Source organism: Macrotis lagotis, chromosome 7 (genome assembly GCF_037893015.1).
Source record: "Macrotis lagotis isolate mMagLag1 chromosome 7, bilby.v1.9.chrom.fasta, whole genome shotgun sequence".
Lineage (NCBI taxonomy): Eukaryota > Metazoa > Chordata > Mammalia > Peramelemorphia > Peramelidae > Macrotis > Macrotis lagotis.
In genome coordinates, this window is record NC_133664.1 from 183,639,097 (window position 1) to 183,783,275 (window position 144,179).

The 144,179-nt window shown below is 37.8% G+C and overlaps 1 protein-coding gene across 6 annotated transcripts; it reads right to left on the reverse strand.

Annotated features, from left to right (window-relative positions):
- Nucleotides 1-13,350: 13,350 nt before the first annotated feature.
- PFKFB3 (6-phosphofructo-2-kinase/fructose-2,6-biphosphatase 3) lies at nucleotides 13,351-115,582 on the reverse strand. 6 transcript variants are annotated; one of them, XR_012470145.1, is made up of 16 exons: nucleotides 35,476-36,038; nucleotides 27,176-27,301; nucleotides 26,048-26,144; nucleotides 24,930-24,996; nucleotides 24,241-24,315; nucleotides 23,775-23,831; nucleotides 22,890-23,014; nucleotides 22,396-22,603; nucleotides 21,939-22,085; nucleotides 21,622-21,726; nucleotides 20,258-20,387; nucleotides 19,963-20,025; nucleotides 19,785-19,849; nucleotides 17,987-18,210; nucleotides 16,516-16,538; nucleotides 13,351-13,649 (listed from the first exon to the last, which is right to left on the reverse strand). XR_012470145.1 is itself a non-coding variant. In XM_074194185.1 (16 exons), exons 1-16 carry the CDS (start codon nucleotides 115,565-115,567, stop codon nucleotides 13,643-13,645), a joined length of 1,479 nt encoding a protein of 492 aa, XP_074050286.1. In that variant the 5' UTR covers nucleotides 115,568-115,582; the 3' UTR covers nucleotides 13,351-13,642. The 6 variants fall into 6 exon arrangements, 5 of the variants coding, with proteins under 5 accessions (XP_074050286.1, XP_074050283.1, XP_074050284.1 ...); XM_074194185.1 differs by lacking the exon at nucleotides 35,476-36,038 and adding an exon at nucleotides 115,552-115,582 and having other exon boundaries at nucleotides 18,043-18,210; XM_074194182.1 differs by having other exon boundaries at nucleotides 18,043-18,210.
- Between the last annotated feature and the right edge of the window lie 28,597 nt (nucleotides 115,583-144,179).

Here is a 144,179-nt window from a genome sequence, read left to right on the forward strand (position 1 = left end):
ATATGCTCTTCCCTTTGTAGCAATCTATTTCTGCAGCATCTTTCTGCACCAAGGCCTTCAAAGAATATGGAGGAACCCAAGATAAATATCAAATTCATTTCTCTTATACTGCCAACCCCCTTTTTTTGAATTTCAGTTCATTGTTATCACAGTTTTTTCTCACATTTGCTGAGAAAAGGAGTGGGTTAAGGCTGTCTTCTCATTTGTCTCCTGCCATGCTTATTCATTATTATTTGATATTCCCTTTTTTTTTGCTCTATCCACTGTACCACCTAGCTGCCCCTATAGATTGTTTTCTTGACTTTACTTCTCCATATTCATCACATACATCATTTCTTACAGTTCTTTAAGATAGTCTTCCTGACTCCAGACCTGGTACTCTATCCACTGCTGCCCCATTTTTTTCAAACATTTGTCAAAAATTTGCAGTTCTTTATTTTGGTTATCCCCTTGACTGCTTATCTGTTACTTTTGTTTTTTTAATATGGAGTGTCCCCAAAGCCTTTTAGTACAGTCCTTTTAAGTCTTTTTAAACTTTAAAGGTGGAGCTGTACTAAGGCTTTTGATATCCTATATTCATATATAAACGGATACTCATGTGTATATATACATATATGTTTATGTATATATAGATACATATGTATGTGTGTCTTATCTGAGAAATTTTGTAGAAAGTCTTTTTTCCCCTTTCAACCACTCCCCTTCCTATCCTAGATGCATCGTATTTCAGCTTCATGTAATCAATTATCTATTGTGAAACAATGAAAACTAATCTGACTGGTATGATCTCAAGCACCCAGGATGCATTATGCCAAAGTTAATAACCTCAAAACCAGACATTAGTGCACCCCCCCCAGGATTCTTATTGCTGAAGTTAAATCACCCAAGTCTTTGTTCCTCTTTGCTCATTCCTTTTTAGACAATTTAGAAAATTTCATTTTACTTATACTACTAATATTCTACTAGTACTGACTACATTCTAATATTTGTATCAAGTGACTCTTTGCCTAAACCTATTATCAGTTTGGGCCTTGAGGAGTTCTGGGCCCCTGATTAAAGTGAGAAAGCCATTTCACATTTTCACATTCAGAAACCACACCACTGCTTTGCCACTCTTAGCCATGGGGCAATGAAAGCAGCACAAGATGATTATTTCCTGTTGGTATCTTCTCCTATTCACCTTAAGAATAGTGAAAGAGTTATTAACTATTATCCTTGAATGGCTCTAATGATCTTCATCCAAATTCTCCTACACTACATATATTTTATCTTTTGTTTTTTTCTTCTAATGTTGGTTAAGAATATATTATCATACTCAGAGAACACTGTATATAGTATCAGCAATACTGTGACCTTTGAGAGGGGCAGAGTGGAATCAGGAAATCCCAGCAATTCTCCCCCAGACCACTCCAAATTATGACTAACAAAATTTTAGAGTTGGCAGAATCCACAGAAAGACAGTTTTCTGGCCTAACTACTTGAAAGATCTGAGGGAAGGGTCTGTTCCACTGGGGTTGGAAAGGGCCACAGTGCAGTCCAGTTGCACTGTGCTGGGGTGAATCAGTTCCAGCCTTCCAGTAACAGCCTGTAGGGTGTCTGGGTCCCTGGAAGTACTTGGGTTCAGCAGTAGGGAAGTTTCAGGAAAATTCTGCCCTTCCAGAGTGAGGGCAGAGCCAAGGCAAGTACAGGCCTCAGTGCAGCCCCCTTCCCTCCCCACTCCCCAGGAATATGTGGAGCCACCAGCAGCTGCTTCCGGAGCACTCAGCTTACTGACAATTAGGGGGTCAGAAGAGACTGAAGGTCTCTCTGCTATCCCTGGGGTAGGATTCTGCTGCTTTGTCTATACTCAGATCCAAGGGCTCCAGCTCACAACTCCAGGGCAGACAGAGTGCTTGGGACCACAGACCAGAACAGAGATCAGAAGAGCAGTCAGAGCTTCTCATAAGACAATGAAGGAATTGAGGTCCCTGGGTGGGGTATCCCTCAAAGGCTTAGGAAAGTGTGCCCTCCACCCTGGAAGCAGAGCTTCACCTTAACAAAGAGTTAAAATCAGGTCATAGGCTAGAGAAATGAGCAAAGAATCTGACCATAAACAATTACTTTGGTCCCATAGAGGATCAAAATATACACTCAGAACATAACAAAGTCCAAGCTTCTGTATCCAAAAAGCTCCAAGAAAAATATGAATTGGTCTCAGGCTATGGAAGAGCTCAAAAAATTATTTTGAATTCAAATAAAGGAAATAGAGGGAAAATTGGGAAGAGAAATAAAAGTGATGCAGAAAAATCAAGAAAATTAAGTCAACAGCTTGATGAAGGAGATACCAAAAACTACTGAAGAAAATAACATTTTAGGACAAGTGGGAAAAAGCAGTCTAAAAGTCAATGAGGAGAAGAATACCTTAAAAGGCAGAATTGGTCAGATGGAAAAGGAGATTAAAAAAAAGCTCTCTAGGGACCAGCTAGGTGGTACAGTGGATAGAGTACCGACCCTGGAGTCACGAGTACTTGAGTTCAAATCTGGCCTCAGACACTTAATAATTACCTAGCTATGTGGCCTTGGGCAAGCCACTTAACCCCATTGCCTTGTAAAAACCTTAAAAAAAAGTTCTCTGAAGGAAAAACTCCTTCAAATGTATGGCATGGAGCTAAGGAAAGCTAATGACTTTGTGAGAAATCAAGATATAATAAAACAAAACCAAAAGAATGAAAAATTAGAGAAAATGTGAAATAACTCATTGAAAAAAAAAACTGACCTGGAAAACAGATCCAGAAGAGACAATTTTAAAAATATTGGACTACCTGAAAGTCATAACCAGGAAAAGAGCCTAGACTTCATTTTTCAAGAAATTCTCCAGGAAAATTGCCCTGATATTCTAGAAGCAGAAGGTAAAATAGAAATTTAGGGAAACCAACCACTCATCTCCTGAAAGATACCAAAATAAAAACTCCCAGGAATATTATAGACAAATTCCAGGACTCCCAAGTCAAAGAGAAAATATTTCAAGAAGCCAGAAAAAAACAATTTAAATACCATGGCACTACAGGTAGGATTACAAAGGATTTGGCAGAATCTACATTAAGAGTTTGTATGGCTTGGAATATGATATTCCAGAAGAAAAAAGAGCTTGGATTATAACTGACAATCAACAACCTAGCAAAACTGAACATACTCTTCAGGGGAAAAGATGGACTTTTAATGAAATGGGACTTTCAAACTTTCCTGTTGAAATGACCAGAGCTAAACAGAAAGTTTGATCTCTAAGTACAGAACAGAGGCAAGGGGCGGCTAGGTGGTGCAGTGGACAGAGCACCGGCCCTGGAGTCAGGAGTACCTGAGTTCAAATCCAACCTCAGACACTTAATATGTGTGTGGTCTTGGGTAAGCCACTTAACCCCATTGCCTTGTAAAAAAAAAACAAAAAAACAGAGGCAAAACATAAAGAGGGTGGATGGGAAGGGCAAATTATGAGGGATTTAATGATGTTGAACTGTTTGTATTCCTGCAAGGGAAGATGTTACTGATAACTCATATGAACCTCCTCATTCTTTAGAAAAGTTAGAAGAAGCACCAGAGGGAGTTAAATAGGAGGATCTATTATCTTATAAAGATGGAGTTAATGAGAGAGAAAGGTACTGGGAGAAAGGGCAAGGAGATGTAGAATAAGCTAAGATATTTCACATAAGAGACAAGAAAAAGCTTTTGCAATAGAGTGGAGGGGAGGGGAAGGTGAGGGGGAATCAGAGAGCCTTCATTCTCATTGGAAGTGACTCAGAGAGGAAATATCATACACATTCAATAGTATCTAGAAATATATCTTACCCTAGATAGGTAGTAGGTGGGTAGTAGGTGATAGAAGAGAGGGATGATCATGGGAGATGGTAATCAGATAAAACACACTTCTGAGCAGGGACAGGGTGTAAGGAGAGAGAGAATAGAATAAATGGAGTGAGGAGGAATAATGGGTTGGGGGGAATAGAGCTGATAATAACAACTGTGAGGAAAAAATATTGAAGCAATTTCTCTGATGGACTTATGATAAAGAATGCATTCCATCCCAAAGACAGAGCTGATGGTATCTGAACACAGATTGGAGTGATTCTGAGTAATTAAGTCATTTTGACTTTTATAGTTTTTATTTAAATTAAAAATAAAGAACATATATGAAGAAAGATGCTATCTGCATCCAGAGAAAGAACTGATAAATAGAAGTATAAAAGAACAATTTTTACATTACATGTGTATAGACAGATAAATAGATAGATAGAAAGATAAATATGTATTTGTGTCTAATGGCAGCCATCTCTAAGGTGGGGAGGAGGGAGAAAAAGGAAAAAAGTTTACATGATAAATTTATTATTTATTTAGAGGGAATAGCAAGTTGTACATGACAGATTCCCAGTTTCATGTGCAATAATCTCTTATTATATGTGTTATAGAAATGCTTGTTTCATTTTATGAATTGAAGATGAAATAAAATTTTGTAAAAAGGTGTTTATGATACACTTCTCTGCTAACTTTTAATTATATGATCTTTAATATTAAAATCACATATTCATTTTGAATCTACTGTGAACTATATGATAAGATGGTGGTTTAAACTTAGATTCTGTCAGAAATATTTTCTATTTTCCTGGTGATTTTTTAACAATAGGGAGTTCTTTCCTAAATAATTTACTTTTTCTAGCTTACCAAGTACTTAGTCATTGAGTTCTATTTCTGATTCTTCCTGCTCCACTGATTTCTTTCTCAATATTTTAACCAACACAAAATGGTTTTGATTAATATTACATTATAATATGGAATAAGATCCAGAAGCACTATTCTTCTGGGGCAATGCCCTTGAGATTAATATATGTTTTCTATAAGTTACCTTATCAGGTAGATGCACTGGGTACAGAGTAAGCCAGTTTGCCGAAAAGACCCAAATAGGTGCCTGCAATGAGCCAATAATGCTCACTCCTAGATACCTTTTATAGTGTTCGCTGGCTGACCTTGCCAAGCTGTAGCCCTGCAAACTGGCTCAAACTAGCCTTGCAGTCAACTCTTCTTGCACAATATCCTGCTTCTATGTCCACCTGTTCTTGGGAAAGTTTGTCCATTCTTTTTCCAACTCCTCCCCAAAATCTCCCCCTTTGTGGTTTTCAAGCATAAATCTCCTCTGCCTCTCCTGGGTTACAGGCTTTTTTTGTACCTTTTATATTGTAGGAGAGGAGACTCAGCACTGGTGTTTGAACTGCCTCCTAATGAAATGTTTCTGCTTTGGAATCCTCTGAAAGTGAGGGGTGGGTTTCACCCAGTTGATACCCCCTGCATTGCTACTTTTTTCCATTATTTCCCTTAATAGTCTAGAGTTTCTGTTTCTCCAAATGAATTTTGTTATTTTATAGGGTTCTGTAAATAACTCTTCAATAGTTTGATTGGTATAGCATTAGAACTGCAAGTTAACTTTGGTACTGTTGTTATGCTTATTCTATTGGCATGGTCCAACTATAAGTACTGAATATTCTTCCAGTTATTTAAATTGTTCTGTTTTTCTTTAAATATCTTTTACAATTATTGTCCAGTTGTTTTCAGTCATGTTCATTTTTTGTAACCCTATTTGGGCTTTTCTTGGCAAAAATACTAAGAGTGATTTGTCATTTCCTTCTCCAGATCATTTTACATTTGAGGAAACTCAAGAAAACACTTTAAGTGACTTGTTCAGGGTCACATAACTAGTAAGTGTCTGAGGATAGATATGAAATCAGGATGATGAATCTTCCTGACTCCAGGATGAGTGCTCTACCCACCTTGCCACCTACCTGCCCATATATTGACAGACTCTATAAAAACACTTTATCTGCTTTGGTAGATTGACCTGCTCCCCCCCAAATACTTTATGACTTTTTAACTATTTTTAAATCCCCCCCCAATTACTGCTTTTTGGATTTTCTTTTTTTTAATTATGTAGAAATGATGTTGATTGTGTAGCCTGAAACTTAGTTGAAGCTATTATCTCAATTAGCATCATTAGTTATTCTCTAGAATTTTCTAATGAAACATCATCTCATCAACAAATAAGGATGGTTTTATTCCTGCTGTGATAACTTTTTTCCTTTCCTTTTATTGCTATTGCTAATATTTTCAGAATTATATCTAATAATACAGGAGAGAGTAGGTATCTTTGCTTACTACTTATTGGGATAGTTCTAGTATATCCCCAGTGTTATTGATCTTTTGAGTTTTAGATAGATAATTTATTTTTTTAAAAGATTCCGTTGTGTCTATTATTTTGTAGAATTTTTAGCATAAGTGAATGTTGTACATACATATATATATATTGGTTTTTGCAAAGTGATGAGATTAAGTGATTTGTCCAAAATCACACAGCTAGATAATTGTCTGAGGCTAGATTTGAACTCAGGTCCTTCTGATTCCAGGGTTGGTGCTTTAGCTGCCCTAGTTGCCCCATGAATATTGTATTTTATCAGAGACTTTGTTTCTATTGATCTAGATAATCATGTGATTTGGGATGTTTTTCTTTTTAACATGATTATGAAACAAGTATCACAATGTTGAGCCATCCTTGAATTCCTAATATAAAATGAATTTGATCATAATGAATAAGTCCTTGAATTAATTGCTGAAGTCTATTTGACAGAATTTTATCTAAAATTTTAAAATGTTCATTAATGATGTGAATATAATTCTTCTGGTTTTATCCTTACTCAGTTTAGGTACTAGGACTATATTTGTTTCAAAATAAAAGTTTGGCAATTTTAAGATTAATTCGTATAATATTGACAATTATTCTTTAAAAATTGAATAGTATTCTCCTCTGAATTCATCTGGAATACTAAGTTCTTTTCTTTGGTAGCTCTCTTTCTTTATCTGGATTATTTAAGATCTTTCTTTGGTCTAAGGATTTGGACTTGTTTTATTTTTGAAGATATTCTTTAGTTCTTTTGTGTTCTCAGTTTTGTTAGCTATGGAATGTTTCAATCACTCTTTTTCATTTCTTCTGCTGATTTCACCACATTCATTAGCTATTTTGTTGACCAGATTTCTGCTGTCTTCTTTTTAATCATGTTGCCAAAAGGTTTAGCATTTTTGTTAATCTCTGTAAAGACCCAGGTTTTAGTTTTGTTTATCATTTCCACAATCTTTTTGGTTTCTTGCTTATCTATAATCTCCATTACCTTCACACTTAAAACATAACAAATATAAAACAAAACTTTTAAAAATGCTTGCTTTTTTCTTCCCAATTTTTCATCTTGTCACATATAGAATTACAAGGACACCACATATAGAAGCCATTCATAAATATCCTTTTCAGAATTACATCACATACATACCACATTATAAATTCTATGGAACAATGACACAAAATCTGGAAATAACCTACATCAAGCAAATGAAATATATACATTCTACAGGGCTCTGGGAAAGAGGGAGAAGAGTTAATGAGCAATGTTTTTCTTTGCCTGAGGTTCATGCCTCATTGATTCTTTTGTAGCACAGTTGTTTTCCCTGACCTATCTATGATTAAACCAGCTGCTATTCTTGGAGGTACATCCAGTGTGCTCATCTGTACAATGCCTGCCACAGTCCTATTCCATCTCCTGAGGACCAAATATATCTAACAAATTTTACTCTCCTTCAGAAATTACAAAATGCTTCAATAGTAATTTACTTTGTGTCTTCTCCCTCACTTTATTCATTTTATAGGTTTTTAATGTATAATTGATGCCTTTTGTCTTTACTCATAGTCATTTCTAGGGATAGTGGGAAAGTCTTCTGTCTCCCCTCTCAATTACTCTTAATTATGCAAAAACAATCAAAACAGTTACTATATGAGATACTTTGTAAAGCATTCTTCCCTAATAATTCAGTGTCTATTACCTTGTATTCACTTATTTGCATATACACATATTTATTTATACTTTGTATTTACAAAATACTTTGTATTTAATTCATTTCCTTTATGCTTTGTATTTAGTATATATCACTTATATATTATATCAATTACATAAAGCTTTAAGGTTTACAAAAGCACTTTACCTGTGATAGATATCATTAAAGCCTTAATAATCTCAATAACTTTGGAAAGAAGGTACTATTATCCCCATTTAACAGATGAGAAAATTGAGGCTCAGGTGTCAAATTACTTACAGAGTCAGAATTGAAGCAGAATATGAATTCATTTCCTGACTCTCAGGACAACACTCCATCATCCACTGTTTACCTAGCTCATATGTTAACATATCATTTCCCTTATTGAAAGTAAACTCCTTGAGGCAGGTACGGGTTTATTTTTTTCTTTCTAGCCTCAGCATTCGGCCTAGCACACAGGCTCATTATATACTTCTTCACTGATTTATTGATTGCTATTTATCTGTTTCCTAAGTTTCTTTGGAAGTTTTCTTTCCTCCCATCTTTGGGTTGTTTGTTTTTTTTTGGGGGGGTTATACTCAGTGTTTTCTTTGAATTGATATTTTATGACATTTTCTCCTATTGACAAGCAAGTTTCCGTTCGTTGCTACTATAAAGTACCCTGTTATGAATATTTCCCCCCACTTGGATCACTGCCTTATCATAGCTGAGGGGTTTGCAAAGTCAACATAACTACACAGTGCAGGTCATAGTTTAGAGCTCTGACAAAAGATGAGCCACTGGAGAAGATGGCAAACCACTCTGGTATCTTTGCCAAGAAAAGCCCATGTTTGGCATTAAAATGTTTAAAGAAGGGCCTGGAGTACTTTGGTCCATTAGAGCCACAAAGAGTGGGATACAACTGAACAACTAAACAAAGGTTAATGAATATTTCAGACTTTGTTTCGTGTTTGACTTTCTTGGGATATATATGCTCAGTAACAGTATCTCTGGCTAATAAGGCATGGACAATTTAGTCATTTTTCTGGCAAGATTTCACACTGGTATCAAGAAAAGTTGGATGAATTTATGAGTGTGATAACAAGGGCATTGGTGTACTTACCTTCATGGATTATTTCAATTTTTCCCCAACTTTACAAATTTGCAGAGTAGGAGTAAAAGGGAAAAGGAAATAAGGCACTGTACTAAACACTTTATAATTATCTTCATTTGATTCTCAAAATGACCCTGCAATATAGGTGCTATTATCTTTACAGTTGAGAAAACATGCAGAGATTAAGTGACTTGTCCAAGGTCACACAGCAAGTAAATATGTGAAGCTGAATTTGAACTCAAGATCTTTCTGATTCCAGGCCCAACAGGTCAACTACTCTACCACTTAGCTGTCTCAGAGTGATTTAGATTTGCATTTCTCTATTAGTGATTTAGAGAGCATGCTTTCAAATTGTTAAGAGTTTACAATTGTTCTTTAGAAAACTGTTCATATCCCTTGAACCTTACCTATCAAGGAATGTTATCTACATCAATTCATTGCCTATTTTACATAGTGAACTTCTATCAGGAATATCTGATGCAAACAGATTTCCCAATAGGTATATCTTCTTTCTTCACTGATTTCCTCACTGCAAAAAGGGTTTAATTTTATGCAATCCTAATTTTCTAGTTTGTCTTTTGTGATCTCTATCCCTTATTTACTTATTAACTCTCCCTTTCAACATTATTACAAAAGGGATATGACCTTTCACTTTCAAGTCTGGCACCTACGACTTTTTTTTGTAGATGATTTCTGCTAGTTTTGCAATTTTCTCAGAAATTCTTGTGAAAATGACCAACTCCCCACTAACTCCCAGTAATTTGTTGTTCCTATTCATGTATTCCCACATTCATCTGATAGAACTTGAAAAATGAAAAGATATGAATCTGAAGGAAAAAGGTGAAGGCATTTTAATATCAAGTTTTTAGTATTAAAAAGGTCTTTTTAGTATCAAACCTTTTCAGCACCTTGTCACCTTTGAATAAAAATTCAGACAACTCTCAAGTTTATAACTGCACTAAAATGACAAAATTATATAAATCAATTTATAAATGAAATACTATATAATAGGTCTATGGGTTGACAATTCATTTTCATGGAATGGAATAGAAACAACCATCTCAAAAGTAGGAATGGACTAAAATTTCTCTATTTTCTCTGTGGAAGAGGGGATGGTCTGAGACTTTCAAATGGGTTTATTTCACCTCTTAGCTATGGGACTTGAGACAAAATAAGTCATCATTCAGTTCTTCTGGAGGGTTAAAGGGATACCCCATGATGAAAGGCAATGTCATAGAGCAAATAAAGTTTTGGCCTCAGCAAAGATGATCTGGGTTCAAATTTTTCCTGAGACACTAGCTGTGTGACCATAAGGTAAGTCATTTAGTTTCTCAGCCTCAGTTTCTCCATTTGTGAAATGGGATATTTCAACCTCAGAGATGTGTTAAAAGTATTGGGGATACAAGGGAAGAAAGGTGAATAGTCCCTTATCCCAAAGAGCTCAATCTAATGAGGGAAAGAGGGAGACAACATGCAAACATCTATGCGCAAATAAGCCACATAAAGGTAAATTGTGAGTAATCTCAAAGGGATAGCATGAATATGAAGAGGAACCAGACTTTTTGCAGAAGGTAGAACTTTAGCTAAGACTAGAAGAAAGGAAGGAGATGTTGAATAGGGAAAAACTAGAAACCTTTCCAATAAGATCAAGGATGCCTGTTATTATCAATACTATACAATATTGTACCAAAAAATACTAGCTATAGCAAAAAGAAAGGAAAAAGTGAAATTGAAGGAATTAGACTAGGCAATGAGGAAACAAAATTTTGCAGATGGTATGCCTTGCCAAAAAACCAAGAAATTGGATCCTTATATTTAGGAATCAGAATGTATGAAATCGACCCTATTTAACAGTATAAATAAGAATATTTGAACTTAAGCGTGTAAGTCCTTAATACTGAATTCAATGTTATATTCAATGTTATATTTTTGTAACAATACTGCTCCAAGAGAAACATTATCAGGATCCTTATATTTAGGAATCAGAAAGTATGAAATCGACCCTATTTAACAGTATAAATAAGAATATTTGAACTTAAGCGTGTAAGTCCTTAATACTGAATTCAATGTTATATTTTTGTAACAATACTGCTCCAAGAGAAACATTATCAGGATCCTTATATTTAGGAATCAGAAAGTATGAAATCGACCCTATTTAACAGTATAAATAAGAATATTTGAACTTAAGTGTGTAAGTCCTTAATACTGAATTCAATGTTATATTTTTGTAACAATACTGCTCCAAGAGAAACCTTATCAGGTCTGGCATTTCAGTACAGCATGAGTGCTATTTAAAATAATGACAAAACAAGCTTTTTCAAATGAAAATCATATGTATTCCACAGTATACTTTAACAAGATTTTATTTGTCTAGCAGCTGCAAAATATACAAATTTCTGAAAGGCATACCCTGTTTACAAGCCAGCAGAGTTTTATCCCAGGTGATTAAGACAAACATAAAGCACACCTAATAAGTCACAAGTTCAGGAAAAAAAACCCTCCCCAACCCTAAACATCTCATTGTCTTTCTCTCTGAACATAACACACTTTAAGTCTCAAGTTCAGGGGGGAAAAAACCCTCCCAACCCCCAAACATCTCTCTGCACCATCATACACATTAAATAAATAAATAGCATTTTGCTATCAAAATAATATTAAAAAAATAAACTTCAAGTATTACAAATAAAAACAGTATCATGGATGTGGTTCAGCTTCTCCCCCTCCTAAATTCATATAAAGAATTGTCATTCTCAGGATAGAAAAGGGGAAAAAAAAAACAGCTGTCCCCCCCCCCCAACAAATATATAAAGTTCAGAAAAACTGGTTTCCAGTGCAACCAGTAAGGTAAAAATAAAAGTCAGTAGTCCCAGCAAGACCTCCCCCACTGTGCATCAAGCACATCCCTTAATGAAATGTTTCAGTGTAGTTTCTGCTACTACAATTACTACTACTTCTAGCTTCTAATATAAGTAGCTTCAGTCTGGTTATACTCATCCTCCTCACTCTTTCCATATTAAAATCCTCTAATTAGGTAAAGCTAGCTTGTTTTTAAATTAAAAAAAAATTCTATTCTTTGCTCCTTTCTGTCAATTAAAAACAGAACTGAGTTCAAGAAACAGATTACCAGCAAAGTGAGTCCAAAATTATGTTTCACACATAAACATGTATTGTTGCTTACACATCTACAAGAAAAGGAGAATGGTTGACACTCTCAAAAAAGGGGGGGAGGGGAGATGGCTTATGACAAATCTGTGTGCATGTCTACTTGTCAATGAACTGTCTTTGAAGAGCCCCCCACTGATGATTTGGGTTTGAGACAGAGGAACAATTCTGAGCACCTAAAAACTAACTTTCCTGAGGGCAGGATCTGTCTTTTTTGCCTCTTTTTATAATACCAGTCCTTTAGCACAATTGCATTAGGTGCTTAAAAAATGTTTTATTGATTAAAGTATGAGGCACTGTGGTCTCTCATTCCTCTGCCCACCTATTTTTGCTTCCTCCTTGAAGGAAATACACACAATTCTCCATATGGGCTCCTTTCTCTGTTCTTACTTGGAGTATGGGCAAAGAAGAAAAAACTGTCTTAGGGAAGTCTTCCTCATGTTCTGCACTCCAAACAGTAATGACGTCACATCCACATTTCCTCTTTCCTTAGCACCTGCTTAAATATTGAACCCATACCAGGCTCTCTTCTTCCTTATACTGTCTATTTTGGTCAGTTCAAAGAGGATAAGAGAATCCTGGAGAGGATCTCCTCTCTCAAATTTCCAGGGTCATCTACTAATGTCTCAATTCAATGTTCCACAACTCTTCAGGAAACAAGTCTTGCCGCCCTTTGGATGGTTCCTAACCCTTGCCCAGTCCATCATTCCCCAGTTCATCGTGCTTCTTTCATAATCCCCACAGCTCTAACGATATATAACCCAAGTTTCAGGGGGCAAAGGTACAGATTTCTCATCCTGCTTCCACTGCACAGTTCAAAAGAGAATGGTATCTTTCCAGTCAGAAAAACACCCCTCTGCAAGAGGTGATGTGTGCCCCTTCTCACATTATGCTTGGAGAAAGACCAGAGAGGCTGACTAAACATACGAAGGAGAATAATTTCTTTGCTTTAGTCAAAAAGGTAGATTTGACTCAAGAGTTCTCCAAGCCACTGATTCTACTCTTCAGAGGCCAAGACAAAAAGCAGATGGTTTCTGTAGGTCAATCATCTTGAATTTTCCTGTAACATTAAATTCTGACTTGCCATTGTGAAAAAGGTAAAAAGGGAGAAGAAGTAGAGACATTCCCTTCTTAGCTAATTTTCTCCTCCCCACACTTCCAAAGCTGTTCCAGATAGATTGCAACAGACATCTATTGAAAATGAAGAATGGGATGATGAGAAACATAAGTAAAAACAGGCAATGATGGATTCTTTACACTAGGAGGGCTATACATTGCCTTTAAGACCACAAGATAACTGGACCGATTGGAGTCAAGATTACAGAATCTTCATTTGATAAAGTCGACAGTCACTCCAACAGTTTGGTCAATTCATGGAAGAAGCAGCTGGGATTATCTGGGTCTCAGGTTAAATGGAAGAGCACAAGTCAAGCTTCAGAAATGGCAATGGAATGCAACTGGTTTTGTTTGTTTCAGAGTTCCAGGAAGAGTCAAAATGGTCCTAGGAGCTATTCAGGTTCTGTTTTGAAGGGGAAGAAAAAAGAAAGAATTAGTTCCATTTCTACTAAAGCTCCCCCCACCAAAACCCAAGATTCATCATGCAGGTAAGACCCACACACACATGCACACAGAAAACAGCCATGAAACATAACCCTGTGGAGCATCGGTTGGCAAAGTAGGCCCAAAGATGGGCATCCCAGGGAGCCAATGTAATTTTATTATCAACACTATAAAGTCAAAAACATGATGGGGGGGGCGAGAAAGAGTTAAAAATAACTAAAAGATTCTCTGGAGGGAGTGTGTTTGTTCAAAGACTGGTTGCTCTAAAGGAAAATTTCTCCCCTAATGTTACTTAGTGGTTCAGTGGGTATTTTGCACATGGTTAAGTTTTCCCTACCCAAAGCTATGCTTACAATTTGGCTGGGAGGAGCACTAGAATGTTAAAATAGCCAAAAGTATCTGAAACAAACTTAGACTATAGGGCAAAATTTTATGAATTTGGGAATGAATGCCTACAATGGAAGGTTATCTGTCCTGAAAGTCAGTGACAATGCCTGGGAGAAACAAGAAGAATAAAATGTACTTCAGAGGCACTTCAGCTAGGGACCTAAACTATTAAGATTTATGTATCAATTTTAATGAGAAACATCTTTGCCACACAAAACTCTGTTTTTACAAGAGTCCTTTTCACAGACTCTTTCTCAGAATATATGAAATAATATACAGAATAAAAGAATAACTACATTCAAATATGGGGTTTTTTTAGGTTTTTGCAAGGCAAATGGGGTTAAGTGGCTTGCCCAAGGCCACACAACTAGGTAATTATTAAGTGTCTGAGACAGGATTTGAACCCAGGTACTCCTGACTCCAAGGCTGGTGATTTATCCACTACACCCCTAACATTCAACATTAAACAAATAGATTGTCCTAAAGCTTAGCAAGAGTCACTTCCACCCAGTCAATCTCTTCTTTTCCTTATTGAAAGGGTATCAAAAACAAAGAAACCTAAGGCTACTCCCTAAGACACTCAGTCTCCTTTCATTAAGGTTGTTTTTTTTTAAAGGAGAAGGGGGCAGGTGATAAGGAAACTAGCTACTTCTGACAGTTCTAACTTTGAGCCTAGCTTAGTAGTCAAAAAAAACAAAAAACCCTGAGGTAAAGGCAATTTTCTTAGTTCAAAATATAGATCACCTTCCAATCCAGTAGAAGCCAAGTGACTTTGTATTCTATCCATTTAGGATTGAGAATAGAATCAGATAAATCTCAAGACCCAAAACTACATGACTAGGCTTGAGAGTTCATCTTAGATGACCTAAACATGGCAATTTCCCTTGAAGGTAAGGTCAATTCTGGGTCAATTCTCAAACTTCAAGACTATGCTAGGCTTAAAGATACAAGGGAAATGAAGAAATGAAAGTCCAGAAAGACAAAAGTAATTTTTACAATTTGGTTACTACCAAAGCATCTCTGGGGAAAGAGAGAGACAAGGGGAATGATTCAGATGCCTATTGTATGAACCTAGAATCCTATCTTAAGATACAAAGATGTAGTCCTCAAATCAAAATGCTGCCACTCAAGATGCAGGGGATGCCCTAAGCATTTTCCCTATTCAAAAGTTAGTAAGGAGAAAACTGAGAACATCTAACAGTTTGAAGGAAAAAAAAACATAAGAAAATCTTTTAGTCTACTTCCTTTTACAATTATTTGAAATGATTTACAATATTTGAAAAATACCAGAGATACCCTACTTTGCTTCATTAAGCAAATGATTGGAAAAAAGAATGATGCAGAAGTCCTGGTTGTAACTGGGTCCAAACACAAAGCTTAGCTAAAAATAGTCCCTACTGTTATCAAGGTCATTGTTAAAAGAGATGTAAAACAAGATTCATAGCAGCTCTTTTTGTAGGGACAAAGAATTGGAAAATGAGGGGATGCCCATCAATTGGGGAATGGTATAATGTATTGTTCTATAATAAAACAGGGTTTGGCAGAAATCAAGAACTGATGCTGAGGGAAGTGAGCAGAGCCAGGACTATAGATTTAATAGCAATATTATATGAGCAACTATTCTTCTTTTATAACATGACTAATAAAGGATTTTCATGCACAACCTATATCTGTTTCCTGGTAGTCATGGAGAAGAGGGAAAGGTAGAAAAATGTGAAACAAACAAATAAACAAACAAATAAACAAAAAAGATGAAGATTGCATGTATTTTAATAAAATAACATTCAAAAAAATAAATTTTTCAAAGGGCTGAACATTCTGTGTTCTATATTTATCAGACAAAAAAAGCTCAGTTTTGCATTTGAAAACAAAACAAACTGACTCATTAAATAAGAAAACAGGGAAGGAGAAATGAATAGGGTGCTATAGAAATATTGAACTTCCCAGGGCAGGCTACCAGAATCTCCCTGCTGGCCCAAGAAAAAGGAGATTAAAGGTTAAACTTGGAAATGCTGTTTTCACATACTCCATGCCAACAGGACCAATGGGATGACACCTTGACTATTAAGGCTTAACAGGTTAACAGATAGGAAGCAATATGGTCTAATGCTCTGCTGGGAACCATCCAGACCTAGGCAGTGAATGTTAGCACCAATTGCAAAATAGAAATCAAGAGTCCACATGGGAAAGGGAAGATTAGCAGCAAAAACAAAGCTTTTTGATAAAGCTTTAGGATAAAGCCAATCATAAGTTGATACAGATGCCCCAACCTTTTCAAAAATCTTTCTTCCCTTCAAAATTCCCCCCACCCAGAGGCCTATAGGCCTCACAATTCACATCCCAAACTGTAGTAAAAAAAAAAAAAAGAAAAGAAAATAAAGGGTATTTTGGGGGGAGGGAGGGTTAGGGTTATAAATAGCTCAGAGAAAAATACTTACAAACAGGCTTTCCCTAGTAAAGGCTGCAGAGAGAAGAAAAGTGGAGAGAGAGGTCAGTAGAAAATGAAGGGAAAGATACCAAAACCCGATTTGAAATGGTCCCAATTATGGCAGACTCTATTGCTGCCCAGATAAGCCTATAACTTCAAGTTCACCCTACTGATTGCTAGTAATTCCAAATGTCTAGACAACTATGCAATGTCCTTTAAAAAAAAAAAAGTAGTGAAGGGGAGCTGTTGTTAAGACTTTGGGGGGATTACATTGGGATTTTTGAGCTGCAATAGTGAGAAAGGAGTGTCTGTGAGGCACTGTGAGCAGAGGGGCGACAAGCTGCCTAAGATGACAAGCTGCCTAAGATGAACTACCCCCACATTAACCTGAGCTGCTATGAGTGGTTAAAGTTTCTCATGTTGATGGTACTAGAATGGGACAAGATGGGGAGATAGCCTCCCTACGCCTCTCCATAAAAAACAAACAGTACCAAATTTAGAGAGAAAATATTTCATCTTCTGTACTTTTTATATATATATATACCTATATCATACCCCTGATAGGTCCTCTTAAGTCAGGGATCAAAGGTCAAGCATGGCACCATGGGAGTAATAATTCAATATACCATTCCTGTTCCCTCTCCAAGTCCCTCTACCATTTTCACAGGATGCAAAAAGTTTGTAAAAAAAATACACATTGTAATGGGGTGGAATCAGGGAGCTTGGTGAGGATTAATGCTGAAAGTGATAATCTAGAGCTAACAAAGCAGAAAATTCAATTTAAAACATGAAACATATCAAATATAGACCTTGTTCTCAATCACAGACTTAAGAAAAATCTTAGCATGAAATCTTTTGAAGATTTGACTGGGGTCAAGGAAAGGATAGGGAAAAAAAGGACTGAGCTCAAAGAGGTCTACTTGGTCTATTTGCCAAGACTTGTTACCTACTGAAGAGATTTACATAGGATTTTTAAATGGCTTTAAGAAGCTGTCTTATAGGGAAGAAAAACAACATAGGACCCTGCATTAAAAATACAGCTCTTAACCCCATCATCCCACAAAGGCCAACCATCAGAGGCCAGGGATGATTAGTTTGCTAAGCCATAGTCAAGACTGATTCATTGGCAATAGTATGTCACTCACTACTGGCCTGAAAAGATGGTCTTGATCAGTGATGCTCCAACAGGTAGACACAACCAGGACACCACTAAATCAGACCAGTACAGAACTGGTCACCATGAGAGCCTAATCTCTCCATGAGTGAAGAGTACAGATGCACTAATTCCTTCTTTGTTTCCTGCCCTGCTTGATTCTGCCAGGTTAGATACCTGGCAGGTATCTAAACAGTTCTTGGGCATCAAGTGAGAAGATACCAAATGCTATTTACCTATTCCAGAGGATTGCACACAAAAGACTTGTGTGTTCTCCCCTTAAAAAGGGATTACAGAAAGGCAATTAGAAAGAAGGTAACAACTGAACCTTAAGAGGATTATTCTCTTCTCTAGGCAAGTGACAGGAGAAAGGAGTCAACTAACTTGCGTGGACACCTCCCGGGACAGGCAGCTGGGCAGGGAAGTAGAAGTAGAAGTAGAAGCCACATGCTCCTCAAAGCTGTTGATGCGAGGCTTTTTGGTGGGTTCAGGGCTGGCTAGTGGGGTAACGCTATTGCGTCTCATGAGCGGGCTAGGTCCCTTCTTTGCTTCCTAATCAAGACAAAGACAAAAGAGAAGGCGACAGTTATGGAGGAAAATTGAAGGAGAAAAAAGGGCAGGGGTGAGGAAGGAAACAATAGCCCCACCCCCCCAAAAAAAGATTCAGTTCTTCCAGGAAAAAGTCAGAAATACATTAGCAAGGGGAAAAATCTGTCTCCTTTTAGGCTCATAGCACCCAACAAAGATCCTGGGTAATCTAGCATTAAGGGACACTTTTCTCACCAGAAAAGTTATCTTTCCTTAAACCTTTGCAGGCTTAGGATAGGAAGTAAACAGAGCCAATAAAGGGTTGACTATGATACTGATAAGAGGCAGAACTCAGCAAGCCATGAACTGGCTGAATAAGTGCCTAAGAAAGGATGGAATTTTCATCCATAAGGTCTTTAAAAAAAAGAGACCTTACTCTATTTGGGATGGTACAGATTCTGACTGTGGGACAGGAACTGGTTTCAGGTCATTAGCCCAAAATCAGGAACTTAGCCTTCAACCTAACTGTGCCTAGGAAAAAAAAAACCCACAATAGGGTAAAATGTGGCCATACAACTGCAGATGCTCACTTGGTCCAAGCCAAGATCTTCATTTAAGAATTTTAGTAGGATGGCTTTTCCAACTTCAAAGCATGTATTTTAATTTTATTCAGAGTTGGCAGTATTTTGAGTAAATAGAACAGACTTTTTTTTAGGGAAAAGTCTGCTATGAGAAATATACCAACAGATATCCTGCTAGGAAATGGGAATCTGAATCATATCCCTGGCAAAAGGATTATATATTGATAGAAGGACTGGACCTGTAATTTCACATATTAGGAAAACTCCCAGGGAAGAAGAGGACAACATCTATCAATGTTAGAAATAGCCTTCTTTGCAACTTAAGAAAGTTGCTTTAGAGTCTAAGAGATTAAGTGATTTGCCCCAAGATGCTACAGTATTGGCAAGAGATGTTATTTAAACCAAAGCACTTCTTGGTTCAGGGGGCAGTTCTCTTTTCTCCATAGACTTACATAATAACTTATATAGACTTACATACAAACTTATGTAAAAAGTGGTTCAAACTCATTCAGGTCTGGATCCAATCTAACTTTCAAATGTCAATGAAGGAAAATTCAGCCAAGTCCAGAGTACTAATGATGGGGACTAATGATTTTGGAAAAGCTTTCTTCAATTCTTTCCATTTCTCTCTAGTGCCCTCTTTTTGCTATTGCTACTGATTCTAGATATATCTGAAGAAAGAGACTAGGAAGCTATTAAAAAAAACCATGTAACCTTATCTTCATTGAATTCAAGTCAAAAATGGGTGAAAATAAAATGTGAAAAGATTGTGCTATCATTAACACAGATGGGGTGGGGGTGGGGGGGGAAGATGAGAGGTCTAATATACAAAAAAGAAAAAAGTCACCCAAGTCTATTTCAAACAAAGTTATCCCAAGGACCAACTCAAGTACACATTAGCACCAAATACACAAAACAATGATGACTTTTTTTGGAGATAAATTTAATATTGACCAATTCCTTCCCACTCCTTTCTAAACACTCTTGGGTAGACCCAAAAGCAGAGCTGATACTCACCTCTGATCTTTCCCGGTGTGTGTTTACTGCTTCTACATTCAAATAAATAGATTCCACCCGGCAACCTAAGAGACAGAAATAAAATGTTTTTATTATATAGGTCTAGCTTAGGGAAATCCCACCAAGAAGTCTTAAGGTATGGGGGAAAAGGTCTTTTGGCCACTAAAAAGCCACTTACCATAGGCCACAGGTGTCAGTTTCAATACTGTGTGAAGGGGACACTTCAAATACGGCATTTCATCTAAGGAAAGAAGAACAGACATGATCTCCATCATGGTACCATACATAGTTGGTCTCAGAACAAGTCATCTCAAAATGACTTAAGTTCCAGATGGCTTAATTAGCTTATGGCCAAGGAATTTCACAGAAAGCCAAATTGCTAAACTGAAAATTGCTAAACTAAAGTATGAAATATATATGTACTACATAAAATATTTTTAAGTATAACCCCCCCCCATACACATAGGACATACCTGCACTCTTATCTAGAAAATAGGCCAAAAGGCAACGCATGACAGCTTGGTGGCAAATCACCAATACATTCTCCTGTCTCTCCAACTCCATGATCACTGGTTCTAAGCGCTGAACTAGATCTTGATAAGACTGCAAGACAAGAGGGATATTTTCAGAAGCTTCATCCAAGGCAAGAACAAAGAGCTATAAACACGGGGAGACTACATCTTAAACGAACAAACACTTGCCAGGATGATGTACAAGAGATTCCTATTCAGGTAGGATCTCTTGAGGGCTCAATTTTCATACTGTCTAGATTTAAGTTTCTGTGCTTCCCACAAAGAGGGAGGGAGGGGAGAACCTGCTTGGCTCTATTGCTGAGGGGAAAATGTCCACAGACTTTCCCATGTTGACTGATCCTGTGAGATAACTTGCCCAAGGAACCTAGACCAACTCCTTCCCAACCTTTGAAAGGGAAGAGAATGTAATTTATTAGTGAAGGGACAACCTATCTAGAACCTTCCTTCTCAGATGCAGATCTGTACTGCAGTGTTTTAGAGTGATGCCCAGAAAACTGACAGATTTGGAAATAAAGATAACATAAAACCTAAGTGGGGATGATTTTTTTAAATATCATAATCTAGGGAGGCTAGGTGGCTCAGTGGATAAAGTACCGGCCCTGGAGTTAGGTGGACCTGAGTTCAAATCCAGCCTCAGGCACTTAATAGCTTGTGATCTTGGGCAAGTCACATCCCATTGCCTTGCAAGAAAACCAGAATCTAGAGGCAAATTGTTAAAGTTGGATTTTTTTCAAATCTGCCAGATTTTTGTATTATCAATTTTGCTTAAAATGGAATCACCATCCACTAAAACTTTCCTTCTGCCCATTTAGAGAACATGAAGTTAAGAATAAACATCTTTCCCTTTTAAGCTCATACAAGCCTATAAATCTTATATACAAAGCACAGACTAAAAGCTTTTAGTCTGATTCAAAGGAGCACCTTCAGATCTGCAGTGTCATTGCAGATCATAGCACTCAAATATTTGTTAATGAGGGAATTAATACAGAAAGGTAACCCTGTTGTTCTTTTTTGTAATTTTAAACTTGAGAAAATTTAAGAAAAAAAATTTCCATTTTGCACAACAGACCATGAGAGGATTCAATATAAAACAATTTCCATTTCAAGAAATCCTATAATACTATACATTTTTCAAAGGTGTTAAACTTTTCTTTGATTCATTAGATTTTTTTCTCTGCTTTGCACTTTCCCCTCCCCCTCCTCCAACAATCCTAAAAGTTATGTTATATATCCATGTATGTGTATATATAGCATAATCAAGAAGACCTAGATATTTAAGGAGAAAGTCATCACAGCATATATACCTCTCCAGAAGGGTAGCGGTAATAATATTTATCCTGATCACGAAGAGCAAATTCTTCAGGATAAGTATCCTTGATTTCATCATAGGTCATTTCTTCACAGACTCCCTAGAGAAAACCAGATAGATGTCACACACAAATACAAAAAGTACTGTTTAATTATCAGGATGGAAGTCCTGACCAAGTCAAAGCTGAGTCAGAACGCCCATCTCAAATGTACATGCACTCTTCCTGTGGTTGTTTCCTTACCTAGCTCAATTAAGAAAACCACCTTTAACCCCAAGTCTTCTAGCTCCCAATGGTCAAATAGATAGACTTACAGCATCAATTTCATTGAGGGCCTTCCACTGCTCATATGGTAGCTTGAGGGCTTCTGCTGTCTGGATGGTCCTTTTAAGCTGACTGGTCCATATCTTAAGGTTCTTCAAATTCTGCTCCTCCAGGAACTTGCCCAAGGCAATGGAGAACTGAAATCAGATAGGAAGCAACATTGGGAGAGTTTGGATAATGGAGTGTGGCACAACTTTCTCTACTTGTTGAGAAGTAGAGAATTCACCTTTCATAGTCTGCCACCCAAGGCTTCTTATTATGGTTAACCCAAGACCAGAGCCTCAGAGTTAAGGCACATTGCCAGTATACTTACCCCCCTTAGCCTTCTTACCCATGTCTGATACATACACAGTAAAAAGATTCAGTAATCCACCTATTCCTAGCAGACTATATGATTAGCTCCCTTAAAGAGGAGGAAGCATACCCACTTCTGCTCTTTGCTCCTACCTTCTTTCCCCTATTGGACAAGCCAGTGTCTCCACCAATCCTCCCTGAGAGATTATATTCGCTCTCTCCATGGCGACATAAATAGATGGTCCGGGGCTGGACATGGATGTTCATCAGGTAATAGACTATCCTGCTCTGGATGTGATCTTGGACTCTATTTACCAGGAATCTTCGGCCAACATCAAGCACCTTGATCAGTGATAGCTCCCTGTATAGAAACCCCAGTAAGAATCCAAAGTAAGATTTTTGGGAAAATAAAGAAGGTGGGGCTGTTGATCCTAATATTGAGAAGCTCATTTACCTATATCTGCCTTGTAGATAACAAACTTTCAAGGGAATAATTATAGGATATATTCTTAAGATTTTAGAATTAACAATAATTATGCTAGCAATAACAGGTCTTAAGATAGATCTTAAGAATGTCTTTCTTTTTTAGCACAAAGTAGTAAATATCAAATTGGGAGTCAGGGAGAATGACAATTTCCTTGGATTACCTATCATAGTTATCTGGGTCAAGAGGTTGGTAGTTGACTTGATAGCAATCAATTCTTTTCATGAAGTCCTCCATGGCTTCTGCTGAGCTGCAATCTCTATAATCGGGGCTAGAGAGTTTAACTTCCTGCAACAACACAAAAAGGAAATTGATGAGTCATACAGAAAGGCTTTCGGTTCAGATTAATCAGGATTTGGGGGCTCTCAAATCAGGGAAAGAGCAGAAGGCCTAAGAGATTATCCTAATACCCACGGGTGAAAAAAATTTTGGATAGAGTCAGAAACTGAATATAAAAAGGGTGAAGACACCAGGGGTAGGGCAAGGGCAGATCTTATTGAAGATAATCTCCAGAGAGATATGGTAATGACCATGTACAGATGTCTCTCATGATTTAATGCTTCATTACCAACTCAATGACTAAAGTTAATAAATGTGTACTGAGTACCTACTAAGTGTCTGGTGGCCTGCCTAGTGTTTACTCTCAGTTTTTCTGACAATGAATACCTAATTTGTGGGTCATTGAGACCCACATTGAGTCTACTTCCTTCTGTTTATTTTTCAGGGGTAAGATAAAGGAGAAATTCAAGTTTCTTTACTCTACTACTGATAAAAATCTGCTAAGTGAAAACATTTAAGCCATAAACTGCTTTAAAAAAAGTCTTGGATGAGTTTATTTAAAGCCTTCCTTCTTAACTTCATAGAATGAAAAGGAAGGTAAAGATGTTTCTCAAAATTTAATTCCCTAGGACTCAAATCCAACTCCTTTAAGACACTCCAAAACTACTCATGGATAAAATCTGTCTGGAACAAGGCTACCCACCCCCTACCCCCGCCCTGCCCTGAAAGTCAAAGAATCCTGCCTCTCAGGTCTGGGACAGGCTCTTACCATAATGTTGGAGGCCACTACAGAAGGGTCATCACATACAGACTCGATGAAAAACACCTGGGGAAAGGTGAAAAAACCACCTGAATATAATTTATCAGGGATGCTATCAAGCAACAGAACATTAACTTAAGCACAAACTGTTCACCAGGAACTATGTGTTAAATAGTAGGGATACAAAAACAAAATTATCCCTGCCTTCATGGAATATTGTAAGGAAACATGTACAAAGTTCATTAATATAACAGATCAAGGTAGGGGCTAGCTGGGCTGGTGGGGGAGCAATCAGGAAAGGTCTCAAGTAGAAGGTGGTGCTTCAGTTGATCTTCTAAGCCAGTCATCCTCACCATCCCCCCACTCACTCACACCATGAACATTTCCATAGAGGGTCATTCCCATGGGGAAACTGAGGTATTAAATTACCACCATGCTCTGGATCAAGTTATATAGTGAAGAGATTTGGGCTTACCTTAAAGTCATTTTCTTTTGCAAAATCAAGGATCATATCTCTTCTCTCTTTTGTGGTATTGGTAGCATCAAAAACCTGTAAGTATATTTGAAGGAGAGAAAATAATACATTTTTTCATCTTTTCGAATTTTTCATTATTTCACTAGACAAAATCATAAGCAAATAAATGAAGAAGGAAACTTCCATGTCCCAAGAAAACCTGAATCTGATTTGAAGAATCTAAGTTGGTTCTCTATGCTCAATCTTTGAAATGAAGTTTTTATTTCTTCTGCAGTCTGAAAACAAATATGCTTGGGGAACAAAAGGCTAAACAGAAGAGTTGAGTCCACCTATAGTAGCAGGTGAAGCAATTAGCTTCACTTGGAGCTTCTTTCAAGCTTTTATCAGCTTTTTGAGTAAATTGAGGCAAATAGAAAGGTCACACATGTGATTTTCCTGACTCCAAGTCCAACATGAGGCTTTCATTCTCTATATATGAACATCGAAGGTCTTGATGATCATTAACAAGCAGGATACTACCATTTCCTTTTGACTTCATCCCTAACTGCAATCTTTCCTAGTTCCCCAAAGGGTAAAGTTGAGGTAAACTACTTTAGCCTTAGGAAAATCTCTGAGAAAGCTTTGATAGAATACCATCCAAACATGCTATCAGATCAGAGATGGAAGGACAACTGCTATTCTTAACTTACTGCAATCTGGCCACCTTCTTCTTTCAGATACAACTGGACATCTCTCAAGGCAGCTAATGCACATTGTCTGCAAGACAGAAGAACACAGAAGGCAAACATCAGAAGGTCTCTCACTGCTAGTATAGATAAAGGAAGTCAAAGGCAGAAAGGACTCATATACAACATATCTGTATTTACAAAGCACTCTACAAAGCTCATTTGATCCTCATAGAATTCATGAGGCAAGTGCTATTATTCCATTTCACAAATGAGGAAACTGAAGCAGAGGTTAAGTGACTTCCCAAGATCCACACAGCTAATAAATGCCTGAGGCTAAGCTGAATTTGGATCTAGTTCCAGTCCAAGTCTAAGTCCAATGCTCTACCTACTGTACCAACTAGCAGTCTAATCAGCCATTATCAGGTAGAATTTATATCAGGAATGCAGGAATGTTTCAATATTAGGAAACAATTAGTATAACTAATATTATCAATAAAATCATTTATCTTAATAGATGCTGAAAAAAGCACTCATTCCTTATTAAAACTATGGTATAGCAGAGGACTAAATTTTAAGTTTTCCTTAAAATAGGCATTATCTAAAACCATCACCATACTTATATGTAATGAGGATAAACTAACAGCACTCCCAGCAAGCTCAGGGGTGAAACAAGAGAGTAGATTTTTCAAATCTTTCAAAAAGTTGAAGGAATCTCCATGATCACTATGTTAAGGATTCCTGACCTGTTTTTGAGAACTCATTTTTTAAATCCCTGGCAAATGAAAAAAATACTAGCATTTCCCCCCAAAAAATATAAAATATGAATGGATATGTTATGAATTTCTACCCAGTCATTTAAGGTGTATTATCATCATAAGGCATATCTGAGTGACAAGTACTAGAAGTTGTAACCCAGAGATGCTGTTGAGTAAAATCACTACCATGAGTCATATGTAAAGACAAATTACATGAATTTTGTGTCCCTGCTTCTCCCTTCCCAGTCAAGAGTCAGCATATTCCTCCAACAACAACAGGATGATAAAAGTAAGACTTTGGAGGAATTGCCCTAAGGGAGAAGAAACCAGATAAGGAAAAAAAATAGTTCAAGTAGGGGAGCCAAAATATATTTCTCAACTTACTTCCGAACTTTCATGGCCTCTTCATTGTCTGGATGAAAGAAACTATAGGAACTAAATTCTTTCACAGCCTCCCGGCGGTACTCCCCGACATTGAAAACTACAAAAGGAAAATTGAGCCCATCAGAGAACCACCAAAGACTAAAACACAGAGGAGCTAAGGGTACTACTTCTATTAAGAGCTCTCATTTATAATGTGAAGACACTGAATTAAAACTTACAGGTCCCATCCCCAAATTACTTTTAATATTTTTTTTTATCCAGTGAGTGCTTAGTAGATAAGCCTTTACTGGCTGCTTCAAACCTGTAAAGTAGAATTATCTTTTACAGTCTCCATTGTGTTGTCTTTCATGAACAGATTATAAGCATCTTGAGGGCAAGGACTTCTATCTTCTATCTAAATCCTCTAGCCCTTATCACAAAGCTTAAAAGATAATATTTGTTGATTGATTACCCAGCAAAATCGTATGTGAAACTGATGTAGCCAAGTCAGGATTCCAGAGGTAGAACCCCAGAAAAGTACAAAACATACCCAGAGAAAAACCTGAAAATAATGAATATGGAACAAACAGGAAATTCAGGTTCAAGTCCTGTCTCTGACATAGAACTGCCTGTGTAGATCCCGGAAGATTCAGATACTTAACATTTCTGGGACCTCTAAGACTTAGTTGCAGAATAGAACACCCCAGGCCCTTCCTTCCTACTACATAAATTTTAAACTTCCCCTTCCTCACCCCTAGCTAAGAGCAACTCTCCTACTTTGGATCCCCCAAGAAGAATAAGCTCTTTGAGGGCAGGATCTCCCCAGCACCTTGCACAAATTAGTAATAAATGTTTGCTGAAATTTCCATATAGCTTTATTTTCAAAGCATTTTCTAGACAGGCTTTGCTTGAGAGATAGGTAATACAGGTATGATGATGCCCATTTGTTAATTCTGATGGTAAGTATCAGAGGTGGGATAAAGATTTTTCTGGGTATTTTCTGGTATTTGTAAATGCCTAGATAATGCATAATGCATAATTGCCTCTCCAGATATCATAAGCACCTTGAACGGAAGGGACTGTTTTATTCTTCTCAGCAATAGCTAGACACCCAAGTTAAACCATAACAGTGTAAGAATCCACTCTTACCTTTCGTGGGGACACCCATCCAATTGAGGTAGCGTGTCAACTTCTTAGACATGTAAGTCTTTCCCCTAGCTGGGAGTCCAACCATAACAATCACTGTAGGGGAATTGGTTAGCTGAGGTCCACAGGCTGGAATAAGGAAAGAAGATCATAATCAGTCATAATTTATATTTACCCTGTCACACTATGACTCCAGTTATTTAAGAGAAAAGAACATGTGGTGGGAGAGATTTATAAATCCTGGTTGATTTTCTAAATTTTAACATAGTTCATTTGTACATAGTTGTTCTTATAATCACACATAACTATCAGCCCAAGGACCCAGATGCCTTCCTAAACTAATCACAACTTCAGAAGATAAAACGTTCAATTTGAGGTATTGTACTAAAACTAAGGATACAAAAGAGATAAAAGGTATTCCCAGACCTCAAGGAATTTATACCCCTCTTTCCCTTCCCCCAGGATCAAATTTGAACTCAGGTCCTCCTGGATTTCACTTTGACACTTTTTTAGAAGCTAATCGGGATTTGATGAAGGGTAGAGTATATCCTGTATGATTTCTTTCTCACATTCAATTTGGATCAATGTATACCATGGAAACAATATAAAGACTGGCAAATTGCCTTCTGTGGGAGGGTGGGGGGAGGGAAGTAAGATAAGGGGAAAAATTTTAAAACTCATTGAAGGATAGGGTCTAAACCAGATATAGGAAGAAGTAAGCCCTGACACTTTAAGTAAGGATGGTTAAGTAAAAGTCAACAAATCAGAAAGTACTTAGAAGCTAGATGCTGAGCTAAGCAACAGAGATACAAAAGAGACAGACCCTGCTTATGTAGAAACTGAGGCAGAGTATATGACAAGGAGTGAAAGGCAGGGTCCCAATCATCCAATCCATTTATATAACTTATATTACCCTTTTACAACCTTCTTTCCCACCACATAGGAAAGTTAATAAAATTTTAAGAAAGACTGGATAGTCACTTAACCCCACAGCATTGCAAAAGCAAACAAAAAGAACTAAACCACAGATAATGTTAATCCTTTTTGGTCAAGATACAGACACCTAATTTTTCTATCTCTACTACTTAAAGTCTCTCTCCTACTCATCCACTGGATCCTAGTGATGGTTCAAGCTGAATGACTAACAAGTCAGGGGAATAGCAGAACTTGGCAAAGTTCTAGCCAGAGCCACTGATTCTAGGGGAAGCTACCAAGATGCAGAGGTTGCTATAAAGGCTACTTAACTTTCCCCTTCACCAAGATCTTCACATTTTACTAATCTAGATGGACACATTTAGTTAAGGGGGGGCTGGGAGGGGAGGGAGGATTAGCCTTAACAGTACATTGTTATTGGACTAAGGAAAAGAGCAACCTTTCGTTTAATCTGGGCACCAACTCCAACCAAATATGGCAGTGCTTGTCCTCTGTTTTAATAGGCTGAGATCAAGGGTTTCAAACACACACTTGAAGTAGCTATTCTCACATTTGCTTCCTAGATGTCAGAAGGCAGCACAGGAGCCCATTTAGCAAGCATCTGCATCTCTGTTGGAATTACAGCAGCAGAGACCACCAATCTCAGGATCATAAAATCATTTCAAGGTAAAAAAGTTATGTACAAGACATTGGCACTGGATTGAGTCCCATTTACTAGTTGTTATGACTATGATCAAGTCACTCCAACCTTTCTGAGTCTCAACTTCTTCACCTGAAAAACAAGCAAAGAATAAATAGTACCTATCCCTAGCATAGGTTAACCTGGGGATGGTGAACAAAATGAATTTCAATTTCAAAAATAAGTCTTATTTTTATTTATAGTTTAGAGTCATTACTCTTAGAAGGGGGCCACAGATTTAATAGACTGTTAAAGAGATTCAAAATGCAAAAATGATTAAAAGGACCTTGGCTAAGGGTTGTCTCAAAGTTCAGGGGTAGAAGGATCAAATCGTCTACTACTGTTCTCAAATAATAATCTCTGGAATAAGATATTGTGGAATCAGATAAAGGAGAAGGAAAGAATACTGAATTTCAAACCCAGGTGAATCCCTACCCTCTTATCAGAGCCAATACTAAAGGCAATATTTCCATGACCAAATATATTTTCCACTTGAGGAGTTGGGTTTGTTGTTACTTTGGAGGAAGGTTGTAATCAATGTAAGATTGTTATTTAATAACTAATGTTTCTATAGCATTTATGTGTTGTGCTTTACAATTCTCATATAATCCTCAAGGGTGCTAATATGAGACAATGTTGTTTGGTGGCAAGATCAGAACATCCTCCTTGTATGACTGTAAAATCAGAGTTCCAATTTCTTGTAAAACTGGGGGAAGAGACTGAAATCTCTAAGGCCTTTCTATCTCTAAAAAAATCTGACCCTATGTATGATCTTATCAATTTGGTTTCTGCATATCAAAACAATTGAGAGGGCAGAATCTATCACTATCTTCCCCTTCTATCTGTTTTGATAAACACAAAATTGATTTCTTTTGTAATCCTCTATATCTTACTTTATATATTTAGACATGTTTTTTATGCCTTTACTATTTGGACAGTAGGCTTTATCTACTACCAAAGGCATTTATGGGGAAATTTTTTAAAAAAGGTGGGAAACCCCCCTTGCCTTATTCTGACAGGGGGTTATCTTGTTCTTTTCCGGATTTTCCAGTGATAAATTATCACTAAAAACACTCTTACTGGGTTTTTGGATCTCTCCCTTTCCTCAACAACTGGCCCTACCTGAGGCATCCTTTTTGATAATTCCTCCCTTAAGGAGCCCCTCAATTTCCTGTGACCTCAGAACTGATGATAGGTTGTGATAATCATCCCATCTCTCTTCCTCTGTTATTATCTTTCCCTCCCTCACTACCACCCAATTCCTCTTCCTTCTACCACAGAGAATTTAGGTCTGGTGACCATTGGCCTAATATATTAAATACCTTTCCTTCCAGGGAAATGGCTTTATGAGATACAGGAGAGGATCACTCAGTGATTTTTTTAATGGAATTTTAAGATCACCATTTCTATTGATTAATGCTACAATGATCACAAGTAAACAAGAGAAACACTTCAAAGCTAGGGAGTAGCAAAAATGGAAAGCTAAAGTGAAAGGCCTACCTGCCTTAACCTTGTCTCTGGCCTAGGCCCTCAGAATGGAATGTAGGAAACACCAGGCAAGAACAGTCAAGTAGAAATCAATAAGTGATGGAAAGTTATTGTTGGGCACCCAGATTTCATACTTCAAATCTATAAGCATAAAGATACCCATAAAAATCAGCCAGATGAATGGTCATGCAACTCCAGATCAGTCTCCGCCAGTGGCAGTAAGGGATGTTTTGTAAGGAAACAAATTATGGAGTAGTAAAGAGAAGGCGTGGGTTTCCATTTTAGCCCCCACTTTATTCTTTATAAGCTATTCATAGGATTATAAGTCTAGCCTTGGAGGGAGCCTTCCAGGTTCATGAGTCTAACCTGCTGATTTCCAAGTCAAGGAAACTAAAACCTGTTGGGACAACCTTGAACCAAGAGTCACTTTTCCTCTTTCCACAATTTTCTCTCTGTAAAAAGAAGAAATATCACTTATCTCAGATAAGCAAAGCAGATAATCAAAACACCACACTACCCTCAAAGTCTTTTTCCTACAATATTTTTTGCTGTTTCAGACATGTTCAACTCTTTGTGATCCCATTTGAGGTTCTTGGAGTAGTTTGCCATTTTCTTCTCCAGCATCTTACAGATGAGGCATACAGGGTTAAATGACTTATTGGAATTCAGGAAGATGAAATTTTATAATAAGATCTCTGGTTATTAAGATCTCAGTATTAGTAAGCCCACTGTACAAATGAGGATATTGAGCTTCAGAAGTTACCTAACTTAGGTCATATTAACCATGGAGGCAGCATCTGAATCCAGGTCAACACCAAATCATTATGTACTGTGATCCTATGAATAGCTTTATAAAGAATAGAACTGGGGTTAGAATGGGTCTTTATAAAAGATAGAAGTAAGCAAAAGGTAAGATTCATTAGGATTAGCTATCATATCACCTCTACCCCCTTGTGCCTAGGCATGTTTTTCTGGGGAAAAAAAAAATTAAAGGCTAAAATTAAACACTACCCACTCTACTGCATTCCACTGTAAATTACAGGGACCACTGAGACTGAAGGAGAAGACACATGACTAGACCATATCATCTTATTGAAAATAAGCAAAAATAAAGCAAAGAGGAAATGAGAATACATTAATATTGTATAATTATATAAAGCTACATGTAAGCAAAGAAGTCTACAAATCCAGAAGGGATCTAAGTATACATTTAGGTGAAAAAGAAAGGTGGGGTGGAGGGCAAAACAACAAAAATGTATACTTAGATCCCTTCCTAAAAAAGGGAAAACAAATGTGTTCAGGAAACAGACCAAAGCCTGGCACAGTAAGAGCATATATTGGTAACAAGGAATTTCAATTAGTAGCAAGGGATGGTTGAACCCACTTTCCCCCAAAGCAGAAAAGCAATCTCTTAAACTTTCTTGATAATTTCATCCTTAAAAAAAAAAGGGGGAAAAAAAAGGTAAACCAAGCAATAAGGGGAACTTTTATTCTGAATCTATCTAGGAGAGACTGTTCAAATTTGACTGGAAGCCAGGGATCACTCCCCATCATGGAATTTGTAATAGAGAGAAAAACTGGAGAACAAATCTAACACATACTCTTGATCTGGGAAGAGACTAAAAAGGGTTCAGAGGAAGGTTAAGTGAGATCACATTCCAAAGATGTTATCCTTAGAGGGATAAAGAATCTCTCAAAAAAGAAATTCTGAAGATAATTCCCTTTTCTAAGAGAGTGATACATATCACTAACTAAAGTGGAAATCACTGACCAACTATGGCTGTAGGGTCAAGCTATTCATAGGGAAGTTATTTAATTAAGGTCCCAAACAATTCTAAGTCCCTAAACTAGGCAAAGAAGTGGACTTGTCAAAAAACAATGAACTTAAGGGTCCAATCCCTAGCTTGGGGGGGGGGGGGGGGGGAATCAGATGCTTAGAATAAATGAGATGATCACTGATATGGCAGAATCATGGTATGATCACTGAATCAGAAAACCTTTCAACCTTTTTTTTTCTACCTAGGAAATTGTAAAGGGTATAAAATATCTAAAGAGTTGATATGGGGGGGGGGGGCAGCTAGGTGGCCAAGTGGATAGAGCAAAAAGGAGTCAGGAGTACCTGAGTTCAAATCAGGTCTCAGACAATAATTACCTGGCTGTGTGGCCTTGGGCAAGCCACTTAACCCCATTTGCCTTGCAAAAAAGACTCAACAGAAGAGGTACAACAACTAGGGAGATGTCCAAATCATAGGCCAAACATCAAATCTGAGAACTAGGGAGATGGTTAAGTCTAGCAGAAATGGGATCCTTTAATGATAGGCTTAGGCTTACCCCAAAAGCAGTCAGGCCAGATGTCAAACAGTTCAAACATTAACATTTATTAAGCACCTGCTAAATTCAGCACTATAATCTGATATCAACATGGTGAGCAAGACAAGCTCACCCAGTAGACAGAGCAGAACGGGATCAGTCTGTGAGTAGCCACTACTGGTCAGAAAGAGAATAAATCAGTGGATGCACCTTCACTTAAGGATGGATTGACAATTGTAGCCAGAGTTCCTATTCGGATTACTGGCTGGGGTATAGATGCTAGCTTCTAAAAATCCATTCAACTCTGGTTTGGTAGGTAACAAGTGTTGTAAAAGGAATTTGTGCTCAGATAAGACTGGTGTCAACTCAATTTGGGGAACATAAGGATTTAGAAAATCAAAAATCAAAATAGAAATTTGCTAAGCATTTTCCCTCTTGTTTAGTGATATCCTACTCTTATGAGACCCCATTTGGGGTTTTCTTCCTTCTCCAGCTCCAGGGTCACCCCAGTTTCAAAGTATCTGGAAGCAGATTTGAAGACAAATCTTACTGACTCCGGGCCTGGTACTCATCTACTGAGGCACCTAGCTGCCCCAATTATACTTTAATCTTTTTCTGCCAACTGAGAATTTATGTTCTTTGTCACTGTGAACTGTTTAAAATTTTCCCAATCATGCATATCCCCTAATATTCCCAACCCTTTCACTGTCCAATTCTGATCAACTCGGGATGTCAGTCTTTTATTAAGCCAATCTAGCTTGGTCCTTCAGACATTTCAAAATACTATGTGCTAAGAAGCTGTGTTATATATAAAAGAGGCAAGAAGAGTCCCTGCCCTCCAGGAGCTTACACTCTAAGCACACTCATCCATATCAATCAAGCCATTAAAGGGAAGAAATAGGAGATAATTAACTGAAGGAAAGCACAGGAAATTAAGAGGGACTGGGGAATGAGTCCTTTAGTATCTGAACCTTATATTTCTACTTAAAGTTGAGATTTTAGTTGGGGGCAGTCTACAGGAGTTCCAGACAAGACAGGAATGAGAAAAAGACAATCTAACAGAACAATACGGTGGAAAAATGGATGGGAAGCAGGCTGTCAAAGCATCTTATGAGACAACGGGGAATAAGGATGTCTAGCAACAGTGGTTTCTCCTTTTCTGTTTCAAAAAAAAAATAAGCAACTTTGATATTCCTGACTGCTAACAGAAATTAAGCCAGATAATTAAACTGAGATAACTGGAGCCCCAAATTTAGGAACCGGTAAAACTCTCGGAGATTTAAGAGAAAGGCGATCTCTACTCAAGAATGCAGCTCGTTGATGCCTTGAATGCCCAAGAATGCAATTGAGCTTTAAGAGATATTTTCACTTCGTGTGAGACGTGCAGGACCATGGAAGTCTAATGGTGACCCAAATTAAAAAAAAAAACGATCGATGGCATTCTCCAAGTCAAACAGGTTGTTATTAATACTGAAGGACCCCTAGAATCCTGCCGTGTACCCCAACTCTAAGAGATCCGCCTCTCTCAGACTAAGCCTTTCTCAAATGCCCAGAGTCAATAAAAAGGAATTAACAGTTTATTCCTGAAGTTGACCCTTCGCAATAAGAGCTTTGGCTTTATTCAGTATTGAGAAAATGCCTCCCCCAGACCTCAGCTACACCTCGCACCCAAAGGTCTAAAACCAAGCTTCCCTCAGCCTCAGCAAAAAGGAGCATCATCTACAGAGACTGGGAGTATAAACAGACTCCCAGGAAGCTGGTGCTCTAGAGACTGGCAGGTCACAGGACTCGTCACCTGCGGCCAGCAAAGCGAGGTAAGCAAGCTGTCCATCTCTGCGCTCTCCGGGAGGCGCCTCCCTCGCGCTACAAGGGCTGAAGCCCGGGGATCAAGTCCCTTACGGGCACCGTACAAGCTGGGCCAAGTTCCCATCTCCAAGTCGGTCACTGAGTGACCCCTCAAAACCAACCCTTCAACATAACACCTGGATTACGGGGAGGCGGGAGGCAAGAAACAACCGCCCGGGTCCCGGGAGGACGCAGCAGAGGGGATGCCCGAGCGCCCGGGTGCCAGCCTCCTCAGCCAAGAGACGCCTCGGCCTCCACGGCAGTGCGGTACGCCAGGCGTCCGACGGGGCTGACAGGTCGGCGGCGGGCCCTGCCAGAGCCGTACGTGAGGAACGGGGGGCGATGCCCGGGATGGGGGCAGTCCCGCCGCGTTTGCCCCAAGGGGCGCATCTCCCCACCGCCTCCGGGAACGGGCAGAAGGCAGGGCTGCTGGGCTCGCTTAGCGCTGCCCCACTCGGGTTTGGGTTCCTCCTCCCGGGCGAGCCTTGCATCCGCTGCAGCGGAGCCGGGGAGGAGGAGGAGGAGGAGGAAGGGCGGGAGCGGGAGCCCGGAGAGTCACGAGACGTTCCCCGGCCGCAGCTGGAGGAGCAGCTCCCCCGGGCCGGGGAGGGGGCCCGCGCTCCAGGCTCCCCCGGGCTGCGCCCGCCCCGGGCCGCCCCCTTTCCCGCCCGGGAGGCGCACGTGGAGGGGACAGACTTCTCCTCCCCGCCCCTAGCCCCCTCCTCCCCCCGGAATTTCCTCCTGCGCACCCCCCTCCCCGCGGCGGCGGCGGCGGCGGCGGCGCACACCCGGGCCCCGGAGTCCGGCCCGGGAGCCCGGCCCCGGAGTCCGGCCCCGGCGGTGTCAGGTTGCGCGCAGCCCCCCGCGGAGAGGGGAGGAGCAGCCCCTGCAGACCGCCCGGGGCCCGGGGCTAGGGGCGCGACCACCTGCCGCCGCGGGCGCCCCGCACGCAGCACAAAAGCGCGCCGCGGCCGCCACACAATGGCCCCGGGCCGGCCGGGACACAATGGGGCCGGCGGAGCGGCGGCCGCGCCGCCTCGGCACCTACGTCTGGGCAGCGAAGGCCGGTGGTCCGCGGGGATCCAGATCTTCTGCACCCGGCTCTGAGTCAGCTCCAGGGGCATCCTCGCTGCCAGGCCGGGCCGCGGCGCCGCCCCGCCCCCGCCCGAAGCGGCTCAAGTCAGCGCCGGAGTGTGGGAGCGCGGCCCGGGCAGACAAAGCGGGGCGCGGGGGGCCGCGAGCCCCAGCCGGAGCTCCGCGCCGCCTTCGGGGGCCCTCGCAGGCCTCGTAGCCCGGGGCCGCGCGCTCGCGGAGGCTCGGCGCCAGAGGGGAGCGGCGTGGCGGAGCCTCCCGGCCTTCCTCTCCGGCTCTGCTCCGATGCCCGGCAGACCCGGCTATTTCTAAGACTTGACGCCGGCCGGCATCCACGCCCACCGGCCGCCCCTGGGCGGGGAAAACATTCTTTCAGTTCGGGCTCGGGAGGAGGGAGGAGAGGGCCCGGCTGCTGCCCCCTCCCGGCTGCCGGGGCCCTCTCCTGGCCTCACCCTGGCTTCCCAAACCGAGCATAGACCCAGTGCCCCGAGAGCCCCCGCCTCCGCTGAATGCAGCCCACCCTTGCTCAGGTGACTGCTGACATCTAGCCCTCGTAATAATGCCTGCGGCTTTCTAGTAACCAGTTAGTTACCCACAGGTAGGGCAGAGGCCTTAGCAGACAGGCTGGGATAATGAGACCCATCACGTTCTGCCTGAGAGCTGGAGGTTTCTACATTACGCTAAAATGGGCTGATTTGGGGGGACACGGAAAAGGATCACTCCTCTCCCCAAGAAACCATTTAGCCACTTGCCTGCCCCTCTGGGTTATCATCCTAGATTTTTACCTACGACGTCTGGTTGGGTGAGGGTACCCGACTCATCACCTTGCTCCCCAATCCCATCCCCACCCCCCATCTTCCTATTCCTAACCCCATTCGCCTCCTGGACTCGAAACCACCCTTCCCAGTCCTTCAGGTCACGCTGACACTGGAAGCCAGGCAAAGAAATCACAAAGTGGGCGGTGGGGGGAATGCTGAGAAGAAAGGAGTGAGGAGGCCACGAGAAGGAATTTATTAAAGAAACGAGAATTAGGGACACCACCAGGGCACGTCTTTCCAAGTGGAATTAAGTCTCCCTCCCTAATGCAGGTTTACAGTTACGTTTTCAGGAGGATGCAAATACCTTGAGGGCAGGGCCTTATAACTGATTAAGAACTAGTATATTGTCTTGCAAAGTGAGCCCTTAGTTCATCTTCAAATTCCTGGCTTTATTAAAAATATATGCATTGCATGCGTCTGTTTACCTTTGCTACAGCAATGCAAAGTGGTATGGCCAATAGGCTATCGATAAGGATCATATCCATTCTTATCAAGAATTTTCATGGTTTTATTAATTTTCATAAAATTAAGATACCTCAAAATGCATCGACCTCAATAGGGAGTGAAACAACCTGCTATAAACCAAACTGTTTAAGTCAATCAAACAGGGAGGGGGAAGGATTTCAGAAACTGCTTTACGAAACTGAAATTTCAGATAGAAAAGGATCTTCTGCTGCTTCCACACGTCTGACACGTCCCGCATGACTCCACTGGGAAGTCACTCTCCCTCCCCTGACTTGCCAGCTTCTCTCGAGCGCCCCATCCGCCGCTGGAGGCATCAGCTGGTCCACACGTCTCCCTAGCTCGGCTCCGCTCTACTGTATTTCCTTAAATCCCTACTCGCCCCGGGCTCCCACTCTCATTTCAGAGAGCCAGAACCACCTGGTTGGCTCCCCCCGAGCCTCTTCTCCATTTCGCCGAACCCTTGTGTCTAATACATGCATATCTAACATTGCTTTCTCCTTCTCTATAAACTTGGCCCACCGCCCATCTCGGTAGGATGAGTCCAGGATGGGATAATGAGACCCATCACGTTCTGCCTGAGAGCCTGGGATGAGTTTAGGGGAACACGGAAAAACACAGGTTAATTTCTTGCTTAGCTGCAAGCCGTTCAGAAACCTGAATCCAACCTTGAACTTGGTTTTTTGTTTGCTATGCTTCAATATATGTATTCTAAAAACTATCAGCTCTTTTTCTGGGGATGGAAAGCATTCTTCATCATAGGGACTTATTTTTAATGTATTTCAAAGAAATACTGCTGAACTAAATAGCCCCAGAAACTGGTAGCAAAGTCCCATTCCTTCTGAAACTGACAGTGAAAGGCCAGAGAGTCAAACACTAGGGAAACTCTTATATTTATTCGATTAGATAATTCCCTGACATTCTGAGGATTGTTGATTTGGGAGGGAAAAGAATTGTCAGACCAACTACATATTGTTCTAAAACTATCACATTTACAGCTATGTAGGTCCCTGGGTAAGTTAACTTTTTTTAAGTTTCATCTGTAAAATGACTATTTAATCGGCTTTGAGTCCCTCATTTTATAGAAAAGGAAACAGACCAACAGAATAAAGTGACTTTCTCAACATCACCTCATCATGGCAGAGCCAAGGAACCCCAAAGCTCATCTAAATCTCCTCATTTTTATAAGAAACCAGAGGGTGGTTAGGTGATTTGCCCCAAGAGTTCGCTAGGTGGAGCAGTGGTTAGAGGGCCTGATGTCAAGAAAATGTAGATCCAAACCAACTTAGCTGTGTGACCCTAAGCAACTTTCTTAACCTGTCTACCTCAATTTCCCCAACTATAAAATGAGAAAAATAATAGAACCTACCTCACAGGGTTACTGTAAAGATCAAGTAAGATAATTTTTATAAATCTCCTGGCACATAGTAGATACTTAATAGATTCATATTTCCTCCCTTCCTAGATCATGCAGGAAACAATTACCAAAGGTAGCATCTGAACTCAAGGCTTCTGATTCAGAAAATAGTGTTCTTTCCACTATGTGGTCTGGCTCCTCCTCCTACTACTACAACTGCTATAAGTTAAAATTTTATTCTTATGAAATCTAGCCATATTGAAATTATTTTGACTTTGGGAAACTTACAAGTGATATTCCTCTTCCATATGAATTTCTTAAACATAAAGTTGAATGGCAAAATAATACTGTATTTGTGCCTTTCTTTTCTACAAACTTCTTTTAATGTTTAAAAATTATTTAGTAACTCTTCTACAAAATATGAACACACTGCTTGTTCCTGTTCAAGGAGACTGGCTAGTTTTCTTGCAGAGATACACTAACACAACTTTTTGACATAAGGATGTTTCCCTTACATATACCCCACACACATATATACACATGCACATACATTTTATTTTGCCAGTTCTGAGGTACTGATGCATTATGTCAGAAAGGAGGTTAGGTAAGGTTTACCTATGAGTCAAAGGAAAGTGAACTTTACTAGGAGATTTCAGAAGACGAGTGGGGGTGGAAGGGACAGCTGCTGAGAATTATCAGATGATATGACCAGATCTATGCATTAGAAATATTTTTATCATACACCTGAATTATGAAAATAGAGAAGGGTGAAAACCCTATAAGAAGATTTTTTCTAACACTCTGGGAAAACAGTAATGAATAAAATAAAAAATGGGTAAAGAATATGGTAAGGAACCATCCTGGGCTGAGAGACAATTCATATAGATTCTCTAGTCTGCTCCCTATCTGTAAAACAATTGTCTTGGATTTCTTCAATAAAAATAAAATGTCAGTGCCTTTCTACTTCCCATCTCCATCAGCACAGATGACATTCTGATCATATACTTTTTAGATTTTAAAGAATCTCTGAAATCATTTAGTTCCATTTCTCATTTTATGATGAGGAAACTAAAGTTCACAAAGGAAATGAGAGTCAAATTTGTAGAACTGGAAGCAACCTTAGAGGGACCTCCTTATTTTGTAGATGAGGAAACTGAGGCCCAGATTGACTAAAGGCTTACAAATTAAGGTCACATAAACGGGAAAGATAAAAGGAAGAATTTGAATCCAGGTCCCGATTCCAGGAGTAGGATTCTTTCCACCAAGCCACACTATGTCCTTTTGATTTGTCCAAGACCATACAATAAATTAGTAAAAGTTCAGGCCTCCTAACTCCCAGTCTTGTTTTTTTCTACAATATTCTCCCTGGGCAAATCTAGGAACTTGAGAGTAAATTCAATTTCTACCCTATCCCCTTCCCATTTTTAATATCTAAGTGATTTTTCTCCCATATCACCAATAAAAAAGAAGTGGTAGAACTTAAAACTATGACCTACAAGTACAGTTAAGGAAAAAAAAACTAAGGAGTTATATCCTAAATATGAGGAGTTTGGGTGGAAGTTAGGGAAGAAAAACACATAATCCCTATCTTCAAATATATCTTAGAATTTTAGATATAGAAGCTAAATATCCAAGATCACATAGATGGGAAGTAACAAATTAAAAGGTCCCTACATTGAATCAACTACTTTGCAAAATTCAGCATATTTTTTCAGGGGAAAAGATAGCCTTCCAACAAAATAGAGGACTTTCAAATTTACCTGATAAAAGGACCCTAATAGAAAATTTGATCTTCAAATACAAGACTCAAAAGCTGCATCAAAAGGTAAATGGAGGAGGGAGAGGGGAATGTTAATTAACTCTTGGGTACTATATTTCTCTTAGGACAATTGAAAGGAACATATTTAGAAAAAAGGATGTGGGTATAAATGTACGTGATCAAACTTTTAGCTCTTGAGTGATTTTTTAGGCTCATGAGGATTGTAGAGAGTACTTGGAAAGAGGATGTGTTATAAATTGATTACAATTTGATTATGTTTGTGACTTTAGAATTGTATTTCTAATGAGACAATTGAGGGGGAGTCTGTAATCAGACAGAATCTGTGGGTAAGAAGTGACTAGGGGATAATGCTGCTTATAAATCTATTTGTAAAACAATGCCTTGCCAACTAATTTTGCTTTATTTTGGAGTTATTTTTTCATAAATTGTTATTTATAATATTAACATGTGATGGCTTTACTTTTGTTATTTTATGTTTAATGTTTAACATTTTATCAGCTTTGATTTCTAATACTATTACCTATGTTAATAGATGTAACTCTCATAAATAAAAACTCTTTGGGCCCTCTATAATTTTTTAAAGTATAAAGGGGTCTTAGTTCTAACTCTTCTTTCACAAATGGCAAATATGGAAATATACTGAACACAAGTATACAAGTACAACCATATTAGATTGGGAAGGAAGGGTGGTAGAAAAATGTGGAACTCAAAAACTTGCAAAAGGATGAATGTTGAAAACTCTTTGCATGTAAGTAGGAAAAAATAAAAATTTTTAAGCAAAGAATATAAAGGGGTTCCAAGACCTAAAAATGGAGAGCCACTAACCTAGACAATCTCTAGGGTCCCTTCCAGCTCTAATTACTATAAAGTCCATATTCACTTGGGCATACATTGCCCAATATGGTTACAACTTCCTTTTCTAGTCAGCCTTATTTCACACCATTCACTTTCATAGTTTTAGCTGAATGGATTTTCTAAATGCCTCTACGAATTTGCCTACAATCTCTGTAATCCAGATTCTTGGAATGTTCTTCCCCCTCTATCTCACCCAGTTGAATCCTGTCCATTATTCAAAGTTCAGCTCAATTTCCAATTCCTCTGGGAAGACTTCTTCAGCTAACTAACAACAATCTTTAGCTTTGTACCTGTCTTAGGGTTTTTTATCTTGTTCTAAATCAGATGACAGTTTTTGATGGGTCTTATCTACCTTATGAGGTTGTTGGCTTTTGGATGGCAATCAGTAGGTGGCACAATAGCTAAAAAGTTCTATACTAGGAGTCAGACAGATAAGTTCAAATCTGACCTTAGATACAGTTCTGTGAGGCTGGACAAATCAACCTTCCTGTATCTCCATTTCCTCTGTAAAATGGAATTAAATATTGACCTCACAGAGTGGCTATGAGGAGCAAAGAAAATAGCTTGTACATAACACTCTACCAACCTTAAAATGCTATTTAAAAACTAAATACTATTATTATTATTATTATTATTCATATCTGTATTCCTCTCAGTATCCTACATAGTCCCTTACATGAATAAGGAACTTGACAAAAGATTGCTGAATGTTAGTTTTTTTAAAGTCTTAATACTCAGATGACTTTATACTATCATTAGCTAATAGCCTGACATATTTAGATATAGATATAAATATAGATATGCACATAGGTTGAATCTTCTTGATTATATACATATATAAATGTATATATATATACAAATGTATATACAGACACACACACACACACAACACACACACACACACACCCCACACACACACACACACACACACACAAACACACACACTTCTTCTTGTTAATGATGGCAGCCAGGTGATGAAATGAATAGATCGCTGGTCTTGAAATCTGAAACACTCATCTCCTTGAGTTTGAATCTGACCTAAGACATCACCTATGTGACCTTGGGCAAGTCATTTAACCCTGTTTGCCTCAGTTTCCTCATCTATCAAATGATCTGGAGAAGGAAATGGTGAACCACTCTGGAATATTCACCAATAAAATCTCAATTGAGGTTATTAAGAGTTAGACATGACTGAAAAAAGATGACCACCCCCACACACACACATTTAAAATAATTTTTAACAGTTTCACAGTTCCAATCAGATCATCATGGCTTTTTACTTCCTAAAAGAAATGACAAAGAATTCATGCCAGAAGTGCTAATTATGCCATTTTCTTCTTGGTATAGTCATGTTATAATCCTTCAGTGTTTGATTAATTTGAAGGGCACGTTTAAGACATTAGTCCATTTTATGAGGGTTACTTTAGTTAAAACTAGGTTAATCAGACACATGGTACATAAATAATGAACGGAGGGGATATTATCTACCCTTCTGGATCTTTTCTGTCTCAGGATTCTTTGTGTGCTATATGTGAAATATGACCAACCATCTGACACACAGACCACAGGAGGTACCAGGGTTGATCTATATATTAAAGATTAGTAAAATTTAATTACTTATGTTTTAGATAAAGAATAGATACATGTAAAAATTCTATTTTCTTCCTTCCACCCAATGGATTATCTTGCTGTACTCTCTCATCTCATTCCCCTCCCCAAACATACACTTTGGAGACCATTCTTCTAGAAGAACAAAATGATAGGTTAGGATATGACCATTCCTTGTTAGGTAGACTTGGTGGGTCAGTTTTCCAATTGGGATGGAAACTTTAATTTTATGTAAAAAACAGAATAAAACAGTAGAAGGAATATTTGATTTGGAGTACAATCAACGGAATTTGAAATTCTAGTTCTATTTACTATGTGACTTTAAGCAGTTAACTTAATTTCTCAGTAGTCCAACTGCAAAATAAATGATTGCATTAGATAGCTGTAATATTTTGCTTAGGCAGCACGGCATAGGGAATGTAGTCCTGAACTTGGAATCAAAAAGCTCTGGGAACAAAGTCCACCTCTGATGCTTACTATCTGTATGGATTATCTGGACAAATATCTTCCCTTCTCTTCCCCTTAGGGGACTACACCAGATAGCCTCTTAGGTCTCTTACAACTCTTAAATCTCTGACCCTATCGTCATAATAGCAGTTGGTATGTGATTTCAAAGTATGCTTGGGAAGTAAATATGAAAGACAGATCAGGTCAGATGTCTTGTGCTTTTAAATCAACATTTAACCCATACAGGATATATCAGAAGCTCCAGATAGAACAGAGGAAAGAATTTCTTTACAGTACTATTGAGAAACTTTTAAACATATATACCACATTTTCCACAAATTTTAAGGAAAAGGTGCTAGCAGCTGTGCAACTAATCCCTAACTTAAAAACAAAGATATAGCATTATTTATAGCTCACAACATATATTCTTTATATGTCTTTAAAGACCATTTTGGTCACAAACATAACATTAGCAACCTATAAATATCATTCCTGCACATTCTTTAGAGGTTTGGAAAACTGTCAACAGTAAGCCCCAAAAGAAAAATAACAGCTCTCACAGAGTATGCATAAAGGGACCACAGGAAGGTATCTGAGATAAAAGGGAAGTTTGGAAAGGGGTGTGAGCAGACTTTTATGGGTGAGGTATTTATGGAGACAGAAATGATGATGTGGGAACAAAAAACAATCTGTTGATAAGTTAAAAAACTATATTGAGAAAGAAAGTATAGGCACTTTTTACATAGAAGAAATAAAAATCCTATTAACACAATAGGCATCCAGACCAGCAGCTGTGCACAGAACAAGAGTATTCTTTCTAGCCAGAAGGTGGGGAAGCCTGAAAATATTAACAGTTAAATTGAGTATAGTAGCACTAGGTTTGAAAGATGGATGAAAATGTCTATACAAAAACGCCCCAGCAATTTCTTCCTTCATAAAACCATATCCAGTTTCATTGAATCCTTATAGGAGGTGAGACTTACAGAGACACATTATCCCAAATAAATGATATCCCAACTGAAGGTGCCATTTGTAACAGACAATAATAGATCTATATAATATAACCTTGAGAAGAGTAAATACCAAAATTTATCTGGTTAAACATCTATATTAGTTGGGCAAAAATTCACATTAGTTTGGACAAAAAATATTGAGGTAAAGCTTGGATATCCATTTGTGTTTTAATAGGTTACAGCAAACCTGTTGGTGGGGAGGAGCCCTTCTGCTTCATTACAAGGGACATTAGAGAACAAAGATTGGATACTTGGAGTGTCCATAGATATGCAAATCAACAGGGCTCCACACTGCCTACCTCATAACTGCTTTTAATTCCCTGTACATGAATACAGGTATATGATGTGATATCAACTATCTGAGGATTTCTGTCTTCTTTTATGGAGTGTCTCTATCCTGGAAGCAGTCACTGGCTGGTGAGTCTCATTTAAGATAAACCCTCAGCATATGTCCCTGGGTAAGCCTCCCCTCAGCATCAGTACCAGTAAAAAAAGACAGATCAAAACATACTTGTTCCATTTCTCTAGTGAGGGAGTGAGGAGATCAGTCTAGCTAGGTCCACTAATTCCTGGCTGGAAAAAACAGTACATTTTTAGAGGGGAAAATGGTATTTCTGAAAGATGATGGAAACTTACATAGACTGTTACTTCTACAAGATTCAAAGAGGGAATAGATACAAAGATTTTCATGGTACTTTGGCAAGGAATGTAGCAGGTATAGGTGGGATATTTTGCAATCTCTTTTGAAAGTCAAGAGACTAAAAAAAATTCCAGGTCTGAGTTGGATATATTTCAGCTACCACCTACATGAACTTTCATCAATAAAAGTATTTAAGTGTTGACTACAAAAATAAAATTATTTCTGTGATATATTCAAATCTTCCCCCCTACAATTTTATAAAACTGGGAATACTGAGAATTATAGTATTTAAATTTGAAGAACACCTTGCTTTCATCAGTTCTAAAAGCATGAAGGAAGATGGCATGAACTTGAACACGGGACAGATATACAATTGCTCAGCCACCTCTATTTTCACATAATTGGATGTGATCTGGGCTTTCATTGAATCGGTTTGCAACTACAGCAAAGGTACCTGGGCAACCTAGTTTCTGGAAGAAGGATCTTATCCCTCAAGAAATGGACTCAGAGCAGTATTCTGAAACCCTTTTCTGTCATGGATTCCCTTGGACAATCTGGATACCTACTCAGAATAGTGCTTTAAAATAACTGAAGGAAATGCTAAAATTTTAGTTAGAGGTTAATGAAAATAAAAGCATAATTAATTTCCCATCCATTGTTCACAGACCATACGGAGAAGTAATGAGGGTTTTGTGAACTGGGAACTGCTGACAGCAGGTGACAGAAAATTAGAGCTTCTGGGCAAATTTGCACAATGACCTGGATTTTTTGTTGTTGTGGCGGTTATTGTTTTAAAGTCACTGGTATATGTGACTATAAATACCAAGCTGATGAGGATCCAGATATTCCTTCTGTTCCATAGCTACTTGGTGAACTGACAATCTTAAGTTTTCATCATTCTGTTAGCTCTCATTTTCAAGAAGGTTTGGTAGCACCAAGTGTGTGTGTGTTTGTGTGTGTGTGTGTGTGTGTGTGTGTGTGTGTGTGTGTGTGATGCTAGTAGAGATAAACAGGGTCTGCATGAAGATCCCATGTTCAAGAGAAAGCTGTACCTATGACCAGAAGAACCTTTTCTGAAGTAGCTGCCTTTGGTGGAATCATGCTTCAGCTTCAAACATGATAGCCAATTTGATGGCTCTGGAGGTGTCTGGTGAATACATTCTCTCCCACTAAGACCCTTCAAACCTATACAAAGCCAGAAACTATAATATAGAAGAGGTGAATCTGGCACAGTCCCCAAAGGAGCAAATAAAGATTGATCCTGTGTTCCTGATAGATAAGCAAGAGTGCCAAGGACACATTATTTGATTTGTTAGACCATCATGTACTTATTAAAGACATCATCCATACTTTTAAGATGACTGTATTTAGAGTGTTTGGCAGTATCATGGAAATTAACTGGAAAGTTGGTATGTTCTTGACTATGTGAGATTGTGGACACATTACAGCTTTCAAACACTGTATCAAACCATCCTCATGCACAAAGCACCTTCTGGAATGTTTCTCTCCATGACTTCCTGTCAGTAAAGCAGTTACTCTGAAAAAACTTGGGGTTGATGGTTAACAACTATTTTTGCACCAAATTTGAGAAGTCTCACTAAAAATGTAAAGTCGGCTCCCACCAGAATCCCACCTTCCTGTTCCTAAATTTCATCACTTTCTTCCTTGAGAAAAGGGCTGAAAAATATGCATTTTAGCAGGAGAAACATCTCCTGCTAAGAAGGGCTTAGTAGCCTGTTGTTTACAATGTATGTTTTAATTCAAACCCCTGGGGTAATCTTTCAACCAAGTTGTAAACATATAACCTGAAGATGTTAGTCAACATCATAGGATGATTGTGAGATTTGTAAAGAAAGAACTATATCCTAAAGTTCTATGGTCCTCAGATCAGCTACCATAAACTCTTCTTACACTTGAATCTTTTGTTAGGATTTTCATTAGTATCAACTATCAAGTGAAAATGAATTTGTATACATAAATAATTTTTTACCCAAAATACAATTTCTTATATTCTTCTTTGCTGAATATTGACATCAACAAACACACAAAAAATTTAAATAATCATTATTGTTTATTGATGCTTAACTTCACAATAGATCAAGGACAACAATAGAAACTTTGATTTCATTTGTGTAGGACAGTTGGCCCACAATACTTCCAAGTAAGGTCAGAACCAGATTAAAATACAAATGTTAAATATTTAACAAAATAAATAAAACCACAGTAGAACATAAATAACATTAGTATGTCATTTTAAAAGTCAAAATGCAGGTTGGAGAGATTTTTTTATTCATGGTTTACTGCTCCCCCCCCCGCCCCCCCCCCCCTTCTGTTTGGGTTTGATGCTACTGCCATATGGAATCACACCATGAGGAATTCTCACTTACTCGTATCCTCTGGGTTCCTAAAGCAATGGTGTCAAACTCAAATAAAAATGGATCCCTATAGGACTCAGAATAGACTTAGAAAACCACAAATTAACATCAATTTATTATCTTGTAATACATTTTAATTTGGTTCTGTGCACTCAGGAGTTTTGTGGAACCCCTTGTGATTCAGCCCCTGGATTGTAAACTTGACCTTAAAGCACTGGTTTAAATATGAGAGATCACACAGCTGGTATGTGTCCAAGAGAAGACCTGAACTCCCAAGTTTTCCTGGCCTCTTGACTAACTTCGTAAGCATCTTTCAAGTTCACAACCCAAAACAGGAGAATTTCAAGTTTTAATTATATAATGTCTCAGCAATTTTTTCCCTCATTCTGAATTGAATCCCAAACCACACCCTTACTTCCATCTCATCCCCCCTGAGCCCATCATATCCTCAAACTCCAAATCAAATAAGCAGAGCATGATTCTTGAATGAAGATAAATAAAATCTTTACAATTTGGGTCAATTGACTTTTTTCAGAGGTTAGACACATCCTCAGGTATGGCAGCACCTTCCTTTTCAGGGATGGTAAAAAAGTCACTTGGTAGTAGAGATTTTCCTTTCTAGTCACTCTGAGGAGTTTATGACATGGGAGAGGGAGGTATTTCTAAAATCTGCTAGATCCCACAAGGAAAGGGGGAAAGGGAGATGGAAAAGAATTAGGTGAGAGCAAGGGGAAAAGGGAGATTCAGAAAGAGAGAGATGGGGGGGGAGAAGGAAGGAAAAGGGGAAAAGTAGATAGAATTTATTAAGAGTTTTATATTAAATGGTGTTAAAGATGCAAATACAAGAACAATACAAATACACAAACACAAGACAGTACCTGCCCTCAAGTAGTTTATATTCTAATTTTTTAAAAAAAGGCAATTTATACATAAAAGGGGAAAATATACATAAAAAGAAAAAGTGAGGGGGAAACAATTAGCAAGGTGTGAAAATGGCTAGAAAGTGCCTAGGAGGATTGATTCTGAGCTAGGTAAAGTGAAAGCTATCCAATTAGAGCTAGGGGACCCAAGAGTGGAGACCAAGGCTGTAACAAGGACAAACAGGTACTTACAATGTGTTGGTAGGTCCAACTTCAGGGAAAATAAAGAGACCTACCTCCAGCTAATTCAAAAGTCAATCATTCTCACTCCTACATGCTATCACAACAAACCGATCCCAGGTTACCCCTCTGATGGCTCATCTGATATATACACTCTGCTAATATCTCGTCTGCTCCCAGCTCACCAGGATGTAAACATAACCTTCTATCAATGTATTAGGAGACATTTGCTTATTAGTCCCAGCTATCATTATTTGATCTACCAAAGTTTCAGGTAAAGTGATTTAGCCCCTCCTCCATACCGAAACTAGCCCCTCTATTGCTCTAATAACCTTCCAAATAAAATGATATTGCTTTTTAAAAATTATTTAAAGAAATAATGGCCTCAGCAGAGACTGAGTATTGTTTCTATTCAACCCATATATTTGAATGAACCCAATTACATTGAAATAGCCAATAAAATATGTTAAATCTTTTAAAATTAATTTTAAATAATTTTAAAAAGTAATTCAGAGATGCCAGGTGTTTTGTTTTTTTTTTTAGGTTTTTGCAAGGCAATGGGGTTAAGTGGCTTGCCCAAAGCCACACAGCTAGGTAATTATTATTAAGTGTCTGAGGCTGGATTTGAGCTTCCATCCTCCTGATTCCAAGATCAGTGCACTATCCACTACATCACCAGCTGCCCTTATTGCTGAGCATGTAGGAAGAATGGAACATTGTTAGAATTTTATTGTATTTTCCTCTGGAGCATATGGACATGCCTGGATGAGAAGACTAGGTATTTTCTTCAGTATCACAGAATGGAGAAGATTCATTGGTTGGTCCCCAAGTAGATGAGATTTAAGGTGATACAATCAGTCTTTTGAAGTGCCAAAGCACATGTCCACACCCTCCAACAGGAAATATAACAAAGGTTGACTCATCAAGGTTCCTCTGATCAACATGTACAAAAATATTCATAGCTGCTTTATTTGTAATAGCAAAAGATCAGGGAATGGCTGCATACATGATGGTGTGTCAATATAATTGAATAGTATTGTGTAAGAAAATAAGGCAATTGTGGAAAATGTAATGAGGTATACTAAGTGATACAAAGGGTAGATAACAGGATTAGAATGGCATCTAGCTTGACAATTCCTACATAAAAGTAATATCAAAAACAGATCAAGTCAGACCACTTCATTTCCCTTTTGATATGATTATCTAACTAGTAAATCAGGATAATGTAACTGATGTAATGTTCCTAAATTTTAGTCACGTTTTTTTTTAGTGTCTCATAGCATTCTTATGGAGGAATATGTAGAGATATGAATGAAAGGATAATAGATTTAGATGGATTCAGAAATGGCTAGACAGTCAGATTTAGAAAAGTAGTCATTAATATTGCAATGTCAATGTGGCAAAAGCTCTCCAGTGGAGTCCTCCAAAGATCTGATACACCATGCTCAACAACTTTTCAGATACAAAACTCAGATGAATGACTAACACACTAACTAGATCAGAGAGCCAAGATCAAAAAGATCCTGAAGGATGAGAACACTGAGCTAAATCTAATATGACAAAATTCAGAAAAGAGAAATATAAAGTACTTGGCTACAAAAAAAAATCAACTCAGCAGTACAAGATCTAGAAGGTATAAGTAGATAATAGTTGTTCTGAAAAAGAGTTGGAAGTTTCAGTGGACTGCAAGCTTATTGCAAGTCAATAGTATTATACAGCAACTAAAAAAAAGATATCTGTTTCCACTATTAGTCAATTTAATGAAGCCTTCCCTCAAACAAGGTTTTAAAAGAACACATGTTAAGATAGACAAGATGAAATAATATTGACTGTTCAACAATAAGCTAAGAATCAGAATTAATAAGCTAAGAATCAGAATCAAGGATGGCTTTAGAGATATGCTCATTTAATGTTTTCATCTGTCATGGAGAATGTCTTATGCAAGTCCAAAAGATGTGAATGAAAGGATAATAGATTTAGGATGCCTCCCTTTCTTTGGTAAGATTTTCTTGATACTCTCATTTACAGATGACATTCTGATGCTTGAACTAAACTAAGGAAACATAAAGGACCTTTTAATTTTTTTCCCCAGAGTGATTAAAGATATCTTAACAAAATGACACACTTCTCTCATGGTGGGAGAGAGGGGTGGGGAAATCCCAAAATACAAACTATGCACTTTGAAAGGCTTTGTTCCTGCCCCCTCATGCCAATCATAGGTTGGGGTCATAAATCTAATTGATACATTTCCCTAGCCCTGCTCATTATACTAATGAGCAAGAATAGCTAGATCTCCTTGAGCATGCACAGAGGAGAAGGTCAAGACTTCAAGTAAAAAAGAGGTGGGGCTATCTCATCAGTTTTTATTTTTTGATAGAATAAATATATTATATTTCCCAAAATATATCCTAAAAAACTCACAATTTAAATGAAATATTTCTCAGAAATCAAAGAAAAAGAAATTGAATAAGCCATAAATGAAAGGACAGGGCAGGAAACAGGACTAGATGGATTTACAATTGATATCTATCAAACATTCAAAGAACCATTAATTATACTATTACAAAATGTTTACAAAAATATCAAAAGAAGTCTTCCTGCCAACTTCCTTCTGTGACATAAATGTTTTGACTCTCCTGAGGTTAGATATCAAGATCATATTTATGTCAATCTCAACAGTTTTTGATCAAATTAAGGCTAAATCTTTTATCTTAACTCAATACCTGCCCATAGGTAATAATATAGACAGACCCTAGTCTTTGTAATGTAAACTAACAATCCTCTCTTCACATTCTTGTGGAATCCAAACACTTACATTTTCCTCATAATTTCCCTCTTTTCTTTTATAATAAGAAATTGGGGTTCCACCCCTTATTAGTGATTTCTTTCTTAAATTACAACCCTTGTTACTGACATAACTACTGACTTTTTCTTCTATCAAAATTTTTTACTTTCTCATGGACCTGTCCTATTTTCCAGGTTTGTGCGGGAGCACATGTTAACTTTCTGATTTTACTGCTTGCCTACTGTCATCTGTCTTGATAGATGCAATTTACCACAAACTCCTCCTTCTCCAGTCAACAGATTTGTTTGCATGGTTTAGCCAGCAAGTCCAGGCCCTAGCTGTCTAATTGGTAATTTTTCCACTACAGTTTACAATCTAATCAGGATATAAATTAGGGTTGCCTAGCCCCAACTACCATCCTGTGCCCAGGTTACTAGGCCCTTGAGTCTAGATAACAACTCCTTGACCAACCCTTTGGACAAATGGGTGTAGGCAGTAGTCCCACAAATCCAATAATGTCCCTTTAGTGCTGGTTGGTCTTCCAGGGTCCCAGTTTCCAACAAATGGATAATACTGTTCATCCTTACTTCCAAGGGGCCCTCCTAAATAAAGCATATAATCATTATAATAGGTACATTTCCAAAGTTGCTGTACCTTACAGGACCTTTTTAATGAAAGCCATGAATATTCCAAAGAGATTGGCCTAATCATTCACATAGAAAAGCAATATAGACAAGTAATGCATATTGCTTACATTAAGAAATAAACTTGGATAGGCAAATCATTACTTTAAGCCATCATTTACATATATCTTGACTTGTTCAAATCTGATTTCAGACATTTACTTACTGTGTAAGCCTGGGCAAGTCACTTAAGCCTATTTGCCTCATTTTTGTCATCTCTAAAATAAGCTAGAGAAGGAAATGGTGAACTCCCTGGCTATCTAAGTCAAGAAAACCCCCAAATGGGACAACAACAAATATATATGAAATAAAATCTCTATATAACAAGTATATAACATTTATCTTTAACATATTTATACATATGCTATATTCATAATATAAATGTATGTATTAAGATAATAAATATATACATATATATGTCTGTATATATTATATATAACTAGAAGATGATTTCCTGTGTGTTAGATGGATCCTAATTATCCTATTTAAAAAAGAATTTAAGGAAGGGAAAGAGTAAGAAGACATATATGGGTAGCAGGGGGCAGCTAGGTGGTACAGCAGATAGAGCACCGGCCCTGGAGTCAGGAGGACCTGAGTTCAAATCCAACCTCAGATACTTCATAATTACCTAGCTGTGTGGCCTTGGGCAAGTCACTTAACCCCATTGCCTTGCAAAAATCTAAAATAAAAGTGAACCATATATGGGTAGCAATCTGAAGCAGTGAAATAAGTACTTATACTGAAGGGGTTAGAGATCCTTTGGTATATTATTTGCCCATACAAAACTAAAGACAGTAAATTAAAACAGGAAAGGTGGAAGCTTGATTCCTTGATAGATGATTATAAGTTTCAGTCTCAAAAATTCTCCTCTAATGTTTTAAAAAATTAGTAAAAACAAAACAAGATGGAGAGTCAGGTTAAAGATGCTCTCCCTATCCCCTGACCAAAAATATGTAACTACTGTAATTTTTCATACACAAAATAGAGTGAACTAGCAAAGGTAGATAAACCTGGCAATCAATTGTCAACCAGTAAAAACTAAAAAGAGAGGGGCAGCTAGGTGGCACAGTGGATGGAGCACTGGCCCTGGAAGTCAGGAATACCTGAGTTCAAATCCGGCCTCATACACTTAATAATTACCTAGTTGTGTGGCCTTGGGCAAGCCACTTTAACCCCATTTGCCTTGCAAAAAAACCAAAAACTAAAAAGAGACTCTTTTAGACTTGGGAATTTTCCATCTTCCCTCAGTATGAAGTACGAAGGTCTCCACACTCACTGGTAGAGGGGATCAGATGCAGAAATTAGACATTTTAAACCCAAAACTGTGCTATCCTTACCAAAGCATCTGTTCTAGAGACGTGAGCAGTCAGCATTGTGCCAAAGACAGTCCACGCAATACTGAAAAGATAGGCATTTGCTGGCTAGAATCCTTTGGACAACTCAGGCTGTTTTTTTCACTTGTAAAATAGAGAGAACACTATTACTCAGCCAATAGTCACTGTGAGCGAAGGGCTGGAGGTGCAGAAGATGACCAGTAGTCCAGTTGGACCTGTGTCATCTCTCCAAAGGAATGAGTAACTAAGTCTATTTAAGGGAAAATCACTTTCAAGAAGAATATGGATGGGGTGGCTAGGTGGCCTAGTGGATAAAGCACTGGCCCTGGAGTCAGAAGTACCTGGGTTCAAATCTGGTCTCAGACACTTAATGATTATCTAGCTGTGTGGCCTTGGGCAAGCCACTTAACCCCATTTGCCTTACCAAAAAAAAACCTAAAAAAAAAAGAATATGGATAACCTAAGCTTAAATTCCAATTTATAATCTAAGTTATAGACTATACCCTAATCTGCCTGATTTTATGCAATTCGGGGGGTGGGGGAAGAGTGGAATTAAAAAGGGAAGGGAGAGAGCAGTGGTATAGGAGAGAACCTATGTTGTAGTCCCAGCTCCGGCTCTTAACTGTGACCCTAGATGAATCTCATCTATAAAATGAGGGGAGAGATGACCTATGAAGCAATAGGGTCTAATGGGCAGCCTGCTGGACTTAATCAGGTTCAAATCCTGCCTGACATTAGATGAGTGACAAAGAACAAGTTACTTAAATTCCCTTTCCTCATCAGTAAAATGATGCTAATCCTCTACCACATACCTCCCAGGGTTGTAATGAGGTATCCATTTCATAGTACATAGACTCAAATGGGTGTGTGCAGTCTCCCTCATTAAGCTGTAAATTCCTTGAAGGCAGAGACAGTTTCACTTTCCTCATTGTATCTTTGAGGATTATTAACAAAAGGCCTTTCACTTAGATAGGGAATAATATATATCTGCTGATTGATTGATTGATTGATTGATTGATTGATTGTCATTTAGTAGCACTGGTAGTAGTTGTGGTCATATTGATATTATTTCAGTTCCGAAAATTCTTTGCTTTTGAATCCTCTCACATGAATATGAAAAGAGACCTAGATCAATTGCCATCCCACTTATGCAGCCACTCAAAGGGCATTCCACATCAGTGACAAGAACCTGTGTCTGTCAGGAACAACTTTTAAAAAAAAGTTTTATTGATAAATTTTGCTTTTATATTACCTACTTTTCTTCTTTAGATCTGATATTAATACCAAGTACATCTTTTTTTTTTTTTAGATTTTTCAAGACAGTGGGGTTAAGTGGCTTGCCCAAGTCACACAGCTAGGTAATTATTAAGTGTCTGAGGTAGAATTTGAACCCAGGTACTCCTGACTCCAAGGCCGGTGCTCTATTCACTGTGCCACCTAGCCGCCCCCATTACCTACTTTTCACAAATAATCTTTTACCCTTTTCAGTCAGTCAGTACATATAACCAAAAAACCCCTTAAAAGTGGGGGGAGGGAGGTAGTGAGAATGGGATGAACTAGCCAGTTTAACAAAACTAGCCAAATTTTGAAAAAAATCTGACATTTTATGTAGTGATCCAAATTCATAGCCCTTTACTGTTACAAAGAGAAAGAAGGAGGCACCTTCTCATATCTGGTCTTTGGATTCAAACTTGGTCATTATAATTTCTTCACATTCAATTTCAATAATGTTGTTCTTTTTATTTCTATTTCCATTACTATAATCATTTTAGGTATTCTTTTTCTAGTTCTATATGTTTCACTTTACAATATTTCATATAAATCTTCCCTATGCTTCTCTATCTTCATTATATTATTTACTACAAAACAGTAACATTTCATAACACTCGTATCATGGTTTGTTTAGTCATTATCCAATCAATGGACAACTACATTGTTTCCAGGTTTTTTAGTTTGTTTTGTTTGGCTATTTAAAAAAGTATTACTAAAGACATATTTTATACATATATATATATATATATGTGTGTGTGTGTGTGTGTGTGTGTGTCTCAGTTATTTATCTTATCAGATATACCTTATAGTGGAATCTGAGTCAAAGGAAATAGATGTTAGTTTTTTTGTTGTGTCGTTTTTCAATCATGTAAAACTCTTTGTAACTCCATTTAGGATTTTCTTCGCAAAGATACCAGAATGGTTTTCCATTCTTCTCTAGTTCATTTTATCAATGAGGAAACTGAGGCAAACAAGGCTAAGTGACTTGCCCAGGATAACACAATTAGTAAGTATCTGATGTCATATTTGATCCCAGGAAGAGAGTCTTCCTGATCCTAAATCTGATACTCTATCTATTGTTTTTTTCTCCTTTGACCTCTAAACTATTGAGGAGTGGTTTTTGCTCTAATATATTTCTGTTAGTTGCCTATGTATCTTGTATATCAAACTATTATCAGAGATAGTTGATATAATGATTGTTTCCCAGGTCACTGCTTCTTTTCTTTTCATATTCTATTTGTTCTTATATAAGTTTTTAAAATCCATATCATTAAAATTATCTATTTTTTGTAATTTCCTCTGTCCCACAGCTAGATGGTTCAGCATAGTTTTAATCTAGAGTCAAGAAGACCTGAGTTCAAATCTTGTATCAGATCCTTACTAAATTTCTTAGAAATTATTTAATCTCTTTCAGTCTCAGTTTTTTTCATTTGTAAAAGAGGGGATTTTGACTCATTAGTCTTTAAGGTCTCTTCCATCTCTAATTATCCAATTACATCAATAACATAATTGTCCACCTCTAAATCTATGATTATATAAACCTTGTATGATTAAGAATTCATTTCCTAGCCATAGTTGTCAAAGGGACTAAAACAGCTTCTTTATTTTTAAACACATTTTTATTTCATTAAATTTTCCCAATTACATGTATATTTTAATATTTATTTTTTAAAAGTTTAAATATCAAATTCTCTCCCTTCCTCCTGCCCCTCCTCTACCCCTTGAGCAGCTAAAGCAACATGAAATTGATATTCATGTGAAGTCATGCAAAACATGTTTTCATATTAACCATAATGCAAAAAAGAAAATACAAACACAAAAAACATGAAAAATAAAGATAGCAAAAAAGTATGCTTCAATCTGTACTAAGAGTTTATCAGTATTGGATACTTTCTTAGATGTTCTAAATGAACTAGTGACAGAAAGGTCTGGGATTGAAAAGTCTGGAACAAAATGTTCCAGTTGAGAAACACTTTGTTAATTTCCCTACAACCCAAGACATTTTGCTTCTTAGTTTCCATACCCCCAAAAGACCACAACTTGTCATTTCCAGGACTCAGGAACAAAGAATTCCCAGGAGGTATTGGGAAATGTTTGAATCAAGATTATGGTGACAACAAGGAAGTACTAACTAGGTCTGGTGTTTTTGAGTTCAAAATGCTACCTCCTGCTACATATTGGAAAAGACCTATATATTGAGAAAGTGGGAAACAGGCCCTATGTTGCAAGGTTTGATTATGAGATAGAATGTGACTGACATTCAATGGTGTAACTCTCTGTTAAACACATATCCTTCTTTTACTCCTTTCCTACAACCACTGTGTGTGTGTGTGTGTGTGTGTGTGTGTGTGTGTGTGTGTGTGTGTACAAAGTAATGGAACCAAAGAGAGTAGAAATTTTTTGTTTCCTAAAAATGTATATTCACTTTGTGACTTTCCTCATGGTATTTCCTCTATCTAAGCTGGCTTTCTACCCAATAGCACCCCTGGGTACTACCTGTCCTACTTTCAAAACTCACCTCAACTACCACATCCTCTATGAAGCCTTTGATGATCCCTTCAAAAATGTTAGGATCCATTATTCCTCTGAACTCCTACTGCATTAATCTGTTATGAAATTAATATACTATAAAACAAACATTATAATAATACATATGATATATAATAATTATAACAAATATATTATAGTTATTTGTGCACATCTCTTATTCTGTCTATTCATAGAACGCCATCATCCTGAAGATAGAGGCCATGTCTACTCACTTTGTCCCTTGAAGTGAATTGAATTACTCCAGAGGACAGAGCAGCAAACAGAAGCTGTGATCACTGGTGTAGTCTGACAATAGACAGGAAGTCATAGAAACTAGCACTGGAAGGGACCTTAAAGATCAGGTCAACTCCTTCATTTTATATGTGAGGACACTGAAGACCAGAAAGGCAAAATGAAGAAGGAAAAAAGTATTAAAATAGGAATCAAGGGACGGCTAGGTGGCACAGTGGATAAAGCACCGGCCCTGGAGTCAGGAGTACCTGGGTTCAAATTTGGTCTCAGACACTTAATGATTATCTAGCTGTGTGGTCTTGGGCAAGCCACTTAACCCCATTTGCCTTGCAAAAACCTAAAAACAAAATGGGAATCAAAATGTCTAGATTTAAATCTTAGCTTTAAGAGAAGTCATTTTACGTCTTAAGACCTAGCATTATAAGATAATTTTTCTGGTTTGGCTATATTGCCACCATTTGTTTGAGACAGCAACATATCACTAGCTAGAACGTGCAGGATTTAGCTGAGACATAAAAGTTTAGCACAGCTGATTAACTGGTTAGTGATATAAGAATTTCTGGACTCATCTTTATTATCCCTACTTACTTAAAATTAGCATGTCAAGAAGTTAGGCATAGCTCTAGTATTAATGGTTAGTCTGCAAATTCCAACTATATCCCTAGTGTTTACTGGCCAATTTATTATTGTATCTGAGGGAGATCTTCCCTTTCTATCTATTCTCTGATGTGTAAATATTTACCTTTACCTTCCACACTGTTAAAAGTCATATGCTCTTCCTGCCTATATAATTAAACTTCTATACAGTTTCTTAAACTGTTGCTCTGAGCCCACTGATATTTTTATTATCATGGGGCTATATTTTATAAACAATAAACTATTGTATAGTATTGGCATTCTATATGCTAATAAATATGATTGGTAGCAGTACCTATCAACAAACCCTTGTACAATTTTTTTGTCCTGTTTCCTCATCTATAGAATAAGGAGATTGGATTAAATGGTTTTTTTACTGTAATAGGGAAATTTTTTTGATATTTTATTTTTATTTTTCTAATTACACTTCATGAAAGCCTTTTAACATCTATCCACCTGCATATTCATAAGGAACACATTTTTCTACCACCACCCCCATCCCAGTGGTAAATAGTCCAGTAAAAGTTGGACATGTACCCATGTTCAACATACCCATATCGTAAGCATTTTGTATATGAGGAATTAGGATCAATGGAAAAGAAAGAAAATAATAGGATAGGAAGGAAAATCATTAGAGAAGTTTTTAAAGAAGTGAAGATAATATCCATTCAGATTCTGAGGTTTTTGCTATTGCTGTTGTTTTACCTCTGGATGTGGAGGGTGTTGTCCATAAAAGGTCTCCTGAGGTTGTTCTTGATCTCTGAACTGCTGAGAGAAACTGCATCCATCATAGTTGATCAATTCACAATGTTATTGTTGATATGTACAATATTATCTTGATTCTATTCCCTTCACTCAGCATCAGTTCATATAACTCTTTCCATTCTCCTCTAAAGTCAGACCATTTGTTATTTCTTATAGAATAATAGTATGCCATAATGATTTTTTTTTTAGGTTTTTGCAAGACAAATGGGGTTAAGTGGCTTGCCCAAGGCCACACAGCTAGGTAATCATTAAGTGTCTGAGACCAGATTTGAACCCAGGTACTCCTGACTCCAGGACTGGTGCTTTATCCACTGTGCCACCTAACCGCCCAACCATAATGATTTTAATGGAATAGGTGATTTACCTTTCAACCCTAAAATCCTATGTTGCCACTTACTGTGTGATTTTGTACAAGACTCCATGAGCTTTCATTTTCCTCATTTGTATACGAAAAAGAATTGGATTATGTGATTGTCAAGCCCCTTTGAGTTTGAAATCCTATAAATTCTTCTTCATGGAGGATTTATTTACTTTCAATATTGCTGTATAATAGTTCCCAAGACACGAAAGGATTTCAGCCAAGTAGGTATGGAGTAGTATGGCAGCTAGATAAAGAGCTGGCCTCAAAATAAGAGCAGGGCTCAGCTTCTTCCTCAGACACACAGGGGCTGTGGGATATGAGGCGATTCATTTAACTTCTCAGTATCCTAGGCAAAAGTGACAAATGAATTGGTAAGCTGCATTGGAGAAAGTGGTTTCCATGGCAAGGGCTTCCTATATATGGATGAAATCACAAGTCATGACTACATTTCCCCGCCCTCAATTGATGAGCTACTCCTATCCCAAATCAGAAATCTTGATTTGTAACAAAAGGGACTCAGCAGTACAAGACTTCAAATTATACTTCAAGGCAGTGATCATCAAAATTATTTGGCACTAGTTCAAAAGTAGAAAAGGTGATAAATGATACAAAGTAAGTAAACAAGACTCAAAATCATTTAAACACAGTAGCCTAGTTAGATAAGCCCAAGGATAACAAATACTGGGGTAAAGGATTCTCTTTTCGTGAAAAATGTTAGAAAAAATGGAAACAGTGTAGCAAAAATTAGATCATCACACTATAATATATACAACAATAATCTGCAAAATGCATACGTAAACTAAATCTAAAAGGTCACACTCTTTAAAAATTAGAGAATGGAAAGGCAAGATACTGAGGTAATCATAGAAGATAAATTATACAAAACTGAAAGGTTTATGCACAAATAAATCAAAGCAGCTTGACTGAAAAGAAATAATTAATTGGGAAAAATCTCTGCAGCAAATAACTCTGACAAATGTTCACTAGGCAAGATATATAGTGAATTGATACAAATATATCAAAACAAGAGCCACTAAAGACACTGCCTAGTAGACAAGTGGTCAAAAGATATGAACAGTTTCCAAAAGAAGAAATGAAAGTAAGTATTTAGCAAGTAAAGGAAAGAACACTCCACATCACAAATAAAAAAAAAATTAAAATTTAAACAATTTTACCTCACACTCACTATACTCATAAAGATGTTAAATGTGGAGAGACTATAAGAAGGAAGGCATACTAAGGCACTGTTGATGGAGCTATAAATTAGTCCAACCACTCAAGAAAATGATCTGTAATTTTCCTTTAAAAGTACTTAAAATGGCCTGCTTCCAGACATCTACCCCCAAAGGAGATCAAAGGCATAAAGGTCCTACTATGACTCTCCAAATATTTCTGGCAACATTTTTTGTGGTAGCAAAAAACTAGAAATGAAATAGATGACTACTAATTGGAAAATAGTTAAACAAATTGTAGGACATAAATCTCCTGAGCCATTATTGCAGTGTAAGAAATTACAAAGAATTTAGAGAAGTATGGGAAGACTGGAAGAACCCTATAGAATGTCCACAATATTATAAAGGAAAAAAAATAACTGAAAGATTTCAGAACTTTGATCAATGCAGAGACCAATTATGAATTCAGTCAATGAACATCTACTATATAAATGCTAGTAATAATTTTAATATTATATGTGATACTAATTATATAACTATGTTATGATAATCATAATGATTATTAAATTAATCATAATAACATTCATAATAGTAGATGCTATTGGCTAAATTCATAATTGGTCATTGCATTGATCAAAGTTTTGAAGTATCCTTAATATTATTATTATTATTAGTTTACTATGTACTCTGGGGACACAAAGAAAGGCAATCCTTGTAGGGCAGATAAGATATGAAGGAAAGGGAGGGTATTTGAAGATAGTTTCAGTACTATATACTGTATATAGAGATATATGGTCTTTTCCTTGATCAGATGACATATGAAGTATTATCTTCAATTGTGGTTACCATATTTTAGGAAGAACAGTGATAAACTGGAGGGTGGCCAGAGGAAAGCAACCAAGGGTATGGCCCATGAGATCATGGTAGGCAAAGATATCTTGAAGGAACTGTGGACTGGTATCATGGAAGAAGCTTTGGAGTCAAAAGATGGGTTCATATTCTACCTTTGATGCTAACTACCTATTTGACCTTGAGCAGGTAATGATTTTACTGACTCTTCATGTCAGAAGATAGAACATAAGGCAGGGATAAATTGTAACATCAATTATCATCAAATGATGAAGTCCTATCCCCTTCTGGAAATCAAACCATGTAATGTCTGTCAGATGGGTGTAGTTAAGGCAGCTAGATGGCACCGTGAATATAGATCTAGTTCTGGAGTCAATACCTAAGTTCAAATCTGTCCCTCACACACTTACTGTGTGATCCTGGGTAAGTCACTTAACCTCTCTTTGTTGAAGTTTCTTTGTAAAGCAGGGTGGTTGTGAAGATCAAATGAGAATAATTATAGACATATAATAGGAGCTTTGTAATTATTTGCTATTATTGCTGCTGCTGCTGCTGCTGTAGGTTTTATTTGATTATAGCACTCCTCCTTTCTGTTCATAGTAGGTATTTTGTGATCAGGTATAACCATAATTGACCCACCGGTTTGAAAAATAAAATATAATAGAGTATATTTAATTATTTTATTGCTTCAAGTAGACTCTGTCTCTTATTTGCTTTTTCTAGTATACATAGATTTCTAAACAAGCCACTGCTATGTTGTTCATGAGATCAGAAAGGGGTTGGTAGACCCTACTTTCTTGTTGGCAATTTCTCTACCTTTATCTTTCGGTTCTATCACTTTAGATAGGTAATTCTAATCCCTTATGGATACAAGTAAGAATAGTTCTTCTCCTTCTTTATCTGTTGCTTCATTACTTACTTACCCTATTGTTGGAAACTTTCTGATTTTTTACTCCATAAATCCCCTCAAAATCCCCCATAGAGATATTGCATCTGGGGGCAGAGCCAAGATAGTGACAAGAGAGGATCCTCTCTTAGGTGCTCTCTCATAAAACTTCTAAACTAAGGAGTCTAACTAAATTTTCAAGAGACAGAACCCACAGAGGGACCCAGTGAGGCAGTTCTCTTACTCAAGGTAACCTGGAAAAGAGCAGAAAGGCTCTGATCCCTGGGGTTGGAGAGGCGGGTGGCCCGCCAGAGCAAAAGAACTTCAGCCTTCTGGAGGCAGTCCCAGGGCACTGGGAGCCATGGCTCACAGGAACGGAGGAGTTTCCTGACCTATGCCCCGGGGAGTACCGGGCGCAAATTGGGGGAACAGTGGGGGGACCTCTGCCAGAGCGAGCACATGAAGCCCAGTCCTCAGGGCACACAACAAGCAGCATAGCTGAAGCAGCCCAGATCCAAGAACTAGAAGCAGGCAGAGCTGGTAAGCAGGAGCCCCCAGGGCATGAGCACGGAACCTAGGGAGGGGAGTGAAGAGAGAGAATCCTGAGCTCTGCCCCCAGAACAGGACTCTGGGGTTCTGACCACATTCAGATCCTGATTGCAATTTAGGCCCCACATAGAACAGCAGCCCCCCCCCACCTCAGCCCCATGGCAGGGGGGGTGCACTTATGGTCATTCACAGACCAGGAGGGAGGACAGAGCCTTGCACACTGAGACCCTTGTGAGAGTGTCCCAAAAGCTCAGGAAGCACCCCCCCCAAAACAGGCTTAGGCTGGGAAAATGAGCAAGCAGAGAAACAAGAGGAACACCATTGAGAAATATTTTGCCTGTGAGCCCAAGAAGGATCAAAATACGCAGTCTGAAGATGAGGAAGCACAAGCTCCTGCATCTAAAGACTCCAAGAAAAACAGAAATTGGGCTCAGGCTATGACAGAGCTCAAAAAAGACTTTGAAAATCAAATGAGGGAGTTAGAAGAAAAACTGGGAAAAGAAATGAGAGATGCAGGAAAAACATAAAAATGAAGTCAGCAGCCTAGTCAAGGAAATCCAAAAAAATGCTGAAGAAAATAGCATGCTAAAAACCAGCTTATGTCAAATGGATAAAACAGTTCAAAAAGTTATTGAGGAGAAGAATGCTTTAAAAAGCAGAACTGGCCAGGTGGAAAAAGAGATAAAGTTCTCTGAGGAAAACAAATCCTTCAGACAAAGAATAGAACTCAGGGAGATTGATGAATTTACGAAGAAATCAGGACTTAATACTTCCAAACCAAAAGAATGAAAAATTAGAAGAAAATGTGAAATATCTCATTGAAAAAGCAATTGATATGGAAAACGGATTTAGGAAAGATAATTTAAAAAATTATTGGATACCTGAAAGTCATGATCAGGAAAAGAGCCTTGACATCATTTTCAAAGAATTACTACAGGAAAATTGCCCTGATATCCTAGAAGCAGAGGGCAAAATAGAAATGGAGAGAATCCACCGATTCCCCCGAGAAAGAGATCCCAAAAAGCCAACCCCTAGGAATATTATAGCCAAGTTCCAGAACTCCCAAGTCAAAGAGAAAATATTACAAGCAGCCAGAAGGACACAATTCAAATACCATGTTGCTGCAATCAGTATCTCACAGAACTTAGCAGCAAGTACATTAAAAGCTCATAGGGCTTGGAATATAATATACCGGAAGGCAAAAGAGCTTAGAATGCAACTGAGAATCAACTACCCAGCAAAACTGAATGTCCTCTTCCAGGGAAAAAGATGGACTTTCAATGAACCAGGGGAATTTCAAATGTTTCTGTTGGAATGGCCAGAGCTGAACAGAAGGTTTGATCTTCAAATACAGGACTCAGGTGAAGCACAGAGATTGATGGAGAAGGGGAAAATATGAGGGACTTAATGATGATGAACTGCATGTATTCCTATATAGAAAAATAACACTGATAATACTCATATGAACTTTCTCAATTAAAAGAGAAGGTAGAAGGAGCTTTTATAGATGAAGCACAGGAGAAAGCTGAATTTGAAGATAAAATATGGTATAAAAAATGGAGTCAATAGAAAAAGGGAAATGTAATGGGAGAAAGAAAAAGGAGAGGGGGAATAGGCCAAGATATTTCATATAATAAGATTTTTCTTTATTCCAATGAGCTATTGCAATGATATGGAAGAGGGGAAGGCAAGGGGGAATGAGGGAATCTTTGCTCTCATCAGAGGTGGCTAGGAGAGGAAACAGCATATCTACTCAATAGGGTATAGACATCTAGAGTAAGAAGGAAGGTGGGGACAGGGGGAAGGGGTGGGGATGTGAATGAAGGAGGAGAGGATGGACTATGGGGGTAGAGTGGTCAGATATAACACATTTTTCTTTTTACTTCTTGCAAGGGGTTGGGATTTGATGGCCTGTCCAGGACCATAGGGCCAGGTGGATGCTGGGCCCAAGGGGTGGTATGGGGGCTCAGGGTCTCTTGGCCCCCAGGGCCAGGGATCTGTCTGCTGCCCCACTCAGCTACCCTACAGCAGAGTCAGTGAAAGGAGGGAATTGAGATCAGCAATGGCAATGGTGGAAAAGTATGGAAGTAACTTTTGTGATGGACTTATCATAATGATTTCTCTCTCATCACACTCAGTTTGGATCAATGTATACCATGAAAAAAATGTAAAGACTGACAAATTGCCTCTGTGGGGGGTAGGGGGAGGGAAGTAAGATTAGGGGAAAAATTGTAAAACTCAAAATAAAATCTTAAAAAAAAAGAATGTGATCCACCCGTGACAGAGTTGGTGGCATTGGAACATAGACTGAAGCACATTTATTATTATTATTATTATTATTATTATTATTATTATTATTATTATTATTATTTTGGGGGGGGTACAGGGAAAATGGGGCAGGGTGGCCTACCTGGGGCCGCATAGCAGGGTGATCGTTGGATGTCTGAGGCCGGATTTGGAGCTGGGTGCTCCTGGCTCAAGGGCCAGTGCTCTGTCCACCACCCAGCCGCCCCTACTATTATTACTATTTTATTTTATTTTAGGCCTTTTTTTTCTTTTTTTGCAGGGCAGTGGGGTTGGGGTGGCTTGCATGTCACACAGCTGCGCGATTGTTGGGTGTATGGGGCCGGATATAGGCTCCGGTGCTCCTGGCTCCAGGGCTGGTGCTACATCCACTGCACCACCTGGCCATACCTATAATTATTACTATTATTTTTTTAATTTTAATTTTAATTTTTTTCTCACCTTTACTTTAGCGCTCAAGTGAGTCTATATTTTTTGGGGGAGGAGTATTTTGTTTACTCTTAAACAAGGTTATTTTATTAATTATAAAAAAACATTATTTGTACAAAATGAGAATAAATAAATATTAGATTAAAAAATGTTTTAAAATCCCCCATAGAAACTGAATCGATGTTAGCATCATAGCATGAAAAAAAGAGGAGGAAAATATATCTGCTGGTTCTCCGAAGGTTTGCTGATGATGCTAGAGATCTAGTCTGAGTGATAAGTATTTTTTTTTAAATCCTTTAATTAGATGTGAGTCTTTTGGTACAAAGTAGAAGGAATTGATAAATAAACATAATCTAGGAAATACTGAGCAAAGACCAAGTTTGGTCTTTTGTAAACAGCCCAAGAAATTCAGCACATTGTTTCTTAACAGCCAAATTCCCTAATCTTGCTTAGATTTTTTTGCCAAATCTTCCATTTACTTTAGATTCATCAGCTATTCCTCCCCACAACCTCTTGAGTTAAAAGTGATGTTATTATCCAGTGTGGAGTAGGAAGAAACTGGAGCTACATAAATCACTTCCCAAGACAGTTTCAAACTGGAACAGAGGTCAGGAATAATAACTAACTTTTATTAAGCATTTTGAGATGAGCAAAATGCTTTATATACATTATCTTACTAAACCTTACAGCAATGTTGACATAGGTGCATAGTAGCATCCACATTTCATAATTGAGAAAACTGAGAATTTAAATTTTAGCAGGTATCTGGCATCATATCTGAACTCAGGTCTTCCTAATTCCGACCTATCCATTGCAACACCTAGCTGTACTCTTTATCACCTGGGTGACCCAGCCTTCTAAGACAGAAAGGAAAGCCAGCTATACATGCAGAGGGAGGCAGCACACTCTAGAACTCTACATCCACCACCTCCTAATTAATCTACCTCATACCTCAGGGACAGAAAGCATCCCTTATACAGCCCTTGAAATCTTTTGGTCTGGCACTTCCATGGCAACCACAGGTGGGACTCAAAATTCAATAAATCTAGGAGTTTTTTAGGGTGAATTAATTAAATGTTTGAACAAATATAGCAGGCCAGTTTTTAAGTAGTTTTGTATGACCTGTGAATGACATTATAAGTATCCAAACAAACCTTGGCAAAAAAAAAAGTGACCCCCCCCCACTCCCCAGTTATACTTCTTGCTTTTGCCTGAAATTTAACATGAAATCTTACTAGTTCTGGACCAATATTTTAATATTGCTCTCTTCACTGCTCACAATCAATCAGTTACCAAACCTGAATCTGTTCCTTTTTCATTATTCACCCTAGTTCAGGCCCCTTATCTCTAGAACTAGGGCAACTGCCTTCAAAAATCATTCTCCCTGCCTCCAGAACCCATCCTCCTCACAGTTATCAAAGGGAAATTTCTAAAGCATTAGTTGGCCCACATCCCTACTGCCTCAAGGATCAAATATAGCTTCTCAGTATTCTAAGTTCTTCACAGACTTCAAACTACCTTCCTAGGTCTGCTGCCTAGAATTCTCCTTCATGCATTTGACACTCCAATCAGACTATTCTGTTTGCTATTCCCTGTATGTGACATTCTGTCTCCTTTGTCCATGGCTTTACATAGCATGTCTCTGTACCCCACTTCCCCCCAACCCTGGAATGAATTCCTTCCTCACCTTGGCCTTATAATCATCCTTCTAGGTTCAAAATTCAGGTCAAGTAATATCTTCCACAGAGAGTTCTCAAGTTACTTGTGCCGCCCCTCTAAAATCCTTTATTCAAATCTTCTACAATTTACAATCTTTCCCAATCCCTCTTGATTCTAGTGCCTTCCCTCTTTTAATTATTTCCTAATTATGCTGTATAATTTTTCCTGTATTATCGTTACTTGTGTATATATATATATATATATATATATATATATATATATATATATATGTAGTTGTCACCAATAGATTGTAAACTCCTTGAGGGCCAGGACTGTCTTATGCCTCTTTTTGTATCCTCAGAAGTATTTGGCACATAGTAGGTTCTTTTTTTTTTTTCCATTTAAGACAATGGGGTTAAGTGGCTTGCCCAAGACCACACAGCTAGGTAATTATTGTCTGAGGCCGGATTTTAACCCAGGTACTCCTGACTCCAGGGCCGGTGCTCTATCCACTGCACCACCTAGCCGCCCCACATAGTAGGTTCTTAATAAATATTTAGAGTAATTTTCTATGTACATGTTCCCTTCCCTTACCCCAATAGAATGTAAACTTCTAGAGAGTAAATAATATTCTATACTTTTCTTTGCATTCCCATTGCCTATCACAGAAGCAAATACATAGGACTTAAATTCTCATTGTATTGAATTGAACCATCACCTCCCAAAGCTACCAAGTTTTCTTTCTTTCTAGCCAAATATTTCCAGTTCCTTCAGTTGATCTTAACAAAGCATGGTTTTGTCCTTTTATCATACTGGTTTTCCATACAGAGATGTTTGTCAAGGCCCCTTTGAAGTGTTATATTGATCAAATTTGAACTCAGACACTTAATAATTACCTAACTGTGTGGCCTTGGGCAAGCCACTTAACCCCATTTGCCTTGCAAAAGCCAAAAAAAAAAAAAACCAACCCAGTATTCTACTGAGAACCAATTACAATAAACTAGGTGGGTGTTGTTAACCAAGTTCAATTCAATAAGCAGTTTATTAAGGGCCTGCCAAGTGCAAAGTACTGAGTTAGGTACTGGAGATAAAGACAAAATGGAAAATGTTCCTACCCTCCTGAGCTTACATTCTACTGAAATAAATAGTATTAATAAAGGATACTTACAAAGAACTTCAAGTTTTTTTGTTTTGTTTTGTTTATACATAAATGGTATAATTTGAATTGTGAAATAACCCTGGAAGGTTAAGTTATTTAATAGATGAAGAAACTTAAGGTTCAGAGAGGATAGTGACTTGCCCACAGAAAAACAGGTACCATTAAGTATATAATGTCACAGAATATTTTACTTGGGAGAGATTTGGGGATAGAGAAGGTACTAGGTACCATTTTACTGCCTGAAAGTTAGTCCACGCAGATGGTAAAGATATGATACTGGTACTTTAGTGAGAACAGGTAAAAATCTTTCTATCTCTTCAGCCTAACCCAATTGAAAACAACACTACAAAATACCTACTGATGGTACCCCAAGCCTTTTGCAATAATAAATAGATATAGGGGGCAGCTAGGTGGCGCAGTGGATAGAGCACTGGCCCTGGATTCAGGAGTACCTGAGTTCAAATCCGGCCTCAGACACTTAATAACTACCTAGTTGTGTGGCCTTGGGCAAGCCACTTAACCCCATTGCCTTGTAAAAAAAAAACCTTAATAAAATAATAAATATCATCAAAGAAGTATCTCCTTTGCAATGAAAATAAGAGATTCTTTCCATCAGTTTTACAAATAATTCTATAAATCACATCATGTCATACATTTTATATATATTACAAATTGTTTTATAGATATCAAAAAAATAAGGCCTCTTTCTAAAATTTTATTCAAAGGATTCCAGAATATAAATAAAGTCCATTATCCAGACCTACTTTTCTTCCCACCAAATTAATGCTCAGATTTCTGAGAAAGTAATAACATGAGTTTAAAAAAAAAATCCCTTTAATTTGAGGTTCTTTCCTGACCCCAAGTTACCTTTACTCAATGACCAGTTTCTTGCAATAAGATCATGTACACAGTCCCACATCACTAAGCTGAGTCCAACAGAAAGCAAACTAAGAGGGACATCCAGGACCCAATTTCCTATTTCCAAACACTCATGTTTTCTTGGCTAAGTGACTTCAGGTGGCCCTAGGCCAGTAACTCCCAATAAATCACTCAGGAGTGGTAATCCTCATCTAGAGCTGAATATTCTCTGCTTTTATGATCTGTTGTTGGAAGTTTCATGAACTACAGAGTCTAGAATTGGGTTTGTTTATGATTAATAACTTTTTCTAAGAACAAATGAACATGAGAAAGTTGGCTGGCTTGTTTGGCTTTTTGAGATAGGGCAGTGTTCAAGTTTTGCTAGCAAACATGTCTGGATCATCAGGAGGAAAGGAATAAGTATTCATACAGTACCTATCATATATCAAGCACTGTGCTAAATGCTTTACAAAGGACTCATTTGATCCTCACAACAACTCTGCATGGTAGACTAACAATTCAGCCCCATTTTAGAGCTGAGAGACAAACAGGTTTATTTTATTTTAATTTTATTTTTTAATAAATAAATAAATGAAAGTTGAATTTAGAGGCAAATAGAGGTTAAATGACCTGGCCAGAGTCACACAGCTAGCAAGCTTCTGAGGCCAAAATTTCAAACCTGCCCTCTATCCACAGACCCATCTAGCTTTTCAAAAAGTTTTTGCTGTTAAAGAGCTTTGCTGTTATCTACATTCTTTGTTGTCCATAACTACAAAAGGATATTATGATGACACAAACTCCAGGAAATCTTGGGGACACAACCCAGCAACCCCTCATTCAAATCCAATTCAAGTGCATGCCATAGCATCACCTTCCTGTTGTAATGATCATTTTCATAAACTAAGGGCAAATGGGTTACAAATGACACCTTTTTTACTACCAATTCCATAAGGGCAAAGATTCCTCCTGGGTGAATCACTTGGATTCCATTAAAGTTCCAGTAGTCTAGTTGATGAAAGTAAAGATCTGCCATATGATCCACCAACAAAACTAGACTCCACCAGAGGGTATTCAAAACATATAACCCAGCAATCTATGGAGAAGTCTTCTTTTTCTGAAGATTGGAGCAGGAACCAGGAGCATGGCTCTAACCTTTCCTCACACTTAATCTCTCCTCTCTTTCCTATAGCATGGCACATCACAAATATATTAGACAGAACAACTGGCTATTATGCCATTCCAGAGAGTACCTTGATGCTTGGTAAGGTTTCTTTGGGAGGCTGGTGCCCACATATGTTCTACGCCCAACAGATGGACACAATCCCCTCCCCTCTCACAATCCATAGAAACATAAATGTCACCAAGTTCTGTCTGTCCTAGCAGTTTCCATGGTCTGTTGGATAAAGTTCAACCTGGTATGGTCACTCAGCACTATCCTATCTATAAGAACATTTTTTTTTTAGTGGAGAAGAAAGTGGTGAACCTGAGATCAGAAAAAGGACTCTCAGGTCCTAAATCTGAGAATTATTTACAATCAAGGAATCCAAAACAAACTGTCATTTAAAGTAATTTTTTTAAAGACTATATTTTTATAGTGCATTACAAAACATTTTCTTCAAAATGAAGTGATAACAATATTTTTTGCTATTCTTAGTCTTTTGTCATTGGCACTTCAGCAGTCTCATGAAATCAATGAAGTCCTTCTTAGAATAATGTTTTTAAATGTATAAAATAAAATATATAGCGCTACAAAAGAAAACAATTATATTAATTTTTTTTAAATTAATGGATTCCCAGGTTAAGAATTCTATAAGGACTTAATGCAACATGTATATATGAAAAGAAACTATGATTTCAACATTATGGGAATTCCCAGTTCCCACACTACAGAATACAGATCACAGTTTACACTTTGTCTTTAATGTAGAGACCTCAGAACAGTCATGATTTATTTGTCACAAGGTCACTAATATGAAATGCGAGAGGTGGGATTTGAGCCCAGATTCCAAGTCCAAAACATTAACCCCCAGACCACTAATTTCAAGAAAAAGTTATTAGGCATTGGGGGAATTAGAAAAGGTCTCATGTAGCAACAGGTGACACTTCAGCTGAGCTTGAAGAAAGCTAAGGATTCTTAGATGATCTATTTTAAACATGAAAGTTTGAAGTGTTTTGCCCAAGATCACAATAACAGGTCTGTGGCAATACTAGGGACTGGTCACAGGTCTTGTCTCCCACCAGACTACTTCCCTTTGGCACTAAGACTCTTCTTAGTCTAAATGCCAATAAACAATAACAAGGAAATTGTTTTTTCTATAAGTTCCTCTGATGACATCCAAGAATTTTGCTCCCCTTTGATGGCTCAATCAAGTTCCATCAACCTCTCTGAAGAAAACTTTGGAAGACATTTGGACCAAGAATTATGTGTGAGATGAACATAATATTTTCGCGTAGGAAGAAACCCTAGCATCATTCTCTGATGACTACATACTGAGAACTTCCCTGCTATCTCCAAAGTAATGCTGGGGTATTCCCAGGGAGAATCCCACATCTTTTCTTATCATCCTGTTAGCATTCTATTTTTATAGGTTATGATTCAGCCTCTGAATAGAATACGGAGACAAAAAAAGAAGGAAAATCATAATCACTTGCCTTATCTTTGCACAATCATGGTGTAGAAGGAAGGAATGATTGATCTGGAGGAGTCAGAGAATTCCTAACTATATCTGTCCATTATCCTTCCTATTTTACTGATGTTTCTGGCTATAATTTCCTTACTCACTCAGTGATGATATACCAAAAGCCCCAATAGGGAAAAGGCATTGCACCTAGGGGATCATAGAATTTTATTTTAAAATACATTTTATTCTGTTTTATTTTTATATCATCTACATTTCCCAATATATCTCTCACTTCTTCCACTCCTAGAGACTGGCCTTATAACAAAAAAAAAAATTAAAAAGAGAAGGGGAAAAAGTTTAGCAAAAATTTTTAAATATCAAAAAAAAAATCTAACATTATATATATAGGACTTCTCACCCATGGTCTCCACCCCTACAAAAAGTAAAGGAGATGTCTTCTCATATCTCTTAGATCAAACATGTCATTATAATTTTAAAGAATTAAATTTTCATTGCTTTTTTGCTCTATCAATTTAAGTTTCTGAAGTCATTGTGTGTATTGCTTAAATGGTTCCATTTACTGTTCTTTGTACAGTACAATAATATTTCATAATATTCATGACCACAAGATGTTTTTCAGTTGTGTCCAACTCCTCATCATCCCATTTGGAGTTTTCTTGGCAAAGATACTACTGATCATTTCCTTCTTTAGCTCATTTTATAGATGAGGAAATTGAGGTAAGCAGGGTTAAGTGACTTGTTCAGAGTCACAAAGCTATTAAGTGTCTGTAATTTAAACTTAGGGAGATGAAACTTCCAGATTCTAAGTCCAACACTTTATACACTATGTCACCTAGCTGCCATTACTTAATTCATGGGCACCCATTTCTAGTGACTGAATCTTAAGTATTCTAGATTTGCTATTTACCATATGTGACCTCATCTGTGAAATCTATACATCAGATAACCTTTAAAATAATTTTTAATAAAAGGTACCAATTTTAATAAACGGTACCTTCTCCCTGAGCCTAGGGCCTTAACTTTTCTGAAAACTTAGAATGGGCCAGAGCCTATTATTGTAACTTCCCAAGCAGATAGGAAAATTAAGAGAAGAAAACCAAAGAATTAAGAATTGAAAGGTAGCTTAGAAATCACTAAGCCAATAGTAACAGAATCGTGTATATATTCTTGGGTTTAATTTATGTTTTGGTTGATTTGGCTGAAATTTTTTTTTCTCCTTTTAAAAATTTTTTGTTATAAGGGAGAGTTCACCAGGATCATATGGGGAATATATTTGTAAATAAAAGTGATATAAAAGCAAAAACTTTTAATAAAAAAATTAATTTAAAAAGTCATTAAATTCATCCACCACCTAGAGCCTGAATCTCATCTTGGACAACAGTGAAAAGAGAGTTGAACCTGGAGTAAGTGCTGTTTGCCCCAGTTTCTTCAACAGAAAAAAGGAAAAATTGTAGCACCTATCTCTCAGAATTGTTGCTAGGATCAAAATGAGATAATATTTGTAAACTACAGTACCTGTAACAGGCAAATCCTATGTAATGTATTGTTATTATTATTAGGTTAACTAACAGAATCAGAATTCAAAACCCAAGTACTAGGATTTTTGAATCTTGTGCTCTTTTTGCAAATAGTTACTGACCCAAGAGCTTTTGTAGAAATCAACATATTTGCAACATTAATTGCATAATTTGCAATGAAAATTGCATGACTTTTTTTGTATTTAAACCTTTTAGATTATTAAACAGTTTTGTTAAAAAAAATGAAAAGAAATGGATAAAACCTCTCATGGGTATCTATCTATTAGGTACTTTTGTTAGTACTTATAATTGTATACACTTACTATCCTAGAGATGAATGGAAGGGGCAGGAAACATTCAACTTCACTCTCAATTGTACTGCTTCAAAGAAGGAAGAATTCATATACACACACATATGGGTACCAAAATTCATCTTACTCATCGTGGAAGTAGGAGGAAAGGTTGAGAGAAAGGGGGAAGGGATAAGGAAAAAAGGAAGATTAAGAGAGGCAGTGGCTGACTCCTGAGGAAGGGACAGTTTTAAAAAGAGAAAGCTTAGTGTAAGAGACTGGGATAGAGAGAAATAGTTAGTAATTATAACTATGAATGTAGATGAAATGAACTCATCCATAAAAGAAAGAAAAATGAATTAGAAACCAAACTCTAGGGGGAGGCTAGGCGGTGCAGTGGATAGAGCACCGGCCCTGGAGTCAGGAGCACCTAGGTTCAAATCCGGCCTCAGACACTTAATAATGACCTGGCTGTGTGGCCTTGGGCAAGCCACTTAACCCCATTGCCTTGCAAAAACCAAAACAAACAAACAAACAAACAAATAAATAAAAAATAAACCAAAGTCTAATACTATATTGCTTATAAGAAATATTATTGAAACTTTTATGCTTCAACTAAAGTTACCAAAAAAAAGGCATAGACAAAGTAAAAAGCAAAAATCAACCTTAAAAGAGAAACAGGGAAATTACATTGTGCTAAAATAGATGATAAATTAAAATCAATAGTAAATAGTATATCAATTACATAAATACAATTACCAACTGAATTTGGAATAGAATTATATATGGTCAATAGAAGTATGAAATACTCTTATCTATCTTTAATCAATTGACTTTTCATCTCTCCCTCTATCTTCCCTTACAGAATTATTAATGTTCTTAGTTGCCAAATTCAATAGCCTTTCTCATCCTCCTTGACCTGTGCCCCTCTCTACCGACTATGACACTATTGAGCTCTCTTCTTGATACTCTCTTCTCTCTAGGTTTCTTTTTTTTTTCTTTCAGTTTTTGCAAGGCAATGGGGTTAAGTGGCTTGCCCAAGGCCACACAGCTAGGTCATTATTAAGTGTCTGAGGCCGGATTTGAACCTAGGTGCTCCTGACGCCAGGGTGGGTGCTCTATCCACTGTATCACCTAGCTTCTCCCTCCTCTCTAGGTTTCCAAGACATCACCTACTGGTCCTGGTATTACTTAGCTGACTATTCATCTCCTCTGCTGAATCTTCTTCCAAATCACATTCCTAACCATAGCTATCAGTCAAGGTTTAGTCCTGGTTCAGTCTGGGTTCGGTCCTCTGATCTCATCAGCTCCCACAGATTCAACTACCATTTCTATGAGGATTATTGTCAAAAACCCTTCACTGTTTCAAATGGAGCTATTTGACTAAGCCTTTTAATCCAAATCACTTTGGCTCTCATTGAATGGAAAATAATAGCCTCTAATGCAAAGCCTCTCTGGCTCATTGTTAAACTCCTCTCCAAAACAGAATTTATTATCTAGAATTGATTATTTAGAAATAATCTAACCCTTCCCCTACCTCCCCTTCCCTATTTAGGTAGAGGCCAGTCCCTCAGGTTTACAACCTCAGTAATCCTCAACTCCTCACTATTTCTCATTCCACATATCCAAGCTATTGCTAAAGTCTGTTTTCACTTATGCAACACCTCTCCCACATGCTTCCTTATCACCTATGACACTCTGGTACAAGCTTCATCACCTCACACCTGAATTATTTTAACTGATGTTGGGTGTACCTGCCTGAAGTCTCTCCCCATTTCAATTCACCTTCCATTTTCATCTTAATTTTCCTAAAGTGCAGGTCTGATCATGATACTCCCCAACTCAATATATTAATTCTAGTGACTCCCTCTTGCCTCCAGAATCAAATAGAAAGTGCTCTGTATGGCATTCAAAGCCTTTCAAAACCTAATCTCCTATCTTTTCAGTCTTTTTATAATTTATTCCCTGAAATAAACTCTTTCATCCAACAACACTGAACCCCTGATTGTACCACAAATAAAATACTCCAGATGTATTTCCCCCATGCCTAGAATATTTTCCCTCCTCTACTATAACTACTGACCTTCCTGGAGTCCTTTAAGTCTCAAATAAAATTCTATCTTGTGCTGGAAGCCTTCCACATTCCCTCTTACTTCTAGTGTCTTCCACCAGTTTATTATTTCTTCTTGATCCTGCATATAGATTCCTTGTATGTGTGTGTATGTGTCTGTGTGTATATACATACACAAATATATATATACATATATATTTGTTTATATGCTGTCTCCCCCATTAGATTGAGGGCTGGAACTGTCTTTTGCCTCTTTTATTAAAATTTCCACAAATGGAAAATTAATTATTTATTAATTCATTACCGCTTGAAAAGGAATATATTCCTTGATTTTGACAATAAAATACTATTTGATATTTCTTTTAATATTATCTGTAAAAATTCTGAGACCAGAAAAAATACATATAAACATGCTGTAAATTATATGCATATATATATACACAAAATATATATGCTATATACCTATAATATAAATTTTTACTCACACAATAAGGAGAGAGAGAGAGAGAGAGAATGTGTAATTGGATCCAAGCCTATAATAATCCTGAGTAGGTGAGAAGTGGGAAGAGAGATTCGTTTAATGATAAATTCTAACAACAAAATTTCATCCCTTTTAATATAAGGTTTTAGTTCTAGACAAATGTAAGTGCCCCTGGGCATGTTATGTTATCTGTCATTTATTCCCCACTGTGAATGAAATTATTTGTAGGCAGGTATAGGGAGTCTAGAGTGCTTGGCATTATTTGATCAAAGAAACTTATCACAGGTAAATCCACTGAGAGGTTAGGTTAAGTAACATCATTTGGGTGAGGATCCAGGCCTGTCAACCTTCATTTCCCTCCCTGTTTTGCTTCTCACTATGAGAACTTCAATACTATGACATACCTGGAATTTCCTTTAGTGCCTTAGTCCTCCTCGCCTTGGAACATCCCTTTTAAAGCAGGGGAAATATTGGACAAAGAAATTTGTTTTATAATTATTAATCTGTACCTCTCTACTGACCATACAATTTGGAAAAACTGCATTAATTAGGCAGTCAAGCATTTTGTAATCTTGCTATGGTCTCTCAGAGTGGCCATTTATGTGTTTCTATGATGGTATAGGCCTCTGTGTCTCCTTGAAGTTTTTTTAAATTACTAGAAATGGAAGAATGAGAGATCTGGAGCTCCCTGAGAGGAAAATTCTTTTGGATTGGGAAAAAAAGGAATTTTTATTAAAAGCCTTTAAAAGTAAGAGTAGGGAGTACTTCCATTATTTCAAATTTTTGAATTTTAAGACAGTAAAACTTTATGCATTTCTGAGTATTTTGTAGTTTAAAACCAGGAGAGTTAGAGTAATGGAGTCGATTTGTTATCTGATAAGTCCCCATGTAGAAACAGGGGAACTTAGCATTTTAAGGAAACAAAATGGCAGTCATGTGTTCAAATTTCCTTTTACTATGAAAGTGTAAGTTATTTAAAGTTATTTTCATAATGTTAAAACCTAAAATTGGTAATTGGTTAATGATTTAGTCTCCTTCAGGACAAACTTAAACCTGAAAAGAATGAAAAATTTAGGGAAATTTCTTAGATATGTTTGAACAGGAAACATGCTTATTGCAATTCTAGAAGAAAAAAATAACTATCTAGTTCTACACTGTTCTTGGTGAAATTTACTATTTTGGGTAAAAGCCTTTGTGACTATAATTGGACTTTATTATGAGGTTTGAAGTGTTAGGTACAGTGATTCAATTACCAAATGGCTCAGTATTTATTGGGATTTTTATTCTGTTTCTCTGCATTGCTATTTTTCCCCAGGTTCTTCTGGGGCTCCTGGTTTTTCTCCTTACTGGTCCCATCTGAACCTGGGAGTCATAGTTTAATCTTTCTTGTAAGATTTATTTCATCTGGAGTACAAGTGATACTTCTCAGTCTAGTGACCCAAGCAGAATATTATCCTGTACTGGAATCTAGGAGTCAGTGCCCCTTGGATCCTGACTCAGCCAATTCTTAAGATTCAACCCAACTCCCTGGTAATGGGATTCAAATAAATTAACAACCAGTTCTCTGCCCTAATGACTATTTTAAGTATAAAAAGATATACCAAAAGGTAGTTTAATATCTCTGCATTTTTTTATTTTTAAAGATTTTATTTGAATTTTGAGTTTTACAATTTCTCTCCCAATCTTACTTCTCGCCCCCCCCCAAAGCAATCTGTCAGTCTTTATTTTGTTCCCATGTTGTACATTGATCGGAATTGAGTGTGATGAGAGAGAAATCACATCCTTAAGGAAGAAACAAAAAATATAATCAATAACAAGATCAGACAGTAAGATATGCTTTTTTCCCCCTAAATTAAAGGAAATAGTCTGTAGAAACAAATGATAGCTTGTTTGGCACTTTTTCTCTTTATTTACTGAAGTAACAAAAATGAGGCAATTAAAATGTAGTATTTCATCAAAGGTATAATGAGTTTTGAGAAATGAATGAATGGAATGAACATTACTATGAGCGATTAGAAAATGCTGCTGCTTGTTAAAAAAGAGTAAGGAATGTAAATTTCTGATTTCCACATGGGGCAACTGCCCAGGTGCCCACCTTAGAGAGAACCCTGATTACAAGTGCCATTTTAACAACCAGTTCGGAGAGTTCAATGTAAAATTAGGTATTGGTGTGGCTGAATTCCACTACTGCAGGACCCCCCCCCCCAATGAACCTGCTAGCCAGGGATAGCTCTATGTCCCCTGAAAAGGGGACATAGCTGAAAAGCTTGGAAGTACTGCAGAAGAAAGGAGACCTTCACCCCAACTCCCAATTGAATTTGTTCCTAAATTGTTTGAGTGGAAAATAAAGTAGGGGAAATATTAGAGAGAGAAATATGTTTTAAAGTTATTAATAGGTACCCTCTGTACTGACCATGTATCTCTCCCATTCCCACCCTCACCCCATCCCATTGCCCAAGAGAAGTCAATGAACTTTTAGTAAAGTAGTAAATCCCTGCCCCCAGGTTATAAGACAAGTCTCAAAACAATGGATCCCTGCCTTACCCTGAAAGGATTAAGGCTTTGACCTACCACCCCTCTTCTACATTCCTCTCTTTATCTCATCTCTACTCTCTGAGATTACCTTATTACCTCTCACATTGCCCCTCTCATCATCTCATTTCTGTTCTTAGAGCTACCATTTCTCCTCTACACAACTCTCTTTACCTCATCTCTGCTACTTCATCTGCTACATGGCAGTTGGATGGTATAGTGGATTAGAGCACTGGCTTTAGAGTCAGGAGGATGGGAGTTCAAATCCAGTCTCAGACACTTACTAGCTGTGTGAGCTTGGGCAAGTTACTTAACCCTGACTGTCTCACAACCAGGCCCATCTCCAATCATCCTAGTTCGTATCTGGCCACTGAACCCAGAGGACTCTGGAGGAGAAAGTGAGACTTGATGACTTATCTTACTCAAAATCCAATTCATGTGCTTAAAACTTAAGCATTTCTTAATGTCCCTGAATCAGATATTACTCATTTCAAAGTCCCCTCCAATTCAGGAAAGAATTGTCTCTATTACATGTGAAGGCAAGAATGGACTAGATAATCCAGATTGTTCTTTCGAGCTCTTAAGATCTTGTGCTAAATTTTTATAGGGAGAAAGGGGAGGAAAAAAGTGCCTATCACTATTAAGTACTTTGCAATTATTGCCTCAGTAGATCACAACCACCTTTGGAAGTAGATTCTATTATTATCCTCATTTACTGAAGCTGATATAGGGTAAGTGACTTGCTTATGGTCACACAATTAGTAAGTATCTGAGGTCTTCCTGACTCTTTCCATCATCTATCCACTCTACTACCCAGCTGCCTAAGCAAGAGAGTATAAGTATATGTATTTAAGTGTATTTAAACCTTTAGATATTAAAATCTCCTAGATTAAGATCTTCTAGATTTTCCAGGAACCTCCCCCTCCCCAATTCCTCAAATGATATCATTTATAAAGTCATTGTCCTTGTCACCATCTTCTGAACTCTGGTTTGTCTGTGTGCCTCCTATCATGGGCTCCAAGAAACACAATCCAGGCCAGGACAGAACTATGGTTCCTATTCAAGTGATAAATAAGACCTTACCAATTCATTTATATTTGAGTTTGAAGTAGGGGTAATATTGGACCGAAAAATAGATTTTATTATTTATCTATTCCCTTTTATATTAACATTGATTTCCACTCCATCCTCACCCCACCCAACTCTCACCCACTCCCAACCCCATCCCATTGTCCAAGCTATGACAAGGTCAGAGAACTTTTAGTAAAGTACCTTGCTCCTTCCAGCAAGGATTCTTTAAATCCCTTCCCCAGTCACAAAACAAGCCTTTATCAACAAAACAATGGATCTCTACCTAGGTCTGATAGGACTGACTATTTGACCTCATCAATAGCTCCCTAATTACCTCATCTTCCTGCCCTTTTAAAAGATCATTCACTCAGCTGCATTGCTCCTCTTCCTGTGGGAGGGCATGAGTGATCCTCCAAACAACCTCTCATGCTCTTGCACTTTTCCTTACAGTTCATGCTCTCATGTTGACTTAGGTTGCTTAAGGATAAGTGACTTTCTGGCTTTAGTCTTTACCTTTATCCCTAATATTTCTTCTAGATCAGAGTTAAGTGAATTCTTTCCTGAAACCTTTGGCTAGACACTTTCTGGACATAGACTGAAGTATGGGGGGGGGGGGGAGATCACAAAATCACAGGACCATAGATTTAGTGATTTTTAGAGAGCTTCTAGTCCATCTAGGTTCCCCAGAGGAAACTCAAGCCCAGAGAAGTTATTTGTCACATAACTAATAAAAAAAAAAAAAAGCTGATAATTCAAACTCAAGTCCTTGGATTTCAAATTCAGCATTCTTTCCATTGTCCTACAATATCCTCAAGTGCTGTCCTCAGTGGTAAAAACTTTAAGGGCTCTTCTTTATGGTGATTTTCAAAAGTATTTACACATTCAGATTATCATGATGTCTGTATCAAACACATCTTTCTTTTAAGGTCAAGTTCCTTGAATGTAAAGGGTAAAGAGTAGTAGGGTAGAATCAGAAGGAAAATAAATGAGTTATGCCATTTTCTTCTTAATAGATATGGTATTAGAGCACTGGAGATCAAATCTAGTCTTAGATATGTAACTATCTGGGTTACCCTAAGTAAGTCACTTAACCCTCACCTGCCTCAGTTTTCTCATCTATAGAAGGGTGGTAATAATAGCACTTACCATCCAGGGTTGTTATGAAGATAAAATGAGATTTTTGGGGGGGAGGGATTGTTTTTTGCAAGGCAGTGGGGTTAAGTGACTTGCCCAAGGTCACATAGCCAGGTAATTATTAAGTGTCTGAGACTGGATTTGAACCGAGGTACTCCTGACTCCAGAGGGCTCTAGCCATTGCACCACCTAGCTACCCCTAAAATGAGATATTTTTAAAGTGTTTTGTGAATTAAAGCGCTATATTAATTCTACTTATTATATTATTACTACATTTTTGTTTTTAAAAGTTTTATTGATGACAAATTATCACTATCATTTCCTTTAATATCTCTCCCATTAAAAAAAATCCTTATGGGGGCGGCTAGATGGCGCAGTGGATAGAGCACTGGCTGTGGAGTCAGGAGTACCTGGGTTCAAATCTGACCTTAGACATTTAATAATTACCTAGCTGTGTGACCTTGGGCAAGCCACTTAACCCCACTGCCTTGAAAAATCTAAAAAAAAAAATCCTTATAAAAATAAGTACCGGCCATATTTCAAAAAGTCTGCCTCAATTTAAATCTACCTCCTCTCTTCCAGGGTAAGGAGATATGCTTCAGTATCAGGCATGAGAAGCCATAGACAGCCACTTTCAACCAGGTTTCTGAAATCTTTCAAAGTTGTTTTCTTGTAAGTTATTGCGGTCAAGTAAATTGCTTTCCCGGTTCTATTTATTTCAGACTGCATCAGTTCAAACAATCTCTTCTCAAGTTTCTCTGAAAAATTAAGTTATTTCTTTCTTATATGACAAAAATATTCCATTCCATTCATTTGTCACTAGCAGGCCATCCATTCTTCTTACAGTTCTTGCAGTTATATAGGGCTTTCCCTTTTGTCTTTGATCTCCTTAGGGGAAAAAGGCACGTTTAGTTTAATGACTCAGTATAACTGCATTCAGCTAGATGGCCTGTATGGAGGATTTAGAGTCAGAAGCATCTGAAATCAAATTTTGCCTCAGACTTGGACTCTGGGCAAGTTACTTAAAGTTTGCTTCTGTTTCCTCATTTATGAAACCAGGGTAATAATAATAGTAGTACCTACCTCACAGGAAGTTGTGAGAATCAAGTGTTTCAGAAGCACCATATAAATGTCAGATAATTTCAAATGGCTTCTTATATAATGTGAACAATTCAACAGGACATTAGTGAGCATACCTCTTGGGAAAGTTTCTGTTTCCAGCTTTTCATCACGCCTATCCCACAAACCTAAACATATTTATTCAGTCCTTTATGATTTTCATCCTTTCTTATCTTTTCCGATCTGGGTGTGAGGTTTTAATTTGCATTTCCTCTTTATTGGTAATTTTATATATTCTTTCATATGGGGGCTAAGATTAGTTTTCATTTATTCTTTTTGAAACACTGACAGTTCCTTTGCTCACTTAAGGATTGGGGAATATCTTTTTCTTGTACTGTATATCTCTATCATTTATCTGCCCATTTTAGATATCACACCTCCCTTGAGATAAAGCAGCAATTTTTTTCCCTCTTATGAAATCTTCAGAACCCCAAACTTAAAAACACAAGGTGATGACTCTCCCTCCCTCCCTCTCGTTTCTGCCTTTCTCCCCTCCCCCCCCCACCTAAACATCTCCACCCAGTCTTCAGTTAAACCACCTGTCAGAACTATTTCCCCAACTTTGTTTACAAACTCTGCCACTCCTAGGATTTCTCGGAAAGGTTTTGGCGATAGGAACAAACAGCGCCCCCCCCCCTTCCTCCAGCCCCCCCACGTCTGCAATTCAGCCAAACCACGTCCCTTCCACGTGCATTACAAAGCAGACCCCAGTCTCTACCAAAAAAGGAAGGCTGGGGAGAGGGCGGGGGAGCCTAAGCCCCGGGGAGCGGCGGGCTCCGCCCGGCTCCGCGTGAACAGAGCGTGGCCTGCGCAGCCCGGCCCGGCCCCCCGGCCCGTGCAGCGCGCCCAGGCCCGGCCCCGCCGGCCCGTGCAGCGCGCCCAGGCCCGGCCCCGCCGGCTCGTGCAGCGCGCCCAGGGACCAATCCCCAGGCGGCGAGGCCGGCTTCCCGGCCCCGGGACCGGCCGCCGGCTTTCTCCCTTTCCCCTCCGTGACCCGCTGCGGGAAAACAGCCCTCCGGCCTTCCTCTAGGATAAACAGGGTCACGGGACAGGCCAGGGAGAGCTCCGGGCGGGACAGAAGCCGCAGGACCTGGCCCTTCTTCCCCCAGCCCGGGCCGGGCCGGGCGGGCCGGGCCAGATGGAAGCCTCCAGGCGCCGCGCATTCCCAGGATGCTAAACCGGACTTCAGAATGCCAGCTCCCCGGGGGCAAGGCTGCCTTAAATTCGACACAAGCGGAATGGGCATAGACTGGCTTTGGGGCAGGGAGTGAGCTCTCACTAGGAGGGGGCATTCTTTGTTCCCCACCACAGCCCCGTGGCATCGATGTTGTTCTTAACATTTCATAAATAAGGACCTTTTAAAAGTTAAGCGGGGGCAGCTAGGTGGTGCAGTGGGTAGAGCACCGGCCCTGAGGTCAGGAGTACCTGGGTTCAAATCCCGTCCCAAGCCACTTAACCCATCTGCCTTCAAAAACCTAAAAGTTAAGTCAAAGGACCAGGATCACACAGCTGGTGCCAGGAGAGGAACAATTTGATTCCAACAGTGCCAATTTCTTTACATCAAGGCCTGTGAATGAGGGTAGGAAACATTTATAGTGTCTTTTGCTCCCCCCATACAGGATTTTTTATTTATGCTCGTTTCTGTAGTGGAAACACCAATGAGCCTATTGCACAGTGAATGTCTTTGAGGGACAATACCCTGTGTGGGATAAAAATCCACTTAAAAAAATATAGACGCCTCTGAGCAAAAAAGAAAGTTTATTTTGGCTTTTCTCAAGAAAAGGGCACCCTAGGGTCAGCTAGGTAGGGCAGTAGAAAGAGCACTGGTCCTGGAGTCTGGAAGACCTGAGTTAAAATGTGGTCTCAGACACTTAATAATTAGCTGTGTGGCCTTAGGTAAGCCACTTAACCCCATTAGTCTTGCAAAAACCTAAAAAAAAAACAATTAAAGGGCACTCCCAAGTCTCACAAAGGTAGTGAAACTCAAATTGACAGTCAAGCAAGATTATATGACCTAGGGAGATTCCCCCTTCCCTAGCCCCCTCTCTTCCAACCTGATTGGTTAAGGTTTTCAAAGTTACAATCTTTAAGTGAAAAATCTATCCAGGAACAAAGAGAAGAATAAAAGGTTTTCCAAAAATATTACCTCACCATCCAGATGGAGATGCTATTAAAAGAAGTTTTCTAATGACCTTGTGTTGTCTATCTAAATGAGTTAATGTCTGAGCACGCAAGGTCTTCTAAGGAACTCTACCATCTTCTTAGTTTAGTACTTATCAAACAAGAGAAGGCAGGTTACTGTTCCCAGTCTGTTATCAAATAGGTGACAAAGAGGGCAAGGTCTCTTCTCTGGAAGTATTCCACTATTTCCCTCCCTAACAGAATCAGTGCAAGGTCTTTCTGGAAATAGTCCACTGTTTCACTTCCTAGTAGAATCAGAAGGGTGTCTGACTGAGAATACAAGACCTCTCTCCCTCTTTTAAGAATACTCTAAGAGGGGCGGCTAGGTGGCGTAGTGAATAAAGCACCAGCCTTGGAGTCAGGAGTACCTGAGCTCTCAAATCCGGTCTCAGACACTCAATAATTACCTAGCTGTGTGACCTTGGGCAAGCTACTTAACCCAGTTTACCTTGCAAAAAAACCCAAAAACTAAAAAAAAAAATTGTCTAAGAGTAATAGTCTGCCTTTGTTTTAATGATTTTTAACCCCAAGAGGACTTCACTTAGGAATGTTAACTCTTTTTTTAAAAAATTTTTTGCATTATTTGTTTTAATATTTAAGGGTTTTTTTTGGGGGGGGGGGTTAGATTTTTCAAGGCAATGGGGTTAAGTGGCTTGCCCAAAGCCACACAGCTAGGTAATTATTAAGTGTGTGAGGTTGGATTTGAATTTAGGTACTCCTGACTCCAGGGCTGGTGCTCTATCCACTGCACCACCTAGCTGTCCCCTGTTTTAATATTAACAAAAACAAAACCTAAAAAACAAAATAGATGTCATAGGTTGTACATAGCTAAGGAACTCCCAATATCATGTGATCATATATGCTAAATATTTTAGATTTATCATTATCATAAGGATGGAATATTAACTCTTTGTTTTTTTGCATTGGAAGAGAAAGTTTCCTTTCTAGGATCTTCCCTTTATTTATTTTTTTATTAAACATATTATTTGAGTTTTACAATCTTCCCCCCATCTTACTTCCCTCCCCTACCCCTAAAGCAATCTGTCAGTCTTTACTTTGTTTCCATGTTGTACACTGATCCAAATTGAGTGTGATGAGAGAGAAATCATATCCTTAAGGAAGAGATAACAAGATCAGACAATAAGATCCCTGTTTCTGTTTTTCTAAATTAAAGGGAATAGTCCTTGAACTTTGTTCAAACTCCACGATTTTTTCTCTGGATAGAGATGGTATTCTCTATTGCAGACAGCCCCAAATTGTTCCTGATTGTTGCACTGATGGAATGAGCGCATCCATCAAGGTTGATCATCGCCCCCATGTTGCTGTTAGGGTGTACAGTGTTTTTCTGGTTCTGCTCATCTCACTCAGCATCAGTTCATGCAAATCCCTCCAGGTTGCCCTGAAATCCTGCTCCTCCTGGTTTCTAATAGAATAATAGTGTTCCATGACATACATATACCACAGTTTAATAAGCCATTCCCCAATTGAAGGACATTTACTTGATTTCCAATTCTTTGCCACCACAAACAGGGCTGTTATGAATATTTTTGTACAAGTGATGTTTTTACCCTTTTTCATCATCTCTTCAGGGTTTAGACCCAGTAGTGGTATTGCTGCTTCAAAGGGTATGCACATTTTTGTTGCCCTTTGGGCATAGTTCCAAATTTCTCTCCAGAAAGGTTGGATGAGTTCACAGCTCCACCAACAGTGTAATAGTGTCCTAGATTTCCCACAACCCTTCCAACAATGATTATCCTTTCTGGTCATATTGGCCAACCTGAGAGGTGTGAGGTGGTATCTCAGAGAAGCTTTAATTTGCATTTCTCTAATAAGTAATGATTTAGAGCAATTTTTCATATGGCTATGGATTGCTTTGATCTCTTCATCTGTAAATTGCCTTTGCATATCCTTTGACCATTTGTCAACTGGGGAATGGCTTTTTGTTGTAAAAATATGACTCAGTTCTATGTATATTTTAGAAATGAGTCCTTTGTCAGAATCATTAGTTGTAAAGATTGTTTCCCAATTTACTACATTTCTTTTGATCTTGGTTACATTGGTTTTATCTGTGCAAAAGCTTTTTAATTTAATGTAATCGAAATCATCTAATTGGTTTTTGGTGATGTTCTCCAACTCTTCCATAGTCATAAACTGCTCCCCTTTCCATAGATTTGACAGATAAACTAGTCCTTGATCTTCTAATTTGCTTTTATGTCTGAATCCTGTAACCATTTGGATCTTATCTTGGTAAAGGGTGTGAGGTGTTGGTCTAATCTAAATTTCTTCCATACTAACTTCCATTTTTCCCAGCAGTTTTTATCAGAGGGAGTTTTTATCCCAATAGCTGGACTCTTTGGGTTCATCAAACAGCAGATTACTATAATCTTCTCCTGCTTTTACACCTAGTCTATTCCACTGGTACACCACTCTATTTCTTAGCCAATACCAAACAGTTTTGATGACTGATGCTTTATAATATAATTTTAGATCAGGTAGGGCTAAGCCCCCTTCTTTTTCACTTTTTCTCATTAAGCTCCTGGCAATTCTTGACTTTTTATTTCTCCATATGAATTTACTTACAATTTTTTCTAACTCATTAAAGTAATTTTGTGGAATTTTGATTGGTAGGGCACTAAACAGGTAGTTTAGTTTTGGTAAAATTGTCATTTTTATTATATTAGCTCTACCTATCCCTGAGCAGTTGATATTTGCCCAGTTATTTAAATCTGGTTTAATTTGTGTGAGAAGTATTTTATAATTGTTTTCAAAAAGTTTCTGAATCTGTCTTGGCAAATAGACTCCCAGGTATTTTATGTTGTTTTAGGTTACTTTGAATGGGATTTCTCTTTCTAGCTCTTCCTGCTGTATCTTGCTAGACATATATAGAAAAGTTGAGGACTTATGAGGGTTTATTTTATAACCTGCAACTTTGCTAAAATTGCTAATTGTTTCCAGTAGTTTTTTTGGATGATTTTTTTGGGATTCTCTAGGTAAACCATCATGTCATCTGCAAAGAGTGAGAGTTTTGTCTCTTCCTTCCCAATTCTAATTCCTTCAGTTTCTTTTTCTTCTTTAATTGCTGAAGCTAACATTTCTAATATGATATTGAATAGTAGTGGTGATAATGGGCACCTTTGTTTTACCCCTGATCTTATTGGGAATGCCTCTGGCCTCTCCCCATTGAATATAATGCTTGTTGATAGTTTCAGATAGATACTGCTAATTATTCTAAGGAACAGTCCATTTATGGAATGTTAACTCTTAAGAGGGAATATTCCACTCAACCCTGTTGCCTATATTTAGGGAGAGCTATCTGAAGTCGGGGAGACTCATTTTCAGGAGTGCAAATCTGGCCTCAGACACTTACTACTAGTGTGGTCCTGAGCAAGTGACTTAACCCTATTTGCCTCAGTTTCTTCATCTGTCAAGTGAGTTGGAGAAGGAAATAGCCAATGGCTCTAGTATATTTGCCAAGAAAACTCTAAATGACGTCACAGAGGTCAGACACAACTGAAAATGACTGAACAGCCACATACCATAGAGAAAGCCAGCCTTCCCTTCCTCTAGCAGCCTTCCTTGAGGGGAGGGCTGTGACTCCAACTGCCAGGGGCCAGTTGATAATTCAGTAATCTCAAACAGTTAATCTCCTTTACAGGACACTGCTTTTTGTCAGTATTTGAGTTATCCCAAGGGTAAGGAGGCTATTACTTGAATTATTCCTAGTTTCTCAGATTGACTACCCATCTTCTTTACACCTTAGAGCTTCTTTATATTTAAGCTCTGTCACTTTACCCCACCCAACTTCACAATTTGATTAAATGTGGGGGGATGAGGGTGGAGGGACGATTAAGTGCTAATTACTTTATAATTACTTTCTCCTTTGATCCTCACAACAATCCAATAAAGTAGATTCTATTATTATCATGTCCATTTTACTTTTGAGGAAATTAAGGTAGACAGAGAGGTCCAATTCCTTATCCAGAGCCACACAGCTAGGAAGTATCTAAGGCCCTATGTGAATTCAGGTCTTCCTGACTCTTGACAAAGGTTCTATCCATGGTATCAGCTAGCTGTCTCCAGTCCCTCTAGAACTTTTATTTACCTCTCCCTGTTTGTATATTTTCTGACCAGAGCTAAATAGTTTTTTTATTTTTCTGTGACCTTTGTGCAATTTCTGAGGTCAAGCTAGGTGGCACAATGGATAGAGAACCAGGAGATCAGAAAAACAGAGTACAAATTTGGACTAAAATACTTTAGTATGGTCCCTGAGCAAGTCCCTCAGCCCTGTTTGCCTCAGTTTCCTTATCTGTCAAATGAACTGGAGAAGGAAATAAATAAAGGAAACACCCAAGGTGGGTCACAAAGAGTCTGTTAAGACTAAAACAAATAGTTCATCCAATTCCATATATATATAATTTGTATATGTAAATAAACTTTTGCTGATCAAAGCTTTTGAATTCTCCATGAGGTACATGTAATTCAAGATATGGTAGATATCAGTGACATCAGGGAAATAACCCTTGTGGGGTAATCCTCGGGTTAAATGCCTGAGGATATTAGAATACCAAAAATGAGAATATTTCTCATTTTGCCTAAGCAGATTTTCACCTTCTTTATCCAGTGTTTATGTCCCTTTCTGAGTCATTTGTGTTCTGTGTGTTTTCTGTAATGGGTAAAATAAAACCAATAATCCCCACTGTATACTGAATGTCTTTTGAGGGAGACATCCTATTATCCATATTTAGGGAGACCTATCTGAACCTAGGGAGATTCATCTTCAGGAGTGCAAATCTTACTTCCAACTCTGATATTGTATGGTCCTCAGCAAGTTACTTAATCTTTAATAGCATTTACAAAAATCTGCTTGGTTTCTCCTAGTGTGAGGTTAACATTTTCAAACTTTTCTTTTCCCAAAGGGCAGCCAATTTCCTAGTTACTAATTGCCTTCTTCTTTTTTTTATTAATTTCCCAACTGAGAGGTCTGGTCATTTCTTCCTTTTCAGTAGCCTTGCGGATACAGATGTCTGAGATTACTCACAGTTTTAAGGGCTAATCAGTGGCCTGGATGATAGTTTGAACTACAGGTGTTGTCTTTATGAATTACAGCTATCCAGTAATTTTCTTGGCTGCTGATTCTGAACTGGTAATGTGCTTTCATGAATGGGAAGGAATTTGCAGAGGATCTGAAGAACAGAAGACTCATTAAGTTTCCTTAAGATCTGTTCTAGCTTTTAATATGCTGTCATCTACATCTAAGCTGAATGAATAATGCATAATCTCTAGAACACAATCACTACTGTTACTAGAATTCATAACAGTCAAAGTGCTGACTGAAATTCTTAGATTATAAAGTCTACCATCTACAGAGGCACAGTATAACAATAAATGACATGTTACATAGGACTTTTAAAGTGTGCAAATAGCTTTACACATATCTATCTTCAACCTCACAAAACCAGATTGTAGCTGTTATTATTATGATTCTCATAGTATAAATGAGGAAACTGAGGCTTTTAGAACTGAAGAGCTAAGCCTAACTTGTTCAAAGTGATATGAGTTAATGAGTGCCTGAGATGGGATTTGAACTCAGGTCTTTTGGATTCCAAGTTCTATACTCTAAGCACTATACCATGCTGTTCTTTTGTTATGCAACTTCTTCATTGCCAGCCTATAATGCTATAAAACATTGCATTGCAGGAAGGCAAGAGTTCAACAGACTTAGGTCAGTGCCAGAACAAGACTCTGCTAATCTCCAGACATATTATGGACACTTCTATTCCTCTTCACCCCAAATACTCTTTTTTTATTTTTTGTTTTGTTTTTGCAAGGCAGTGGTGTTAAGTGACTTGCCCAAGATCACACTGCTAGGTAATTATTAAGCGTGTGAGGTCGGATTTGAACTCAGGTAGTCCTGACTCCAGGGCTGGTGTTCTATCCACTTTGCCACCTAGTCGCCCCACCAAATACTCTTAAAGAGCCAAAGGTTGATGTAAGAGATAGGAGTCTTCCTAGAACTAAAAAGCAACTGGATGTGATTCTACCCAGAAAATTTGGTTCCTGAATCTAGGTCTTCCTAAGGTTTTTAAATGAATTCATGTTTTAAAATAGGCAGACAGCTGCAACTGCATTCAAAGCTTGAATGGGATTTAAATCAAAATTTTTATTCTTTCTGCCATAGATATGAGAACAGAACAGCCCTTCACATTTCTTTCCAGGGTTCAAGCACCCTACCCAAGGCAAAAATAGAAGATGAGAGGAAGTTAAATGTTATACTTTGAATGGTTACTGCTGCCACATACATAGAGATGGAGAGAGCCATCAGGGGACCACCAGGGACAGCCAGATCTACTGGCACACTATGAAAGGAGAAAAGGAATCACCTTGAATAGGAGCCATGCCCCACTTTTGACCCACTCAAAGGAACGGGTCCTAGAATTCAGAATTCATTAACTTCTAAGTCCTTTCTAGTTCCACAGCTATAATATTATGATCTTCATAATTAAATTGAGACCCAGAAGGTTTATAAATAACTTGTCTAAAGTTTCACAAGAAAGCAAAAGGAGCAGTAGAAGTCCTAACTTGAATACTGGTCCTGGATTCCCAGTTAAGCACTCTTTCCATTATATACAGAATTATGCACTAGCTCCTTAAATGTGCACTCATCAGAAATGGTTATCTGTGTCCTCTAGGCTACCTTTGTATAGATATTCAGGCAGGGTGGCTACTGGATGGAGTGGTATCATTCTGCTTTTGCCAAAAAACAAATTGACCCCAAAAAGGAGACCAAAGGTTCTTGGCTTTTTGAGTTCTGTGGGGAGATCACATCAATTATTAGCTGCAATCCAAACAGAATTTTGATTAAAAAAAGTTTATTAACCAACCAATATTTATTAAGCACCATAAGAGCTAGCAAGAGTATCAGACTAAGAAATTGAGTCAATATAAACTACTAATACTTGGATTCAAAACTTCAACTTCACAAGTACAAGATGCAAGAAGGAACAACAATACTTTTTTTTGGTGAGGTCTACAACTTCAGTATGCATCAAATGATCAATAACCACCCTAAAATATTTTTCTAACAATTAGAGTGCTCCCAAAGAGGAATCAAATGGGTTCTCATTTTCTGGAGGGCAAAGGTTGGACCAGATGACCTTTGAGATTCCTTCTAGGTCTTGTGTTTTGTGATTCTTCCTGATTGGGGTCAAGGTTTTATATCTACCACCCAAGTCTCTCTCTCTCCCCCTCTCCCCCACCCCACAGAGTAACTTCTTAACAATCAGGCTAAAGAGCATAAGAAACAGTCCCTTTTCTATATTTAGAGAGGGCTTTGAGGATCCATGACAGAGAATGACCCTTAATCGGACAGAGTAAAAGCTAGATTTAACCTAAAGATCAAAGACAAAAAAGAGATAATTAGCCTTGAGCAATCTTAATAAAAGTCATTTTTAGGGGGTCCTCAACACTATCCTTAAGGTTAAAACAAAAACAAACAAAAAAGGAATAATTTCCCTTGCCCAGGAGAGGAAATAAGTATAAACAAAGCAACTTTTCCCAGTTATGATAAATTCAACATATACTTTTAAAAATATATTGAAGTAGGGGAAATATTGGATGAGAAATATGTCTTATACTTATTAATCTATTCCCTCTGTACTGACCATGTATCATTACCCTCCCTCCCCCCATCCCACTGTCCAACCTATGAGATAGGTCAGTGAAGTTTTAGTAAATTACCTTTTCCCTCCCTGGCTAGGACTCAGTAAACCCCACCTCCAGGCAAAAGACAAGTCCCTATCAATGCTTGTCTTCCTGTGAAACTAGCCCCTGGGAGTATCATCCCCCAAATAACCTCATTCTCCCTTGTTCTTCTCTACTTCTCCCCTCCTTGCTTCCTTACTGCTCAACTTTTCATGGTGGCTTTGGTTGTTTAGGAATCAGTGGTCTTTCTTTCCCTTTTGCTCAATCATATTTAAATAAACCTTTTTGATTCTAATATTAAAAAGAAATGACTTGTGAACTTTTTGTAGTAATGTGAACTTTTGTACAACCTATGAATTAAAATCTATGCCTTTTCTTACCCTCCTGAGTCAGAGTCTGGTGATTTCTTCACCCAAAATAAACCCACATAGATCCTTAAGCCTCCTCCCCTGAAGCCCATTCTCCCTGCTTCAGTATGAAATAGAAATTCATATTTTCATACATGGCTCTCTTTTGTTCTTCCATGATGAGTGAAATGTTCAAGTTTGTAAATGATTATGCTCACATTCAAAATTTTTTGGGATGGAGTTTTTATTTTAAAATAGCATTTTTTCCTAATTATATGTAAAAACTAAAATATTTTTTAAAATAAGCATATACTCAGCTGTACTGTAGAGCCTGACAATACTTACTGACATAACCACAGGAAGATATGCGTTTTGAAGTGGTTTTTATAGTTTAGGACAGCAGCTTTGTTCAGAGCCTCTCACTTAATCCCCCAGGTGACCAACGGCAGGCCATTGTTTCCTTCTGTTCTGTGGTTGAGAAATAGTTGGGTTTTTTTTCCTTGATCCAAGCCCAACTTTCTCTTAAAAAAAAAGAAAGAAGTCCGACTGTGCCCTGATCAACTCAAAAGAGGATGACAGGGAGGTCTAGGTTACCCTTTAGGCCATTCCCACTGTGTCTATGCCTTTTATCATCCCTTCAGGAGCCATAGCAACCCCATAGGAGCTGTCAAAAAGAGTTACAGCAATTAATCCCTTAAAGAACTTCACCAGTCCTTGAAAGCAAAAGAAACCTCAGGAGTTTTCAGTAATAATAGGGGGAATCAAGAAATGCTAGATCTGGTCACATTTGTAACTGGAAATAAAAAAGAAAACTTTTTGTTTGTCTTAACTTAGATCAGCCACAAAGGTGGGTGAGAAGGAGGAAAGAGGAGTTTAAAGTCTGTTGTGAAGAATTAACACAAGAACTCTTTTTCAAAAAGCCCATCCAGGTTGTCCCAAAAATCTTCGTGCAGTTTTAAGACTTAATAGCTTAACTTTTAGTAACTTAAAACCACAAGAAGACTTTGGAATGCCCTGTATAAAAGTCAAAGGATAATAGAGAATCAAATATCTTCAAGTTACTATAATGTATACTATAATGTATCTATATTCTTGTAGATGTGAGAGTTCCCTCCAATGATGCAAATTGCAATTCATCCATGCTTAATTATCATCTGAAACTCCTATTTGCATTTTGTTGGAAATCTAGCAACTACACCCCAACTACTGGAGAGGTACTGTGAAGGTTCTTGGCACAGACCAGGGGTCCCCAATTCCTTAGCACCTATTTTGCAGAGGACACAGGGACACACTCAGCCTGTTTTTTTGTGTGTGTCCCAAATCACCACTTGAAACTACTTTATGCTGGGACAAAAATAACAAGAAAGGAAAGAAGAAAAAAGGTTGGGGTAGGTTAGGCACTAAGACTTAATTTCCTGAGTTCAAATTTGACCTCAGAAATGAATTAGCTGTGTGACCCTGGGCAAGTCACTTAACACTCTTTGCTTCTGGTTCCTCATTTGTAAAATGACCTGGAGAAGAAAATGGTAAACACTCCAGTATCTTTGTCAAAAAAACAAACAAACACCCAAATGAAGTCAAAATGAATGAACAACTAAAATAAAATAGGTTGGACCAAGTGACTGTGAACTCTCAAATTCTGTTATTCTTAGATTCTATAATAAGTACTAGGAATCACAAAGGGAGAGAGAGGAACTAGTGACAGGCAAGGTTTAGGACTGAGGCTATAAAGGTCTGTTAATGAATATAACACTAAACCTCTTAGAATAGGCATTCACCCTGACCACATTCATTCAATGTGTTCGGGTGACTGAGCTAGATGAAAAGTCACCTTGGCACATTCACTTTGCCATCGGGCATTTCTGTGCTCATCTGCCTAGCCAGCTGGCCCTACACACACTGGAGAACATACAACCTCACAGACCTCATTGTTCTCCATGGCAACAGCAGGTAGATGGAGGACAAGGAGGAGAGACTGCAAAGAGGTGGGAGAAAATAATGGAACAAATTAGAGTAATGGCATGGGGAGAGAAGGAGGGGAATTAAGAAATAAAAGAACCATCAAGGCTTGATGACTTAGAGTGAATGGGTAGGAAAGAAAAGAGAAGAGGAAAAGGGCCCCAGCAGTACAACCTACTCGTTTATAGTACTAATCCTCTGGTTTAACAACAATAATAAACTTCAGTAGCTTATTTAATAACTTATAACTATACTAAGACTTTTGGAGCACCATGAATAAAAAGCAGACATGTATGGAAGAAGAAAAAGAATACACTTAGGCAGGTGTCTGGAGAGAAATCGGAGACCAGAATCTAGCTGATAAAGGTGTAGCTATATAACCCATGACCTTAACTAAATCATAGGTTCACATATTTAAAAGGCTGGAAGGGGACTTCTAACTAACTAATCAAAGCAATTCCTTTTTCTGTCTCCTTTTTTCATATCCTCTCTCTTTTTTTATACTATTCTTTCTAACTTTTTCTATCTTTTTTTTTAACATTTAGAATTTAAAAGCACTCGGTTGACATTTACCCATTCCCCACCCCTTATTGATTCAGTTTTTTTTTTTTTTTTAAATTGGTTCTGTCCCAATGCACAGGGAGAAATTTAGGACTGAAGGATTTTTTAGTAATAATGATGATAGCATTTATATTGTAGGGCAGTTAGGCAGTACAATGAATGAAGCATTGGACTTAGAATCAGGAAGACTTATCTTCCTGATTAACCCTACATGTCTCAGTTTCCTCATCTGCAAAATGAGCTGAAGAAGGAAACAGCAAACCATTCCAATATCTTTACCAAGAAAATCCCAAATGAAGGCATGAAGACTGGACATGACTAAACAACAATTTATATAGTGCCTACAATGTGCCAGGCATGTCATGGTATCATCTCCCTGATGTCATGATCGTCTTTGAAAACAAAGGACAAACATCATCATCACCAATACAAGGGCCTCCTTGTCCATATGAGTGGTAGTACCTTCCCACCTCCATAATGTGTTACTATCTTGTCTTAGAATACAAGCTTTTTGAGAGTTGGGTCCATCTTGGTTGTGTGTTTCCAAGTCTTATCACAGTGTGTGCTCAGAGTAAGTGCCTAATAAATGTTCTCTCTCTCTCTCTCTCTCTCTCTCTCTCTCTCTCTCTCTCTCTCACACACACACACACACACACACACACACACACACACACACACACACACACAAACACAAAATCTATCTCCTGGAATCTTTCCTGATTCTTCCAGGTATAGGTTTCCATACTTACCCTGAAATAAGGATCATAGAATCATAAGACTATAAGAGCTACCCTTTCATTTGTGGTTGAGAAAATTAAAATCTAGGGAAGTTATTTCTTGGTTATGGTCATATAAGTAGGCAGCATCAGAACCAGGATCTGAATCCAGGCCCTCTGCCTCTGGAAATACTGCTCCTTTCACTGCATTTTCATACAATTTATCAGGAAAATGATCTGGGGTTTTATATTTTGTTATTATAAATGGGTATAGTTTCTCCCTAGTGGAATGTAAGATCCTTGAGGGTTGGTGGTTTTGTTTTTTCCTTTGCACATAGTTGGCATTTAATTAATGTTTATTCAAATTTGCATAGCTTCATAGACACATAGATTTTAAATGTCTGGAAAAAATAAGGGACTTCAAAAGCTATCTAATCTAATCCCCTATTGTTTGCAAATGAGGAAACTTGAGATCCATGAAAGTGAAGTGACTTTGTCTGAACTCACACAGTTGGTCATATTAAAGGTGCAATTTGAATATGGATTCTTTAATGCCAGAGCTAGTATTTTTACCACTGGTTTTGTTAGGTCTTTCCTTAGCTTTGACTTGGAAAGAAACATTTGGGTCCTCTCAGGCCAAAGGTTGAGATACAAACAGATCTAAAGGGTGCTAAATTCTATGTATAAAAAAAAAAGACAGTGGTCAGGGAATCATGGAATCTGAGATTAGGATTGTGATTTAAAGATCATTCTGTGATGCTTAAATGGATCTAAATGAAAATGCCCTACAACACTGCACCCAACACATCATGGTCTTTGACTGAAAACCTCTGGTGATGAAGAACCCACTGTAAGTCAATTCTACTTATTCTGGGAATTCCAAAAAATCAAATTTACAAGTTATTAGTTACGTCAATTAACCTCTTTAAAACAAAAACTTTCTAGTTTGAATAATTGAGAAAATACTCAGAAGCTTTCAAAAGAAAAGAAAATTTTAGATAATTTATTCTTTTATTTATTTATTTGGATAGTGCTTGACAAATGGGAGGTATTTAATAAATGCTTATTAACTTACAAAAGAAAATTAAATTCACAAGAATGGGGAGGAATGTTTACGCAAGAATCTGCTTAAACCAATAGATCATAAGCTCAGAATGACTAAGCTATATGATATAGCTGCCAGAAAAGTGAATGAGATCTTGAGCTACCTTAAGAGGCCATGCCAGGAGTATTGTATGTAGTTCAGGACATCACAGACTTGTTGAGCTGGAAAGCATACAGTAAATGGACAACCAGGATAGTCAAAGGCTTAGACCCATATCTTATGAAGCTGCATTGAAAGACCTTGGGTTATTTAGCCTGGAGAAGAGAACACACAGGTGGGTATTCATTTTAGCTGTATTAAAAGGCTGTTTTTTCCCCAATATCCTTTCTTCCTTCCTTCCTTCCTTCCTTCCTTCCTTCCTTCCTTCCTTCCTTCCTTCCTTCCTTCCTTCCTTCCTTCCTTCCTTCCTTCCTTCCTTCCTTCCTTTCTTTCTTTCTTTCTTTCTTTCTTTCTTTCTTTTTCTTTCTTTCTTCCTTTCTTCCTTTCTCCCTTCCTCCCTTTCCTTCCTCCCTTCCTCCCTTTCTTTCCTCCCTCCCTCCCTCCCTCCCTCCCTTCCTTCCTTCCTTCCTTCCTTCCTTCCTTCCTTCCTTCCTTCCTTCCTTCCTTCCTTTCTTTCCAAGGCAGTGGGGTTAAGTGGCCTGCCCAAGGCCACACAGCTAGGTAATCATTATGTGTCTGAGGCCGAATTTGAACTCAGGTACTCCTGACTCCAGGGCTGGTGCTCTATTCACTGTACCACCTAGCCACCCTTCATTTCTTTATTTTTTTTATTTTTTATTTTTTTATTTTTTGCAAGGCAATAGGGTTAAGTGCATTTCTTTATTTTTAAAAATATTTTGTTTTTAATTTATTAAATAAAATAAGCATTTACAAAACATAGTAGGGTAATAAAATGATGATGCACTTGAAACTCAAATCAATTATGTAAAATTTGCTATTGCTTTTAAATATATAATAAATTTCTTGTTTTTTCCTTTTTTTCCTTTTCTTTCCCTAATCTCTACCCTAGAGATGGTTACCATTAGACACAAATATTTAAATATTTGCAAAATAATTCTATACAGATATTAAACTTGCTTTTTTGGCAGGTATAAGTTGCAAAGAAATCAATTTAGGTTTCATTTAAGGTAAAACTCTCTAAGAATTAAGAGTTGTCTGAAAGAGGATTGAGTGGCCTTTTCAATTAAAAGTTGGATTTACTATTAGCTGGCTATATTATAGTGGGGACTCTTTCTAGGTAGGAAAAGATGGCCACTGAGTTCCATTCCAACTCTAAAATTGTGAGCTCCTGTGAATCAGATGAAGAAGGCATATTGCCCAAATGGTGTCAATTCAATTGGGAGATCATTGCTCATCATGGGCAAGCACTGTTGATTAATTAAAAGGAGAACAGAAAAGTAGACTGTATTTGGGAAATTGTGCAGAATTTCCAAAAACTTATTTTCTTAATACCAATATTCTCTTGTTATTGATATATGAAGAATCATAGAATACCATGATCTCAAAAGAATCAGAATTATAGGTAGCCGAACAGGGTAACAGAGAGAATAAACACAAATAGATAACAACATACAGATTGTCTCAGAAGTCTTCATGTAGTTTTAAGGACCTTAAAATACCCTCCCTCTGTCTTAAAAGACATAAGAAAAATAAAAAGCATAATCAAGACATCATATAATTATTAAAGGAAGTAGTGAGATGTTAACTTAGCCAGTCTGAAGAAAGCAAAGCTATGTAAGAAATGTTAAAAGCCTTAGAAGGTCTTAGTATACTGATTAGACCCTTCATAGATGATTTAAGGGAAGATTTGGACAAAAAAAAAAAAACACAGGGGGGCAACTAGGTGGCGAAGTGGATAAAGCACCAGCCCTGGAGTCAGGAGTACCTCGGTTGAAATCCGGTCTCAGACACTTAATAATTACCTTGGGCAAGACACTTAACCCCATTTGCCTTGCAAAAACCTAAAAAAAATAAAATAAAACAAAAAAAAAAACCACAGGACAGGAAGATGGTGGTTTATGATCTCCACTGACAGAGAGAATTCATTAATAAAATTATTACTAAAAAGCTAACATTTATATAGCAATTTAAGGTTTATAAATATTTTATTCTCACAACAACCCTGGAAAATTGATGTTATTATTATCGCCCTTTGACAGATGAGGAAACTGAGGTGGACAGAAGTTAAATGACTTAACCAGGTTCACCTTTTTTTTTTTAGTTTTTTGCAAGGCAAACGAGGTTAAGTGGCTTGCCCAAGGCCATACAGCTAGGTAATTATTAACTGTCTGAGATGGGATTTGAACCCAGGTACTCCTGACTCCAGGGTCGGTGCTTTATCCACTATGCCACCTAGCTGCCCCCAGTGTCACCTTTCTAATAGTATCTGGAACTACATTTGAACTTGGGTCTTCTTGGCTCCAAGTCAGGGCTTGTGTATCTTTCACCTAGCTGCCTAAAATATCAGATTTGCAAAATTTATGGAAGATGAATAAAATTCTTCTAGATAATAAGCAAAATCGCTAATGAATTTCTGGGTGTGACTTCAAATTTGCAATGATCTACTAAACTTTATATCGATATGCTCTTTATTTCTGCTCTCTCTCTCTCTCTCTCCCCCCACTTTCTCTCCATCTTTCACTTTCCTCTGCCTCCCCCATCTCCCCTCTCTTCACAACCCTTATCAGTGTTCAATATGGAATATTTTTCTTTTAACATATGTATTACTTAAATAAAGTTTATTCAATATTTTAGTATTAAGGCTACCCTAGGGTCCACAGAATATTCAAAAGAAGCCTTCCAGTTTTAAGGAGAATTCACTGGAGGACAGGGCTAAGACTTAAGTGAAATGAGAAGCCATGATTGTGTTGCAATCTGCAGTACAGGAGGGAGTTCCCACATCAGTGACTACACAGAGCCATTGTTTTACTGAAGTTCTTAAATTTTAAAAGCTGGTGTGCTCAATATTTTCCATTTTTCTCTCTATAAGAAACCCTCTTGCTCATGAAACTGTTCCTTTAATATTTGTTGTTCAGTTGGTTAAGTTGCTTCTGACTCTGTGACTCCATTCGAGGTTTTCTTGGCCAAGGTACTATAGTGGTTTGCCATTCCTTTCTCCATCTCATTTGACATATGAGGAAACTGAGACAAGCAAACGGGGTCAATGTAGCTAGATTTGAACTCTGGTCTTCCTGACTCCAGACTAGTGTGCTACCAGCTGCTCCATCCTATCATATAGCTCTTAATTATTTTTCCTCCTCTGTTTCTATATGGCTTTTAAATGGATAAGAAGTCCAATATTGACCAATAAGAACAGATTCATCCTTTGTCCCTAGAATTGTTAAATAAATTTCAATTATATCAGATCATTCTAGGCCAAAGGTAGTTTAACTGATAAGGATTTCACTCTCTCTTCCATCTCAGTACATCACTTTTCCCAAAAGAGTACCTTTGGCCTGTCTTATATTTAATTCAGTTTAGGTTTTACAAGAGAGGGAGATCAACAATTCTTTTAAAAAATAAATATATAGGGGCGGCTGGGTGGCGCAGTGGATAAAGCACCAGCCCTGGAGTCAGGAGTACCTGGGTTCAAATCCAGTCTCAAACACTTAATAATTACCTAGCTGTGTGGCCTTGAGCAAGCCACTTAACCCCATTTGCCTTGCAAAAACCTAAATAAATAAATAATGTGCATTTTTATAACATTTCAAGGTTTTCAAAGTGTTTTCTCATTTGACCAACAATTTTCAAAAATTCTCTAAGATGAACAGTAATTTAATGCTTGGGATAATATGGTCATACTGTGTTCAATTATGTCAAACTGTTGTTTGGAGTTTTCTTGGCAAAGATATTGGAACATGTTACCATTTCCTTCTCCAATTCATTTTTACAGATCAGGAAACTGAGGCAAATAGGGTGACATGATTTGCCTAGGGTAACACAGCTATCAAGTGTCTGAGGAGAGATTTGAACTCAGAAAGATGAGTCTTCTTGACTCTAGACCAAACACTGTCCACTATCCATATTTCCACCCAAATAACCTTTTTCTTGTTTTTAGTCTATCATAGATTGCAGACCACAGACTACTTTTCAAAAGTCCAGTGCTCTCTTTGCTCAAGTTCCTGGGAAATAGAGGCCAAGGAAAACGAATGTTGGCAGGAATTATAAACAGAAACAGCTTGAATGACTGATGTGTCCATTACGTAATTATATAGTTTATATAATTTCAGAGTCAGGACCACAAAGCCCATCTAGTCTAAACAATGGCTGGAGAAAAAAAAAGAGAGATCCCCTCTCCAACATGACAAGTAATCATTCAGTTTGAGGCAGCCCATTCCCCTTTTAGATCATACCAGTAGCTAGTTAGCTCTGCCTTACATTAAGCCTAAATTTGACTTCTGTGCACTTCCACTTATTACTCTAGTTTTGCCTTCTGGGGTTAAACTTCTTTTTTCACATCTATCCTTTCCAGTTACTAAACAGATGCTACAAAAACAACTCATGGATCATCCCACACCCCTTATCAAAAATCTTTAGTAGCTTCCTATTTCGTTCAATCTGGCATTAAAAACCCCTCCATAAATGGGTCCTAAGAACCTTTCCAGTCTTATTCATAAGACTCTCTTAATGGTCTGTCATTTGATTACAAGATTACATAAAAGAAACCCCTCACTTAGAAGCTGCTTCCAGGATGGGAAAGGCTTTCACTTTCTAATCATGTGATTTTCATTTCCATTACCCTCTAAATAGGACAAACATTCCCTATCTAATATCTTCAAGATTTCTCAGATTATCCCCAGTAGACCTTGAGATATCTTCAGGTTCCACAGATCTCTTTGATCTGTTTATAATAATTCACATTTATAAAGACTTTTGAAGCTTTCTAAGCAATTTCCTGACAACTTCCTTTTAGGTACATAATGAGAATATGATTATCCTTATTTTATTTTATTTTTAAAAATATTTTATTTATTTTCCAATTACATACAATAGTAGTTTCTACTTATCATTTTTGAAAGGTTTTTAATTTTAACTCCCCCCCCTTCCCTCCCCTAGTCTCCCACTGAAGGTAGTCTGATAATCTTTATATTGTTTCCATGCTATACACTAATGGAAATAGAATGTGTGTTGAAAGAGAAATCATATCTTTGAGGAGAAAACAAAATATTAGATAGTAGTACATAAGACTCTTTTTAAAAAAAAAACCTGAAGGTAATAGACTTTGGTCTTTGTTTAAACTCCACAGTTCTTTCTCTGGATACAGATGGTATTCTCCATTGCAGGTACTCTAAAATTGTCCCTGATTGTTGGCACTGATGGAATGAGCAAGCCCATTAAGGTTGATCATCACCCCCATGTTGCTGTTAGGATGTACAATGTTCTTCTGGCTCTGCTCATCTTACTCAGCATCAGTTCAAGCAAGTCTTTCTCAGGCTTCTCTGAAATTCCATCCTCCTGGTTTCTAACAGAACAATAGTGTTCCATAATGTATATAAACCACAGTTTGTTCAACCATTCTCCAGTTGATGGATATCCCCTCAATTTCCAATTCTTTGCCACCACAGAAGGCTGCTATGAATATTTTTGTACAAGTGATATTTTTACCCTTTTTCATGATCTCTTCAAGGTAGAGACCCAGTAGTGGTATTGCTGGATCAAAGGGTATGCACATTTTTGTTGATGTTTGAGCATAATTCCAGATTGCTCTCCAGAAGGGTCGGATGACTTCACAGTTCCACTAGCAATGTATTAGTGTACTGGATTTCCCACAGCCCTTCCAACATTGAACATATTGTCCTTTCTGGTCATATTGGTCAGTCTGAAAGGTGTGAAATGGTACCTCAGAACTGCTTTAATTTGCATTTCTCTAATCAGTAATGATTTAGAGCAATTTTTCATATGGCTATGGATTGCTTTGATTTCCTCATCTATAAATTGCCTTTGCATATCCTTTGACCATTTGTTAATTGGGATTATCCCCATTTTAAAGAAAACTGAGCTCTCTTCAATAAAAACTGTTGGGAGAATTGGAAGTTAGTATGACAGAAATTTGAATTAGGCCAACATTTCATGTCTTATACCAAGATAGGATCAAAATGGGTACAGGATTTAGTCATAAAAGACAATATTATAAGCTAACTAGATCAAGAAATAGTTACGTGTCAGATCTATGGAAAGGGAAGCAGTTCATGACCAAGGAAGAGATGGAGGATATCATTAAAAAACAAATTAGATAATTTTGATTACATTAAATTAAAAGCTTTTGCACAAACAAAACCACTGTAACCAAGATCAAAAGAAATGTAAACTGGGAAACAGTTTTTACATCTAGTATTTCTGACAAAAGACTCATTTCTAAAATATAGAGAGAACTGAGTCAACTTTATTTAAAAAACAAGCCATTCCTGAATTGACAAATGGTCAAAGGATATGCAAAGGCAATTTATAGATGAGGAAATCAAAGCAATCCATAGCCATATGAAAAATTGCTCTAAATCATTACTGATTAGAGAAATGCAAATTAAAGCAGTTCTGAGGTACCATTTCACACCTTTCAGACTGACCAATATGATCAGAAAGGACAATAGTCAATGTTGGAAGGGATGTGGGAAATCTGGGACCATTTGCTGGTGGAACTGTGAAGTCATCCAACCCTTCTGGAGAGCAATTTGGAATTATGCCCAAAGGGCAATAAAAATGTGCATACTCTTTGATCCAGCAAATACTACTACTGGGTCTATATCATGAAGAGAGCATGAAAAAGCGTAAAAACATCACTTGTACAAAAATATTCCTAGCAGCCCTCTGTGGTGGCAAAGAATTGGAAATTGAGGGGATATCCATCAATTGGGGAATGGTTGAACAAACTGTGGTTTATGTATGTTATGGAATACTATTGTTCTATTAGAAACCAGGAGAAATGGGAATTCAGAGAAGGCTGGAAGGATTTGCATGAATTGATGCTGAGTGAGATTAGCAAAATCAGAAGAACATTGTACACAATAATAGCAACATGGGGTTGATGATCAACTTAATGAACTTGCTCATTCCATCAATTGCAATCAGGGACAATTTTAGAGTACCTGAAATGGAGAATACCATCTGTATCCACAAAAAGAACTGTGGAGTTTAGACAAAGACCAAAGTCTATTACCTTCATTTTTTTTTAAAGTATCTTATGTACTACCTAATTTTTCTATCTCTAATATTTATTTTCTCCTCAAGGATATATTTTGTCTCTCTACACATTCAAGTTTGATCAATGTATAGCATGGAAACAATGTAAAGATTATCAGACTGCCTTCTGTGGAAGGGTCAAGGAGAGGGAAGGAAGGTGGGGGAAAAATTATAAAATTCAAAACCTTACATAAAATGATAGGTAGAAACTATTATTGTATATAATTGTAAAACAAATAAACTATTTAAAAAAAAAAGAAAACTGAGGTTCAGAGAGGGTAGTTGATTTGCCCATAGTCGATATGTTCAGCTGGTAAGTGGAATGATTAGGATGTGAGGTCAGATCTCCTGATTCAAAATCCTGTACTCTCTCAGCTAAATCATAATTGACTGATTCATAATCAATAGTGGGTTAAGACTGATTTTATTATTTGCTATCAAATGAACCACTAGCATCTGGGCCTATTATTACTAGCAATTAAATAACAGTAGTTTTTTGCTTTTTCCTGGAACCTAACTGCAGCCTATCAGCTCTCCTCAAAGGCCAAAAACAGATATCCTGTCACCTTATTCTCTTTCAGGCCATCCATTCATTCACCATCTGCTTCCTGCCTAAGATTTGGTTCCCTTTTTTCAGCTCACTTTCAAGAACAGAGAAGAGGAATGCACAGTGACTCAAAAGCATAATCCACACCTCTGGGATTCTCTCTGTAGATTGCTCAAATTCCCTTCAATGACTCAAGCCTTCAGGAGCTCCAGGCCTCCACCCAAAGGAAATAGCCTCCAGAATCCTACCTTTACAATAACAAAATATATTTCTTAAAAATATATATCTTATTTTATTTATTTTTCCAACCACATGCAAAAATAGTTTTCAACAATCATTTTTTTTGCAGCATTTTGAGTTTTTTTATTTTTCCCCCTGAGAGAAAGCAATCTAATATTGGCTATATTTTGTGTGTGTGTGTGTGTGTGTGTGTGTGTGTGTGTGTGTGTGTGTGTGTGTGTGTATGTGTGTGTGTGTATTCATAATAATCATGTCAAAGAAGAAGACAGTAAGCTTTGGTCTGCATTTAAACTCCACAGTTCCTTCTCTGGATATGGATAGCATTTTCCATCACAAGTCTTTCAGAATTGTCTTTGATCATACAATAACAACGTATCCTAATCATAGGATAAAAATAAGAGGCATAATATATAACCAAGTTGCTCCTGCCTGATAAAGAGGGGAACTAAATGGAAGGTGACACGATTAAGATAAAATCTATGTGACCTAAGGAGAGTGTCTCTAGGCCTCTACGCTTTTGTTTTTAGATCTAACAATTTATGATTCATCCTAACCAGGAAGTGTTAATTTTGAAGTGAACTAAGAACAAGTGGTTCTTTCTGTTGTTTCTAGGCCATGGAAGAAATATGGTTGGTTGATTTTTTTTCTCTACAGGCTGAGAGGTTAGTCATTTCCCCAAAACTACTGAGGTCTAAATGAACCCAGGCTCTTAAGAGGTAACAATAGCCAAAATAACCCAAAATTATAATGCTCATTTCTCTCAGCTGCCCTCCTCTAAGGAGAGTCACAATGAGTCAGAAAATGAACTAATTTTTTTTGAGGCAATTGGGGTTAAGTGACTTCACCAAGATAACACAGTGTCAGAGGGCAGATTTGAACTAGGATCCTCCTGACCCTAGGATCTGTATTTTATCCACTGTGCCACCCCTTATAATATTTTGAGAAGGAGAAGTCTATGGTGATTCAAGCTTGACTGAGTATTCAAGTCCATCAGCCTCTTTTCATCAGATGGGTGGTGTCTTGAGGGACCTAAGTATTCACTGATAAAAAGCACTGGTTACTAAGTATTCAATAAGAACTTAAAACAGGGTCTTTAGCCTTTTGCATTTTGAACCCTTATTCTGAATAATATTTTTAAATGCATAAATAAAATACGTGGCATTACAAAGGAAGCTCATTATATTGAACTATAATTATCAAAGTTTTTTGAATTTTTTTTTAATCACAATTTAACAGATCCCCAGTTAAGAACTCTTGTTATGTGTCAGTACTGCTCTAACAGCTAGGGGTACAATGAATGGCAAAAATAAGGTGCTTGCCCTCATGGAGCTAATAATCTAACTATGCAACTAATTGTATAGATAGAAAATATCAAAGAAAGTTATCTCAGAGGGAACAGGGAACAGTAGAAGGAGAAGGACATAAAAAAGTTCTACAGAAGGTAGGATTTGAATTGAGTCTTGAGTGAAGGTCAAGGAAAAGAGAGACAATATTCCAAGTGATAAGAAACAGTAAAATGGCATGAATTTAAGAGATGGAATGTCTTATTCAAGGAACAGTAAGAAGAACAGTGTTGGTAGAGGATGTGGAGGGGAGTAAAATAGAAAGAGAGTTAGGAAGGAAGTTGTAAAAGGTTTCAAATGTCAGGGAGTTGATGTTTGATTCCCAAGGCAAGAAGGAGCCATTGGAATTTACTGTATAGGACAGTGACACAATCAGACCCATTATTTAGGAAAATCACTTTGGTAGCAAAAATGAATTGGAGTGATTTTTAATGATAATATTTCAATTTCAGCTTTTCAATGGATCCATGATATCATCAGTGTGAACATACTGTCTACAATGGCAGGGCTGAACAAATTGGGAGAAGAGTCATACTTAGAGAAATTGCAGGTTACAGTAAAAAACAAATACATTTTAGGTAAAGTGAGGCCAAAGAATGAATATATTAAAGAATAGGAGATTATGAACATCCATCCCATGTTTACCTCCTACATATTCTCTCCTTTTCCCCTCCTCATAGAATGTAAGTTCCCCAAGGGTGGGAATGTTTCTTTTCTTTTCTTTTCTTTTTGTTTTTTTGGAAGGCAATGGGGTTAAGTGACTTGCCCAAGGTCACACAACTAGGTAATTATTAAGTATCTGAGGTCAAATTTGAAATCAGGTCCTCTTGTCTCCAGGGCTGATACTCTATCCATTGAGCCACCTAGCTGCCCAGGTAATGATTTCTTTCCATTTTTTTTTAATTGAAAGACCAGAGTTCAAAAGGGAATATCAGTAGGTCTGAGTGTAAGTGTCCTTTAAGGATAAGCACTAGGAAAAATTTATATTACTACTATAGTATCACAATATAATATTATAGCAATAAAAATCTTAAGAGTCTATATGCCGATGGAGTGAGTTTCAGAGGATGAAATTTCATAATGATGGTGACCAAGATCTGGAAATTGTAACAAGTTGCAAAGAGGAGGCAGTATTAGAAGGACATCTGGTATAGTACAATCTGAAAAGAGCCAAATTTCTGTAAGTACCATAAGAAGAGGAGGCAGTATTAGAAGGGCGTCTGATAGAGTACAATCTGAAAAGAGCCAAATTTCTGTAAGTACCATAAGATGGGAAAATATGAGAAAAAAAGTCTAAGACTAGAAGGAAACTAATAAGTAACAAATTTTTAACTGTATTGTAAACAATACAATTAGTGTTCAAATAGCTTTTTTCATTTTTTTAAGAAAAATTTTGGCACCTCTCTATTTTTTAAATACCAAAGGCCCAATTTATGCCCCTTCCAAAAGTTAAAAGAATTCAAGCAAAATTAGATGGCAGCATGTACAACATTAAGCATCCAAAGACAGAGAATAGAGAGGTATGTTTTCTCTTTTGTCTTCTGGAATCAGTAATAGTCATTGCATTTAATCTGAGCCCGGTTTTGGTTTTCTATTGTTTTATTTACATTATTATAGTCATTGTGAATATTTCTCTAGTTCTGTTTCATTTGCTCTCCTTTAGTTCACACAACTCTTTCATATTTCTCTGAATTCTTCTCTCATAATTCAAACTTTCTCCTCCTCTGAAGTTATTCCATATCCCTACTAACTGCTCAATTCCTTTTTCATTTAAAATGCTTTATTGATGACTTTTGTTTATATCAGCCAGTTCCAAATATATGCCCCTGCTAGTGAATTCTTTTGCATAACAAATAAAAACAGCTAAGTAAAATCAACTGATACAATGACCAAATCTGACAGCATATATGCCACTCCATATTCATATTCCTCTACTTCTCTACCAAAAAGGAGAAAAGCTCTACCTTGTCTTTTCTCTGGGGCCAAGGATAATCATTACAACTATAAAGTGTTTGACTTCATTTTAATATTGTTTTCCATTTACATTATTGTAATGACCAGGTGTTCATAATGTGGGGTCCACAATATTTTTCAAAATATATTTTGATAACTATATTTCGATATAATTGGTTTCTTCTGTATTTTGTTTTGAGTATTTAAAAATATTTTGAGAAAGTGTCCATACATTTCATGAGAATGCCTAGGTAGTCCATGATGCAAAAAAAAAAAAAAAAAGATTAGCTAGCTTGTCCTGTGAATAGATGGAGCTTACATTCTGTTGAGGGATGACACAGAGAGGAATAACTGATGCAGAAAAGAAGAGGATAAATTCAAGAGGTACAAGTCAAGTTTTATGTGAGGTTTGGTGAAAGGTCATTATCAATTTAGTTTAGGGGAAAGAAAGACGTCTCTGAAGAGGTAGTATTTGAAATGCTACTATTTGGGGCAACTGGGTGGTACAGTGGGTAGCTCATGAGCCCTTGAGTTAAGAGGACCTGACTTCAAATATGACCTTAGACACCTACTAGCTGCGTGACCCTGCGCAAGTCACTTAACCCTGACTGCCCCCCCCCCCAATATTACCATTTGACTCACATGTTGGTGGGAGGGCAATGACTGATTCAATAGACAAGTCACTGGGTAAGGGGAAAGCTGGTGGCAATAAGAATAGCTGGTAAAAATGATGTTTTAGAAAGTTGAATCTGTCAGTTCTCTCCTGATGTAAAGAACTGAGAAGAGTCCAGTGATGCTCTTAATATAAAGCCTCTGTTGTACAAATTCAGTCTTCATAGGCAGATGTGGTGCTAATTGAGGTATCACATTCCAGTCCTTAGAAATCATATCAATGACATCAACATAGACATAACCCTCCATGTCAAAGACATGTCATATGAATGTCATAGGGCTTTTTTTCTCTTTTAGTTTTTAAAGCAACCCATACAAAGATACTTCAAAATGTCCTGCATCTTCCTCAGTGACTTGCCTATTGAACTCAAGTCTTTTAGACTCCAAGTTGGTGCTTCATCTATTGTGCCAATTTGGCTGCATCTGGTGGTACAATCTTCTTTATATCATCTTTTCTGTTTGAAATTAAACTTTATCTTCATGTAGCATCCACCAAACTTCAACCCTAGATAACTAAAGAGTGAGATCAGTGAAGATGTTTTCCCCCAAAGAAAACCCACCTTAACAACTACCATACAAGTAAGAAACAGGTGGCACCTAAGATTCCATTTATTGTTATTCATAACAACTTTCATTTACAACAGGGATTCCTAACCTGGGGTTTATGAACTTCAAAAAATAGATAAATAATGTAAATATATTAGTTTGGGTTTTTTTTGCAAGGCAAATGGGGTTAAGTGGCTTGCCTAAGGCCACAAAGCTAGGTAATTATTAAGGTGTTTGAGACCGGATTTGAACCCAGGTACTCCTGACTCCAGGGCCGGTGCTTTATCCACTGCACCACCTAGCCACCCCATTAGTTTTTTTTTTATAATTCTTTATACATACAAATCAATAATTTTCCTTTAAAAACAATATTCTGAGATCACAAGCTTCACCAGACTGCCTCTTAAGGGGTTCATGATAAGAAAAAGGTTAAGAACCCTCAATTTATACAGTTTTACAGTTCCAAAAACACTTTCTTCAAAGCATCCTTTTAAGATAGATAATACAATTATTATTATTATTATTATTATCCCCATTTGACAGATTCTGAAATTGAGGCACAGAGAGAAGAAGGACCTTGTTCATGTAAAGCTAATATGATAAAGGTGGAACAGGAGCCCACTTCTCCAGAATATAAAAGGAGCACTTAATCCACCATAGCCCAACAGCTTCTGTCTAAAGGACTTATTTCTATTGTAGAAACTTTCTTCAAAACCCATCAGTTGAACAGAGATGGCTCCTAAATCCATCACATGCTGTTTCATCTTAACCTGCTGTCAAAATCTACCAATGGCCTCAATAATGCTTCATCTTAAAGATAGACTCAGAAAAACTTGGGAAGACTTGTATGAAATGATACGAAGTAAGAACCAGGCAAATAATTTATACAGTAATAGTGATTTTGTAAAGATAATCACCTTTGAAAGGCTCATTAATTCTGATAAAACAATGTCCGACCATTTTCATGCTTCTCATTAACAAGCATGCTATCTATTTCCAGTACACAGCTGATGGACAGAGACTGAAAAAAATCTTTCTTGATTTTTTTTTTTAGGTTTTTGTAAGGCAAATGGGGTTAAGTGGCTTGCCCAAGACCACACAGCTAGGTAATTATCAAGTGTATGAGACTGAATTTGAACCCAGGTACTCCTGACTCTAGGGCCAGTGCTTTATCCACTGCGCCATCTAGCCACCCCTCTTTCTTGATTTTTTAAAGGTATTGGGGAGTTAACTAATGCAGAAATTTAATTCATTTAATTATGCATATTTGTAAAGGGTTTTGATTTTCTTGTCTTCTTAGCTGGTAGGGGAGGAGGGCAGAAATTTGGAGCTAAAAATTAAATAAAATAGAATTTAAATTTTAAAAATCAAAGTGAAAGAAAACATTGAAAGAAATCACTTCTAGAGTTGGAAGTATTTGCAAAATAAAAGATGTTTGGTTGGAAGCAGGTGAATGGTATAGTGGATAGAGTGCCAGATCTGGAGTCAGGAAGATTCATCTTTCTGAATTAAAATCAGACCTCAAACATCTCCTAATTTGTGTGATCACTTAAATTTGTTTGCCTCAGTTTCCTCATCTATAAAATGAGTTGAAGAAGAAAATGGCCAAGAAAATTCCATATGGGGTCACAAAGAGTTGGACATTCCCAAATAAAACAACAGCAACCTTTGATTGACATACAAGAATCAACCATTAACTGACACCCTATTCCAAGATAAGGTCGAAATGGGTACATGATTTAGCCATAAAAGGTGATACCATAAGCCAGTTAGGAGAACTTGAATCATCTATCTGACAGATCTATGAAATGGGAAGAAGTTTATGACCAAAGAAGAGATAGAGACCATAATAAATAGAAAAATGGTTAATTTCAACATTAAATTAAAAAGTTTTTGCAAAAATAAAACCAATTGAAGATTTAGAAGAAATGCAGAAAGATGGGAAAAAATTTTCACAGCTAGTGTTTCTGATAAAAGATTCATTTCATAAATATAGAGAAAACTGAGTCAAATTTATAAGAATGCAAGTCTTTTTTCCAAATGATAAAAGGTCAAAGGATATGAAGAGGAAGTTTTCAGATGAAGAAATTTAAACTATCTCTAGTTATATGAAAAAATCCTCCAAATTATTAGTGATCTGACATGCAAATTAAAACAACTCTGAGGTAACACAGCACACCTCAGATTGGCTAAAATGACAAAAAAAAAAGGACAATTGATCAATGTTGGACAGGATGCAGGAAAACTGGGACACTCATTCTGAGTGGAGTGGTGAACTGATCCAACCATCCTGGAGAGCAATTTGTAACTATACCCAAAGGGTTGTAAAACTGCCTACCACTACAAGGACTATATCCCAAAGAAATCATAAAAAGGGGAAAAGAATCATATGTACAAAAGTATTTATAGCAATTATTAGCAATGGCTAAACAAGTTATGGTATATCAATGTGATGAAGCACTTTGTTCAGTAAGAAATCATGAGCAGCTGGTCTTCAGAAAAGCCTAGAAAGTCTTGAATGAAGAGAGCAGAACCAGGAGGACACTGTATACATTAATAGCAACATTGTGTGATGCTCAACTATGATGGACACAGATCCTCTCAGCAGTTCAGTGACCAAGGACAGTCCTGAGAGACCTACTATGTCTTTTCCTTCCCAATTCCAATTCCTTCAATTTCTTTTTCTTCTCTTATTGCTGAAGCTAACATTTCTAAAAAGATATTAAATAGTAGTGGTGTTAATGGGGATCCTTGTTTCACCCCTGATCTTACTGGGAATGCCTCTACCTTATCCCCATTGCATATAATGCTTGTTGATGGTTTCAGATAGATACTATTTATTATTCTAAGGAACAATCCATTTATTCCTACACACTCTAGTGTTTTTAGTAGAAATAGGTGCTGTATTATGTCAAAAGATTTTTCAGCATCTATTAAAATTATCATATGATTTCTGATAGGTTTCTTTTTGATATAACTAATTATACTAACAGTTTACTAATATTACTAATAATATCCCTGCATTCCTGGGATAAATTCCACTTGAGAGACCTACTATGGAAAAAGTCATCCACATTGAGAGAAAAACAATGGTGCCTGAATGCAGTGCAAAGTATACTATGTTCCCTTTTTTAAAACTTTTTGTTAAAAAAATAAATAAAAACCTAAAAAAAAACTTCGTTTTTTTTCTTTCTCATATTTTTTCCCTCACAGTTCTAATTGCTCTTTTACAACATGACTAATGTGGAAATATGTTAAAAAAACAAATACATATGTATGACCTATATCAGATCGTTTGCTATCATGGGAAGAATGATGAGAAGGGAGAGTGGCAGAAAAATGTGAAACCCAAAACCTTGCAAAAGGACAGATGTTGAAAACTTGTCTTTGCATGTAATGGCGAAAATGTTTGGAGTCATTAAAATAAATTTTTAAAAAGAATCAAAAATCAAATTTGTGACACACATTTCTCTGAGTCAGTACAAAGGTACTGGATTATATTCACCAAGAGATTTTGGAGCTTAGCATTTTAGCAGAGATAACCTCTTCTTTATAGATGGAAGCTGAGAACAATTGAGGGGGGGGAATCACTTCTCTTAACAAGTCAACAATAATGACCAAAATTAGGCTTCACTCCTTTGCCCTCTGTATTCAGTCACAGTGCTCCCAGAGGGGTGACCCCTGAACCAATAGTCCTGCTACACTGGAAGCCAGGTTTCCAGCTCAAAGAACCTTCTGTCTGTCCTGTATTTCTAGTATTCACAAAGAGACCATAATCAGAGATAGAAGACAGCTAATAAACATTCATTAAGTGCCTATTATGTGCCAGATGGTATGTTAAGAACTGGACACATAAAAAGAGGCAAAAGATGATCCCTATTTAGTCTGTAGGATGGGTTGGTGGAAAAAGCATTGAACGTAGGACTTGAAATTAGAAGACTTGTGCTTCAGTTCCAGCTCCCTTACTTTTCAGTGACTCTCCTAGTATCCTTAAGCCTCAATTCTTCTGTGAATTGAGGATAATATGCACTCTATCTACCTCATGAGGGAGTGGCTAGGATCCAATGAAATAAGAAATACAGAAGCACTTTATAAACTATAAAGCTCTAAACAAAAATGGGTATTGATTATAAAATATACTTTAAAACTTGCATCTTGGGCTATCAACAGACTTTTGCCCTGCCACTGGACTTTGATGACTTGAAGAGAGAGTGAGGCTGGCAACTGTGCAACTCTGGCTCATGTAAATCCAATTACTGGCAAGTCAAGACTTCACCCTGTGAAGTCCTCTTTGAAAAAATGAAGGTTTTAACAACAATATACTTCAATACTTAAAGGATCTGTGGTTTTGTCAGTTCTTGTACAATAGATGGCACCAACAAACATTATTGGAGCAGGAGTGGCTGAGGCTGAAAAATTCATCCCCATGAGAGCAGTCTGATGATGGACTAATCTAAACATGGCTCAGCTGGTCATCAGGCCAGAGATACATGCATCTCATCATCAGATTAGTGTACAATTGACCCTGAATTACTGAATATATAAATATATTTACATAGAATATGAATAATTTTAATCTGTCCTTATTTTGTTATTTCAGTGGATATTTTGGAGAATCAGAGATCACAAACAAGGTGAGAACTCTCTCTCTAGGGGTGCAGAGTATAAAATCTGTCTCTTTATCCTGAGCATCTCTTTCTCATGTCCTTTGAAGTTAAGGGCTGTCTTATTTTTTGTCTTTTATATGCCAAGTCCTTAGACCTGTATTTCATTGATTCATTGGCCTTTGTTCAACTAATTGATGTCCTCCCACAATACCCAATATACTGGAAAGACTTGCTCTTCCAGGGATTAATTTTGGCTTCATGAACTTGTTTTCTTAATATTTTCATAATTGTTGTTTAGTTGAGACTCCATTTGGGGTTTCCTTGATACAGATAATGGAGTGGTTTGACATTTCCTTCTCCAGATCACCTGACAAATGAGGAAACTGAGGCAAATAGGGTTAAGTGATTTGCCCAAGGTCACACAGCTAGTAGGTATCTAAGGCCAGATTTAAATTCAGGTCTTCCTGACTACAGACCTTGTACTCCAACCATTGTAGCATCCAGCTACCCTTTCATAAATGTAGTTCAATACAATCAGCCTTCTTTGCAATACCATATCTTTTATTTTATATAGTTACCATACTTTTTTTTTTTTAGGTTTTTGCAAGGCAAACGGGGTCAAGTGGCTTGCCCAAGGCCACACAGCTAGGTAATTATTAAGTGTCTGAGACCAGATTTGAACCCAGGTACTCCTGACTCCAGGGTTGGTGCTTTATCCACCGCGACACCTAGACACCTCAATTCACCAGACTTTCAAAGGGATTTCATGAAACAAGAAAAAATGGTTTCGATCCTCTGCTCATGAGATTGTGTGGATACCAATTAGCCTTCTTTCATACAACACAATGGTCTAGCTCTTTTTTTTTTTTTTGCAAAGCAATAGCATTAAGTGACTTGTCCAAGTCACACAGCTAGGTAATTATTAAGTAACTGAGGTCGAATTTGAACTCAAGTCCTTCTGACTCCAGGGCTGGTACTCTAACCACTGTGCCACCTAGCTCTTTTACAAATCTAAAAATATTATATCCCTGATTTCCTTTATGATACTTAACTTATTGATGATTCTTTGTTAATATATTGCAATTCTTCATGGCCCTATCAATAATAATAATTACTATCATTAATGATGATGATCTAAGATACAATAGACAACTTACCCTATAGTGTAAAGAACTCAAACGATGAAAACCTATTCTGGTCATCTACCCTAAAGACTTCTAGACTTTTCCATCTACCCTATGGCTATAAGGTTTCCCAGGACTTTGGAAAAATGAATACCCTGATGATGCACTAAGTTGAAAGCTATAACAGAAAAGTTGGACAGATATGGTCCCTGCCCTTTTGGAGTCTGCAGCTTGAGGCAGACAGCAGTGATGCTGTCCAAAGCCTTCATCCATTCAGACATGTGAAGTAACTTTGAATGAGCCAATGAATGATGTACTGGAAGGATAATTGACCCCAAGTTGACATCAGTGTTACATAAGAGATAACCGAGGTACCACAAAGGAAGACATGGAAGATAAGAAACCCTATCCCTGCCTTTTGGTTCCCTCGCCTACTCACGAATAAATATTCTCATCTCCCCTTTCTCTCAGAAACATGAGGTAGTAAATAACTGTCTCATCCTCTCCCAGAGGTGGCTTGATTTCAAGAGAAAAGCAGGAGAAACCATTCTAGTCTGACCGGTTGTTGAGCTCATAAAAGCCCCATAGAAATAAACATAATGGGTAAAAGCCAATAGACTCCACAATTCTGCTTGGAATGAAGATGAACTGTCAGTGAAAATGAGTTGAGAGAGAGAACACGATCCATGGAATACAGATCAGACTACAAACTGTGAGCCGTTCCTTCCTTCTAATTTCATGACTGATGCTCCACAATTAAATAATGAGGGCACAATAGCCAGGACACACACAGTGCTTAGAATGCAGGCGAGAGAGACTAGATCAAGTCATCTCCAGCCGGAGAAGCTGGATTGCTTCTGGAGTAATAATCGTTCACGCCACACAACTGGATAGGTAGAGCACAGGCTTTCTATTTAAGTTGCCAACCAACTCTCCCCAAAGTAAACCCAAAAAACAAAGTCTAGCTTCCCCACAACTCGAGGGCTTTGCTAAAGGCCCCTCACCACAGTTTCTGCAGCTTCTTTCCTTTCTACCTACAAAGCGGGGCCCCGGGAGGAAGGGAGCCTACCTGTACCCCAAGAGACAAGGGAAGGTGGGGGAGGAGACCGGGAAGGACACCACACAGGGAGGAAAAAGGGGACGGGGCGAAATTGGGTCGGAAAAGGCTCCTCGGCTGCAGAGAGCCGGCCCGGGCTGAAACTAGGGTGTTTCGGGTCCCCCAGACCCGGCGAGCTCCGCGATGCGCCGTGCAGCAGAGGCGTCGGGCTCCAGCCTCCGAGGATGCAAAGCTCCCAATGTCATCCCGGGCTTCGCAAGGTGACACCGGCCGCGGCGGGGCCGGGCCGCAGCCTAGCGGGGTGCCCCCCGAGGGCACGGCTCAGACCCGCGCCGGGCGGCACCCCGGCTCCCACCCGGAGCCGGCTCCCCCGCAACAAGTAGCCAGGAGCCGCTCTGCTTACCTTTGAAGAAGGACATCGCTCCGCAGGGCAGGGGCGCCTAAGCCGGGAGGGCTGCGAGGCTGCGAGGCTGCGGTGCTGCGGGGCTGCCGGGCTGCCAGGCTGCCAGGCTGCCAGGCTGCCAGGCTGCCAGGCTGGCGGGCGTCCGGACCGGCGGCCGAGCGCGGATCCGCGGCGCTGCGGGAGGAAGGGAAATGCACATATTTGGTCATCGCGGCCCGCGTCACGGCCGAGCGGGGCAGGAACTGCCGCGAAGCAGGAAACCCCGGGGGTCCCGGCCACCGCTCTCCGAAACTGTAACCCTTCCTGTCCCGGGGCCGCCGCGGGGGTCCCAGGAGTGGGGGTGTGAGAGGCGGCGGGGGGCGCGGGGGACAGCGCCGGGGCTGGCGGGGCGCCCGGCCCGACGCTCCTGCCCAGCCGAATCTGACCCAGAAGCACCGCGATCAGCGAGGACTAGACGGAGGGGGCCTGGGAAAGGAAGAGCCAGGACCAGGAGGAGGCCTGGGAATTATTATTTTCAAATTTGCAATTTCATCTTATTGTCTGATCTTGTACTTTATGTTTCTTCCTTAAGGATGTGATTTCTCTCTCATCACATTCAATTTGGATCAATGTATACCATGGAAACAATGTAAAGACTGGCAAATTGTCTTCCGTGGGGAGTGGGGGATGGAAGTAAGATCAGGGGAAAAATTGTCAGACTCAAAATAACTAAAACTTATTAAAAATTTGCAGTTTAGAGTTTGCAGGTGACCTTTCTCGACCCTCTTCCCTTCCCAGGCCCGTACCTTCCCTCGAATGTATTCTACATACATCTTGCAGATACAAAGTAAAGTCTAGGTTGCCCCCCCCCCCCCCCCCATATAAACTCAGTGAGGATCAGAGATGGAGGGGCTTTTTTGGTATTCTCACGGTCTAACAATATAGTCTTGCTGGCTTGCCTGATTGACGGCTGTAATGATAATCGCAAAGTCAAGTTGGACAGTCAGGACTCCATCCATCTTTTTTTGCTAACTGACATGAACAGTCTCAGTTTATTGACGCTTAAAATCTGATCTTGTTTAGGCTCTGGATATTCAGTTGATTTCAATCCCCCTCACTGTACAACAGTCCAGGCCTTACCAGCCCTTCTTTCTCACCAGAAATATTGTAAGAGATTTTTCTCAATATCTTGTTTTAAAAAAAATGTGAATGAGGGGTGGCTAGATAGAGCACCAGCCCTAGAGTCAGGAGAACCTGAGTTCAAATCAGACACTTAATAATTATCTAGCTGTGTGACCTTGGGCAAGCCACTTAACCCCATTGCCTTGTAAAAACCTAAAAAAAATTTTTTTTAAATGTGGGTGAGCCACAGCTCCAAATTAGCCTGGTCTTCCACTTTAGTAACCTTCTCAAGAAAGAAAATAAGTATGCTTCCTCCTGACACGTTCCTTTTCATCAGAACTTAAAAAAAAGAACGTGAGAGGACAATTAATTCAATTCTCATTTTTTTTTCAATGAGGAAATAGAACCAGAGGGAGGTTAAGAGGACAGAACAAAATGGTCAAAGGATGTGCAAAGGCAATTTACAGATGAGAAGAACAAAAGCAATCCATAGTCATATGAAAAATTGCTCCAAATCAAATTAAAGCTTCTCTGAGGTACCACTTCACACTCCTCAGACTGGCCAATATGACCAGAAAGGATAATGATCATTGTTGGAAGGGTTGTTGGAAATTTGGGACACTATTATGTTGTTGGTAGAGCTGTGAACTCATCCAACCTTTCTGGAGAGAAATTTGGAACTATGTACAAAGGGCAACAAAAACGTGCATATCCTTTCATCCAGCAATGCCACTACTGGGTCTATACCCTGAAGAGATCATGAAAAAGGGTAAAAACATCACTTGTACAAAAATATTCATAATAGCCCTGTTTGTGATAGCAAAGAACTGGAAATCAAGTAAATGTCCTTCAATCGGGGAATGGCTTAGCAAATTGTGGCACATGTATGTCATGGAACATTATTGTTCTATTAGACTCCTGGAGGAATGGGAATTCAGGGAAGCCTGGAGGGATTTGCATGAACTGATGCTGAGTGAGATGAGCAGAACCAGAAAAACACTATACACCCTAACAGCAACCAACACAGGGGTGATGATCAACTTTGAAGGACTCACTCATTCCATCAGTGCACAATCAGGGACAATTTGGGGCTGTCTGCAATGGAGAATACCATCTGTATCCAGAGAAAGAATTGTGGAGTTTGAACAAAGACCAAGGACTATTACCACTAATTTAGAAAAAAAAACTGATATCTTATTATCTGATCTTGTTATCTCTTATACTTTATGTTTCTTCCTTAAGGATATGATTTCTCTCTCATCATATTCAATTTGGATCAATGTATACCATGGAAACAATGTAAAGACTGACAAATTGTCTTCTGTGGGGAGTGGGGGATGGAAGTAAGATCAGGGGAAAATTTGTAAAACTCAAAATAAATAAAATCTTTATTAAAAAAAAAGCAACAAAAATGTGCATACCCTTTGACCCAGTTATACCACTACTGGGTCTATACCCTGAAGAGATGAGGAAAAAGGGTAAAAATACTACTTGTACAAAAATATTTATAGCAGCCCTGTTTGTGGTGGCAAAGAATTGGAAATCAAGTAAATGTCCTTCAATTGGGGAATGGCTTATTAAACTGTGGTATATGTATGTCATGGAACACTATTGTTCTATTAGAAACTAGGAGGGACAGGATTTCAGGGAAACCTGGAGGGATTTGCATGAACTGATGCTGAGTGAGATGAGCAGAACCAGAAAAACATTGTACACCTTAACAGCAACATGGGAGTGATGTCCAACCTTGAAGGACTTGCTCATTCCATGGCAACAATTGGGAACACTTTTGGGCTGTCTGCAAAGGAGAGTGCCATCTGTATCCAGATAAGGAGCTGTGGAGTTTGAACAAAGTGCAAGGACTATTCCCTTTAATTTAGAAAAAAAACATATCTTATTGTCTGATCTTGTTACTTCTTAGACTTCTCCTCTTTAAGGATATGATTTCTTTCTCATCACACCCAATTTGGATCAAGGTACAACATGGAAACAAAGTAAAGACTGACAGAGTGCTTTCTGTGGGGGGGGGGGGGAGGGAAGCAAGATTGGGGGGAAAATTGTAAAACTCAAATAATATCTTTAATAAAAATAAATAAAAAAAAAGAGGTTGGGGCAGCTAGGTGGGGTAGTGGATAAATCACCAGCCCTGGAGTCAGGAGTACCTGGGTTCAAATCTGGTCTCAGACACTTAATAATTATCTAGCTGTGTGGCCTTGGGCAAGCCACTTAATGTTTGCCTTGCAAAAATCTAAAAAAAAAAAAAAGAGGACAGGACACCCTAACTCACTAAGTCAATGTGTGCCAGAAGCAGCATTAGAATTTAGGATCTCTGATTTGACATCCATTGTACTTTTTCTTATACCAGGCTTCTTTTCTAGATGTTGCTTATTGGTCCTTTTTAACACATTTTAGAATTTGGCCCAAATCAAAGTTCACAGGCTTCTATTTCTTCAATAATTTTTTTAAAAGTTTAAGTGGGTGGATGAGTTCCACAGGCATCCAAATGAGTCTCTTTAGACAGGTTTTCCCTTTCTTCCCCATTGGAATTGCTTCTTTTCTGCATTTTCAGAATTATCTGTTTTCTGTGTTTTGTTCTTGAGAACTTTTCATATTTTCTGGGCTAACTTTCCCTGTAAAATCCTGACCCATTGGTTACCTTACTTAACCTTTTCTTTTTTTATATATACTACTCAATTTTTTTTATAGTTTCCAACATTCATTTTTATTTAGTTATATAGGTGCAATCATGAAAACATATCTCTACATTAATTATGTCTAAACTTTCTTTTTTTTTCCTTTCATTGATTATTTTTCTGGCAGTTTCTATACGATGCCAAACAATTTCATAACCAGACTAATCAACATGGAACAAAGAATGATGAAGAAACAGAATATAAAATAACCTCAATTAGGTAACAGCTTCCAAAATACAACAGAAAGTAACCTCTCCTATTTTCACACCCACAGTAAGATTGTGACATTACATTGAGCTGTTCTAATTGTTTATATTAAAGGATGGCAAACATTCTTTGTTTTGTTAAGAAGTTGATTTCCCAATAGATAAATGATCAAAGGATATGAACCAGCAGATTTCAAAAGAACAGATAGAAAATGCTCCAAGTGACAGAGAGATGTTCATTAAAGCAATTCAGTTCTCTCTCACACCTAGTTTGAGTTAGATAACTCAGAAATAACAAATTTGAATAGTTTAAGGTAAAACAGGCATACAGATGCCCTATTAATGGAGCTATGAATTGACCCAGTCATTCTGAGAAGCAATTTAAAATTATGTTCCTCAATGTCCAAAACTTTGCATGCCTTTTGACTCAATAATATACCATTATTCAGTCTATACCTCAAAGAAATCAAACAAATGGGCACCAAAAATATTTATGGTAATTTTTTTTGCATGAAACAAAAAGGTGCCTGTCAAATGAAGAATGGAGGGACAGATTTCAGCACAGTAATACAACGAAATTACACTGAGCTATATGACATAATTAAAGGGATGGTTTCAGAAAAGTCTGGGAAGATTTATGAAATGATTCAAAGTGAAGCAAGTAGAATCATTAAAACAATTTATACAAAATTTATACAATTTCTGCAAAGAAAAACAACTTTGATCAAAATGAGTGACTGTTCATGATTCCAAAATACCAATGATAGAGAAATAATAGATTCAAGTTGCAGGAGAAATAAATTTTTAGACTCGACTAATGTGGGAATTTCTTTTGCTTTGACTGTGCATATTTGGATCTTCACTTTTTTCTGTTTTTTTTTTTTAAGGCAATGGGGTTAAGTGACTTGCCTGAGGTCACAGAGCTAAGTAAGTAATTATTAAGTGTCTGAGGTCAACTTTGAACCCAGGTCACCTGACTCCAGGGCAGGTGCTCTATCCACTGTGCCACCTAGCTGCCCAGTATATTTGTTACAAAGGGTTTTCTTTTTCTTTTCTATTCTTTTCAGTGAGAGGTGTATGAAAGACAGGAAGGTGCAGGGGACTGATATGGTGGTGTCCTTCCATTCCTCAAATGTGAAGAAAACAGAAAGAATGTTTGACAAACAGGGCAGCTTTGAAAGTTACCTATCAAGTTGATTTATATACTTAAAGTAAAAAAAAAGCTCCACACAAAGGTATATAGTTTCTTTTAAAATCTCTTCCTTCACCAATGAGGAGGAAATTAAAGTAATAATTTGAAATTATTTTGCCGAACTCTATGCCAATAAATTTGATAATCTAAGTGAAATGGATGAATATTTACAAACATATAAGTTGCCCAGGTTAAATGAAGAAGAGATTAAATACCTAAACAACCCTATCTCAGAAAAAGAAATTCAACAAGCCATTACTGAACTCCCTAAAAAAAAAAATCTCCAGGGTCTGATGGATTCACAAGTGAATTCTACCAAACATTTAAGGAACAATTGGTTCCAATCCTATATAAACTCTTTGGAAAAATAAGGAAAGATGGAACTCTGCCTAACTCTTTCTATGAAACCAATATGGTACTGTTACCTAAACCAGGAAGAGTTAAAACAGAGAAAGAAAATTATAGACCTATCTCCCTGATGAATATAGATGCAAAAATCCTAAATAAAATCTTAGCAAAACGATTACAAGTCATCACTAGGATAATACATTATGATCAAGTAGGATTTATTCCAGGAATGCAGGGTTGGTTCAATATTAGGAAAACTGTTAGTATACTCAATTATATCAACAACAAACCTATCAGAAATCATATGATCATATCAATAGATGCTGCAAAAGCATTTGACAAAATACAGCATCCATTCCTATTAAAAACACTAGAGAGTGTAGTAATAAATGGACTGTTCCTTAAAATAATTAGCATTATCTATCTGAAACCATTAACAAGCATTATATTCAAAGGGGAGAGGCTAGAGGCATTTCCAATAAGATCAGGGGTGAAACAAGGGTGCCCATTATCACCACTACTATTCAATATTGTATTAGAAATGTTAGCATCAGCAATTACAGAAGAAAAAGAAATTGAAGGAATTAGAATTGGGAAGAAAGAGACAAAACTCTCACTCTTTGCAGATGACATGATGGTCAACCTAGAGAATCCCAAGAAATCATCTTAAAAAACTACTGGAAACAATTAGCAATTTTAGCAAAGTTGCAGGTTATAAAATAAACCCTCATAAATCCTCAACTTTTCTATATATGTCTAGCAAGAAACAGCAGGAAGAGCTAGAAAGAGAAATCCCATTCAAAGTAACCTCAGACAATATAAAATATTTGGGAGTCTATTTGCCAAGACAGACTCACAATCTTTTTGAAAACAATTATAAAACACTTCTCACATAAATTAAATTAGATTTAAATAACTGGGCAAATATCAACTGCTTAGGGATAGGTAGAGCTAATATAATAAAAATGACAATTCTACCAAAACTAAACTATCTGTTTAGTGCCCTACCAATCAAAATTCCAAAATAATTACTTTAACGAGTTAGAAAAAATTATAAGTAAGCTCATATGGAGAAATAAAAAGTCAAGAATTGCCAGGAGCTTAATGAAAAAAAAGTGCAAACGAAGGTGGCTTAGCCCTACCCAAACTAAAATTATATTATAAAGCATCAGTCATCAAAACTGTTTGGTATTGGCTAAGAAATAGAGTGGTGGACCAGTGGGATAGACTAGATGTAAAAGCAGGAGATGATTATAGTAATCCCAGACCAAAGAGTCTAGCCATTGGGATAAAAACTCCCTCTTTGATAAAAATTGCTGGGAAAATTGGAAGTTAGTATGGAAGAAACTTAGATTAGACCAACACCTCACACCCTTTACCAAGATAAGATCCAAATGGTTACAGGACATAGACATAAAAAACAATACTATAAGCAAATTAGAAGATCAAGGACTAGACTACCTGTCAGATCTATAGAAAGGGGAACAGTTTATGACTATGGAAGAGTTGGAGAACATCACCAAAAACCAATTAGATGATTTCGATTACATTGAATTAAAAAGCTTTTGCACAGATAAAACCAATGTAACCAGGATCAAAAGTAGTAAATTGGGAAACAATCTTTACAACTAATGATTCTGACAAAGGACTCATTTCTAAAATATACAGAGAACTGAGTCATATTTTTAAAACAAAAAAAGCCATTCCTCAATTGACAAATGGTCAAAGGATATGCAAAGGCAATTTACAGATGAGAAGATCAAAGTAATCCATAGCCATATGAAAAAAATGCTCTAAATCATTAATTATTAGAGAAATGCAAATTAAAGTTTCTCTGAGGTACCACCTCACACCTCTCAGACTGGCCAGTATGACCAGGAAGGATAATGATCATTGTTGGAAGGGATGTGGGAAATCTGGGACACTATTACACTGTTGGTGGAGCTGTGAACTCATCCAACCCTTCTGGAGAGCTATTTGGAACTATGCCCAAAGGGCAACAAAAATGTGCATACCCTTTGACCCAGCAATACCACTACTGGGTCTATACCCTGAAGAGATGAGGAAAAAGGGTAAAAACATTACTTGTACAAAAATATTTATAGCAGCCCTGTTTGTGGTGGCAAAGAATTGGAAATCCAGTAAATGTCCTTCAATTGGGGAATAGCTTAGCAAACTGTGGTATATGTATGTCATGGAACACTATTGTTCTAATAGAAACCAGGAGGGACGGGATTTCAGGGAAACCTGGAGGGATTTGCATGAACTGATGCTGAGTGAGATGAGCAAAACCAGAAAAACACCGTACACCCGAACAGCAACATGGGAGTGATGTTCAACCTTGGAGGACTTGCTCATTCCATCAGTGCAACAATCGGGAACAATTTTGGGCTGTCTGCAAAGGAGAGTGCCATCTGTATCCAGATAAGGAGCTGTGGAGTTTGAATAAAGTGCAAGGACTATTCCCTTTAATTTAGAAAAAAAAACCAGATAGCTTATTGTCTGATCTTGTTACCTCTTAGGCTTCTCTTCTCTTTAAGGATATGATTTCTCTCTCATCACACCCAATTTGGATCAAGGTACAACATGGAAACAAAGTAAAGACTGACAGAATGCTTTCTGTGGGGGGGAGGGGGGAGGGAAGCAAGACTGGGGGGAAAATGTAAAACTCAAATAATATCTTTAATAAAAATAAATTTAAATTAAAAAAATCTCTTCCTTCTCTTTCATTGATGTATATGGGAATATGCATTTGGCTTGTCATTCATTAATTTCTGAAAGCAAAAATGTAAATAACTGGGAAAAAACTGGACTATTATGGTCATATTGGATATCTTAAATCTAAGTAACAGTGTATGACCATGTGAACTAAAAATGTGAGTGGATTTTCTAAATATTTTATATTTAATATTTACATTTCTAAAATATTTTATTTCCTAAAAATGTAAACACTATATCAGATTGCCTTCTGTTGGGGAGGGGGGAGAGGGAAAAGAGAAAGAGGGAAAAATTGCAAAATTCAAAACCTTGCAAAACTGATTGATAGAAACTACTATTATATATAATTGGAAAACATAAAATATTTATATAATTAGAAAAAAGAAAAATAAAAAAGAGTTTATTTCCTGAATAAAGTAAAATTTGGTTCCAGATTCTATTATCTAAAAAGAATTGAATGAAAATCTCTTAATTGTAACTACTCTAAATTTCAAATATTTTTAAAAGCATTTCTAGAAAACGTAAGAGTTTTATGAAAGTAAAATGATGGAGATGCAATGGAGCTCCTAGTCCTTAAATTTTATTCAATCAGTTTACCTTGCTTTTTGACTTCCATGCTTGCCTTTTAATTAAAGTTTTTTGCTAATATATTGTTTTTACCCACTTACCCCAACAATTCCCATTCCCTTCCTAGAAGCCACCTCTTTAAGAAAGACTAAAGAAGAAATAAAAAAAGTTGAGCAAAACTACTAATATACTGGAAAAATATAATTAGATATTGTATGTAGTATTCTCTATCCATAGTCCCTCACCTTATTTGACTCTTCATTTAAGATTTTGAAATAAAACTTTAAACTGGTAACTTCTAAGTTATTTCAACAGGTGAAAAAGAAAAGAAATATTTGAAAGTCATTCAAGGGGTGGCTAGGTGGCCCAGTGGATAGAGCACCGGCTCTGGAGTCAGGAGTACCTCGAGTTCAAATCCTGTCTAGGACACTTAATAATTACCTAGCTGTGTGGCCTTAGGCAAGCCACTTAACCCCATCTGCCTTGCAAAAAAAAAAAAAACCTAAAAAAGAAGAAAAGAAAAGAAAGTCATTCAAGAGGATATGAACCTAAAAGCCTCACTAGCACCTGTGCTGTGATTTAAGGAAATTCACTTTAAGGTCTCAGTGACCTCAGGAACTCTCTAAGTCTATAAATTGCAAAACAATTGCTGACAGGCTTTAGAAGGTCCCTCAAATGAAACCTGACATTTTATTTGGATCAGCATTAAAGGGAAATCAATCTTTTAAAATGAAGTCATGTAATCCAGGTATACTAATTAAGCATGCTTTCAAGGATGGTCCCCATCCATTTTTATTCTGGCATATTATCATTTCCTGTATGCCAAAATCAATACATTGTTAAATTCTCAAACCCCAGAGCAAAAAACTTATGATACCTTAACATTTTTAAAGACATTTATAATTAAGAGAGACATTCAAAATAGTACTGTATAAATACATGAAGGATTTACTACAGAAGTTTTTTCCATTGTACATATTCAGAGAAACACATTAGCTTTTCATATTATTTTATTATTTTATGAATATAGAGATCCAGTGACCTAAAGGAAAAACTGGATCTCTTTCTGTAATCTTTTCTCTTTCCTAAACCCAAATAAAACCTACCCTTTTCTCCAAAATGAAATTTCTAGTTGTCCATATATATATAATGCCACATATATAATGGTTCTTATCTTTTTTCAATTAAACAATTTGTTTTAAACTTGATGTGGAACTTCAATACAACCTACTAAACTTGCTTAGTGAATATTTATATTGAAATTCATTTAAATGTATGGAGCACTAACATTTTTTAGTCACTCTTGCTAAAAAACTCTTCAGGATTCTTTGTTCATTTACTCTTATTCATATATATATATGTGTATATATATATATATATATATATACTAGATTTAGCATATGTTCCATTCTACTGATGCTGGTTTTTTCCTCTTCCATTTTGCTTTATCTCACAAGAGTCTTTCAGTTTATTGTATATTCCTTATTCTTTTTAGTCTTAATGATATTAGAGAATTCTTTTCAATAATGTACTAGAACTATTTAAACGATTCATATTGCATAGTAGAGAGAGCACAGAGGATCTTGGATTCAAATCCTACTTCAGTTCCTCTAGTCTCTGTACTATTATTTTCTCCGTGAGTAAAATGAGGAAACTTGATTGATGGCTTCTACAAAATCATCCAGTTCTAAATCAATGATCCCACCTAGAAGTTTAGGTTGATCAATGGCATTTTACAGTGATATATGATGCTAATATGAAAATCTCTGAAGAAGTCACTGTTTTGGTTTTGATAACTCTATTAGGTTAAGTGAAATTCTAACTTGTACTAAGTAATTTTGGAGATTACTTTTGGAAAATATTCAGTATTGTATTTGACATTTCAAACACAAGTATAAATACCATTTATCTCTGATTCAATCCTCCAGATTCTTTTCCAATAAAATTTGGAGAAAGCAGCCTGAAATATTCCTTGGATCAGATTTATGGTAATAAAAGGATAGGAGAGAATTGAATAGATCTGGTAAAGATGCTTTGACCTTTTTAAATTTAATTTTGTTTCTTGAAACTTGAATGACTATGGAAAAGGTCCAGGATGGGAGGAACCATAAGCACATGACCTAAATAGGTTCCATTTAACCAATCAACCAAAGAGATAAAGCCAAAGGTCCAGAAATTTGAATTTGTCTTTCAGTGGCTTAAATAGGCACATATTTGGCACCTTTGCAGATAATGTGGAATGGTTACTTAGCTTAAAACAACTCACTCTAGGCTCCTAAGCAAATCAAGACAAAAAGTATTTACCAACCTCCAATTATGGTTGGCTCTATGCTAAGTGCTAAGGATATAAAAGAAGACAAAAATAGTCCCTATTCTCATGGAGCTTCTATTCCAAAAGGGGGAATATAACATGTAAACAACTTTATTTAACAAGATATATGTATATAAACTGGACATCATTTCAGAAAGAAGGTATTGGCATTAAGGAGGGTTGGTGAAGACTTCCTATACAAAGTAGGATTTTTGTTGAGCCTTGAGAAGGCAGGTAACCCAGAAAGGAAGAGGGGAGGCAGGGAATTTCAGACATGGGGGACAGCCAGTGAAAAAGATGACCTTAGGTGAGGGAGTTTCTTATGTGATCAATAGCAAGAAGTTCAGTGTCACTGGATCAGTGGAGGAGAGAGAAAAGACTGGAAAGGTAGGAAGGGGTGAGATTATGAAGGAGTTAAAAGACAGAGAGGTTTTTGTCCTTGATCCTGTTCTTGATAGGAACTGCTGGAGTTTATTGAATTGGGGGGGGGGGGTGTATGACATGGCCAGTATGAGTTTTAACTAAGATAACTTCGATAGTTGTGAGAAGTTTAGCCCAGAGGTAGGAAGACCAATCAGAAGTCTATTGCAATAGTCCAGGTGTAAAGTAATGAAGCAATTAAGCATCCAGTAGTTAGGGATGGGAATTAGGGTAGAGAAAGTCCAAGATGGTGCTTCAAGACCCAGAACTGATATGAGAAGCTAGAAAGAAGGGAAAAGGTCTAGTAGTAAGATGGATTTGCAAATCCATTAAGCATACAGTTGGAGATCTACCTTGTCCATCAACACTGCTCAGAGACTTCTTTGATTGAAGCAAGGACTGATTTCTAGTCCCAGTTCTATGACACAAGGTAGAAAGATGGGTTCCAGAATAGTAGGAAGGGAATGGGATTTAGGAAAGATGTCTTGGCAGAATAGATGAATTTTTTTTTGTTTTTTTGCAAGGCAAATGGGGTTAAGTGGCTTGCCCAAGGCCACACAGCTAGGTGATTATTAAGTGTCTGAGACAGGATTTGAACCCAGGTACTCCTGACTCCTGGGCCGGTGCCTTATCCACTGCGCCACCTAGCCACCCCCAGTAGAGGAGGAATTTATAGAATATTAGTGTTAGAAGGGATCTTGGAGATCATCTAGTCCAGTTTCCTCCCCACTCCCCATCCCTGCCACAGCCCCCCCTGAACTTTTACTCGTTAACTTTTTTATTTTTTAGGGTTTTTTTTTTGCAAGGCAAATGGGGTTAAGTGGCTTGCCCAAGGCCACACAACTAGGTAATTATTAAGTGTCTGAGACTAGATTTGAACCCAGGTACTCCTGACTCCAAGGCCGGTTCTCTATTCACTGCGCCACCTAGCCACCCCATCCAGTTAACTTTTAAGAAGCTAATTTTCCCTTTCTTTTTGTTGCTTGCTCTAAGTGACAAATTGAATTCATTTCATCAAGCATTTATTTATTAAGCATCTTTTATGCTGCAAGGCACCATCTAAATATGAAGTTCTAAGTTGAGGTGTGTGAATTTGGTTTGTTTAAAAGATATTTCGATAACTGTATTTTAATATAATTGGTTTTCTTTGAATTCCTGTCTTGTGCATATAAGAAAATTATTCTAAGAAGGCTTTTTGAGGCTTCAGCTGGTTACCAAAGAGGATGATTATACAAAAAAAAAAGATTAATAACCTGTTTTCTAGGAGCTAGTAAGACAAAGATAAACTATTTCTGATCTTCACCTCCATTTCATTGACTGTCTCAGTGACCACACCTTTCTTCTGTAACACTCCACAATAGGGCCCTCCCTTTTTCTCCTGTAGTACCAATGATGGACTTAGAATCTGTGTGAAATTTAAGCTACTTGGTTTCTGATAATTACTCATCTTCACCCCCCCCCCCCCACCCCCGGTGATTATTTTACCTTGAAGACCAAGGAAGTAAGGATATTCCTACTTATAAAGTCCTAATTTGAAGGCAGGGATTTGGCTTCATTATATTCTGAGTATTTATCCCTGGGTCTGGCCCATAAATGCTCAATGGATGTTCACTTCCAATATTTATTCTTATGAAATCTAATCATCTATGCCAAATAGGCCCCAATCCTCAGATACATTCTCTTATCTGGCCAACTAGTTTGCTGTATTATCTCTAGGCCCTAGTTATATTAGAATTTTTCTGTGTGTTAGATAGAGGTAGCTAGGTGTCACAGTGTATAGAGTGCTGGACCTAGAATCTGTAAGACTCATCTTTCTGAGTTCAAATCTGGCCTCAGTAACTACCTATGTGACCCTGGGCAAGTCATTTAACCCTGGTTGTCTCAGTTTCCTCATCTGTAAAATAAGCTAAAAAAGGAAATGACAAGCTTCACCAGTATCTTTGCCAAGAAAGCTCCAAAGGGGGTCACAAAGAGTCAGACATGACTGAACAACACCATTTGTGTTAGTGCTTTGAATTTCCTAGTAATGCAGTTTGGGGGGGGCACAGGGTAGAGGAACGGGGAAAGATAATTTTTTCTTAAAAAAAAGAGTTCTCTTGACAAGTCCAAGTATTTAAATATATCAATAGGAACAAAAGAAAACAAAACAAGGAAAGAAACTGTAAATGGCTGTGTCATATATATATAAATAGTTCAGACACATAAGCTTTTGTTACCCAATCAAAAAAGGGAGCATTTTTATTTTAAATCACTCTAGCTCTCTTGGTTTTATGATTCATTTTTTCCTTCTATATCTTTCACATAGGTGTGTCACTGTTTTTATCCAATATACATGTGGCTATTCATTGAAACCAAGTAAAGAAATTTCTGCATGAATTGAGACCATTCCCCTGATTTTAGTTAGTCTTTAATGACGAAGTTGTAATCAGTTTGCATATTTTTCATTTTATTCTGTTTTCTTCATGCTACATAACTCCATCAATCTTTTCATGTTTCTTGAATTCTTCATGTGTAATTATATACCATTACATTAATATGCAACAAAAATTTGTTCATTTATTCACCAATCACTGAAAATTGGTAAATTTGTTTTTTGGATTTCTCCCTCATTCTCTCTTACCATGCTTACTGACATGATCACCGAAGATTTTTGGTTTCTAATGTTGAACCATTTGGCAGTGCCAAGGATTTTGGTAGCAAAATCTTTCTTTTCTGAGTCTTCAGTAGTTGTAGTACCACTAAGGAGTAGTAGAAGGATGAGTAAAGCATCTCTGGAGGGAGTTGCCAGGTCAAACCAACGTAAGGTTGCTCTTCTGGATAATATCTCCCTGAGCTGAGCTGGTACTAGGGTTGATGGACTGGAGGGCATTGATTATTCTTCTGACTCTTGGGCAAAAGGTGTTGAACTGTGTCTCCACCAGAATCTAGAGAGGGGTGGTAAAGATGGGCTTAGTAGTTTGACTTAACTGGCACTTACAACCTTCTTATTTCTCCCTTACCACATCTTGATACTTCAGTGTGGGCAAGTTGTTTGGCATTGGGTATTGATAGTAGCAGATGGCAGGCCTCTCTACACAGAAGCTGTACCTCTTAAAGATGGATGTGGAAGACCAGGCTGTCAATATAAATGTAGAATGGGAAGGTGAAATTACTCATCCCCTGTGAAAGTTATGGATCCAGTTACACAATACCTGGATCAGAAAGGGGGTAGTCTCAATGATGCAGCCCTTCCTGGAAGAAAAATAGTCATTTCTTTTCAAGAACTTCAATGATGAGGGCCAAACCAGAAAAAGCCACAGCGTGACAATGCATTTTAGAACATCTTACTAGTTCAGATAAAAGAATGGGCTGCAGTGTGAGTCTACCTGTGAGTTGCAGAAATACCTTGCCCCCTTCACCAAGAGAAGAATCCAGAGAAGTCAGAGAAACTACTTTGTGATGTGTTGCTAGGGAATGGGAGACAAAGGTCAGTGTCTCTGAATTCTCTAGCTAGCATAACATTGGCTATTTTTCATTAGACAGAAGGATGGGGTGAGGTTAAAACTATTTAGCAGTGTTCCTCAATTCCTTTTCTGTATGAGGAAGAGATCTGGTGAGATCTACATTTTTTCAAGCAGGGGGTGTGATAAGACCTCAAAACTAAAATGTGTTGCTAATGATAAGTTAGAAAATAGTGGAACCAAGAGATAGAGGGGAGAGTAAAGGAGGAAGTTATGACCTCAAACAAGTCACTTAAACCTGTTTGTCTTGATTTCCTCATCTGGAGTTGGAGAAATAAATAACAACTCATTCCAGTATCTTTGCCAAGATAATCCCACCCATACAGAGTAAAATGAGATTGAAAAAGATGGGACATCAAAACCAGGAGATTAGCATTCTAGACCATCTGATGAAATCTAGATGAAAGAAAGAACATTTTAGACACGGGGAGAGGTGATTGGGAAAATTACAGAAAGCTTCCTGGCTCCTGGCTGGAGCCACTGACAAGAGATAGCTGTGACCCTCTATAACCTTAGGGACTGACATGTTAGATTCAAGGAATGATGAAGCACCAGGTGTCCAATAAATAAATGTTAGTTGATAAGAACTGAAAGCATTATTCCTTAGTGTCCAAGATTAACTGCATAACAATAACCTTCATTTGTCCCGGATAGACTTTCCATTAATAATCCCACAGCAACTCCCCCCAACTTTTCTCTTTCCTTTTCTGTGCTTTAGGCATGTCATGATATAGCAGCTCTTTTTGTAGTGGCAAAGAATTAGAAATTGAGGGATGTCCATCAATTGGGGAATGGCTGAACAAGTTATGGTATATGAATGTAGTGGAGTACTATTGTTCTATAAGAAACCATGAATGGTTAGACTCTAGAGAAGCATGGAATGAATTACAGGAACTGATGCTGAGCAAAGGCAGCAGAACCAAGAGAACATTGTACACATTAACAACATCACGAGCTGATCAGCTTTGATGGAGGCAGTTCCTCTCAGCAGCTCAGAGAGCTAGGACAACTCTAGGAGACTGACTATGGACAATACTATCCCTATCCAGAAGAAGAAAAACAAAACAAAAACAAAAAAATTCTACAGAATCTAAATGAACACTACATTCACTTTTTTAAAATTTCCCTTATGTATTTCTTTCCTATCTAAAGATATTCTTTCTTTTCCCTTAATCTTAATTCCTCATTACCAAAAATGACTAATCTAGGGACGGCTAGGTGGCGCAGTGGATAAAGCACCGGCCCTGGAGTCAGGAGTACCTGGATTCAAATCAGGTCTCAGACACTTAATAATTACCTAGCTGTGTGGCCTTAGGCAAGCCACTTAACTCCATTTGCCTTGCTAAGACCTAAAAAAAACAAAACAAAACCCAAAAATGACTAATATGTAAACAAATTAAACACAAATGTATATGGATTCGCCGACTCCTTGCTGCTGAGGGGAGAAGGGTGGGAAGGAAGGGTGGAAGGAAATTATGTAACTTAAAAATATGCATATATACATGTGGATGAATGCTGAAAAACATTCATAACATATAACTGGAAAAATAAAATATCAAAAAAAAGGAATTCCATGATAAACTAGATAATGGAAAGCAAAGCTATTTTACATGTTTCACATACACAGAATCACACAGAAATTGAGAACTGGAAGGCATCTTAGTTGTTACTAGTTCAACTTAATTCAGTCTAGAGAATGAAATGGTCTGTCTTGCTAAATGGTCTTGCCTTTCTCCACTGTCAATTGAGCCATCTCCCTATACTTTGAGCTTTACTTGTTTCTTCTTCTTGTTCAGTGGTTTCAGTCATGTCCAACAGATTTTTCTTGGCAAAATACAGAGTGGTTTGCCATTTCCTTCTCCAGCTCATTTGACAGATGAAGAAACTGAGGCAAATGGCATTAATCGCCTTTCATTACTTGTTTAGGCTTCCCACAGGATAACAGGATCTTAGGCTTACTAGAATTGGAAGGTATCTCAGAAGCCATCTAATCCAATCTTATTTTATACAGAAGGAAAAAGAGCCCTAGGGAAGTGAAGTGACTGACTAAGATTTATAGCTATATCATAAACTTCCGCACCAGGTTCTATCTGGAAGAAATTGCTATTTCCCAAAGCAGTTACACTGAAGTAATTCATGGAAATTACTAGATAAATTGTAAACGGGAAAAGGAAAAAAAAAGTCAGAAATGAAGGTTCATAAACCTGTCTAGTTAACTTTACTTTTAATTATCTCCTAGTAAGAGCAATGGGTCAGCAAAATTGCATTACCTCTGGAAATTCATCTCCTTTATCAGATTGACTGGCCTTAGATACTAAGAAAATTTCTGATACATTGTCCATCTTACTTCCTTGCTCTTTCTTACATACATTTTTTTCAATATAGTGAAATAAAATTTCTAGGTGAAGATAATTTTTTTGGCTAACATTCTATCTTAAATTACAGTTAATCAAATCCAAAGGAAATCTATACTAGTCCACTCTCTCAGCACCAGTCCAGATCATCCTCACTCCCACAGACTACTGCAATAGCTTTCCAATTAGTCTCCCAGACTTAAGTAATTTTCTTTTCTTTTTTTTTAGGTTTTTTTTTTTTGCAAGGCAAATGGGGTCAAGTGGCCCGCCCAAGGCCACACAGCTAGGCAATCACTAAGTGTCTGAGACCGGATTTGAACCCAGGCACTCCTAACTCCAAGGCTGGTGCTTTATCCACTACGCCACCTAGCTGCCCCAAGTAATTTTCTTAAAGCACAGTTCTGCCCATTTCAATCTCCTGTCAAAAAACACCACGGGCTTCCTAAAGATCTAGTATAATAGACAGTCTCTTTCCTTTGGTATTTTATTATTTTTTTAAAGACTTGCTTAACATTATTTTACTTAAAAGTTGAGAAATAAGAGATACAGAACAAACTTTCCAACTTTTCTCCCACTCATTCTCCTCAAAAAATCTGTTTATAACAATGTAAAGACTGACAAATTGCTTTCTGTGGGGAGGTGGAGGGAGGGAAGTAAGATTGGGGGAAGAATTGTAAAACTCAAAATGAATTCTTTAATTAAAAAAATAAAAAAATCTGTTTATATCTGAAATATTGATCTCATCCTTTCCTATTCCTAAATACTCACAGGATATAGAGAACTCAACTGACCAACTCCCAGACCTCAAAACAATTTGTTGGGTTCCTCATTTTTATTCTCTTACCTCCTTTGCCCAAGGATGGGTTAGCCCTTCAGCTTGAATACATGGTAGAGATCAAAGGGGGTAACAGCAAGAGGGAAAATGCATGCCCTCTCTGTGAAAGGAGCTGAGGAATAGAGTGGTGAAATGAGGGGTCCCATAACTGGGATGACTGGATGGAGGGTCTGGAGGTAGGGGAAAGGTCCCTGAGGAAAGGAATCAGCTGCCTCAAAATCCTCAAGGAGAGAGTTGTATTGCTCTGCTTGCACTTCTGTCAGGGTTCAGCTACTTGGCAATATTGCTGATCCATTGAAGTGTGGGTATGGGACACAGATACATGTTCTCCAAGCTTCTTCAAACTTCATCTTCAGTGCTTGTATGCTTCCTCCTTCTGACTTGTTGAAGGACTGTCTTCAGTCTTCCACATCTCTTGCTTCCAGCCACTTCCTTTCTCACTGCCCTCCCCTCAGTGGCGAACTGTCAGGTAAATATGTACATATAAAATTGTGTGAAACATGTTTACAGACTAATTATCTTTGGCATGAGGAATTAGGATTAAAGGAAAGAAATATGAGATTTTTTCAAAAGTGAAAGTAGTGTTCATCAGATTCTGATGTTTTGTTTTGTTTTCCTCTGGATGGGGATAGCTTTGTCCAGAGCCAGTCTAATGAGGTTGTCCTAGGTCTCTGAGCTGCTGAGAGATGCTGCTTCCATCAAGGTTGATCAGCTCACAATGTTGTAGTTAATGTGTACGTTGTTTCCTTGGTTCTGCTCCCTTCACTCAGCATCAGATCCTACAACTCATTCCATGCTTCTCTAGAGTCTGATCATTTCACTTGTTTTTTTTTTTTTTTGGCCTTCATTCTTGAAGAAGACCATGACATCAGGGAGGTGATGCCATGACAAGAAGAATAATTGGATTTCAGTGCAGGGGTGCTGTGCTAAGTCACCAGTCTCACTTTCTCCTCCAGAGTCAATGGACAGTGGCCAGAGGCCAAATATGAATCAGGACAAATGGAGACAGCCCTTTCAGGCAGTTCTGTAGCAGAGGTCGGAGCTTACACATGTTCTTGAAGTTGAGTTGTAGGAAAGCAACCTTAACAAAGAGAGCTCTAAGGTGATGCCCACATCCAGAGTGAACCTCTTCTGTTTAAGCTCCATTGCAAATTGCTCCGGTTCCTCTTGGGAAGGGGTCTCCTATGGCTGCTTGTCTCCACTCTGCTGGCTCAAGCAGCCATGCGACTGGAAAAGCTCTCAACCTTGAGTCCTGCATCACTGTAGGGTAACACCATCTCCTGTGAAGGCTGCGCTATCACCCCCACATTGGGCTGAGGTTCACATATCGAACAAATGGCAAAGGGTCATTCCCCATCCTTTGGACCCTGGCCCAGTTCCAGTCCCACCAAGTGGGCCTTGAAAACCTGGCCAACTCTACATAGGCTCTGACCCTCCTGCTTCACCACTGCCGGGGGCAGCAAGAAATATTCAGGAATACCCCGATTTGGTATTTTAATGCTCATACTTTGCCTCCAGCCTCATTTTCTGACATCGCTACACAAGTCACTTGCATTCCTAGATACTACAGTACAGGGGGTGGATAGGTGGTGCAGTGGATAGAGCAGTGGCCCTGGAGTCAGGAATACTGAAATTCAAATCCAGCCTCAGACACTTAATTATCTAGCTGTGGCCTTGGGTGAGCCACTGAACCCCATTGCCTTGCAAAAAAAAAAACAAACCTAAAAAAATACTTGTTGAGACTACAGTACAGTTAAATTGGCCTATTTTTTTCTTCAAGTCTGGAATAAATATACTTCCTTCTCCCCTCTTTCTGTTAGGGTCCCTCGTTTAATAGTTCAGTCTTGCCCTGACTCTGTGACCCCTGCAGGCCATAGCAAGTCTATGGAGTTTTCTTGGCAAAGAGACTGGGGTGGTTTGCTATGTACTTTTCCTATGGATTACAGTAAACAGAGGTAAAATGACCTGCCCAGGGTCACAAAGCTAGTAAGAATCTGAAGATGAATTTAAGCTTAGATCTTCCTGACTCCAGAAAGTCACCCAGTTGCAAAACATTTTCAAATTAATATGTTGCAAAAAAAAACCCCAAAAAGCAACACTTCACAATATTTTGATGGTGTTATTCTTCCAATATTTAAGCTTGAAAAGCTCACTAAGTTCTTCTAATTAAAAATTTTATGTTTAGTAGAACTAAATTCAGTCAGGCAAGAGTATCTAATTCAAATTTTTATCAGGATGGTTTGTATACTGTCTCACTGAAACTCTGCTTTTCTCCTTGATTCCAATTTCATCGGTGGCTCTTCATTTTTCTTTGAAGGTTAACTACCATTATCTAAAGGCAGAGAGAGGATGGCCACCACCACCATCCCAAGGCATGCTCTCATCCCCTTGATATTTTGCCAGGGTCTGCTGTCTGATCTCCCTGCCCCAGGTCTCTCCTCACTCCAGTCATCCTGGTCCCAGAAGTCAAATTGATCTTCCTTAAAATATAGGTCTGATGATGTTCCCCAATTTCCTTCCCCCAACCCCATTCCAGAAACTTTGTTATCTCTATCACCTCCAGGGGCAAATATAAAATTCTCTGGCATTTAAATTCCTTTATAACCTAGTTCCTATCTTTCTAATCTTACAATTTTCAGGAATATTCTGGAGCTAGCTAAATGTTCACTGTGGGCATTTACTTGGAAATAGAATATTCTACCAATTAGGGCTTGATTTATTATTTTGTTGCTTGTATATATTTAAAATGATAGAGGAAATATTAATGTAACCTAAGTGTTCCCAGGATTTTCGGACAATTGTTTGTGAAACATTTACATTCTATCTCTGATCCTACTCCCATCAACCCTTGCTGTTCCTTGCCCATAATATTCCATCTCTCAGGTCCATTAATTTTCACTGGCAATGCCCTTTCTCTTTTTCATCTCTGTTTTCAGGCTTCCTTCAAGTCTCAGATAAAGAAAGTCCCAGGGTTAGGTGGTACAGTCCCAGGGTTAGGTGGTACAGTAGACAGGGTTAGGGTTAGGGTCAGAAAACAGAGCATTAGCCCTGGAGTCAGGAGGACCTGAGTTTAAATCTGGCCTTAAATACTTAAAAATTACCCAGCTGTGTGACCTTGGGCAAGTCACTTTAACCCCATTGTCTTGCAAAAAACAAAAACAAAAAAAAAGAATACACACACACACACACACACACACACACACACACTCATGTGAGGAAATCCATGGAGAGCATTTAAATAATGATCAATGGAGACAGAAATAGAAACCACATGCTTATCAGTAAGATAGTAAAGACCACCAGAAAAAAAGGAGAAATTGATGAGGAGCTCAGGGAATATTCCAAGCCTAACACAGAGGTGTTGTAGTATAGTGTTACAGGCCTTCACTTATCTGGGCATTTGCTAGTTTTCTTTCTACCAAAAGCAGGGCACCAGTTTCTTTTTTTTTTGTTTTTTTTTAAAGGCAGTGGGGTTAAGTGACTTGCCTAAGGTCACGCAGCTAAGTAATTATCATGTGTCTGAGACCACATTTGAAGTCAGGTCCTCCTGACTCCAAGGCTGGTGCTCTATCCACTGAATCACCTAGCTGCCCTCTCAAACAGTTTCTTGACATTGATTTTATACTTTACAAGATTGGAAAATTCTATTCTCAATCTGATTTTCAGGTGGAACTAAAGGGGTACACATTTATTATAAAGGTCATGAAAATTGGGAAATATGAAAAGCATCATGAATTTTGAGTTTAGATTTCAAAAGGTTGAAATAAAAAGACAGCTAGGATTCCATGGATTAAAATTTTAAAAAGGTCAAACTTCTCTGATGAGGTCTTAGAATATGAGATACATTAATAACTAAGGAGGAAAGATAAAGCCATTTCCCAATAGCTAATTAGTTGAAATATATGAACAAGTCATAAACAAAAAATAAAAAATGAATTACAAACTATTAATAATCATATAAAAGAGTTCTCCATTAATAAAAGGAAAAATGATAATCAAAACAACCCTGAGATTTCACCTTAGACTTTGGAAATTGAAAAAAAAATGAGAAAAGTCACTGTTGGAAGGATTGTGGAATTACAAGGAATAAGTTAGATTAGAGGATGAAAGGGAATAAGCATTTGTTAGGGAGAGCTAAATGATACAGTGGAACAGAGTGCCAGTTCTGGAATCAAGAAAATCTGAGATCAAATCTGGCCTCAGATACTTTATTATATGTGTGACCCTGGGCAAGTTACTTAACCCCATTTGCCTCAGTTTCCTCATATATGTAAGATGAGTTGAAGAAGGAAATGGCTAACAACTCCAGTATTTTACCAAAAAAATTCCAAATAGGGTCACAGAGTCAGGCATAAATGGAACAACTGAACAACAACAAAGAGCTTATAATGTGCCAGATTTTATATTGTGTTTGTTAAGAAAAAAAATCCCTTAGGGACAACTGGGTGGCACAGTGGATAGAGCACCAGCCCTGAAGTCAGGAGTACCTGACTTCAAATCTGGCCTCAGACAGTTAATAATTACCTAGCTGTGTGGCCTTGGGCAAGTCACTTAACCCCATTGCCTTGCAAAAAAAACCAAAAGAATTCCTTCTTCACAGATACATGTTTTCTTATTGGAGGTAATTTTTTACTTTCAACGTGGGCATTCTAATTCTTGTATGCTGCATCATTTTCCATCTTCCAGAGTTTGGAAAAACCAGGATTTTGAGGAAAAGAGTAAAAAAAGGGGGGGGGGGAAAGAAAAAGATCAGGGAGCAGAAGCAAAAGGAAGAAAAAGAAGAGGAAAAGAAAATGTTTTAAAACATAAAAATATAAACCAGATAAAAGACTGCATAAAAATTCTGTAGTGAATTGACACAAATTTGTAATAAGAGTTTTCTTATTTGTAATGAGATTATTTCTCTGATAAAAAAAGACTTCAAAGGACTTAAAGGTGGTTGTCAAAAGAAGAAACAAACTATAATTTGAAAATGTGAACTTTACATTAAAACTCTAGTTGGCACAATGGACAGAGCACCAGCCCTGGAGTCAGGAGTACCTGAGTTAAAATCCGGACTCGCTAGCTGTGTGACTTTGGGCAAGTCGCTTTAACCCCATTGCCTTGCAAAAAACCTAAAAAAAAAAAAACCTCTAGGATACCACCTTCCATCTATCAGATTGGCAACAAAAGTGAAAAAAAAGGATAAAATTCACTGTTGGCAGGGATGGAAAAAAAAGAGGCACTCTAATTTGCTACTAGTAAAGTTGTGGGTTGATTTGACTGTTTTGGGAAACAATTCAGTAATGTTCAATAAATGTTACTATAAAATCTATCTACCTTTTGATGCAGCAATTCCACTTGTAGGTTTATATTCTAAGAAACTTAATGACAGGAAAAAAAAACTCATTTTTACAAGCATTTATAACATCACTATTTGTAAGAACAAAATACTGGAAGTAAAGTGGACACAACTGGAGGATGGCTAACTAAATGTTATGGAAAATTTGTTCAAAAAAAAGAATGACAAATGTGAAGAATTCAAAGAAATATGGGAAGACTAAGAATTTATTTATACTGAATGAAAAAAGTAGCATCAAAAGGACAATATACATACAGACTATAACTACAGAAAGGAGAATATCAAACAGTAAAAAAATTCATGATAAAGAGAATGTTTAGGTTTGATATAAGCCTGCAGTTTGCATGTGCAATCATTGGAAACCACATTTTAAATACCTAATTTTTAAGTTTTTGGTGGGAGGATATCACTTGATTTTTTTCCTTTTATGCATGTTTGGTTTTTATTTTGGAGCTAGTTATATTTTATATACATTTTTAGTTATGATTATACTTGTATTTATTTTTTGATCTTGTTCTTTTATTTGAGTATATATATTTTTTGCTGGAAGTTTAAATTAAAATTCAGTAAAATTTTAAAAATCAGGTGGTAAAATACCTTCATTTTACAGATGAGAAACATCTATAGGGTACATTTGTGTCATTTATTAGAAGATAGAAAGAAAAGTTTAGAAGTGGAAGAGACCTCAGAGACCCAACCCCTTCGTTTTGGTACTTATCTTGATAGTGTAATCATCATTTTACCTTTGTGTGTATATATATATATATATGCCACTAAAGGGAGAGAATGGGAAGGGAGGGAGAAGAGAGGGGGATAGAGAGAGGGAGAGAAGCCACTTTTTTAATAGACTGAAGATGAAGCTCTTTGAATCATATATGCTGACCTTCAGTTAGGATCATACTGATTAGGAACAAGTTTTCTCAAATAGACAGGAGAACTATATAGGAAGCTTCAAATCTCCCCATTCCTCTAAGACAAAATACATGGTAGCCTATTCACATCCTAAGGCTGTTCTGGAAGGAGGGCCCATTAAATCTATTTGTGTCACTCTTTTGGAGTCCTTAACTATTGTGGAACTGAATCTGCTAGTCTTTTTTTTTTTTGCAAGATTTTTTTTTTAGAACATTTTGTTTTGCTTTGGCTTCTTTTTTTTGTGGATCAGTGAGGTTAAGTGACTTGCTTAAGATCACAGTTAGTAAATATCAAATATATGAGGTCACATTTGAACTTGGATCCTCCTGACTCCAGGACCTGTGCTCTATCCACTGCACCACCTACCTGCAGATTTTATTAATGGATTTGAGCCCAGAAATCCTGTAAGGTTTGTAAATACATTACTATGCCTATTTTACAGATGAAGAAAGTGAAGGGAATTGAAATAGTTTGTTCATGTTCACATAGCTATTAATAGTGTGGGAGAACAGTTAGATTTTCCTCATTCCAAATCTATTCCTCCAGTCACTACCAGTTCCTCTTTAAATCACATCAGTCTGCTTAGCTTTCTTTACATAATCTGAGATCCAGAAAAATATAGCAATTTGGTTCTGCTGAGTGATGAACTAATGAAATGAGGTAAAAGGGAAATCAATAATAATCCAGTCATAGGGAAGGGAAAAACCTGTGAAGGAGGAGAGGTGGATATATATAATAGCCATTACAATCTTTTTTTTTAGGTTTTTGCAAGGCAAATGGGGTAATGAAGATCTAATTTTTTTGCCAAAGTGTATAAAAGTATTTTTTTATCCTCAAATTTCAAGACCTTTTTTGTCTTCCTTGCCTAATAATAATAATATTTACATACATGCAGAATTTATACATCACTTTTGGATTTGTGAATCACTTTCATTTTATCTCTCTCTCTCAAGTTTTTGCAAGGCAATGGGGTTAAGTGGCTTGCCCAAAGCCACACAGCTTGGTAATTATTATGTGTCTGAGGCTGGATTTGAACTCAGGTACTCCTGACTCCAGGGCCAGTGCTCTATCCACTGCGTCACCTAGACGCCCCCTACTTTCATTTTATCTCACTGATTCTTCACAATGATTTTGTGAAGTAATTAGATCTCTAAGGCTCAAAGCAGCTAAATCACTTGACCAAGTAGCAGAGCTGGGTCTCAAACATAAGCCTTCAACCATTTGCTAGTTCCTTCTTCCCACAGCTACCCCCCCCCCCCCACAAAAGAAGCAGGACTGCTATTTGAATTCTGACTTTATTTAGGCTATGGAGAGAGATGCCTACACTTTCCTTTCAATGCCTTTTCTGTGTTGCCCACACCACTGCCATTGCAAGTTGGATCCCACTCACTGAAGAGAAATCGTGAATAGCTCAAAGAATGAATCATTTAAAAAAACATCTTAACTACTGCTGCCCAGAATAGAGCTTTGTTTCCAATATGAAGATCTGCAGTCAAATGGGGAAAACCAAAGATGGTTAAGAAGGAGCACTTTATAAAAAACTTAAAAAAAAGAAAAATATTTTAAACACAGGACAGAAAAAAATGGGAAGTGGTAAATGATTGAAGCAACAGAACAAAGGAGTTGGAAATAGAATTTCCCTGAAAATGGCTTAGACATATGAAAATAGGAATAATTGTGAAGGATGAACATAAGTTATCTTCACTTAGCTCTCTTCAACCTTAAATACACACACACACACACACACACACACACACACACATATATGTAAAATTGGTGCTTTTCTTAAAACATTGCAATCATTTTATGATATACCTCATCCCCAAATGAAAAAGTCAAGTAAAATTGATTGGAGAAGAAATCACATCTGACATCATCTACAACATTGGACAACCACAGCCTCACTTCCTCTTTAAGATAAATTCATAATTTATGACAAGTTAGCCATTTTATATGATACTTAAGGTTTACAAAGAGCTTCAAATGTGTTAATATTTGACCTCTGCAATAATCTTGTGAGGTAGGTGCTATTCTTATTTACATTTTACAGATAAGGAAATTGAGATTTGAAAACTTAAATGACTTGCCTAAGGTCTCACAAGAAGTGGGCAGAAGTATTTGTCAGGGAAAGTCTGAAAATTCAGATCCTCCTGACTCTCATCCCAGGCTCATCCCAGATGCCGGTGAGCTGCCATATTAAGCTGGAAATAGAAAGACAAAAATGTGGTCCCTGTCCTCAAGGAGTGGGGGTGATAACATGTAAATAATCAGGTATGCACAAATTAGAGAAGATGGAGGGAAATCTGAAAGGGGAAAGTACTAGCAACTGGAGAGATGGAAGGTGAATTTGAGCTGGGACTCAAGAAAACCAGGAAACCCAAGAAACAGATAAAAAGGCACGGAGAAAGATGATGGGATGCTGTGTTTGAGGAACTGCAAGGTCAGTATAGCTGGATCATAGAGTGAGGACCTGGAGAAATCTGGAAAAGTAGGAAAAGGCCAGATTATGATGTCCTTTAAATATCAAGCAAAGTTGTTTATATTGGTCCTGTAGGGAAAAGGGAACCACTGGGGTTCAATGAATGGGGCAACAGGAAAGGGTTAACATGGGAAGATCAGTACTTTAGAAAATGAGCAGCTGAGTGGAGATTGAATGGAATGGAGGGAGACTTGAGATAGACCAGATAGAAAATTACTGCAATAATATTATAATATTATAAAGGTAGAAATGATAAGATTTGGCAAAAGATTATATGTGTGAAATGAAAGTGATCAAGGATGATACTGGGGGAAAAAATGATGGCCTATCAATTGTAATAGGGAAAAGCTTGGCCCTGGAGTCAGGAGGATCTGAATTCAAATCCAGCCTCAAACACTGGTGGTGTGACCTAGACAAGTTACTTAACCCCTACTGCCCCCCCCATTATAATAGGGAAGTTGGGAAGAGGAAAGGCTCTGGGGAAAAGGATAATGAGTTAGTTTGTACATACTGCCTTTGAGGCATCCAGTTTCAGATGTCCAAGGAGGCAGCTGGTGATAAGCAACTAGGGCCAGAGAGAGATGAGAATTATCTATATAGAGACAATTAAACCCATGGGGAACTGATTAGATCACTAAGTAAGATGATATATAGTGTAAAAAGAGAAGAGGGTTCAGGATGGAGCCTTAGGGGATACCCTGGGATGGTGGGGGTCACATGAAGAATCAGCAATGGAGACTGAGAAGCAACAGTAAAACAGGAGAAATGTCAAAAACATTTGTGAGAAGAGACTAAAAGGTTATCCATAGTGTCATGCTGCAGAGAAGAGAATGACAAGTGAGAAAAAGCCATTACACTTGGCAAATAAGAGATTATTGGCAATTTTGGAGAAAGCAATTTAGTTATTAATAAGGTGAGAAACCAGAAGTTAAGAGTAGACACAGTAAGCAGTCTCCTGTTTTACTGAAAAGGGAAGGGGAGAGATAGGAGATAGTGGGGTAACAGGATCAACTGAGGGTCCACTCTCTGTGGTTTCACCTTACCCTCTGGTCACCTAGGATCCTCATGTTGGCTGGCCCTTTCTAAGCAGTGACCTGAGATCTGAATCTATCTTTATCTCTTTTACTCATTCTCTATTCCAACAGATAAATCACAAATCAAACTGAAAAGATTCTGATGACCTTGTGTTAATATTTAGGGGGTTAATGAATAATAATAGCTTAAAATGTTAGCCGTACCAAAAATATTTACATTTAACAGGGGAGCATAAATTAACCTAAAGGAATGATCTGAGAAGAAAGGGAATTTCATTGACTTGGATTTTTAAAGCACACTCACAGAAAATAAAAACAAGAACAGGTGACAAAGGATAAATACAGAAGTGTAGAAAAAGACAAAAATTACTTTCTAAAATTGTGTTAAGGCAAGAAGAAATTAAAAGTCAGGGCTTCTGTTGGGTTGAATGAGACAATGAAACTCAGTGAGAAAAGGCAGAAATACCCCATCTTTATTTTGCTTCCATTTCTTTTTCCTGTCACAGAAAATTATCTTTACATCAAGAACAAACATGGCTGATAGGATATCAAATCCAAAATAAGGAGTTGGTAAAACATCCAATTGCTTTCCATAAGATCCAACTAACTATTGCTCA

Excerpts from the sequence above, each read along its gene's own strand:
- PFKFB3 (XM_074194182.1), bottom strand. The coding sequence starts at position 35,551 with ATGCCCCTGGAGCTGACTCAGAGCCGGGTGCAGAAGATCTGGATCCCC. Across the intron at positions 23,015-23,774 it reads TAGTGGCCTCCAACATTATG|GAAGTTAAACTCTCTAGCCC; the intron begins GTAAGAGCCTGT and ends GTGTTGTTGCAG. Across the intron at positions 20,026-20,257 it reads TTTTCTAGATAAGAGTGCAG|ATGAAATGCCGTATTTGAAG; the intron begins GTATGTCCTATG and ends TTCTTTCCTTAG.